Source organism: Rhinolophus sinicus, linkage group LG06 (genome assembly GCF_036562045.2).
Source record: "Rhinolophus sinicus isolate RSC01 linkage group LG06, ASM3656204v1, whole genome shotgun sequence".
In the NCBI taxonomy this organism is placed as follows: domain Eukaryota; kingdom Metazoa; phylum Chordata; class Mammalia; order Chiroptera; family Rhinolophidae; genus Rhinolophus; species Rhinolophus sinicus.
In genome coordinates this window covers 48,007,251-48,145,051 of record NC_133756.1, presented here as the reverse complement: position 1 = coordinate 48,145,051, position 137,801 = coordinate 48,007,251, and the positions used below count along the sequence as shown (strand labels likewise).

Sequence of the window (137,801 nt, the reverse complement as noted above, 5' to 3'; positions counted from 1 at the left end):
TGGGCTGTGGTCATTACTCTCTCCTTGAGGTTGAGCGGATGTCCCCCAAGAGGCATGTTTGCTCTGACAATGTGAATTTACATCCTCCCTTGTAAGCCTGCCATGGTAGGTCTATGGAAGGAGAGGGAGGGAGTTTGCTGTGCCTCCCAGATCTAGCACTGTGTGTTCGTGCCATCCTGCATAAGTTATACATGATAACAGGACAGTGAGTTGGTAGCTCCTGCCTACCTGAAGTGTAAATTAAGGCCTCTTGAGGAGAACTATACAATGCTAGAATTGAGATTGAATAATACATTATATTTGACCAGGTGGCCAAGGTGTGAGGTGGAGGTAGGGCTTTCTGGATAAAGGGCTAGTACAGCAAAGCCTTGGACATCTGAGAGAAAACCAGTCAGTTAGCAAAACTATGTTTTGGGATGGCCAGAATACAGGTTATATGTTAGGGAACATGATAGAACACTAGAGAAGTGACAAGGGAGGGCTGACCACAGGGACTGTGAATCCTGTAAGAGGGCTGTAAGACCTGGGTGCTGCATGACCAGAAAAGGCAGAACCGGGAAGGATGGAGTGGGGGCAGTGAGGTAAGCAAATCAGTTACAAAACTGCTGCAATCACTCAGATTAAAAGAGAGAGAGAGCGAGAGCGAGAGCGAGAGCGAGAGCGAGAGAGAGAGAGAGAGAGAGAGAGAGAGATTATAACCCTGTAATGAAACACAGTAACAAACACTGAGAAATTTGCCTGAAACATGTCTCTAAGGAATATACCAGATCTCATATATATGTTTTATCTGTCTGTACATATATATTTTCCTTTCTCAAGATTTCTCCTAAATACACTGTCATTTTCTTGGGAGTTCAGGCTTTTGGCCTATACATTTAGAAATGAGGGTCTCTTTTAAAAACTTTTATTATTGAGAAATAAATGTAAGAGGATGCCTGGGTTGAGTATGTATTTCTATCACATGAATGTTACTCCTTCCACATATTTAAAACAAGCTTATCGCAGACTTTCTGTTTCCGTATCATCCCTCCCCACCTACCCTACGTGCACACATACTAAAGTACTCTTACCTTGGCCAGCCACAATTTGTGTCTATAACCGTGGCAAGACTTGTGGGTATAACTGCTAACAAAGCCAGCCTGACATCTGAGGCTTGTAGATTCCACAGAGACTTCAGGAAGATTCCATCCTCCCTGCCCCCAACCCATGACCGCCCTCAAGATTTGGGTATGGGATCACAAAGGTTCAGAACTGAGTGTGGCTGCCTGGGAAAGGAGGGCGTTACAAGTAAGTGCATGGGGTACTGTGTCTTTATGTTTCCCTGAGGCTGGGCAGTGTGTGGGGGGTATGTGTGGGGGGAGGTTGGGGGTTAGGGGACAGGGAGGTGAACGTATTGAGGGACTCTGAGAAAGCCTTGATATGGAGGGTGGTAGTGAAAGTGGTCATGTTAGAGGAATATTTCTGGGCCCAAGTAGACTGAGATGGGGGGACGGGGCAGAGAGGGTAACACATGACCCCTGCCTCACAAATGAAGAAAACATGAAGTTGTACAAGTGCCCGAGTGCACGTGAGCTGATCTGCCTATTTCATTCCAGACCCCTGCAGAGAAGGTCAGCAGCTTGTGCCAGAGACCAACCCCAGTGATGCCTTCTTTCAAGCTGTCTGCCTCCACGGAACTCACCCCTTGAGGATTCGAAATGGTAAATCTAAACACTCCCTTAATGCAAGGAACATATGAGGGGGCAGGAGGGCAGGAAATCTCATCAGGGGTCCGGGGAGTCAGGCTGGGTGTCAGTGGTGAGGCAGAACTCTGGAAGCTCTTCAGGCTGACCATGGAGCAGGGCACCGCTCTGCACCCCAAGGAGCACAGCGGGCAGCCGGGCACAGTCCACTGGGGGTTCGTCCTCTCAGTGTACTCAGAGGGCCAAGCCATGGCCTTAGGGCAAGCTACTCTAGCACCATGACCCTGGACCAGGAAGACACAACGTGGGGAAACTGTCATGTCCGCAGTCATTTCTGGACAGTGAGACCGCCCAGCTTTATCTCTTGTCTCCTATCTCCCAGAGTCCTATCGCCGGAGAAAATGCAGGCGAGCTTCCATCCAGACTAACATGGACACTGCTTCCCGTATCTTTTCTGGAGTAGGTCATGCTCTTGGGACAGGTTTTAGGGAACCACAGTAACAGACTGAAAAAGGCGTGAGTGGATCAGTGATGATTCTTGTACTAGACTTTCATCTCCCTCCCTCGCATACATGGCTTCATAGTCCACCTGGGGAAGATGAGCATAAGGCAGGTGAGGAAGGTTTGGGTATGGGCATGGCTGTGGTTAATAGAGTGATGACCCGACGTCACCTCTCTCACACTGTTCTCTAGGCTTAGGGAGGCCCTGACCTTTAGCCCTTATACAAAATATTCTAAGTTTTCACATTTATATGATTGAGACAAAAGAACTGACATTTATTGTTCTGCATTAAAAATGAAGCAACTCAATAGGACAAAGCCCATAGATACATAGTTCTACTCCATTGGCCTTTGTAAAGAACGGCAATTCATGTTCACAGCAGGCAGTTCTGAGAATAAGTTACTGAGACAGAGATGGGTACAAGCCAAATGAGCTAATATCATCAACCGGTATCATCAAGAAGGTGTCTTAAAAAGATAACTATTCAGCCCCTTACAACAATGTGGCCAAGTAAATTCCAGATGGATTAAAAATGTAAATGTGAGAAACTCAGCCTGTAAAAGAACTAGAAAAACATGTAAGTGAATATTGATATGATCCAAGAAGTAGAGAAGGGCTTTCTGAGTTTATAGCTGCAAATAAACCATAAAAGAAAAAAATCAGATTTACTACATAAAAATGAAAATGAAAAATTTCAAAGAATTAAGAATGTAAACAAATTTTTAAATGTGCACTGGGAAAAAATAATTATAACATATATGACTGGCTTAATATCCTTACTATATATATAAAAAAACAACACTACAAGTTCTTGGAGGGTGAGCCAATGGCAAGGCTAAATTTTCTGTGTCTCTGTATTTCATTCATGTACATAGCCAGGTTCCTGGCAAGTAGCAAGCACTCAAAAAATAGTATATATTTTTAAAGCTGTATTTGGTTGAATGCCTACTATGTTATGTGTGTTATTGCTACTCATCTCAACAAACTTACAGCTTATGTATCAGGATTTCCATTTTACCAAAGAGGAAACTGAGCACAGAGTAGGTGGCAGAGCCTGGCTTCAAATCCAGAGCTTGTGACCCCAAAGCCCTCTCCCATCTTCCCTTTCTGCTGCCTGCTTTCTAAATAATGCTTACTGCATTGAATTGAAAGGCAGAAAAAAAGTGTTTAACCTACTTAATGAGAAATGTGACTTCTAATTTCAAACAGCACCTTGTAATGCCACATTCCGTGAACTCACACAATGCTGGTGCTAATGGAAAAGAATCCGTATCTTGGTGGGGGAGTTGAAAGCTCCATAGAAGGTCCCAGCTCTAATAATAAATTGCCAAGTGATTTAGACAAGCTGTTAAGCTGCTCCAAGCTTCAGAATCCTTATCTGTATACAGGGCTAATAAAATTGAGAGTACAGAGGTTAAGTAACTTTTACAAGGTCATACAATAGTAACCACCAGAGCTGGGACTCAGACCGAGGCAGCCCATCTTTACAGCTGGATAGTTCACAACGCTGATGTAATGTCTAGGAGATAATGGGTGTACACAAGCTTTGAAAAGGATAAACTGGACATATTGGTGAATGGAGATAAAACTTAACGTTATAAGCCTGTTTTTGTGTGTATGCAAAATTGTGAAAATCAGAGCTTGATAGGGACAGCTCAGATATCTGGGCGTGCCATTCTTGACCTAGTATCTATTTTTAATTTCTGTAGCTTATATGATGGCAGACTGATTATCCCCTCCCTTCCATCCCCTTTAGGTAAACCAGCATGGTAATACTGATTAATGGATCAAAGTCAACAATCCCCCAATTAGAATCTATCCAACTAGCTCCTAAAAAAAAGAAAGAAAAGAAAATGAAACTAAAACAGATAATTGTATCAACTGGGGTGGAGTTCCTGGCATGTGCAATAATGAATCACCAAATAATTGTGACTGAAAAGAGATAGCTACCCCTGAAACCTTGACCCAGCATCTCTTTCATCTCACTGGCGGGAAGCCAGGAGAGTGGGTGTTAATAACGTGTTTTAATATTGCTCATGTACTTTCTGTGCCTCAGTGCAGTATTTGATCATTGGCAAAGTCAGCAGTTGTATATGCATCTCAATTAGTGTACCTTTCTGGAAATGCCCTTTAAATTCTGTGTCTCTCTGATTTATATAATTTATTTTTCTGAACCGTTTGAGAGAAGGTTGACTATATTATGCCCCTTAATGCCTTAATACTTCAGTTTGTATTTCTTAGGATTAAGAATAGTCTCATGAAATCAGGGAATTTAACATTGATACAACGCTTTTATTAGATCTGCAGTTCATAGTTCAATTTCATCATTTGTCTCAATAATTCTCTTCATAACATTCTTTCCTCTCTGGTACAGGATCCAATCCAGGGTCACTGCTGAATTTAGTTGTCATATCTCCTTCAGTTCCTTTCATCTGGAATATTTCCTCAGCCTTTCTTTGTCTTTATGACACTGAGATTTTTGAAAACTACTGGTCATTATTTTACATATAGCCCCTTAATTTGAATTTGTTGATCATTCCTTATGATTAGACTAATTCAGGTTATGCATTTTTGGCTGGAATACCACAGAAACGTTGTGGTGTCCTCCTCTGGGTATCATATCCAGAGGCACATGAAATTGGTCTGCCCCTGATGGGTGATCGCCCAGTCAAGACATTGTCTGTTTTCTCCATCACTGTCGTGGCCATAAACATGCACAGCTCAGATCTCCTGAGAGGAGGAACACAGCTGATGGCTGCCCCAGCTGCCGAGCTCAGAATCCTTCTGTGTGGAGACTTCCCACTGGCTGCTCCCAGCCAATGAGTGAATGCAACAGCAATCCTAAAGCAGACCATTCCTGCCAGACACGGGGACCTCTCTGCTGGCCTCCCCATTAGCCTAGCTGAATCCCTGTTAGTGCTGCATCTAAGACAGGGGGTCCTGATCTCCTGCAGAGCAAGAGCAGACAGCCTGAGCAGTAGACTGAAGACTCTGGTTAGTAGACTTTCTTACCCTTTTTTCAGATGAGAAGATGGAGGCTCAGTGCAATAAAGTAACTTGCCTTTATTCATTCAGCTTTTTGATAGGTCTGCCTATCTTCAAAAGCCTTTATTCCTCTTGCAGTTACATTTGTGTGGGTCCATGGATTCGACAGAACAAGGCCAGGGCCTTGGGAAGGAACATTGCTGAATCATGTCCACAGCGTATTCCATCTCATCCCCATTTCACTACAATTTTGACTTTTTTTTTTTTTTTTTTTTGCCAGATTCATGTTCTCTACCTCAAGATTTCAGGGTTACCTCAGTAAGAGTAATGGCTCAAACTGTAGCAAGGCATGGCAAGACACTCTAATCATGCTTACAAGAGCTACAAAACCCATTACTAAGAAAATACGTTTCTTTAAATTAAACACTGAAACAAGTTTTCCTTCTCTTTGGGTATACACATAGCTCTAGTTGCGTGTCTCTAGTGAGAGAAAGGTGAATGGTAAGAACTGTTACTGGGCTAGGATTTGCTTATATTTGTGTAAATATATAAATGAGAGTAGTTTTACTCTTAAAGATTAGATAAAGTATGGTAACAGATCATTGAGACTTTATTACAAGCCTGTTCAAGAAATGGTGGGAAAAGCTTTTTAATACTCACAATCCATCTTAGGACCATGGATGCATAATAATCCTTTACATTAGTACTAAAAGGTTGGCAAACAATTTTCCGTGCATTCGTTTTATTCTCACAATAACCCTGCACTAGGTAGAGCAAGTTTTAATATCCCTATTTTACATATGGTATTTTATATTCTTTCAAAAACAAACAAAAATTAAATCAAGAAATTGAATTGAAGTGCCCATGCATTATAAGAGATGTATCTGGCATAAGAGGAACTCAGTTTCTGAAACTACCTACCGGTCTGCCTGGAAACTGTCATTTCTTTTATAATATTTAATATTTAATATAATTGCTAATATACTGGCGTCAGTGCTTCCAGCCTGCAGAGAACCCTCACTTAAATCTGTAATTCCTTTTGCTGCTCTTTGCATTCAGGATTTAATAAATAAAATAACACGAGCACTCAACATGAATCCTTTTCCTTTGATATTGCTAACAATTTTGAGCAGCTTTAAACCCTTTAGCTTGCTATGGGGTTAATTAAAAAGGGGAGAGAAAAGAACCAAACTCACTAATTCTAAATCTGATCTATTTGGGAGGTGGGATAGGAAGGTCTTATTATTTTCTAGTAGGAATGCTTCTCTAAAGGTTGCAATTGAAGTTGTGAGAAAATAATTTTATAGACAAAACTGCTTTTTGACAAAGTAGCTTCTTGGAGTGTTACTTCTTTTATATATGTGGTGGTTCTCTTTATCCCAAATAACACTTTTTGCCTTACAGTCTCTTTTCTTTAATATTAATAGAGTTACACAGGCTATCTTTAGGTAAGTATTTGCCTAGCCTATATTTCTTATCATTATGAGTAAATACATCTCATTCACCTAGCGTATAGCTGGAGATTTTGGTTCAATTTTAGTACAGTATCCCTATTTGAATTGAATCATTTATTTTGTTTACATTGTTGTGATAACAGATATATTTGGACTTATTTCTACAATCCTAATTTGTGTTTTCCATACATCATGCTCTTTTTTTCTTATTTACCCCCTTCCTTACTTCTGTTGCATTAATGGAGTTTTTCTTTATTCCCTTCTATTTATTTTTCTTCAGTATATATTCTTAACTTTTTACCTGTGGTAGAAAAACCTAAAGTTAATCAAAATCTCTATGCTACTCTTCAATAATATAAGAATCTTAGATCTTTTGCCTCAGGTCACCCTCATTCTCCATTTACTCTGTCTTACATGTTTTTCTTGTCTAGTATTTTAGATCCTTTTTCCACCTCCCTTCCCTCATTAATTTATTTTTACTTATTGTCTGGTACAGGCAATGTTTATTCAGATTTACTCATGTTTTACCACTTACCTTAGTAAAAGTGCTTTTTTGCAAACCACTTCTTTCTGTGTTCAATTTCCTTTTTCCTTTCGTAGTTCTTTTGAGTCTCAGTCTTCATTTGAAAAACGACTTTATTTCACCCTCAGTTTTCAATAATTCTTTAGCTGGAAACTAAATCCTAGGATGTACATTATGTTCCTTCAACACTTTGGTAATGATATTCCATTTTCTACTGTTTTCTACTGTTGTTGAGAAGTGTCATCAGTCTAAGTGATCTGTCTGTCATCACTGGTTGCTTTTAAAATGTATTCATCTTTAACACTTCATTGTGTGTATTTTAAAATTTTAATTGTTTGAGGTCATTGTGGTTCTTGAATCAAAATATACATGTCTTTCTCCACTCTGAAAAATACTGAATCATTTGTTTTTCAAAAATATTATTTCCTTCTGCCATTCTCTCTTGTATTGCTTTCTGAAACTCTGATTAGAAATATACAGGTGTATGTTTAAACAGCCAAATAGGTTTTCAAAATTATTATACCATTTTATACTCCTATTCGCAACCAACTCCTACTTGGTTCACTTTTTGCCAACATTTGGTATTATTAGTCTTTTTAATTTTAGTCATTATAGTGTGTGTGAAGTGGTATCTCATAGCAGTTTTAATTTATATTTCCCCAAAAGACTTCTGATCTTTTCACATGCTTACTAGTCATTCATTTATATACTTTGGTGAAGTATCTGTTCAAGTATTCTAGTCATTTTTAAATTGGGTTTTCTTTTTATTATTGATACGTAGGAGATCTTTGTATATTCCAGACACAAGTCCTTTATCAAATACATGTGGAACAAACATTTTTTTCCCAGTCTACGGATTGCATTTTAATTTTCTTAATGATATATTTTGAGGAGCAGAAGTTTATAATTTTGAAGTCCAATTTATTAATGTTTTTCTTTACTATTAGTGCTCTTTGTTTCCAGTCTAATAAATTTTTTGCCTATATTGTTATTGTCTCCTATATTTTCTTCTAGAAGCTTTATAATTTTAGCTTTTATTCATGGGTCTATGATTCATTTCAAGACAATTTTTGGTATGAGGTTCATTTTTTTAGGTGTGAAAGTACTTTTTTATTAATTTATTTTTAATTATAATTGATATACAGTATTGTATTAGTTTCAAGTGTACAACATAGCGATTCAAAATTTATATACCTTACAAAGTGATCACCACAATAAGTCTAGTAACCAGCTGTCAGTGTACATAGTTATTATGATGTTATTGACTCTCTTCCTTATACTGTTCATGATATCCCCATGATTTATTTTATAACTGTAAGTTTTTACTTCCTAATTCTCTCCCCTTTTCCCATCCCTCCCTGGAGGTTCATTTTTCTTTTCCATAAAAATATCTAGTTTTTCTGGTGCCATTTGTTGAAAGACTATGCTTTCTCCATTGAATTATCTTGGCTCGTTTGTTGAAAACCAATTGACTATGTATATGGAGGCCTATTTCTGGACTCTGTGCCTTTGATCTATTTATCTAATCCTGCATCTATATCACAATAATATAAAATTATTATTGTAGTTTTATAGCCTTAAAATCAAGTAATATAACTCCTCCAACTTTAATCTTTTTAAAAACTGTTTTGGCAATTTTAGGTCCTTTGCTTTCTCATATAAACTTAGAATCAACTTGTCAATTTCTACAAAAAAGCCTGGTAAGATTTTGATTGGGCTAGCTTGATTATAGAGATTGAATTGGGGTGAATTAAAATCTTAACAGTCTATCAACATGATACATATAGCTCTCCATTTATTTCCAATCCAGATAGCGTTTTATTTTGTTTACTTGCCTTTTTGCACAGCTGAAATTTCCTATAGAATGTCGAGTCGAAGTAATGAAAATGAATATCCTTGCTTTGTTCCTGATCTCAGGGGTAAAATGTTCAATATTTTGCCATTAAGTATGATGTTAGCAGTAGGTTTTTCATAGATGCCCATTATAGTTTAAAGAAATTCTTTTTTATTTCTAGTTTGCTGAGAATTTTGTTAAAGTCATAAATGGGTGTTAACTTTTGTCAAGTACATTTCCTGCATTAACTGAAATGATCACATATTTTTCTTCTTATTTTGGTAATATGAATTACTTTGATTGATTTTTCAAATGTTGAACCAACCTTGCATTCAGGAGATAAATCTCAGTTGGTCATGATTTGTTATTGGTATATGCTGCTAGATTTGATTTGCTAATTTTTTTGAGAATTTCTTTTATATGTTAATGAATGATATTGGACTGTAATTTTTCTTTCTTGTAAACTTTTTGTCAGGTTTCACTATTAAAGCTATTTGGGCTTCATAAAATAAGTAAGGAAGTTTTTCTTCCTTCTCTACTTTCTCAAAATTTTCCTTCTTAAATATTTGATAGAATTCACCAGTGAAATCATCTGGACCTGGAGTCCTCTTTGTGAGAAGGTTTTAAATTATGTATTCATTTTCTTTGATAGGGATAGCGCTAGTCAGACTTACTACTGCTTTTCCTGTCAATTTTGGTAAGTCATTTTTTAAAGGAATTTTATCCTTTATATCTAAGTTGTCAAATTTATTAGCAGTTGTTCTAATATTATTTTATTATCTTTCTGATGTGTGCTGAATTGATAATGATGACCGTTATTTAGTCTTGATATTGCAATTTGTGTTTTTTCCCTCTTTTCTTGACCAATCTACAAAGGGGTTATCGGTTTTATTAATCTTTTCAACAGATCAGCTTTATTTTCCTTGATTTCTACATTGTTTGTTTTCTATGTTATTGCTTTCCATTATTATTATTTCCTTTTCCTACTTACTTTAGGTTTACTTTGCTTTGCTTTTTCTAGTTTCTTAAGTTAGAAATTAAATCATTGCTTTTTAAACGTTATTTCTTTCTAATATAAGCATTTCAAACTATAAACATCCCTCTAAGTACTGCATAAATTTTGATATGTAGTGTTTTCACTATCATTCAGTTAAAATATTTTCTAAATTCTCTTATGATTTTTCTTAGACCCACAGGTTATTTTTTATGTATGCTCTTTAATTTCCAAATATTTGGGAGTTCTATGGATACCTTTTTGCTCTTGGCTTCTAACTTATTACCATCTGGCCAGAGAATAGTTTCTGTCCTCTTAGATTTATTGAAACTTGTTTTATGATTCATAATATGGTCTATCTTGGTGATTGCTAATGTGCACTTAAAAATGTATGTGTTTGGTAGTTGATGGATATAATGTTTCATAAATGCCAATTAGGTCAAGTTCATTAATAATGTTCAAATAATCTATAACCTAATTTTTTGTCTATCTATCTTATACATTATGAGAAACAGATGTTAAAATCTCCAACTTTGAGTGTGGATTTGTCTATTTCTCCCTTTAGTTCTGTTAAATTTTATTTAATATATTTGGAAGGACTGTTATTTGATGAGTTGACTCTTCTCGTTGCAAAACAGCCTTAATTATTTTTCTGGTAATAAACTCATTTTAAAAATTACTGTCGTATACTATCTCTAATTTTTACTTCATTGGGAGGTAGGTACCTTTATTCCATTTATAGTTGTAGAGACTGAGTAAAACTGGCCCAGTTTGCACAGCTAGTAAGTGTGGCAGAGCATACTAAAGTTTTTGAACTTGACAGCAAATCTTAGAAGTCATTGGTACTTTAATTAATACAATCTTCTATGATACAGTCTATAACATGTCTTAATTGTATCCTTTTTTTTTTTTATAACTTTTTACTTGTATGCTTATTCTTACACACATGGGCCATATTCTTCTTACTAATACTTACACTTTCCTCCTCGTTGTTTGCCTCCACATTATCTGTTCCCATCACAACAGCATAATCAAAGTAAACCACATCCCAGTAATTAAAAGGAAACGAAGATTTGACCCTCCTAGAAAATCTTCTATTATAGCAAGAGAATTTATCATGACATGCTTTTTGCTTGTAAGTAAAATATGCATTAAAGTTTGCAAAACCAAGTATAAAATTATGTGATGTAATTATTATGATGTGCTTCTTTCATAAAATGATAGAATCCTATTTTACTTTATATACTTTTTTGGTTTCAAACTTGAGTATGTTAAAAAGACAACTGAGAACTTCTTAGCTCTTGATCTTCTATTTTAAATGAATCAACCTTCTGTTTTACATGGATTAAAGGTTAGCAGCTCAGATAGTTTGTATACTGCATTTGTGTCTTAGTCTATTGTGTATATTATTCAAAATACAAAAGACATTAAATATTAATCTAGCCAGTATCCATCAAATCCAATTGGAAAAAAATCAATCCTAGAGATGAGAATGTTAGTGTCGGATGACAGCTTTCTTTTGCAAAACAAGGAAAAAAGTTTAGTGCATAGAATGCAGAAAATTCTAACAAGATTTATTTACAACTATTTTCTTTTTCTTTATCAGGTTTACCAGAATAAATATTTGTGCAGCTGAAAGTGTTGCTAGTAGCAGGTTCTTGGTGATTGCCTCAGGCGAGGTAAATATCTAGTTATAGCTGGAGCACCAGTTTTGGGAGAAGTCAGCGTATTATTATATAAGGTGTTATTATCGTCCACACGTGCTTTCAGCTTTGCCTGAGTAGACCCTCAGCACCCCATGCTGTTGACGATATGCAACCTCCATAATACTCTCTTAAAGTATCTTTTTGTAGTATGTACACATTTCTCAGACTGCAAACTTTGCAGGCAAACATATAACCGTTTTTCTAAAAGTGGACCCAAATGCAATTCAATTTTGAACCTCCTATTTCTATCACTGACAGAGAATTTAATTGTGTTCTTTTCCAAGTAAACTCGGGCAAATGTAGCAGTCTTGATCATTTGATATGCATACTTAGGCTTCTGCCCTCACATTTTCTCCCTGTTGTGAGATCTAAGTTCTGAATGGACTTTATAGTGTTCAAGTGTTGGGGTGGGGTGGGTGGGTAATGCCTCCCTGCTTCACTACATCCTCTTGAGAAGTAGCTCCCCCTCCTAATCATGCTGTTCTCTGTTTCTGTGGCATCCACTGCCGGGATTTCCCGTTAGGGACTTTTCCACCAAGAACTGCCTTGAGTGCTGTTCCCATCACTCTGGAGCTCATAGAAAACAGGACTCAGTTCCTCCTATGTCCAGCTATGTCATGTCACCACTTTAATATTGCCGTTCTCATATCCCCGTGTCGTGGAGCACAGATACATGAGTGTTTTCTATCCGAGTCTCCTATGGACAGCTGGGTATAGTACTTATGGATGGAAAAAAAGGGGTTCTGTGGAAAGTAACCTCACAGGGTGATCTGATCATAAATTCCTAACTGGGCAGGTCATGGTGGACAGTCATGCCCCAGGCACATAACCTCTTTAGTAAAAGGTTTATCTTTGCCTTAAGTAAGCCCTGTCCATTGTTTCTGCCCATCTAGGTTAACGCCTTCAAGCTGTAACCATACTCAGAGAGCACATAATCTTGTTAACTATGCTGTAATCCAATCCACACCTTGCTTTCTCTCATCTCCTTGTAATCTTCCTTATGTTCCCTCCTTAATTTCAAGTGCATAAAAGAAACTTGCTAAACTGTTATTCTCGGGAGCGAGCATTGAAATCCTGCTCACTGGCATATGCCGTCAGTTTGGCTCAAATAAACTCTTATGAGAACTATCTACAGGTTTGGACGTTTCTTACATCCACATGTTCTATTTGTGTAAGTAAGGATAAGCTATGTTACTCTGTGGTGACAAATGCTCCCCAAACTTCAGTGGTTTAGGATGGACAAAGGTTTAATTCTCACTTGCACGTCATTCCTTGGTGTTGCTCCATGACCCCTCTTTACTCCTGGATCCAGGCTGAGGGCTGCCGCTGTCTGGGACATTGCTGATAATCAGGGTGGAGGAGAAGAGAACAGAGTGAACTTTGTGCTAGCTAGTACAGCTCACACTTTATTGGCCAAATGAATAAGCAGAGAAGTACAATTCTTCCCAAGGAAGGGTCAGCTTGTGTTTTTAAATAATACAATCTACCACACTGTTCCTGGGTTTTTAGCTTAAGGGAGGGTCCATGTTTCTCTAGGAACTTAGCCTGAGAGTGGTAAAGGGTCAGAAACCTCTTGCTCATGGCCATTGTTGCTTCTTCTCCATCTCAAATTCTCCTCTCCAGTTAGGAAAACTTACCTCCTCTTCAGTGAGGGTGGTCTGGTTCTTCACCTGTTTTCTTCTAGTTGATTGTGGGAAAATAAAGTTTACATTCAGCTTCTTGCAGTGTTTAGCTCAATGTAACTCATGAGAACCTACCTTTGGCAAATCAAAAACCTTAGTGTTCAGATAATGTTTTTGTTTTTGTTGTTTCTGTTATGAGTTTAATAAAATCTATTTAGGAACCCAAGAGCTGAAAACTGATCTCTTTTATTCTTTCAGGCTTATTTCTCTTAAAGATTTGTTGTTTGTTTTGTGTCTTCCTTTATTAAATGCTCCCAGAAACAATGAATGCTGAGGGGTCAGAGGGGGAAAATAAGGAAAGGTAGTAAGAGAAAACTTCAATTACCTCCAAATGAAATTTTATCACAGTTGTAAAGGAAGTGAAATGGTTGCTAAAACAGAGTCTTCCCCGGGAGAGGAGAGATTTAGAACATTGTTATCCTGAGCGGATATCTAAAGGATGCTTTCCTTGGTGGTGGTAGGTTACCATTTCCCATTCCATTATCTCCAAGACTCATTGTAAAGGATTTTTGTAAAAAATGTACAATTCTGGCTTCCTAGCTTTTGCTTAGGACCTTCCCTTTGAGAAATACAAATGTTTGCCCAGTGGTAGCTCACTAGCCAAGGCAACAGGTGTGAGAAATCAATATTCAAATGAATTTACATGAAAATGAGTTAAGCAGAAAATGAGGAAAACTGGAAGCTAATCCTCTAAACTTGGATTCTGGTTTCATTGGACCGTATAAAATTGAACAAACCCTCAAATCTCAATTTAACTGTATGTGTTTTTCTTTATCTGTAATTATTTATATTTGAAAAGTCATGTGATCCACATGACCATTCACAGGAGTTCACCATTTATTACTTTTAGAAAATTTTGGTTATAAATGTTATACATGTTCACTGAAGAAAATTTTGAAAAATATGGAAAAGTATATGCAAAATAAAAATATGCATAATCTCACCGCATAATAGCTACAGTTAACATTTAGGGGTATTTATTTATGGAATTTTTCTTTCATACAAATAAATAAAGGTTTATAAAAGGAAAACAGATTTAATTATATAATTTTGTATTCTACTTTTTATAAAAATTTAATATGAAATGATTAATATGTTCCTATGTCATTATATATTCTCCAAAAACATGATAGTTAAGGCTGCATAATATTCTTTGCTATGGATGCAGGATAATTTATTTGATCCAATTTCCTGTTGGATTTTTAGGTTGGACTTATAGGTTGTTTTTAACATTTCAGTTATATAAATTATACTGAAATGTTGATATTTGTATTAAAATCTATATGTGCCTCTCATGGCACCTTATGGATAACTTTCTACATGTGAATTTACTGGGTCAAATAGTATGAACATTTTTAAGGTTTTTGATATATCACAGTACATTATACCCCAGATCCCATAAATTGTAAGGTACACCATTATTTTATGTAACACTAACAAAGGATATAATGCCAACTAAACATAATGCTTCCTTTGTTTGCAATTATTGAAAGAGCTTTCTGGGTTTATTTTAACATACAATTAGCTTATGTTTTATTCTTGTATATTCATAAAGGAGAAACAAAAACTCTGGCTAAGGTATTCACTCCTATTCTTTGGGGTCACTTTTTGACTATGTGGTCCTTGGCCTGGGTGCCACCAGGAGCATTTTGGATGCAGCATTATTAAAAAAAAAAAGTGCTGTTTTTTTCTCCAGGATTTTCTTCCAACAGCTGACATCCATTTTTCAAAATTAGGTGCATATGGGCAGGCAATGACAACTAAATCACAACTGTTGCCTGGCTGACAGTGATCATAATGCACATCTCAATTTAGAGATATTAACATGTAAAAACAAATTATTTCTGCGAATGCATGAAATATGCTATATCGCAAATTGTCCACCAGAAAAGTTTTACCAGTGTGTATTCCCATCAGCACCCCATGAAGTTACCCATTTCCCTTAAACTATAGTCACTTTGGGGAATTTCTAGAATCAAAAACTTTGCCAATTTGATAGGTGACAAATAGTATCTCATTTTAATGTACACTTATTTTACTATTAGATCATTTGACATTTATGTTCATATATTGTTGGTCGTTTATATTTCTTCTTTTGCTAATTTTTCATATACTTGATTTAGTTTTCTATTTTGATGTAAACCTCTTAACTATTAAAAGTTCTCTACACGACTCTCAATAAGTAATGTACAAAGGGTGTTCATCTTTTCTGTATAATACATTGCAAATAGTTTTCTCCCTAAGTTCTAGTTTGATATTTTTCTTTTTTTTAATTTCTTTTTTAATTTAATTAAATTTTTAAATTTTTATTTAAATTTACAGGATTATTTTTATTATGTGCAGAAGTATCTAATTTACATGCAGTCAAATTAGTTAATATTTTCTGTGATTTCTTCCATTGCTCTTATGTTTAAAAATGTTCACCCCAGACTTAACATGAAATATTAATCTTTATTTTCTTTTCATTGTTTTATGGTTCTTACTCCCTTTTAACCAATTAACTCTTTAATGCATATGAAAATTACTTTAGTAAGCATCTAACCTTATTTCTTCCCAAAAGTCAGTGAATTGTATCAGGACCACTGACTCAATAAGCCTTCCCCCTTTCCTGCTGATTTAAGATGCCAATTTCTTAAAACATAGACATTTTTTATACTTACTATGATATGTATATAGGATAGCATTCGTGTTCTAATGTTTTGTCTCTCTAGTTTTGCACCAGTGTCATATTGTTTTAATTCTGAATTAAATTCACAATATAATTTATCAACCAAATTAGGATGCTTTTACAAGTGAATTATGCCTGGATGATAGGCACAAATCTGGGTCCTGGGGCACCCTAGTTATTGTGGTTTTATAATGCATTTTCATATCTGGTAGAACAAGATTCTTACCATGACATTTATTTTCAAAATTGGTCACTTTTCTCAAGCACAAAAATATGCAGAATTAAGAAGTGATGGGATGAATATCCAAGAAGTATTTCTGAATGATTCACGCATATCATATGGGATGGTTTGCTCAATTTAAATGAAATTAAGTTGATTTTGATTTATTTGTTTATTTATTGGTATTTGTTGACTCTTTTTGTGACTTCCTGTTGCCTTCCACTTGAAGTTACATGCAGTTAAGAGACTCTATAGGGCCATCACTTAGCTTATGCCATCTCTCTTTACCTTTGGTTTCTATAGAGTTAATCTTTTGCTCAGTCTTTTCTTAGAACCGGCTAGCTAATTTACTAACTAACGGGTTATTTCAGGTGCCACTTACATTCTTACTTAATAGCTGCCATTCCTCTTTCTCACACTATTCACCTGCTGCAGGCGTCCTCATTGCTAATTAGCACAGATGAACAAAATGTAACAGAGATTCAGTTCAGATATTTCCCAAAGTTAACGCAAAATCTATGAATTCCTGCCTATAGGATTAGAGGTTCAAGTCAAGCCCGGGATGGAGGAACATGGGCGTCTTTCCATAAACCTAGAAAGGAAGAGGTCTGGCCCAAGTTCTACATTTCTTCTCACTGTGGCAGGAGGTGGGCCTGTTTCAATATAATTTGTTTATTTATTTACTTTGCAGCATTTATTCCCTGCAAAGTAAAATGCTGACTGACACAGGTTCTCCAAGGCCATCACAATTTCTTTCCATCAAGCACTGTGGAAAGCCCCTTTTTTCCCCTTACAGAAACAATGGTATAAATCTCTGTGTCTCCAGGAACACAAAACACATGGCTTTGTATACAGGAAGCTGATCTGCAAATGTTTGTTAAAAAAGTTTTGAATGACTTTCCAGCCAATGATCTTTAAGGCAAAGTGTACCCTTGTGCTTTGTGTTTACCATTTTTATGTTAATTTTAACTTGGTTTTACTAATACAAAACATTTGTTAGAGAAGTGAGACATCACAGATCCTAAAACGACTTGAAGAAGGTTCTGGTGTATAATCCTTGAGCTTCTTGCTAAAAACTAGGATTTGGGGCCCCACCTTTATTTGTGCTTGTCCTTTGCCTCTTGTCCCTTTTTTCCGGTCCCGACCTGTAGGTCTATAAGCTGGATGTTCCCCCTGCCCTCTCCCCTCTGCATCTCTTTCCTAGATTACTTCCTTGCCCTCTGCTCAGATCTGACCCACATTTGTTAAAAACCATCTAGCTAGAATATCTTTTTGTTTTGCAACACAGCTCACCATATCCCCTTTTCCTTTCTCCAATCCCCGCCCCCGCTTTTTTAGGGTTCGTATGTTCACGGTAATCACATCTAGCTTTACAGACACCCTGTTCTGCTTTGCAATGCTCAAGTTCAGGAAGTCCCCAAGTTACAACATAATGTGTTTCCAAAGTGCCTTTGCTAATAAGTTGTTTGGAACTTGGAATACATTTTTCCAGCAAAAGTCAGCTCTAACTGGTGTTTATAGTTCTCAGTGCAGCCTACAACTTACTCACTTGACAAAGTACACATTCGTTGAGTCAAGCATTTGCTAAGTGCTGGAGGGTTGAGAATTTTTGTGTTCACCAAGTTGCCCTTTATCAATGTGCTGTTTGAGTTGAGCTGTTCATTCCCCTGACCTCCTTTTCATGTATCATCTGCAAGGTTTTTGCTTGTTCCAGTAAACACGCTCTTTAATCTTTAGCACTAGTTTTGCAAGTTGTAGCCCTTTCTACACAGTTCATCTGTAAGACACCACAGTCACTTTCTGAACACCCAGGTGAGGCAACAATAATTTGTACATGTTGATCAAAATTTAGCCACATTGCTCTAAAGGTTTGAGGCACACCAGGCTGTCACTGCCTATGGGATGAGGTCCATTGCATAAGGAATGAAACATTATTAAAACACGATCTTCAGAAAGAGCAGAATTTCTTTGATGCTAGGGGGCAGGTTATTGTTCAGAGTGTTTCCTGGGATATGGTTCCTAGTTGGCATATAGAAGGGTCCAATATTGACGTTTAATGAACGATGAATGAATGAATCAATGGATGGCAAAGGGAAGCTATCTGTGCATGTGCTCTGAGTGTTTCCCAAGGTTTTCAAGCATGAGTAGGAAGGACCTCACATTGAAGTATTTTCCTCCTGTAGGATCACCAGGAAGGCCTGACTTTTAGCATGTCTGTGACCTCTCTTTGCTTTGCAGAGTTCAGCGAGAACAAAGTCTTCATAACATCGTTTTACTTTTCATCTTTCTTCTTTACCAAAGGTGGGTCAGCTTTATATTTCAGCTTTGAAAAAAACAAAATATCCGGGACTGTTTACCACAGGAGGCCAAGAGGCCTCTCACAAGAACTTTATTTTTTGTTTCCTGTTTCAATGAAAAGGTGCCTGCCTAGCAAAGGCCCCAAGACAGATAACCGTGACCATCCTTGGCATCTGGCAGGCTGCCTGCACCCTTGGGTAGCTTTGGGGTTCAAGTTTTGGAACAAGCTTTTGACTTGGAAGTGAGCCGGCTTTCTACGGGGGTTAGGGATGGGTGGGTGTGGGCTGCTCTTCTCTGCTGCCTCTTCAAATAAATCTGTCCCCACTGAGTGAAGAGAGAGGGACAGAAGGACAGTGCTTTAATACACAGCTCTGAGGTATGGCTCTGTAAAGCCCGGGATGATAGCGGTCTTTTAGTGACCTCCGTCTTCTCCAGACACCGTCCTGGGATCAGTCCCAGGCAGCAGGGCATCTGCAGTACAGCCCGATCCGTGCCTCGCCGGTGGGGGGCGCTCTCCCGTGGGAACGGCCGGACGCCGGGGCAGGGCGGGGCAGAGCAGGGAAGCGGCCCCTCCGCCCCCCTCGGCGCCACCCCTCGCTCCGCCAAACTTTCCTTGGGCTCCGGGCGCGTCGCAGCTGCAGCTCGGAAGGAGGCGCGCCCCGGCCGCCCGCCCGCCGTGCCCTCCGCTGCTTCTCGCGCCCGGCTGTAGCCCGACACTTGGTCGCCCCGTCGCGCACGGCCCGAGGGCATGCGGCAGCCGCAGGGGATCCCGCTCCCGGGCTCGGCGGCGCGGGCGAGCGTGAGCGGTGAGTGGGGTGCCGGGCGCGGGGACGATTCCCGGAGCCGCGGCCGGACGGGGCGCGCGTGGGGAGGCCAGCGTGCAAGGGCCTCCGCCGGGCCCAGCTTTCCAGGGTTACCTGACGTCGGGCCCGGGTCCCAAACCCACTCCAAGTATCTGGGACAGGACTCTCCGGGAGGTGTGTGGCACATCTTACCCTTTCCCACTTCTTTTCTAGGAGTAAAAAAATGCAATCGGAATGTCAAAGCCGCGTTGCGTCCGCCCCAAGCTGTGGGCTGTAGGCTGGGCACAGGGCGCGGAGAGCGCGGCGAGGCTCCGTCCGCTCTGCTTTGGCGCAGGTGCTTCTTTGCCAAACTCGATCTTACCGCGGTGCGTAGGGAGCAGAGGTTCTCCCGCGGAGCCTAGGGATATAACATTTTTCAGCCTCCAGTTGCGCCTGGTACGGTGGTGTGTCGGGGAACAGCTCGAACCTTGCAAGGCATCTAAAAATTCGGGAAATAATTATTATTAACTAGTAACACTGTGGAGGGGTTGTGCTTTGTGAGTGACTGTCCCCGCGGCAAACAAAAGTGCTTTGTTCTGTAGCAGTGTTACTTTATTGCTTTCCTTCAGCAAGTTGAGACTACCTAAAATTGCTTCGAAATTTCTCAAGCATGTAATTTGAGGAGTGACTGTGAATATTGGAAACAATTTAGTCTTATTAAGGTAATCATTAAAACGGCCCTCAAAAGCATTTGTAGGTCAATTTTTAAGTCAGTAATTTCCACGAAATGTTTCCCCGGTAATTTGTTGTCATTGTAACACATTTCCCTCCTCACTCCTTGGATTACCTGGTCTTGGAATGTGACCTTAGAAATTAAGGGCTGCTTAGCTTCTCCTGGTTCCTACTTGTTTTTTATAATCTGGAGCCACAAATAGCCACAAACAGATGATACCTTTACACGTAGGTTATTATTCTGTGCACTGTAAGGCATGTTATTAATGCATGGACTTTTGTATTGCTAAGGAGAGTTGTTGAGCTTTCCAGTGAATTATCAATAGTTGCTAACTCTATTTCCAATGAGACACTGGATCCACTTTTGTGTGGTCTGAATCCAGTGAGTAGAATTTTCCTTTTTTCCCCAACCAGAAGTGATACAGTTAGAAACACACAACCTTGGCTGTTAACACCATGCTTGTCTAAACAAACTGGACTATTCTAGAAAGACCAGCAAACAAACCCTGCCAGTGAGAGCTTACGTATTTGAGATAAGCTTCCAGAATCTTTTGTGCCTTGAGACTGTATGGACCCAGTATCAGGACTCAGTTTCTGGACATCTAACCATATGGATATAGCTTATATTGATTGTCACTACCATATAACTAGGAAAATAGATCATTCGGGCAGTTTTCTTCTTTTCTTTTTTCTTTTTGGTCTTTAGAATTCAAAACTTTGTAGCTTTAACTACAAATGGCGCATCCTCTTTTCTAAATCTGACAAATGCATAAATCAACTACCAGGCTCTTTCCATTAGATTAGATCTATTTTAGATATCTGGGTGTTTTACAAGATGTTGGATAGAACAGATCCTTACATGTTTTCTATGAATGAAGACTGAAATGAAAACAATAAAATATGTGATTATTTTTCATGTATGTTCATCAGAACCTGTTTGAAAGTATACAACATGTTCATTCTCATTTTTCCAAAACACACACACACACACACACACACACACACACAGGAACAACTGCACACACAGCATTGTAGCCAGGCCGCAACTAAGGCATACTCTCAAAGTCAAGCACACATGCCTAAGGCTGGCTGCTTCTCTCCCAGGTTTTCCATCTTCTGCTGAAGAGCAGAAATCCACCATAACTTAGGTCCAACCTCTTATTTCTTTGGGTTGGGGCAGGGGGAATCACTGTAACTCAAATGGGAATTACTATAACTCAAATTACCCATTAGCCTCTCTCCTGGGAGTATACATTAGTTCAAAATGTGTACTGGCCTGTGATTATACCCAGCAGAGTGGTTAAGTCTGATTGCAAGCTTCTAAATGGCAGCGCACAGGCCCAGGGCATTATGAACGTGGTATAAGGAGAAGAGCAAGGCTTTGCAGTCAGACCATCCTTTGTTCCAGGCCAGGCTTTGTGACCTCAGATACACTGCTTCGCCTCTCTAAGCCTTCATTTCCTTGTCTGCAAAAATGAAGGTTATACCCACCTCCCAAGATTAAAAGAGAAAAGCACTTAGCAGGGTCTTTGATATACAGGAAGTACTACTTAAATGCCAGTTGCCTTCTCTTCCTTCTAGATAAACATTAAAGTATTGACATTTCTGGAAATGGGGGCGCAAATGTACATTGTTCCAGCAAGAGGGCAAAGATAGAGCCCCAACTGTCGATGACGTTGGGATGTTCTGCACATGTTCCTTACTTGCCTACCCCCTTCCTGGTCATGGCCTTTGGCTCTTGCCTCCATCATCCATTCTGCAGGACCTCAGCCATCTCCTCTCTGGCCTTGCTGATCCTTTGTCCCTCATCCTAGATTCTCTATGTATATGGAGGCTGAGAACGTAGTCCTGCCATGGATGGGAGAGGTGAGGTGCAGGTGAGGGGTGGGGAGGTGTCTCCAGAAGCCCTGAGAGCTTATACTTTTATAATGCTGGGTTAGAGAGGCAGTAGGAGTACAGGGGTCTGGGTTGTAATCCCAGCCCCATTTTTGTGAGTTCTTGTATCCTTCAATAAATCACTTGTCATCCTGGAATCAGTTTTCTCATTTACACAATGGGGATAATAATCCTTTTTTTCCTACCAGCATGATTTATTGTTGGGTCCCATTAAGTCGTATATGTGAAATTTAATTCCACGTATAAACATTGGAATTAAAAAGGCGGGGCCTCAGATCTGGGACACCCAGGCAGGCTCTATGGGGGTGCTCAGATCTCCATGTGGGTGTCGGGTGTGCTAAGTGGATGCTACTGTGGTCCCTCCACATACATCTCTCCTGCTCTCTGATGTCAAATGAGACTTCAAGGAGGAAATCCTGCCAAAGGTTGAGAAACTGCTCTGTGAGGAATACGAAAGGAAGATACATTTCAGGACTGAAATTACCTAACACTGCATGATCAAAGGTACAGGGCAAAGTTCCAAGGAAGCTTTAATTCCCCCGTCGAATTACTTGTACTGCCTGCTCATCTCAGGTCTTAGTGGACAAAAACAAAGAGCTAACTAACCAACCAATGTGTCAGAGGACACTGGTGATGGCGGTCACATGGAAGTGGGGTGCCCTATACCCTCCTCACGGCCCTGTGCCTTCTTGTTAACTTGGCTCTTTAAGGTTCATGCTGCAAAGTACTAAACGAACTCAAAGCATCCCCTGACCCCAAACAGTTAAGCTAATTTTTCCATTCATTCTGAAAGATGTGTGTTGCTGTCTGGCTGACCTTCCTGGTGAGCCAGGTGAGTGGTACCCAGTGAGCGCAAGGTCCTGACTTCCTGGGTGGTACCCACCTGCTCCACTCTCCAGGCTGATGTCCTCCTCCTTATTCCTCTCCATCTCCGGGCCTGGCCTCTGCAGCGCCTGGCCCCTTGCTTCTTGTCCTGTCTCCCTACTGCCTTGAACGCCTCCCTTGCCCGTGACTCTGACACCGTTCTGCCCCCATTGACCAGGCCTCTCCTCAGATGTGAATCGTTCATAAAACTCAGACTGGGCTAGACTGGGTGTCACTCTGGAAAACGACCTGCCCAGTACAGCCTGCCCCACCCTTTCCAAAAGATGTTCGTCAACCCTGCTCATTACTCATCGGTTAGTCCCTGTCTTCATTGTTCCCTGGAACTTTAGTCTGTAGGTTTTACTAGCCCTGGCCTTGACTCAGCCATGTGTGAATTCAGTGGTATCATCACGGGTTGGCTTGGCAGGTGGCAGGGTGGGGTGGGGGGCACTTTAACCCCTCCATAAACACTACCAGTTTGCTCAAAGGCCCTCCAAACCAACATGTCATCTAAATAAAAACAGTGTGCTGCTTTGTAAATGCAGCTTTAAGACAAGGTCCCTAGGGTCCCCTTTTACCTAGAATGCCCCAAAGCCCCTCCTCTACAGAAATTCTGGAGCTGCCCCAAGATAAGCTCAGATCAGGTAAGTCAAAGGTGGGCTGTGGCGTCAGAGAGGCATTCATTCCTCAAGGAAGCTAGAAATCCCAAGTTAAGGCTCAGAGGCATTGGGAATAACTAGTTGTTGAAGAGCAAAGCAAGGGATCAGGCATAGAATATCATTGTATCAGTTGCCTCCTGCCCTGGTTCATTTTTTAATAGATTGGTCCTTTGAATGGGTTTTTTTTCCCCGGACTAAATTGTCACGTAGATCTCGCAAGAGAAAATAAGTATGATCTTATTCTATATCCCCATGGCATTTGGATTAGTCAGGGTTCTAGAACAAATAGGATGGCTATATCTATATCTATATATCTATATCTATATCTATATGAGGATATTTATTGCAGGAATTGGCTCATGGGATCACAGAGGCCAGGAAGTCTCACAATCTGTCATCTGTAAGCTGGAGAACCTGGAAAGCTGGTGCTATAGTTTAGTCTGAGCCTGATGGCCTGAGAACCAGAAGCACTGATGTCCAAGGGAAGGAGAAAATACATGTCCCAGCTCAAGCAACAGCACAAATTCACCCTTCTGCCTTTTTGTTTTATTCAGGCCCTCAGTATATCACACGATGCTCATCCACACTGGTGAGGGTGGTCTTCTTTACTCAATTTACTGATTCAGATGCTAATCTCTTCCAGAAACATCATCACAGACATACCCAGGTAATGTTTTACCAGCTAACTGGGTATCTTTAACTCAGTCAAGTTGATACATAAAATTAATTATTGCACCACAAGATCAGTAAATTGGCACTGATACAACACTACCATCTAATTCACAAAACCCATTCACATTTCATCATTTGCCTCCCGGATGTCTTTTTCCCCTGTCTGATCTAGGATCCATTTTACATGTATTTGTCATGTCTCTTCTGGAATGGTTCCTCAGACGTTCCCTGTTCCCTTGCAGTTGTACAGATCTTACATCCTGCAGGATGACTCAACCTGAGTCCAGCGGGCATTTCTTCAGAACCAGACTCAGGTTATGTGTGCTTGGCAGGAATACATATACTCTGCTCTTCTTAGCTCATCACTTTAGACTACAAGATGTCAAGCTGTCCCACCACTGGAATGTTGGCCTTGGTCACCTGGCTATGTTGGTGTCCATGAGAACGTCCCATCTTGAATTTATCATTTTTCCCTTTGAAATTTATTGCTGTTTGTGGGGAAGTATTCTCAGGTTATGCTAATAGCCTCTTCCTATATTAAACCTCCACCTACAGCCTTATTATTTATCGATGACTTCTGCCTGAATCAGCCACCTCTATGAAGGCTGCCAAATGGTGATTCTTTATTTCTATCACTCCTACATTTATTGGTTGTCATTCTATAAGGAAAAACTTTTACTCTCCCTCAAGTATTTGTTAATTTATATTAGGAAGTATTCATGGAGTTCTTTTCTATACAGTATGTTGAAATCTGTTACTATCACTATTTGTTTTGATGCTCAAATTGTCCTTGTTTGGCCAGTGGGAATCCCTTTGAGGTAGTTCCTGTGTCCTTTTGACATCATTTCTGGCTCCACATGATATTATTCCAGTCTCTTCTTGTAGTTTCCCTGACTTAGTCCTCCTTGTTTGGTAGAGAAAGACATTTAGAAACCAAGATATGGAAGGTTGATGCGCTAATTGTTATAGGGTGTCGTTTGCTCTATGTCTCTGAGAGTACAGAGCTAGGAAATGCATGTATGTAAACATATACATTTATAAATTTTTCTACATTAAGCCATGTATTATAAAATCATGCATTCATGCTAATACCTTCAATTCCAATCCAATACCCACGGATCAGTCTATTCTTTTCCCTTGATTTATTTGTATATACCTTCTCTTGTAGTTAGAAACTTGACTCCCATTATCTTTAATGTTTTTACTTATTAGCTCAAAATAGCGCAACCCCCTACCACAAAGGCCATCCTCTGTCTTCTGTGCCACTGCCTCTTGTCCTTGGCTGCCTAGCTCCTGTGTCTTTGCAGCTTAATTATTAGCCTCCAGTCCCTTCAACTCACTCCTCTGTGTGGCTTCCCAACCCCAGCCCAAGCCTCTATGCAACACCCAAAACTCTGTTTCATGCGGCATTCTCAGCCCCGTGCTTACCCCTTAGTCCTGGGGAGGGAAGAAAAAAAGAAGGCAAAGGAAGAGAGAAGATGGGGATGGAAAGAAAGCAAAGACAGACATAGTATATATACATTTTAAAAGTTTTTTCTGCATATTGCCAAATTGCTTTCCCAAAAAGTTGTATTAATTCATATTCTCACCAGCATGTTGTGAGGGTGCCATTTTCCCTATACTCTTGCCAACACTCAATTTTATCCTTGTGTTTAAATGTTGTCAATTTGATAGCACTCCACTTTTGTCTCTATTACAGCTCATGCCACACTCAACTCTGTATTATACTTCTTTCCATGTCTCATCTTACCCTTTAGATCAGGGTTTCCCAACCTTGGCACCACTGACATTTGGGCTGGATAATTCTTTGTTGTGGGGCCGTCCTGTGCATTGTAGCATGTGTAGCAGCGTCCCTGGCCTCTACCCACGACATGCCAGTAGCAGCCCCCTACTATATCTACCACAAATACCTCCAGATATTGGGAGATGTCTCCAGGGGAAGTGGAGGACTGGTCCTGTCTAAGCACTTGTCATTCTAGATTATGAGCTTCCTGAGTGCATTTCACATCTTTACACATGTTTTTGTACATCTGTCTTTCTCCCGAATATGGTGAACAGTGGGGAAATGTTACCTGAACAGGCATGAGAGGATTCAGTGGTTGGGTAGAATCCACTATAAGGGGACCAGTGCAACTTGCCCATGACATGTGTGCAACTTTCCACATATGCAAATTCCATGAACAGCCAACAGAGGAGAAGGAAAAGGAATGTCAGCAAGGTTAAATGTCCATGGATTGCTGCCAGGTCATTACTAGTGTTTCTCAGTTAATCTCCAGTCTGATTCCTTATAGGTACATAATTGAAGTCTGTGGCCTTCTTCAACTGGTTGACTCTTATTTGGTTGATGGAGAAAATAAAATGCTTTAGGAGAAGGTGTTTCTTCAGTTCCATTGTTCACTGTGTTAGAAGTAAACTGGGTTGCTTGCTCTTCTGAGCTTTCTCCGAAATAGGCAAACTGACTAATCATCGCTATTTTCTATCCTGTATTTAGAGTTTTATTTTGTCATTTTCATTTGATTATATGGACTTTTCTCCCATAAACTCTTGTCCAAAAATTCTAAGTAGTGATGCACTTACAAATTTTTATTGACATTTACCATAATCAAATTGTATTTCTTCTAGAATCAGTAAATGTTTGTAAGAGGCATTAATGTCATTATAGAGGACAAATCTGCATATTTCATCTCTCATGGAGACCAACACTTTATCCATTGAAAAAAGGCTCCAATACTCAGTCTGGTGAAAAGAGACCTGGGTCAGAATGACGAGAGCTGATCAGAGTGAATCAGTCTCTCCCAGTTCTAGTTTTCTCCTCTGTAAAATGGAAAATGTTACCCTGCCCATTCATCATGAGAGCAAATGGGGAAAGAGATGTGAACTCACTTTGAAAACTGTTTGGTGGTATATCAGTGAGTATATTTTGATGGATTACTCTAAGATCCAGATAGACTGAGTGGTCTAGAGGAAGTACGATAATAGAATTAGAAGGTTTTCAACCCAGCTGGCTAAACTTCTCTTACACATATTCATCTGGTTCTAAATGTTTCCGGTGGTAGTGAGAAACGCCACTGGAGAGGGTGGTAGAGGAGAGAAGGTCTTGGCTTTGGGGTTGTTATGCCAGGACCCCCCCAACCTGAGGCAGGCGTCTCCCCCTGTGGTCTCCTGGTAATCTCTGTTGGGACCCCTTCTCTCCCACCTCGTGGGAACAGGCCTGCCCTGTTGTTTACTGGACTTGTCTGACTCCTCTGGACCTAGAAGTAGGTGGAGGGCTTTACACTGGCTGTGTCATTCACTTTGTCTGAATAACCCAACAAGTTAGAGTTGGTCTCCCTTTTACAACGGAGGTAATTGAATCTCAAAAAGGTTAAGTAACTTTCCTCAGGCCCAACTGATAATAGTCATAATGAAAGTAACACTGTGTCGGAGGCTATTCTAAGCACCTTATTTAACTCTCCCAACAGACTTAGGGAGAAGGTACTGTTATTCTCCCATTTTATAGATGAGGACGTTAAGGCACAGAGACATTAACTAACTTGATGGTAAGCAAGGCTTCAAATGCAGGCTAGCTATCTCCAGAGGCCATGCTTTTTCACGTGTAAATATCCAGTTTCCCCAACACCATTTGTTGAAGAAACTTTCTTTTCTCTATTGTATATTCTTGGCACCCTTGCTAATGGTCAGTTGACTGTGTATGCATGGGTTTTCTTCTGGGCTCGCTATTTTGTTCCATTTGTCTATGTGTCTGTCTTTACGCCTCTACCATACTGTTTTTATTACTGTGGATTTGTAATATGTTTTGAAATCAGGAAGTATGAGACCTCCAAATTTTTGCTCCTTTCTCAAATTTATTTTGGCTATTTGGGATCCTTTGTGGTTCTATATGAATTTTAGATTTTTTTTTTCCATTTCTGTAAAACAAAAATGCCATTGGGATTTTGATAGGGATGGCTCTGAACGTGTAAATCACTTTGGGGAGTATGGACATTTTAACAATATTAAGTCTTCCAATCTATGAACACAGTATGTCTTTCCATTTATTTGTGTCGCTTAAAATTTCTTTCATCAGTGTTTTGTAGTTTTCAGTGTACAGTTCACCTTCTTGGTTAAGTTTATTCCAAGGTTTTTTTGTTTGTTTGTTTTTGATACTGTTGTATATAGGGCTTTCTTAATTTCCTTTTTGAATTGTTTTTGTTCGTATATAGAAATGCAACTGATTTTTGTATGTTAATTTTGTATCCTGAAACTTTTGTATACCGAATTCATTTATTAGTTCTAACAGGGTTTTTTGTTGTTGTTGTTGTTCAGTCTTCAGGGTTTTCTGCATATAAGATCATGTCATCCGTGAACAGATGTAGTTTTACATTTTCCTTTCTGATTTGGATGCCTTTAGTATCTTTGTCTTGCCTAACTGTTCTGGCTAGGAGTTCCAGTATTATGTTGAATAGAAGTAGCCAGACTGTGTATCCTGGCCTTGCTCCCAGTCTTAGAGGAAAAGCTTCCAGTGTTGAGTATGATTTAGTCGTGGGGGCGTGTTCTTTCACCACTCTGCTCACCTGCTTATCTGCTAATATTTGAACGCAGAACCTGAAGCCTGTGGTCTGCCGCTCCACGTGCCCGTCCTCTCTCTCCTCACCCCTTTCTCCGCTCCTGCCTCCCTGCTCTGTTTCAAGCAGCAGAAGAGGGAAGAGGTGGTACCTTAGCTTAGTCACTGTGGCACTGGGCCCAAACTCAGGCAGGGGGCAATTCATTCCTGGACTGTGGTTATTTTAGTGTAGATATAGGAGGACTTTGTCATTGAGGCGTTAGAACATGAGCCGTGAAACTTCCTGAATGGCAGCTGCATATTCCATTGACTTTTTAAAAAGAAATTTTGAGTTATTTAACTTTCTTGGGAAATACTATCTACCATTTATTGAGTACTTCCTGGGTCCTATGCATCTTGCTAAGTTCTATAAACATAAATTGAGTGTAATCCTTTCAACCATCCTATATGGTAGTCATAGTTACTGCGCCATTTTTTTGAGAGGAAGGAAAAGGCTCTGGCTGGGTCAGCAATGCGCCAGGTGAGAGCCATTGCTGAAGGCGATGAACTGCCATCTGGCTCAGGTGACTCAGGTGGCTCCTTTCCCTTCACTGCCATGCCCTTCTGTGCGTCACAGCCCTCCATGCTTTCCTTGAAAGGGTTAGTTTACCAGAAATCCACAGGTCTGGCCTTCCCTTCCCTAACCTCTGTTGGAAATACCCATGCTAAAATGTTCATTTATTTTTTTGTTCTGAACGAGAAACATTCATTATACAAGACAGGAGTACAAACATGAAACACACACACACGCACACACACACGCACACGCACACACATTCAGAAGAATGGTAGCTGTGTAGCAGCAGCAGGTCCCTAAAGATGATGATGCCCCACTGAGTAGGAATGATTCCGACCTCCCTGCCCTGGTGTGGAGTCAGGTCTGTGGTTGGTCCCTGCTTCTGCTCGTAGGGGGAGGCCTCCCAGGGGCCCTGACTTTGACTCTCTCCTCCTTGTCTGTTACCCTCTGGGGTCATATCTGAAATGGGTGTTGGAACGTGAGTGCTCTTTGGAGGAAGAATGAACATGGGCCTTTCAGGCTAAGGTGTGGGCGGCTTCCATGGCAATGTAATTCCTTAAAAAGTTCATAGGTTTCTTTCTGGTCTGTTTGCTTCTAGTCCCTTCCACTTGCCAATTACCACATCCAAATGCTGCTCTGGACCAAGTTCCTGAGCCTTATTTCCCAGCTGCTGTGCTTGGCCCACTTCTGTCCCCGTCTTTAGTAGTCTCTGCCTTCAGGTCCTCCAAAGTGTGGATTTGGGTGGGAAGCGACACCCTTCCTCTCATCTCAACTGTAGGCCGGTCTTTGTTCCACTGCAGCTTCTCACTGAGAGGCCTTTGAGAGGCTGTAAGCCTCTATTTTCTGCTCTCTGTAGTTACAAAAGCACTTAACTTTTCTAATCTTCCAAGGCCCCCAGTTTCTGGTTGCTGTCTGTTCTTTTCCACCCTTGCTTACAGACTTACAAACAATTCTCGCCCGAGCCCATCTCTTTCTTATAAAAGCTGCGTGGAGCAACCAATACACACGCGTATTCTGTTTCTTCCCAGCACCTTCACCTAGAGCTACAGGCTTCTTAGGCAAAGAGGTCTCCAAACACGACTTGAAGAAAACAGAAGTTTATTTTTCTCTTGTTAACAGTCCTGAGATGAGTGGTTCAGGTTTGAAGGGTTTCTTACCTCTTGTTTCTGCACCACCCACAAGGGCAGTGCTTCTCAAACTTTCATTGTTTAAAGACTGGTTTTCTTCATTTCCGGTGTGCCAAAGACCCACGCTTCTGGTTTATACTCTATGGATCAGACACTTGTATTTCACACAATGTCAAATTACCGTAAGCATTTCTAAGCGCTTATTTGCATTTTCTGTACTTATCTCCTCATTGATGGAAACTAGTTTGTGCACTATTTTGACTCATGCTTCTAGGGCTTTGCCTGGTCTGAATGATCAACGCTGGATCACAGGCCTGTTTGTGTTCCAACTTGCAGGAAGACGAAAGAGCACGGAGCAGCACATTCAGTGTTTTAGAGCTAACCCGAAAGTCACAAGCTTCATGTGTGTTCCCATTCCATTGGCAAGGACTCAGTCACGTGGCCACCCTAGCTACAAGGAGGCTGGGCAAAGCAGTTTATTACTCTACAGGAAAAGGAAAACACAATTTAGCAGTCGGTGCCATAGAACAGAAAGCTAAATAATGATACAAACAGTAATCAGAGGAGAAGTCGCAGGACGATGTACCATTTTTAATGCATTACAAGAACGGCTGTGTGTTCAGTGCCACACCACACAGAACAGGACTTTTTCGAAAATGGAGTCTGGGGTCCTGCTGGACCTTTTATTCAGCCTGAGATTCAGAGGCTGGTTGTGTGGTGATGTTAACAAGGGGAAGTTCCCATGAATAGAGGCCGAGAACCCTTGTCAAGAGGAAGTCCAGGTACACAAATACCCAGGTTTGGAGCCGAGTTAGAATCCAAAAGGCTATATCCAGAGTACTGGGGCAGCAGCGTCTGCAAATGCCCGGGCCTCTGCAGTAGTCAGGACCCAGCGGGGCACCGGGAAAGGGGGCCCCGGTAGTCTACCCTGAGCCCAAGCAAAGCACCAGAGAGAGGGGGAACTAAAGGTCCTGGCCGTGTGAGTGGCACACAGCCTCTCCAATTCCAAACCTCTCTGCCAGCTGGTGAATGCTGCGCTACAAACAACTGGGGAGGCCTGAGGCCAGCGTCATCTCAATCCCCTGCTTTAAAAACCTGATGTTTAAAATTGAAACTTCATTCCTTACTGTGGCCTCTTCATCTCCAACAGCTGACCTGAGGGAGACTGAGAGTTCCAACCTGCATGCATGCTTCCCTCTTGGAGACTTTTTTCTTATTTATCTTGACTGCAGCTTGGGAGCTTTGCATGAGGGAGAGAGGACGTGAGAGGTGTCAGGGCTTGAGATAATTGTTAGGGAGTCATCCACATAGAGGAAACAATTTTAGCAATAGTAGTGCTAGTGGAAGAGAGTTTAAAGGGAGAAAAAGAGAGGGCTGAGAACTGAGTATGGGAGTGTGTACCTCTCAAGACTGATGGAAGAACAGGGAACAGAAATACTGGGCACCTGCGGGATGAGAACCAGGAGAGGGTAGAGTCACAGAGGCTTGGGAGGGGGGTTTCAAGAAAGGTATAACTGTTTGTCAACTTCCACAGTGAAACCAACAAAAAAGAGGACTGGAAACAGGATTGGGGAATTATTCAATCAAATTGGGCATATTTTTATAGTGTGCCAATTACAAGCAAGGTTTTGTGTTTATGCTTTAAAGAACAGGGAAACAGAGGGATACCAGCTCTGCTCTCAACAGATTTAGAAGTGAGCTTGTGACAAATAAATGTTTAATAAAATAAAGTATGTTGAATACCATAGGAGAGGTCCCAAGAGTTTGTCAGCCAAATTTCTTGAAAGAGTAGCCTATACTTTCTTTCTACTTCCGTATCACCCAAACATTGTTCAATCCAGTGGGATCAGGTTTCTGTCTCATATTTCCAACCAGCTAACTTCTAACAAGCCAACCAACCCAGGAACCAAATATTGGTTGTACATGGACTACATACATGCCCCTATATTGGGCACCAGGTACATGAACATGAGTAAGAAAGTCTTCTAGCCCTAAGGAAGTTCACGGTCTGGTGGTAAAGGCAGACACTGAGGCAGAGAATGTTTTACCGTGCACAATCAGGGGACCCCCCCATCCTCCAGTGGCTGAAAGAGAGTCTGAATCTAGTAAATAAAAAGGCACTTTAGGAGAATCCATGTATGCATGTGTGAAAGTTCTAATTGTATAGATTTGTACATAATAGGTGCCAGATCAAGGATTGCTTCTGATCGCCCCAAGCAGGTTTGTACTCGAGTTGGAAGGAGCAGGTGGAAGAGCAGAGGTGAAGAAAGCTAGAATAAAAATTTAAAAAGCTATTGGTGGACTAAGGACGCGCTTATTCCTGAGCCCTCCTCTCAGTGTTCTGAGCCTCCGAGCTTCTTTGTCTACTCAGGGACTTTGTCTACTTAGGGACTATGTCTGGCTCGTGTCCCCATTGTCTAAAGATCGTCTGTGTTTATAGCATCTCTACCAGGGCTGCAGGCTACAGAGCTTCTGGGAGAGCAGCACTTATACAGCGTCATCCCCAACAGCTGTCCCTGCCCCTGGAAGTGCCACCGAGGGGGATGGACCAGTGATGCCCACTGAAATGCAGCCCTTGTAGCTCTGTTGGTATTGCTTTTGCCTCACATCAGGCTGCAGTGTCCCCTTGAGTCAGGCTATCAGTTTACCCTTCCCCTCGCCCTCCTCACAGGCATCATAAAGAAAAATCTGCTTCCTTTTCTGCAGTGTCTTGTTTCAAGCCTGGCTAATCCTTGGGCCCAAAGTAACACTTAAATCCATGTCATTTGCTTCCATGGTGCACAAGACTAGGAACACAGAGAGAGTTGGAACTAACTGATCCTGGGTTACACTGGACATCTGAGGTAGACTGTCTGTGCAGGGACCTGCTGGAGTCCAGTGCCGTCATCTTTGTTTTGTACAACCATGTCACTGTGGGTCGAGTAATTTCTTAGGGTTCTGGTACGTGTAATGGGACATTGAGGGCATCAAAAGAATTGTGCTACTGGCCCATGCCCTTGGGAATATGATTTATTCAATTTATTCCTCTTTCCTTCTCTGAGAGTTGTTTTATATATATATAATGTGTTTTCACCTACCCCCTTCCCGACCCCCACCCCACTCCGAGTCAAGCCGTTGTTGTTCTCAGTCTAGTTGTGGAGGGCACAGCTCACAGGCCCATGTGGCAATAGAATTGGCGACCTTGGTGTTAGGAGCACAGCACTACAACCACTGAGCCACCCAGCCACCCCAAGTTGTTATATTTATAACTAGAAAATGTTACGTGTACTAGATCTTAGTAAAAGATTTAAGAAAATCCACAACACAGTAAAACTTTGCAAATAACACTTTTTGTTGTATTACAATACATTTTAAATGACATCTGGATTACTCCGAGTTCCATAGGAAACAGAGAATCCAGTCAAACTGGTAATTGGAGGGAAGATGGTACCTTGGTGACTGGGGAAGGGCAGAGTTCATGGAAACCAACAAGCGACTTGGAGTGCCCAGAGCTAGAGACAGCAGAACAGTTAACACCCTTCACTCAACTTGAAAGCTGAGGGGAGGGAGAGGCAAGGCTGCAGTATGGAAATACTGCTTGACAGGAGCTAACCCAGCCAACCCACAGCAATCTGGCAGGGAGGGAGCAGGGGAAATCATTATCTCAGCCTCCTCCCGCCACCAGATCTCCTGCTGCCCCTCCCATTGGCAGGCGTTAGAAGGCAAGGAAACCTCCTGATGCGGCCCACAGAGCATGTGGAGAAGGTTGGAGAGGGGAGCTGGCAGGGCCAGCGGATGGGATCAGGCACAGCACTGAAGTGCCTGTTACGTGCATTTCCATGAGTTGAATGTCTTTACATGGATGTGCTATTTTACTACCAGACTGTCCAGGGGTGGGAGAGCGAGGCAGGATGGGCTATATGAGCCTCCTGCTTTAGTGATGCACCTGCTTCATGACCAAAGTGTAGAATCCCTGCCAGGGATCCCTCTGACTTGTTCGTTTAGCCATAGCAGCACTCTCCTTTCAAACTTCTGAAGCCTTAATTAAAACAACTGTTTCCCACTCCAGGTACATGCTTTGAAAATATGATTTTCCTTGCTATGTAGAGTTTCAGGAGTCAGTCAGGCACTAACCTGGGCTGGTGTGGTCTCCAGAAGCATGGCGGGGTCTCTGAAGATCACTATTGACCTTTTGCTGGTAACAGTGGGGGATTATTTGGAACAAACCATGTAGAGCAAGACACTCTTGAATACCTTTCTCAGGACTGGAGGCAGGAGACAGGGTCCTGCCATGGAGTAAACAAGGGAATGCAGTATCACGGTTAAGTCAGGACAAATAGTTTGGACCAAAACTTTGTCTATTGGGAATTTTACAACATAAAGAAATCTAATTTTCTTCTCATGGGAAGTTATTTGCTGTGAGCAGGAACTTTGAAATTTCCCAGGATACGTTTTCACAGAGTGACAATGTCCTTTGTACGAGAATATCTCTTTCAGCTAAGAAGAGCCACACTTTATATTTTAGCATTCTCTTCTGCAAAGCTACTGATATGTGATTACACAACAGTCTCAGGATTATTTGCTATATAATAGAACATGTGGCGTTGCATTATCTATAGATATTATTAATTTTGAGCGTTTTGATTGGCATCTTTACTTGTAAGAGGGTCAAAGGACAAAATGTATCTGTCATCTTTCTAGCCCAATGAATTAGATGAGACCAAAACTGTATAACAGAGAAATGAAATACGGTGAAAGATTTACATTTGGATAAACTAAGCCAGGAAATTTCTGATCCGCATAAAATCTGTGCGTCACCTCTTTGGTTAGTTCTGTATGTTTTCAAGTTTGCTTTCCTGTTTAACCAATAGGTTTAAGATAGTCTTCAGTCATCATTGACATCTAGGGAACAATAAATTTGATTATAGTTGTTTATTAAACAAATCCTAGGGTAGAAGCTGCGTGTGTATTCCATGCCTCCTGTAAATCCGCCCACTCAGTGGAAAGAGAAAAAGCACTAGTTGAAGCCGCTGACATACAGCAGACGGTCCTCCCTACCTAACGGGCTCGTTAACGTCCACTGGCACAGTAACCTGTTTATTTTGCTAAGCACAGACTGCATTATTCCTCTGTGTGCCACCAAATCTCTGCTGAAGCTGACGCGAGGCACAAAGTTTCTCATTTCCCAGTCGCCCCCAGTGTGTGCCTGCCCCTCCTCTTTGTGGCTGCTGTCTTGTGACCTTTGCTACCAAGTCGAGGCACTCGATGTATTGTGGAGACCGGCTCCTATGTAGAGAACAGAGGATCTAAATCCTCTGTTTCATGTGCCTGAATCTATGATTTGTTCTTAAAAAACAGAGTAACAAAACTCGAGCAAAGTTGAGTTTAGCTTTCTCTAGAGAAATGCTCTAGTGTATTAAGATCGGGTAGCAGATTTGTAACAGCCTCACACTTAACAGGCACCTCTACAGTGAACACGTTCGCTTTCCCCAAGATCATCAGAGGCTTCCAATACTCTATTACAGACAACATCCGTTTAAATTGAATCTCAAATTGCTACTCCTCTGTGTGTTTTCCCATAGCAAAGAGTAAAGTAACCACATATGAAACATACAAGCTTTATTTTTTTGAAACTACTGCAGTACAGAGTTGGTAACATCTTCTCCCCCCATATTTTTAAAATGAAAAAAAAAAAAAGAAAAAAAGATTTATAGAACAATGTTATAGTTACAGAAAAACTGATCAAATGGTATAGAGAGTTCCCACAGTGTGCCCCTATCCTTGCACACAATTTTCCCTGTTATTAACATTTTACATTAATATGGTGCATTCGTTACAATTCATGAACCAATATAGACATGTTGTTATTAACTAACAACCATACTTTATTCAGATTTCCTTAGTTTTTACCTAATGTCCTTTTTCTGTTCCAAGATCTAGGATGCACATTATATTTAGATGTTATATCTCTTTAGCTTCCTCTTAGCTGTGACATTGCCTCAGATTTTCCTTGTTTTTGATGATCTTGACAATTTTTGAGGAGTCCTGGTCAGGAATTTTGTAGAATATCTCCCAGTTGGGATTTGTCTGAGGTTTTTCTTGTGATCAGATTGGGATTATGGGTTTTGGGAGGAAGATAGCAAAGTAAAGTACCATTCTTAACATATCCTATTAAGATTACAAACTAGCAACATGACCTATCCCTGTTGGTACGGACCTTGAGCACCTTGCTGAAGTCGTGTTTGTCAAGTCTCTCCATTGAAAAATGACTCACCCTTCCCCCACCTTTTCATACTGTCCTCTTTGGGAAGAAGTCACCGCGTAGCCCATATGTAAGGAGTGAGAGTTATGTTCCCCTCCTGTAGGGTGCAATAGCTACATAATTTATTTGGAATTCTTCTGCAGGGGAGATTTGCCTCTTCTTTCTTATTTATTGTTTTATTCAGTCACTTATATTAGTATGGACTCATGGATGTTTATTTTATACTTTGGGCGATAATTCGATACTACTATATTTTGTTGCTTGAATTGTTCTAGCTCTGGCCATTGAGTTCCTCTCTCTTTTGAAGTTATGTTCCAAAGAGGAGCCATAGTTTCTGATGTCCACACTGGCAAGAGCGAGGTCTCCGTGTGCCACTGCCCTTCGGACCACCCTGTCTTGACTGCTCTGGTGAAGCCACCCTTCAAACACCGTTCCTCATGCCTCTCAGCCAGCGGGGCTTTGAGCCAAGCAAGACTGTAGAGGGAAATGAAAGAGTTGTGAGACCCAAATTAGAAAATATGCAGAAGAAGACACTAATAATGCTCAGTGTGGGTAAAAGGTTAGGGTGCATGAGGGCATATGTACACAAAGATACACTGCATTTAATTCTCCATTTAACAAGCGTTTACCAAGTGCGTGCTACGTGTTGAGCAGCATTCCAGGTACAGGGATGCACCATAGCAACGCAAAGTCCCTGATGTCTCAGCCGATGGGGAGATGGACCGTCACCCCGAGGAGATAGCATCAGGCAGTGAGAGATGCTGTGAGGAAAAATAAAACACTAAAGGGCAAAAGTGCAGCAGGGTGGGGCAAGGTGCTCTTTTAAAGAGTGGCAGGGAAGGGCTATCTGATGAAGTGACATTTGAGCATGAACAAGGTGTAGAAATGAGTCCTGTGGGTATCTGGGGGAATAGGCTTCTGGGAAGAGGGGACAGCAAAGCCAAAGGCCTTGAAACTAATGGCTCAAATAAACCGCAGGGGTCATATGTGGATTTAAATCTCCCATGCTATCCTGATTTTTCCATTAACATGAATTATTAAAAAGGAATTTAGTGAGCAAATGTGATTGCTTTTATGCAGGAGTATTCTCTTTTCTGGCTGTTAGCGTATCCACTAACCATAGCTTCCATCTCCCATCTGGCTGGGGTTTCTAGAGGGGAAGAGGACTGTTCCGCATTTGTGGACCACAGGAAAAGAAAATATGCACAGCACCCAGTGATCCTGTTTTGGCTACACCCTGCCTCTCGCTAGGAGGGAGACGACAGTGTTACTGAAAGCCCAGCAGCAGCTTGTCTTCTTGTCGCTAGAAATAAAAGCTGCTTGAGTGGTTTTCAGATGTCTTAATTTTCATAATTGTTTCCACATTATGGTCTGGCTGGGCAGTTTTTTTAGAGACTCAAGTTTGGGAGAGTCTAAATGAAAGCTTTGCTCATAAAGTTTTCATTTGGGTTCCACATATAGACTTTCTAAACCAACATTTTATGAAGTCTTAAATTACTCAAGTTTGAAGTTGTGGTAATAGCTCCAAAGTTTAGCATCCTTTGTTGCTGGCTCAGAACTATTCGAGCCCTCTATACTTTTAGTATAAAAGAAAAAGAAAAGGGAAGAAAAGAAAAGAGGAAAACAGCTTGGGATTTGGCAGAATTAAAGTTTAGCAATGTTAAAGTAGTCTTGAAATTGAGCATATTGTGTGGCCAAGTACTATAAAATTTGAAAACATTAAAGTGCCTTTTCTATGCTTTTCAGGGCTTCAGGGCTATTAAAACAAAAGAAACAATAAAAACCCCCAAAGTCTATTTAGAATGCAACCATCCCCCCCCCCCGTTTTTGGTTTTCTTAAAATTTTTATTGGGGGGCATTGGGGAACAGTGTGTGTCTCCAGGGCCCATCAGCTCCAAGTCATTGTCCTTCAATCTAGTTGTGGAGGGCGCAGCTCAGCTCCAAGTCCAGTTGCCATTCTCAATCTTTAGTTGCAGGAGGCACAGCCCACCATCACATGCAGGAATTGAATCGGCAACCTTGTTGTTGAGAGCTCACGCTCTAACCAACTGAGCCATCTGGCCGCTCAACCCAACATTTTTTAATGCAAGACAGTCTTTGAGTGTGATTTGATTGGGTCATTCTAAGTTGGTCATTTTCTAATTATTGTAAGCATGCCTCTTGGTCTGTCTGAGGTTTTGTTTGTCTGTAGACAGGTAGTGTAGAGTTGTAGATAAGCATGCGGCCTGTGCGCACAGCTGCCTGAGTGGAACCCAAGGTCACACTCACTAGTGTGTGACCTTGGGCAAGGGAGCTTCAGTGTCCTCACCTGCAAAATGGCGATGGTAATAGCATCCACGTCATTGCTGGGAGGATTCAATGAAATGACTCATACAAAATGCTTAGTCAAGCACTAAGCACAAAGTCATCACTCAAATATTAGCAATTAAAAATACAGTATTACTACTGTAATAATGAAGTGGAGATAGTAAGTGACTAACTAACCCAAGAACACATCATAGTAAGTGAAGGAGCTCTCTAATTGGCATATTTAGTGGTGATGCGTCAGTCAGCACAGGTATTTAACTGAACCTTTTCATTTTACTGGGGGAAGAGAGAGTGTAGGACAGAAATTCGTTCATTCATTCATTCCACAAATGTGGATTCTATAGACGGGGCATGAAAGGCAAGGTGCCTCCTCATCAGCTGGCGCAGACTGGTCTAGTGGTAGGGGATGGACTACAAATGTGTAAATACGAAAGAAAATACGTAGCAGGTGACAGGTGCTCTGGTGAAGGTAACACAGGGATCTCTGAATGTGAGAGCTGTGGGGTTCCTTTTTTCTTTCTTTTTTTATTCCCATCCTTCCACCCCTTTCCCCTTTGGCCACTATGAGCTTGTTCTTCATATCAATGGATCTGTTTCTGTTTTGTTTTGCTTATTCATTTGTTTTGCTTTTTTTAGATTCCACATATAAGTGCAATCGTATGAAATTAGTCTTTCTCTGTCTGACTTATTTCACTTAGCGCTATACCCTGTAGGTCCATTCATGTTGTACTGGGGACTGTCAACGAGCTTGGCAGCATATGGCAAAGAAGAGAAAAATCAAAAGTACTAATTCACAAAAACTTCCAGTTATTCATTTTTGGAATTCTGGGGTGATTGCATTAGGAAATGTTTTATAGGAGAGCTGGGGAAAATGGTGTCCTGATTTGGTTAGTTGTCAGCATATAAAATTTTATGGTTACATGAAGTTTTAAGTAGAAAACCATTTCATTTTCATTATCACTGAAAAACTCTAAAGTGTGCATTGCTGGTGAGAGTAGTAACAATGAACATAAGCAAATCCTTGAGGCTTTTCCTTTGAACACTAATTTTGATTTTTCAGAGCTGTAGATATCAAAGAAAGGTAGAATACATTAAGTAGAATGTGTGCTCCAAATTCTATTTGCATACAAAATTTGTAAACAAAGACAGAATTTGTAAACTAGCATTTAAAAGTCTATTTATTTATTACAGAAAATGTAGAAATATAAAAAGACTGGAATTTTTAAAAATGACCCATAATTCCACTATTCTTAATTTTACACTTTGAGATTTTTTTCTTTTTTCTTTATCTTTTAAAAATTGTCAAGACATATACATACTTATATGTGTTTACATATGTATATAAATCTATGTATATGTATATACACATATAATTGCTTTTAATTAAAATAATGGCATATGCTTTTTCTCATATTACCACAGCTTCATGGTAAATATGATTTTCAATGGGTGTATAATATTCTACCCTGTGGGAATCTCTTTCACCAATTCTCTATATGAACTTTCTTTGCTCTTATTGTCTGTTTCTCTGAAAAAAGAGGATTCAAGACTGAGAGGTAGGGAGCTGCCTGGTGGCTGTTCTGGTTAATCATGGTTTTTCTATGGTTTCTCAACTTTGTAAGACAAAACTACTTCTCAATCTGAGGACAATTTTTGTTTAAATATGTCTAAAAATGTGCCATTTTGATTTTGATGGGGGAAAGCTGAATTTGAAGATTTTTGAAGGAAGTGCATTGAGGTTTTAGGGTATCATACAATTATAAATTCAACCAAATTGATGAACCAAGACTAAAATGTTAAGAACTCTTCAAAAGGAAATTAGGAAAATTAAAATATTTTTGGTAGTATAATGATTCCAACATCTTTCTGACATATTATCTTGATATTGCTGATGAGTTAATCAAGGATAATATTTTAAATTAGAAATGTGTTTCTCTTAGCTATCTAGAACATATAGCAAAATAAAATACATTATTTTTCATTAGTTAAAGGACACATAATAATTGCATTATTAAAATTTCTCATGTGGTTCTTGGATTGTTTGTCTTGAATTTCTATATACTTTCAACACTATTGAAAGCTGAATTTTCTTCTTAGATATTTAAATTAAATTTCACTAGATTAGTATCTTCTATTCAACTCTCATATGCTACTAGTAGTATTAGAATTATAGTCTGTCCCAAGGGCAGTTTGATAATATGTATCAGAAACCTTTAAGTAAATGTGTGTCCTTTACTTCATCAAATTAAAATCTATGGGTTAATCTTAAGGAAATAATTGGCCAAGTATGTAAAGATTAATGTATAAGAATGTAGCCTCTTTATAAAAGCAAAATATTGGAAACAATCTAAATGTCCAGCATTTAGGGATTAATTAAGTAAAGTGGTACATTTATTCTTATGCTGGAATATTATGGAGATATTAAAATTATTATATATATCTATATGTTTAATTTGGGAAAATTATTATGATATAGTATAGATATATTGGCCTATTGCATGGAGCTATCTGATATTAGCAATTCAATATTGGTGAATGTCTTCGAAAGATAGTAGTTTTTATTTTGTCATTATTAAAATTGAGTCCCTCTTCCTTGTAATTGAAAGGCACTAGAACCATTTGTCTCTTGAGACCACTCCCAGTTTATTTGTTTTAAGTACGTACAGTGATATTCTTATGCTTCTATTTGCTATGGCAGAGAGGCATGTGTCTAATGCATTTAAAAGTATTATCATACCATTAAAATATGAATTAAAAAGAGGACTCTCTGAGATATATTTCTCTTTTGTACTGCTTCAAATTGATATCTGATCTGCTTAATCTGATTCTGGATGTGGTATTGGATTGCAGAATTTATAAGAACCTCAAACCTGGGGATTTCCTTTAAGCTTTCACTGTTAGAACCACCTCATTTCCACCAGTTGACTGCTCAGTGACTGGGCCTACTGGATCTCCAGCAGATAAATTGCAGCCTTGTGAGGGAGCCCATGGTTATCTTCCCTAGAAGCCTGATTTCCTTGCCTTCAACCACAGTCTCCTTTGATTGGACTTTTCCTGGCTGTGGGCAGACCTGTGAGGCAGAACCCCTTACCTTCCCACCAAGCATAGATGGATGGGCACTCTTAGAGCCCCTCCTTGGCCAGAATCCCTCATCTCTTGGATCTCTTGGGGGTCCAAGAGATCTTGTCCTGTGATTAGTGTCTTCTCTGTCTCTTTGATTCCCCAATTTGGGGTTTACTTTCAGACATGTGTGGTGAGGACTTGCCCTCACTTGGCAGGTATGTTCCCATATCCTTGGCCATCTGCCCAAACTCCAGCTCTCAGTCTTGACCATGGAGGCCTACCCTTCCAACACCTGCCGTGTTGAAGAGAGCCCAGGAAAGGACACTGACATGAAGTGATTGAGTTGGAAAGTCCAGTAAACACATTCACATTGGCACAATTTGGATTAGGAGAATAAGGAAGCAGTGAGCAGAAAGGTAAGGAAGGAGTATGGAGACCAGTCTCCAGCCCTGCATCACATGCTTAACAAGTGAGTGTCGTCACTGTAGCTTGAAACCAAAAGATGGCCAAAGGAGCATCGGGAGTAGAATCACAGTGTGGAAAAATGATCTCTTGGGTAAATCATTTGGTCATGTGAAAAGAAATTCAACACCCATTATCTTGACAAGAATGTGCCTGGCATTACCAACCTGTTTTGATTAATGAGCAGGACCCATAAATAAGAAATGAGCTGGAAACCACCAGGAGAAAACGTTCATGTGCTGTACTGTAATCGTTGCCAACGCAGAGTGGATATTTCAGGGCTCCAAATATTTAACTATTGTTGCCTCCATGACCATTCATTCACTCATTCACTCATTCATTCATTCAGCCAACATTCAGCAAATACCTGTCATGAGGCAGCCAGGGCAAATGGGTCCTGGGGTTATAATGGTGAACAAAATAGACACATACCCTCCCTCCGTGAGCTTGTAGATAGCCTGGGAAACAGACATCAATTATTGATATGAGATAAATGCTGTGATAGGAGGTCAGGGGCTAGGCTCCTGGAGTAAGGGACATTTACTAAGATCTGAAGAATCGACAGGAGTTGGCCGACAAGGGGTTTAGCAGTGGAGGTGCGGGTAGTGTGGTGGTTTAGTTATTGATTTTGCAAAGAGTGATATTTGTTTCTTCTTCAAATTTCTTTCTAGGATGTTCAGTTCTTCTCCACAATGAATGAGTGTCATTATGATAAGCAGATGGACTTTTTCTATAATAGGAGCAACACTGATACTGCCGATGACTGGACAGGAACGACGCTTGTGATTGTTTTGTGTGTTGGAACATTTTTCTGCCTGTTCATATTTTTTTCTAATTCTCTGGTCATCGCAGCAGTGATCAAAAACAGAAAGTTTCACTTCCCCTTCTACTACCTGTTGGCTAACCTAGCTGCTGCAGATTTCTTTGCTGGAATTGCCTATGTATACCTGATGTTTAACACTGGCCCTGTTTCAAAAACTTTGACTGTCAACCGCTGGTTTCTCCGCCAGGGGCTTCTGGACACTAGTTTGACTGCCTCCCTGACCAATTTGCTGGTTATTGCTGTGGAGAGGCACATGTCAATCATGAAGATGCGGGTCCATAGCAACCTGACCAAAAAGAGGGTGATACTCCTCATTTTGCTCGTCTGGGCCATTGCCATCTTTATGGGGGCAGTCCCCACGCTGGGCTGGAATTGCCTCTGTGACATCTCTGCCTGCTCTTCCCTGGCCCCCATTTACAGCAGGAGTTACCTCATTTTCTGGACTGTATCCAACCTCGTGGCCTTCTTCATCATGGTGGTGGTGTACCTGCGGATCTACATGTACGTCAAGAGGAAAACCAACGTCTTGTCTCCACATACAAGTGGGTCCATCAGCCGCCGAAAGACACCCATGAAGCTAATGAAGACGGTGATGACTGTCTTAGGTAAGAGGAACCGGGTGAGCCATTATTCCCATTCATTCAGCGAATACTTATTGAGCACCTGCTGTATACAAGGCACTTACTAGGTTGTAGGAATGCGCCAGTGAACAAAAACAGACATAAATCCCCACCTGCCTGGAGTTTATGCTCTAGTAGGGAAAGACAGAATAAGTATTCTAATGGGGAGAAACAAAATAATTTTATAATACATTTTATTACTGTAAGATTTATAAACGAAGAGGTTGGTGAGTCTTATTGGGAAAAATAAAGCAGGGAAGGGAGAGAAGGAGTGCTAAACAGATATAGTTTGCAATTTCAAAAGTGTTGTGACACCTTCCTTTAGAAGACGACTTTTGAGCAGAGATGTAAAGGTGGTGAGGGAGTGAAGCAAGTGTCTGGGGAAGCGTGTTCCAGGCTGAAGACGCAGTAAGCATAGGGGCTCTGAACAGAAGGAGGCCCATGTGGCTGGGATGGAGGGAGCAAGGGGAGCGGAGGGGGAGATGAGGCCAGAGAACTAAGGGGGTAGGATGGGGCGACCCGATTATATAGGGCTGTGCGGTTATCGTAAGGACTTTGGCTTTTCTGGGTGAGATGAGAAGCCATTGGAAGGTTCTGAATAAGGGAGTGACATGATCTGACTTCCATTTTAGTGACATCTCTCTGGCTGCTGTTTGGAGAAAATACTGCAGTGGGGCAAGGGCAGAAGCAAGAGAAATGGTTACGAGAATATTTTAGTACTCAGGAGAGATGATAGTGACGAGGACCAGAGGGTCGTTTGATGAGGTGTGACTGGATTCTGGACCTTTTTTAAAGGATTTGCTTACTGGTAAGGAGGAGGAGAAGGTGGGGAGTGTCATTTACAGAGATGGGGAAGCCAGACGAGGAGGAGATTCAGGGGGAAGGTCAGGGCTTCAGTTTTGGACAAGCTAAGTTTAGGGTCCTATTAGATATCCCAGTAGAGTTACTGAGACAGGTGTTGGATGTATGAATCAGGAGATCAGGATTTAGGTCCAGGCTGGAGATCTATATTTGAGCGTCACTGGGGTAAGAAATGGTATTTTAAACCACACTAGTGGATGAGCTCGCCATGGAGGAGAGAAGACGACCACGGAATGAGCCTGCAGCACTCCAGTGTGAGGAGGGGGGAAGGCAGGGAGTAACAAGTAAAGGATCCCCAGAAGTAGCCAGGACCCCGGATATGGTGGCCTACAAGCCAAGAGAGGGAAGCCGTTGAAGGAAAGTGAGTATCAGCTTTGGTAATCCCCCTGAGAGGTGGAGTCAGGCAACCTTACTGGGTTTAGCAGAGTGGTAGTTTTTTGGTGACTTTGAGAAGACCAAATTTAGTGTGGCCAACAGCGTCATCAGAATAAAGTGAAGAAAGTAAAGGGAGAGAGGACAGCGAGTCTGAGCAGCTCTGAGGAGTTGGCTTTGACCTGTGAGCCGTGTACCAAGAAGACACATTTGGTGTGAAGAATTTTCCCTGAGTTCTGTTTTCACTATTGTAGGTATCCTGTTGTCCCCCAATTCCAGTTCTGGGTCACAGGTAGAATTTGTGATGAGTGGGCAGACAAGAACTTTTGTGGTTTCACAGGCCTTGTCTTTTCCATTGCAGACCTTCCCTTACCCTGTGTGGTGGCTACAGCAATGGGGACTGTTGAGAGATATAGGGGTAGTTTCCTGTCAAGTCCCAGGGAAGGAATTATAAAATGAATTCTTGGGGAACAATTTATATTAAAAGATGCAGGGTATATATGATATGGTGTGGGAACCATCGTCATGTCTCTAGGTCCTGAAATTGCTGGTAAGATTTAGAGGTCAGCAGACACACAGCATGATTGTTAAAATAATTTCAAACTCAAGGTTTATTTTAGTTAACAAATATGTATATTGTATTTAGTATGTGTCAAGCATTGTCCAGAGTAATATATATATATATATATATTAGCTTATTTAATCCCCATGGCAACCCTGTGAGGTTAGTGCTACTATTACCCTATTTACCAGAGGAAGAAACTGAGCAGAGAGTTTAAGCCGTATGCTCAGGTCACTCAGCTGCTACTGGTGGAACCAAGACTGACCAGTTGGCCTTGGGTGTCCACGTGTTGAACCCCACACTCTGCAGCTAGTTTTGATTTGTTTGGACTTTTTACTGGTCTCCTCTTTGTTCTATGTTCTGCTTTGACCACCTCCTTCCTCTTTGCCTTGACAAAAACATAGACAAGAATAAGGAAAGGAAAGGGTCACACTAATCAGTTTTTTCCACTCTTGATCTAGAGAGGATACTTTTGGTAGAAAATAAAGTATGGTATTTATTGGTAGTGTCAATGAATTCGACTACTCTCCTTGTTTAACTTGCAAACATAATTGTTTGCTTGGCTGTGTGTCTTGAGAAATTACCTGCCCGATTAAGGAGAAAACTTTTTTTTTTTTAGCATATTATATAACATATGCAGCGTGAGATAAAGAAGGCTTCTGTAATCCTAGGTGGAGAGAATAGGCCTCTTTGTGAGGTAGTCATGGTCCCTCGCTTCAGTTTCGTATGTAACTTTGTCTGGAACATACGGAAGGGTTTAAAACAAAGGAGCTGTGTGGTTTTGGTCAGTGTGGTATTGGATAACGGAAAAACTGGAATAAACAGTGAAATTGCCAAGTAGGATAAGAGAAGTCGTGGCCTTGAGATGGAACAACATCAGGGAGTTGGTTAATGACAGGAAGACAGTTTGGTGTTGAGGATTTGGGGAAGTTCCTCCGTGGTGAGACAGAGGGATCTGGTGGAAGACAGGAAGTTTGGGGACAGGGGAAATGAAACTGAAGAGCGAGGTGGTCTGAGGTTGTTAGACTTCTAGTTTCCGATTTCTTTGGATTACAGAAGGTTTGGGTTTTAGCCCGAACTCTATCATTTTCTACAAGGGTGACCTGAAACACATTATTAGCTCACCTTTTCTTGGTTAAACTTTCTCTTCTGAAGTGGACTAAATAGTCTTTAAATTCTTTCAAAGTTACAAAATTCAGTGGTTCTATTATAACAATAAGTAACCAAAGCCAACACAGAGTTCTGTGGATTGATTGGTATGAAAGCAGAGCGTCTCCTTCCATGAAAGCATCTACCACACTATCTCCTTAGGGAGGAAGCCCCTCCGTTGCTCTGATGCACATCCGAATGCAGTCGCCTAAGACAAGTGTCTCCTATATGTGATAGTATATCAGAAAAATCAACAGTGCTGGCATCTACCATCACTGTTGTCACTGGTTCTGAGTATATGGAAATAAATAGCTTAATACCTATTTCTGTAATGATTTCCTGATTTAAATATCTTCATGATAAAATGCTAAACCTTTCTGTTTATTCCTTGATATGTATGTTGTTGGAAACGTTCATTTAAGATTAAAGGTTCTTGTAAACACACCTTCTTTTAAATATTAGAAAGTCAATCAATAAATATATATTAACTGTCGGTTAAACAGACTCTAAGAGATGAAAAGTTGCGTGAATTCAGTGAGCTTAATCACATTTCAGGGAAGAAAGAAAGGATGGACTGAGGCTAGAGTTTGGGGAAAGCTTTTTAGAGAGCTTGAGATATGATCTGAAAAGATGGGTGGGATTTGCATGGCTAGGAGGGGAAAACATTCTAAGTAGGAGAAATAGTATAATCAAAAGTGTGATGGTAAAAACATCTGAAGTTTTTGCAGTGCCACAAGGAAGGTCCTGCAGAGCACAGATGCATTGGTAGTACAAAGGGAAATGTGAACCAGAAAAGTTTAGTTGGCCATCGTCTTTGGAAGAGAGGTAGACCAGATGACCCTTTCCAGCTTTAGGATTTTGGTTGAACACAAAAGCATGTGGAGCTGGATGGGGAGCAGAATCTTTCCTTGCTGAGGGAGGTGGTGGTAGTGATGGTGGTGGTGTGAATTTTAAATCTGTGCATGATTGGAAAGGCATCTAGTCATTGTGTTCCCATTTCAGTAACCCTGAGGCAGAATACTTGCTCACTTCTGGGTTATGATGTGTGATGAGCCTTTTACGTGAAAGAAGTTGTTTATTGAATGTTCTCATCGAAAAGACATTGGAGACATATAATCCTACTTTCCACAGGGCACCAAGTTCCTGCTTAAGAGAGAGCCCTGTATTTTGAAAGTGTACTTGTCAACATGTCTAATCAAGTGCAACCACCAAACACACAAGAAACTCCACATGGAAACCTCTCATTTATTGTCCAACAACACACCATGTAAACTGTGCACCCTCGGATGGATGTTTTGTTTCCTAGGAAATGGGCTGGACTTCCTTCTATTTTGCAATGGTTTGAAATGCAAAAGAAAAGAAAGGTTGAAGGGATTTGTGAACCACGCTTTTGAAATCTTCTGTGAACCTTCCTGACTCGTAGGGTGTTTTTCAAGCTGCAGGTTGTGACCCACTAGCAAGCAATGAAATCAATTATGAGATCGTAACTTGACACTTGTTTTAATGACAAAATAGAAAAGAAGAAAAAATATCTGAGAGCACTGAATGTAGTAGGTATAAGCACTGTTTTAAGCATTGTTTTATAGTGTGTGTGTGTGTGTGTGTGTACTAAATTATGGTATAAAATTTATTTCTTACTGTGGATTATGGTCAACAACATTTGAAAAGCCATGGTCTTAGGGTCAAAGTTTCTTTTTTGGCCAGTAAGAACTGAACTCTTTTCAAATACGAAAAACATTATAATTAACGGACTTTGAAAAGGTTTGTGGTAATTGAAACAAGGAGCTGAATGCTCCCGTTTCTTTCCCCCACCTCTCCACTTAGATCAATGCTAAATCTTCCTGGCCTTCTCCAGGGAGAGAGGAAGGAAGCAGGGTGGTTGTGGTAAGAGGAGAAATAATACCTTGAGTTCTCATGCTAGGAAATAGGTGAAAATTAAGTACTCTAATGAGCCTTGCTAGAATACTACTAATAGTCATACCTGTAATTTCTGCAACACTATGTCTTTTTTATTGTTTTAATATATTGTTTTCATTCAGTCTCATAGAACGCCTGCAAGGTAAGTGCGGAAGATACTATCCTATTTTCCTGCCACTCCCCTAGATGTACCCTGTACTCAGCTATAATTAATTATTTACAGTTCTTCGTTTTGCATCCCTAAGCCTTTGCACTTGCTGGAATACCTTTCCTCTCGTTCTGCCTGGGAAACTCCCATTCATCTTGTAAGTCTCAACTCAAGGGCCTATCGTCTTGCCCTACGTAGGTAAACCCCATACTACCTCCTTTGGGTCACCTCTACCTTGTCTATACCTCAGTCAACACTTAATTGTTCTCATGACTTGATTTCGAACTAGAATGTGTACTCTTTGAGATTAGGGACTGTACCTTATCTTTCTTTGCACATCTAATGTGTAGCACACTGTCTGGAACACACTTGTTGATATTATAATAAATGAGGAAATCAAGGTTTAGGGAAGTTAAATGACTTTTCAAAAGGTGGAACTACAAGTAGGACCCAAGTTCCCTCACATCCAGCCTGGCCTTTGGCAGCCATTGGCTGTGACATGCCTGTGAGGTCACAATGGCTGGGGAATGAGTGGGTGTCCCATTTTATAATATGGGAGGCTGAGGTCTCAGAAGGGTAAGAGACAGTGCTATCTTGAGAAAAGGAAAACAAATGAACAGTTTTTGAGTGCCTGTGAGAGGAGGTCCATGTGTTACATGCTCTTAGGATTATATTTCACTTCGCCCTCATAACAACTCTCTGAAGATCTGTTTTACAGATGGGGAAACTCAGGTTGACTTAAGCATCTTGCGCATAGACCCATGCTGGTAAAAATAATAAGTGCTAACATTCATTGTGTGCTATACGTGGTTCTGAGCACTTTACATGTTTCGTGTCAACCTTCATGACAACCCTGTGAGGGAGGTGCTGATACTATTATCAGATGAAGGACCTGAGGCCCAGAGGGCTTTAGTGTCTTGCCCATGATTAGAAGCAGAGCTGAGATGAGAGTCCCAGCAGATTGGCTCCAGGATCCTACTTTTCAAGGTTAATAGCAGCATCTTGTAAGCGATGGGGCAGAACAGCATCGACTCTAATAATGAGGTTTATAACCTATATCTCTCTTGATTTCTAGTTAAGTTCATTTCTGTAAAGTCACTGGGTCCCCCAATGATTAGCTCACCTTTGACTGATTTTAAAGATTTTGCAGCGTAGTAGTAACAGTCATGACGACATCTCCTGGGAAAGGACAGCTTCACACTCTTCAAACTTTATGGTCATTAAAGTAAATGGCAGGAATAGAGGCTTTGGAATAGGGAGAGAACCAGATTTAAATGCTGGCCTTGCTGCTTCTAAGTTGTGTGACCCTGAGCAATTTACCTAACCTCTCTGTGACTTAGTTTCTCCATCTGTAAGATGTACCTCTGGCATGGCAAGGTTTTGAGGATGCAATGAGATAATGCACATAAAGTTCCTAGCTCAGTGCTCGGCACATAGAAAGTGCTAAGCAACGTACATAGTGAGTACTAAGGAGAGTAGCGGCTCTTGTTAGGCCTTAGTTTGACTTTGAGAGCCTTGCTCTGTATTCAAGAAGAGGGCCCATTTTCCCCCAGTAATGTCATAGGTATCGTAGAGACAGGGACTAGAGGCTGCCATTGATGCCATCGTGGTGGCAGGTTTTGTCGTGTGGACAGGTAGCCAGCAGGAAGCTAACTGAGTGTTTCGCAGAGGCTGTCTCAAAGCTGGCAGATGGCACCAGCTTGGTTCCTGGGGACCCAGGCCAATCTGACCACGAGGTCACCACAGAACCGAAAAGCTCTGTGCTTGCATTGCTGGTCCCTATAAACTGCCACCTCCCCAGCCCCAGCGAAATTCTGTTAATGATTCTTGTGTCTGACAGATGAGCTTTGCATTAATAATTCATTTCACTTTTATAACTCTTATGAATAAAACATTATACACGCGATCCTGACCATCAAGTGTGAGCTTAAGAAGAAACCTGTAATACAGCACCAACATTTTGTGTGTGGATCTGTAAGACAGTGCTCAGAAAAACCTGTTCCCATCTTACTAATGATCCTGCCAGGAGGCCTAGTTAGTCAAGTACTACCATGTTTCCAGAGAATAAGGTCTTATGTTAAGGTTTGCTCCAAAAGACACACTAGGGCTTATGTTCGGGGATGTCCTCCTGAAAAATCATACTAGGGATATTTTCCGGTTAGGTCTTATTTTCGGGGAAACACAGTATTACCACCTTTACTAGGATTGGGAAATGTGCCCTTTGTCTGAAAAGAATTGGGATCAGAACCCAGGACTTTTGATATTATTTCTGTTAATGGGTTTCATCCATAAAGTGTCTTTGCTCCATTTAAAAAAGGGGGGGGGGGGAGGGTTACACACACACACACACACACACACACACACACACACACACACCAGGAGTTCAGAGAAGCTTACCAGAGTCCCTGGGAATTCTAAAACATTTGTTTTCAGCTTTTGTGGCCTTATAGTGGCTTCTGCATCACAGAAGCTTGCTTTCAATGTTTGCTGCCTTGCATGCCTTAGTAATCGAATATCTGTTCAGAAAAAAGAAAAAAGTTAAAGCTTTGCCTTAAGAAATGCTGAGTGAAATGATCAGATTGTTGGCACGTAAGAGCTCTCTTGTTGCGGTGCAGTCGTATCAGAATGGCCAATTCTTTTCAGAGTCAAGCCTCCCAGGCACCAATACTTAGTACATTGAGTCCAGGGGTGTTCATACTTTTGTCTTGGAAACAGCTAATCAAAGGAATGGCTTTGTGCAGATGCTTTTCCTATGCACTTCAGGACTTTGCAACAGGGGCCTTTGGGGAGAGAGGCATTTATTCCAGGTCAAACTGTAAATGATTGAGAGCAAAAAAATAATTGCATCCTAGTTGTTGCCCCCACCCCCACACCTCCACAATACTGTTTGACAGACCCTTCCATTCTGAGAGGGATGGTGGCAATGGAGAAAACCTCATTGTCTGATGTTAGAAAAAAACTTCAAATTAAAAAAAAAAAGTCCCGTCATTGCATCCCCCTCCATCCCACCTTTTTCCATTGTCTCCACTTCTTGACAACTCTTCCACCATGACAGTTTTAGGAGGTCTGTCCCTCCCCTTCTGCCTCTGCTGTATGTAGCCCTTTGTTATCTCAAGTCTTGTTCTTTATTTGTTTTTCTTTTCTTTTCTGCTTCGCTATTGCAGATGCCTTCCTTTGCAGTCAGAACAAAAGTCATTTTTCCAAATCATTGCCCTTACGTTTAGTATAATCACTGCTCTGCCTTCCTTCTTCCATTTCCTTCACATACCCCTTCAGTTCTGTTCATGTCAGCTCCTTTTACCCCCGTGTCACACTTCCTCCTTCAGAACTTTTTTTCTTTTTAGAAATCTGAAACCCTCCTCTTCAGCTGAAACAAACAATTATTGAATACGTCCCGAGTGCAGGGTACAGAGACTTCTCAACTTCTACCTTGTTTTCCCTTTAACGTTATTGAGAAATAATTGACAAATATAATTGTATATATTTAAAGTGTACAACATGATGATTTGATATACCGTGTTTCCCTGAAAATAAGATCTAGCTGGACCATCAGCTTTAATGCGTCTTTTGGAGCAAAAATTTATATAAGACCCGGTCTTATTTTAATATAATATAAGACCTGGTCTTAATATTATCTTATATTAAAATAAGACCGGGTCTTATATGTAATATAAGACTGGGTATAATATAATATAATATAATATAATATAATATAATACCGAGTCTTATACTAATTTTTGCTCTAAAAGACACATTAGAGCTGATGGGCTGGCTAGGTCTTATTTTCGGGGAAACACGGTACATTGTTGAACGATTACCAAGATCAAGATAATTAACACATCCATCACCTCACATAGTTCATTCTTTTTTTTTTCTTTTTCTGTGGTGAGAATTCTTAGGATGTACTCTCAGCCAAACTTTCAAGTAAGCAATACCGTATTATTAACTATGTTCATCATGTTGTACATTAGATCCTCAGAACTTATAACTGAAAATTTGTACCCTTTGACCTACATCTCCCTATTTCCCCTCCCCCCACCCCTGACAATCACCATTCTGTTTCTTTGAAATCTTTTTTTTTTTTCTTTCTTACTCCACATGTAAGTGATAGTATATATTTGTCTTTCTCTGGCTTGTTTCAATTAGCAGAGAAGTTGCATTACCCAACTACATCCAACATCCGGGAAGATTTAGAGTTCCAGAACTCAGTGAGCCCTCTCTTAGGGCCTTGATTTCTGACAAAGGAGAATGTGGTTATTACCTGTCACACCTCCAAGCTAACACCTGAAATAGCAATGGTGTGCTGACCCATAGTAGAATTTTATCAAATCCGTGTTAACATTGTTTGTATTTTTAAAATTTAAGCTGGGGACTGCTGCATTTAGTGTGTAGCTAAAGCAAACAAGTTGGGTAGGAATAAGGAGTAAAGGGTGTTTGCTGGAATCACAGCCCGTCACAGACCTACAGATCAACACAGAAGCTGGGGTAAAGGGCACGTGAACCGGTAGTATTGGCTGGGGGGCCACTGGTGAGCAGCCCTTCCTCCTGCCCTGACAATTGTCCTCCAGTCCAGCCACCTGCTTTCCCTGCTCACCAGATTGTCATTACAGCTCTGCAGAGTGTGAGAAGAAAAGATCCCGTTACCCTGAAGAATCAATATCTGTTGAGAGATTTGTCCAAGGTCACCTTGTAAATCGTTGCTAATATTGAGGCCAGACCGCTGCTCTTCCTAGCTCCTGCCGCTTCTAGTGGGTCTCCCTTCTTGCCTTGGTGAAATATACATGTCCTTGGACCCCTGAGGGACAGTGATACACAACAAGGGTTATTTGTTTCCATCAAGTCGCAGAGTTTGCTACCCAGCAGTGGGCCTGTTTTGTCCTTTATGTTTTCAGAACAAGAAGCAATTGCTGCTTTTTATACTTACTCATCATAAACATTTCCTGAGTACCTACTAGGTTTTAGGCAGTATACTAACGAGAAGCTGTGGCCTCTGCCCTGCAGCGCTATGAATCTGTGCTCGCTCTAAAGTGCTGTGGTCGTCAGGAGACGACCACGGTTTATGAGTTAAGTGGTTGGCTCATGTGCAGGATGGATTACCCAGAGGCAGATCTGCTCTGTGGGGCTTTATGAATGTACAACTTATAAGGAACCCTTTTTGTAGGTTTAGCTGAGGAAATAGGAAACTTACAAAAAAAAAAAAAAGATAGCAAAGAAATATACACAGGGCCACATGAGGGGATCCAGGCAAAAATGCTGTGGATGGTTTTTAGAGGCCTCCTTGAAGAGGTAGGATTTGAGCCAGATCTCAGTATGACAAGTGGAGAGGAGAGGGCGAGGCATTGCAGATAGGAGGAAAGGTGGGGTGGGAGACAGGCATACGCATATCTAGGGAGACCAGACCAGGGCTGGAAGTGGGAAGGCGTGAAAGGGCAGACCGATTTTTGCAATAAGGGGTTTGCATAGTAATGATAATCTGGTTTGAAAGGCACCCTGAAGCCAGAGAATGGAAGGCCTTGCATCCTAAGATTGGACTTTATTGTCAAACACCTACAGAGAGCAGGTAAATATCATCGGTGTGTGATTTGGACCTGGGGTGAGTATGATGCAATAGGGAGTGGGGGACACCTGCTAACTGGACAGATTCAACTTTTATCAAAACACTAAGCAGGCCAAATTAAATAGGCCTGTGTCCAATCCTCAGCCTACAGCTAATGGCCTCATCTAGCCATGGAGAGCCCTGTAAGATCTGGAGGGTACTGATGGGTTGAGCAAAGGCAGGAGTTGCTAAGTGCAGAGCAGACTTTTAGAAAGATGGGAGGTGGGTTGGAGAGGAAGAGATCATGGAAGAAACTGCTGGGATTGGCCCAGGGCTCTGTGGGATGTAGGTGGCTCACATGCCAGAGAGAGACAGAGCTGGCCTGTCATAGTAGGCACTGCCGAAGCGACATCTGTCAGCAGCAGGCTGAGTCTACGTGGGGTGGGAGGGGCAGCCAGAGAGGCCCAGCTCGGGCTACAGGGGAGCAGAAGGGGAGCAGACTGGTGGAGCATGAGCTGACGGAAATCTGGCAGGAGGCAGAGATGGAATAAGCAAGTGGCCAAGGTCAGAGAAACCTGAAAGCTGGAATCAGGGATCCATCCTAAAACTAAGATTCCTTAAGCCTTTGAGTTCTGCCCTTTCTCATCTCCCAGCTGACCTCACCTTTCTTGTTTCCTCCTAAGAGAAGGTATGTCATCTGGCATGAGCACCCCTAATTCTCCTCCCTTCACTGGCTTAGCCAACCTGCAAAGGCCCCCATCCTTCCCTACCTTCTACTTTCTAGTAGAACCTACTTCTCCCAGCCTCGCCGGGAGCCTACGCTCTTACTTATTTTTACTCTCCCCTATATTTGACCATTAAAAAATACAGACCCTGACCTTACCTCCCCTTTCTAATGACTGCTTTGTCTCTCTCCTTCCTGTTGTTATCCTATTTTCTTAATATTGCAAATGGTGGAGGGCTAGCTCTGCCCCTACCATGCTGATGAAACCGCCATGGCCCTCCCAGGTGCCGATTTTAGTGATCTGGCTTGACCTGCCTGTTGCATGGCTGTCTGCTTCATGCTACAGTTTGATGGTTTCTTCCCCCTTCTATTCCTTCTCTACCTCTTGTCCAGTCTCTCCCATTTCTGGACATCACTGAAATGCCATTTGCTCCTGTCTCCTTTGGCTCCCCAAGTTCTCTTGAAATGATCGTACTCATTCCTGTGGAGTGGACCCACGCCTCTATATGAATGCCTCCCCAAAACAGTGTCTCCTTCCTCAGCCTCTCTCATGAGATCCAAATCTCTGTTTCCAGTAGCCTGTTGCACACACAGCTGCATATCCTGCAGGCACCACAGCTTTCATCTTTCCCTGTAAACTTGCTCCACGTACTGTACTGGATGTCTGCAGTGGAGGTCCCATCTGCCTTGCCTTCCAAACTGGAAAGCTTGGGATGGTCACCACCTGTATCCAGTTCGTCACCAGATCTATCTGAGTGGTGTCTCGGATCCTACCACATCCCTTAGACAAAGCCTTGCCATTCTGTTGCTTACCATTGTCTCTGTCAGTCTTCCCTCCTCCCACTTTGTGCTGTTCCAGGCCCTCCTCCATACCACCAGCTGAGTCATCTTCCTAAAAAGCACAATTATCTGTCTAATCTTTTCTTGGCTCCTCTTGCATATAGATAAAGCCCGGATTCCTTAGCTGGGATCGCAAGGCCCTTCTCAGAGTTCTATTCCCAACCTTCTTTTCCACACACTTCCCGTCCCACGCAGCCCATGCTTCTGTCATGCCAACTCCTCACCGTTCTGCAGGTGTGCAGAACGTGCCTGATGCCCCTCTCAGTTGTTCTTAGTATGGCAAACTGCTGTCCATCTTTTAGGATTCTTCTCTGGGATATTTTCTGACTCGCTCAGGCAGCATTAATTATCCAGTGCTTCCATAGCACACTATTTACATGCATAAAAGTATTTAGCCACTTAATTATAATTTATCCAGTAAATGCCTGTATCTCTTGCTAGACTGTGAGCTTTTCAGGGACAGGACCGCGTCTGTCTTCATCTCTGCAGTGCCCTGTCCAGTAGGAACTCAACAGATGTTTGTATAATGAAATGGCAAACACATTCACTGGGTGGGTCCTCGGACAGGAGCTGAGCAGCTGCCCCAGCCTCTATCCTGCCCTGAATAAACCACAGGGATGGTCCCATGGCCACTCAGGACCCTTCTTACTAACCTGTGGTGTCATGACATGATTTGCTGCCTGGAATGCGCTATGTCCTGCTTCTCACCAGTGAGTCTGAGTCGGGCAGTTTGAACAGGAGACCAAGTAATCCTGGGACTGGAGTTGACTTGGTGAGTGACTCTAAGGCATAAACGATGTTTTTGGTCTTGGGACTAAAGGTTGACGAATTTCCAGACAATACCTGATGATTATTATGTCTTAATTCCCTTCTTCATAGGTTAGCTGGTTACTTGGTTGGCAATTATACATCAGGGCTGCTGACAGGACTGGCTACATAATTTGTGGGCCCCTTGTATAAAAGGTGGGGGAAAAAGTGCCACTCAAGGTACTAAGGTATAAAGCTTTTTCCTGTCTTCTGAATATCTCATTTGCGCTCACCCATGCTCCATCATCCCATCAGACTTCACTTACAAAAATCAAGTTCAAAGATAAAATTGCTGAGGATGTCAAGATGGCCACAGCAGAGCATTAAGCCAAGCGCAGGCCCCTGTGAGTGCCGGCCCTGTGTGAGGGCATAGGGCACACACATGCCCACGAGGCCAGCCCTGGCTGCTGACTATTCCCTTGGCCTTAAAGCTACTATATCCAGTGCACTTTGGGAGACTTAGGTCTCATTGAATTTGCTCCCTCAGGATTACAAGGGCCAGCCAGGTGCGTTGTCTCATGATCAGTCTCCATGATTGCAAGAGGCCTCTCATCTTCTCCGGGGCAGGTGCCTGCTTCCAGGGTGAGGCTCCTTATAGCCAGCTCAAGCACTGACAGGAGGTAGACTGAGGCTGTGTGGCTGAGACAGTCCCAGGGCTCCCACTTACAGCTCATACAAACGGGACTCACCAGCGAGTCAGGGAACAGTCTGTCCCTGCTCTGTGTCTGTCTGCGTGTGCCTGGCTGGTCCAGGACAAGGCTCATGCCATACGTGGTGTCTGCAGAACAGCCCTTCTCCTGACTGGGCTCACGTCGAGAACCCCACATATGGACCTTGTATGAAAGGTCAGGACTTTTCGTGCAACTTGAACAATTCCTCCCTTGTTTTCCTCCCCATGGTATGCTCCAAGCTCCTCATAGTTGGACCGGATGTTCTGTCGAAGGCTCTGGGCTCCAGGGGCATTCTTCTGAGTTTATTTCTGAGGGTTCAGACACTGGAAACATGTAGCAAAATTCGTAGGATCTGTATGGTCACTTGATTGTCCTGCTATCACTCCAGAGACACGTGGCAAACTCCTGAACTCTGTTTCAGAGTCACCTTCAGTGCACTCTGCTTGGGCTGGGAAACAACTGAGGACGCCGAGGTGGCCTGGCAGACCGGAGTCCTTCTGGGTGTGCTAACTGTATCTCCGTCCAGCTTAGGAGCTAACACCGTGTCTCTTCAGTAGCTTGGAATGGATCCCCAGAAGGCCGTAGAGGCAGTCCTATAAGAGGTTGATGCTAATTTATGGGGTAATAACTGGACTCTCCTCAATTTGTTCCAACTTGGAGGAAAAATATTGTTCTTCTGCTTTAAGGCAACTGGCAGTTCAGGGAGAGTAGGATTGGTGTGAGCCTGGAGAATCTTGAGGCTTCCTGATTCTTCTTTGCTAGTTTCTGTGTAATAGACCCTCATGTAGACCCTCCTGACTCAGGGAGTCTCTCTGAATGTGGACCCCAGTATTCAATGCCAAGAACCAGCCACTGGATTCTGGACATCTGTCATTTGGGAGGGATTGTGGCCAGCCTGGGAGCCCCGCATGGACAGTCCAGTTCTTAAGTTGAGGGCTTTCTTGAATTTCTTTAAGCTCAGGAATAAGGTGACATAGGAGAGTTCTCTGCTGGAGGCGAGAGTCAGGCCTACGCCTGCCCCAGATGGAAAAGCAATGGTTGGGCTCAGCCTCAGGGGTCTCAGGGGTTGTGGAGTGCAGGGGTTATGGCTTTCAGGATCTGGTGAGGATGGATGGTGATCTCTAAACTGAGGAGTTCTCTGGAACCTGACTCTGCAGGCCCTCTGAAGCCCCTAGGGGTAGGCTCTGGGGACCCGGGGATTTAAGGGCTGCCTCAAGAGGCTTCAGGGCCTCAGGACAAAGCAGGCTTCTTGGGTCAGTTAGAGACTGGCTTAGCTAGGCACTGGACGTTCAGAGAACACAGCTGAGCCAGGGCACATGGGGTCCATCAGCCAGATGCAGCCTTGGACGAGGGAAAAGAGAGTGGACTAAGGTCCGAGGGTTCTGTAAGAGGGCGTCATTCTCTTAAGATCCCTTAAAGATTGAGTTGAAGACACTGATGCATGTCCCCTGTTTATCAGTCAGGGGCAGTAGCGGAGACAACGTGTCATATGGTGAGTGTGAAAGGTTAGATGCAAAGCTCACAGCACTCGTGTCTCTGCAAGAGATACCGTGTTTTCCCGAAAATAAGACCTAGAAAGACAATCAGCTCTATTGCGTCTTTTGGAGCAAAAATTAATATAAGACCTGGTCTTATTTTACTATAAGACTGGGTCTTTATAATATAATAATACAATACAATACAATACAATACAATACAATACAATACAATACAATACAATACAATACAATACAATACAGTACAATAATATAATATAATATAATATAATATAATATAATATAATATAATACTGGGTTTTATATTAACTTTTGCTCCAAAAGACTCATTTAGAGCTGATTGTCTGGCTGGGTCTTATTTTTGGGGAAACACAGTGTGTTTTCTAGCATCTCTGGGCTCCTCTTGAGTTTCTTAGAGAGCTCTCTGAGCATTCCCTTGCTGTGGGGAGAAAATGGCCCCCTGGGGTCCTGTGAGCTTCCTGGGTAAGCTTCTCCAACACATCCAGACAATGAAGTGGCACGAAGTGATGGCAGGACCAGCATTTCGGATCAGGAGCTAGTAGAGGTGGGGGCTGGCCACATTCAGATGGAAGGCACTTGTCCCTTCAAGCTGCCACTGTCTGAGCTTGGCAGCAGGTGACAGGCTAGCGCGGCTGGCAGGCTGGGGCCCAGGTTATTGGAGAACACGCTGCGGGGAAGGAACTGGCTGGATGTGGACAGGCTCACAGAGGCCTGTGCCCTGTGTAAGGCAGTGCTGAGAGGGTGCCACAGACATCAGCGTACAGTGGTAGATCCCAGGTGACAGCACAGCAGCATGAGCCCTAGAATAGTGCCACCAAGGAAAGGTTGGGATCTAGGCAGGAGATCTGGAGACTACAGATGCCATTTCCTCCAACAACCAGGTGTAGGAGGCCACCTTGGGATCCGCACGAAGTCAGGGTCAGGGAGACCTGGCTGCAGGTAATGGGAACCTGGTTACTGACCTGGGTCAGGCTGGGGTCAGCATGGGTGGATGAATTCTCTGGTGGGCCGGAAGGTCCCTGAAGGACTGACAGGAGTTGGAGAGAGTCCCAGCCTCAGCAGACCGGGAGTGCCAGGCGGGTTACCATGGAGACCTAATTAGCCAGGTGAAGATCAAGCAGAAGCCAGTATTAGAGCTAAACTGAGGCTTGGGGCTCTTCAGATTCCTCCTGACCAGAGATGGGCTCTAACTGGCTCCAAGTGCTTGGTTTGGCCCCAACAATTCATTATAGAAACATGTTTTCTGGAGGTAGTGTGGTGCTTTGTATCAAGATCCCCTGGGTAATACTTTCAGCATATGCACAAGTTCTCCCTCCCCTCTTATACACACTGACCAGTTTCTAATTCAGTGTCTGCTGGTAGAGCCCTAACATGCATATTTTGAAGAAACTACCGAGGTATTCTGAATGCCCTCATCCTATGCACAGTCCCTTAAGAGGCAAGGTTTACTGTGATAACAGTGAGAAAAGAAAAGGAGAAAACAGATTTAAAAGACATTGAAACGATAGACACCTCAGCAAATGGAGACACATTTTGGGTATCAGGGGAGTAGCAAAACGATGAATCCAGCTTCAGAGTTTTAAATTTGGGTGACTGAAAGAACAAAGGAAAATGGTGGTTTAGAAATGGAAGAAGTGCAATGAGATAGAGGCCCAAAGCAGAGTCTCTAATTCCTAGAGAACATAAGATATCATTTCCTTTACAACCTTTGGAAAATACTTTCCCCAACCCCAATCTATAGGAGAATAAACCACAGGGTAGCCCCTCAAAAACTCTCAGCACATTGAAACTGTATACATGCTCTGCTTGGACTCTATTTATAATACATTTCTTCTCTTCTGCCTGTGTATCATAGAGAGACAACATTTTTTTTTTTTTTGTCATTGTCTTGTTCTTTTAGTTATTAGGAATAAACTGTATTTTGTTAGGTTGAAATTAGCCAGTTTGAATTTGTTTCACATCTCATTTGCTCTGACACAAGTAATCCCATCGAGGGTAATGAAAACAATGTAATGGTGTGGTCTGAAGGAGAAAACAATATTACTCAAGCGATTAACACCAGGGGACTTCTTGCTGACCTCTCCCAATGACCTACCAACTGTGCTTCCAGTATGATTGCACTCTTGAGGAAGCAGGGAATGAAATCTTGCCCAAAAAATATTTTAGAGAATGTTTCATGTGAAAAAGTCATAAGGGGGCGGGGAGGGGAAGGCAGAAAAATATAAGTAGCTATAGACGAGAGGGGAGAAGGGACTTCTAAAATTAACCGGATGACAAGGTTTACTAGTTTGGAGCAGCGTGTCTTCAATACCAGTATATCTGAATTTAGCACAGGAGCCTGTTGTTCTAGCATCTTGAAAAAAAACATTGCATGGGATTCTGCAATATTGTGTTTTAAGAGTCTTTACTAGGACTGGGGTTTTCAAACACGTGTCAACTAGGCATAGCATTTTTAACCTTGATTCTCTGCATTTGGTGAACTTTATATTGCACGATGTGCTGTACGTGGTTCAGCTCAAGAAATGTTTGTTGAATTGAATTATCTAAGTAAAGAATTCTTTAAGAAGAGTCTTTTACTGCCACGAAACATCTCTGGATGACACCTGCAAGGAAGAGAGAATAATAATTATTATTAAAGAAATAATGCCTAGGGGCAGTATAATTGGTAGTTGCCTACTGTTTCAGTTATATAACTGAAACATCTTTAAAATGGCTTTTTTTTTAATATATATATTTACAAAAATTTATGTGGGGAGCCTTGCTGACACTCTTTTATGATCGACAAACTTAGTATCTTGAATTTGTTTATTATCTTTCTCAACCCCTGGGGCTGGAAATTTGATGGAACTTTGTAATATTGGACTAAACGTTGCTTGCTTAAAGCTGAGGGAATTGGAGCCCACCTGCCTTATGTAGAAATGAGCCCTCTTATTCGAAGCCTTGGTAAGAGCAATAACTTTTAGGATTCTGGCTGCATGGAACTGGTAGAACATGTCGTCCTGCCCACTTGTTTGTACACCTTGTTTGTATATAACGGTAGCATTGCCACAACAAGCAAACGTTTAGAAATTTCCTAATGGGTAGTCTCCCTTCCCGCAATTTGGTGGAATCACTACCTTTGCTTTCTATAAGTCTCATATTTCCTTCAAGTAAAGACATATTTGTTTTATCAAAGCCTGTATTTTTTCATCTTTTTTTTTTTTAAACATCTTGAATATTTATTTTAAAGAGGTTTTCCTAAACGATTCTAGTTTCTGGCTTTGGATGCATAAAAGCATTTAGTGGAGCATAAGTAAAACATTAACTGGCCTTGGTGATGATGGACCAACATACTCTGCAGGGTGAGAAACATACAAGTGTTTCACTGCAGTTTTATTTTGTAGTGCCAGGGGTGCGTGTGACTGCTCCTGACTCTACCCCATCACTTTCATCTTGGAAGGATTCATAGTTCACAGAGCCTTGTCACCTACCTTCGCTCTGGGTGATGCATGGAATGGCACGAGGGCTGGAAGTCCGAGCATTTGATTCCAATTCTGCTATCGGAGGGAGAAATTTAATTTCTCTCCTCCCCAATTTCCTCACTTATAAAAGTCATAACAGAAATGCCTGCTAGGGTGTGTTCTTAGGAGTAAATGAAACACGATACTAACAAGAAGCTTAAACAATAACATAATGGCTTTCTTGGAATTTGCTTAGTGATTTTTAAATGTTTTCAAAACTCGTCCCATGAGTTTGATTTAGCCACCCAAGAACCCTGAGCAGTAGACAGGCCAAGAATGCCGATCCTCATTTTTATGGATCAGGAATAAAGCCTAGACAGGTGACAGCATTTGTTAATCTGAACATCAAGACCAGAGCTCAATCGTAATGTAAATGGTTTTATGAATATTAAAATGCTTTGGCTCCAGAATTGAAATGCTGTTTAAAACCTTTATTAATTTTGTTGTTATGAATGTAATACCTGCTTGCTACTAAAATTTGCACATTACAGAAACGTATGATTTAGAAAATGGAAGTCCCCTTTAATCCCTCTCTTTATAGAAATCAGAACTGCGGTTAATAGTTTGATGCTCCGTTTAGCAGGTGTTTTCCATGCAGATCATGAAAGTGTGTGTGTACTACTTAGACACACATAGTAATGATTTTTGTACAGAAATGTGTTCTTAATTCTCATAGTAGTTCTCCAGCTTGCTTTTTTCATTTGACAATACATCCTAGATATTTTTTTCCTATGTGTCTAATTCTGTTCAGTGACTGTATAAGAATACATTCTATTCCACACTGAATTATTGATCTTTTATAGGCTACTTCTAATTTTTTGCCATTGCAAATAATGCTGCAGTGAGCATCCATATCTATATTTATTTATTGGGACAATTTTTATGGACTATATTATTTGAGAATTAGTAGGTCAAGAAAATGCCTGTTTAAAATTTTTGCATTAAGATATGTCTAAATTGTCCTCCAACAGATTATATCAATCGACACTTCCACAAACAATGCAGTACCCTTCCTCTTTATGCTTTCCATCAATGCCAAGTTTTTATAATTCACATACCTTTAAATGAAGTATTTCTGCTTTAGCACAAGACATTTGAAAGAGTGAGAGCTATCCATCTATCAACCCCTGTCAACAAACCAAGGGCAGAAAGCATAGAGGAGTAAATTAAAGCTGGCAGGGATATGAGTACATGTTAAGCTGGAAATTGCGATATGTGGCTTCCATTCATTCAAATGGGATTTACTGCAGGCCAGGCCCTGTGTAGGCCCTGGGAATAGAGTGATAAACAAAACAAAATGTCTGCCTTCCGAAGCTTATATTCTAGTGTGGGTGAACCGTAAACAAATAATTTAAAATATAATGTCAAGTAGCGTTAAGATCTCTGATGAAAAATAAAGCAGAGAAAGGGATAAGGTGTGACGGGGCAGAGCTGGTGGGAGAGGAAGCTACCTAGATTGGATGGTATTGGGTGTTTTCTCTGCAATAAGGGCTGAGCTCAGCGATGGAGGGAAGGTTCCACCTAGACAGAGCTGGCAACAGCAAGAGCAAAAGCCCTGAAAAAGAAGCAATTTGGGGTTCCAGAAATAGCCCCAAAGCTTCACTGAAGGCCATGTCAGGTGAATGAATTTGTGAAATGTTTAGGTCTTTTTGGAAGAGCAATGCTATTAGAGTAGGCCAGGATTTTAACCACTAAAACCCATCAGTGCGTCTCTGCCAATGTCCAGCAAATGTGGAGTTCACACAGCCTCTCTCCCTAGCAAAACGACTGCCTGTATTGAAACTTACAACAGTGCAAAACAGACCCACTGTACCTCAGCATGGAGAAGGTGAGGCCAACACCCTTTTATAATGGACGGGCCCTTCTTCCTGCTTCTTGGCTTCATAAGAACCCACTTCACTACTAAATGTGTTTTAATACAACTGGAGAGAAGAAATCACAATTTAAAACGAAGTTTGTTGGAAGCTGCCACTCACCAGGCCTGGGACTAAGAAGGAGTCTTACACCTGTGTCTAAGAAGAGGTCACTACCCACCCTCCTGCTGACTCAGGGACTCCAACATAGGCCAAGAGCAGCAGCCAGAGATTGAGGGATAGCTGTGTGAAGGGGAAAAGTAGACATGGTGAAGAAAAAAGGCAGGATGAGGACAGGAGCTAGAATTTTCTGCAGGGCATTGCCTCCACAGGCACTGGGCTTTTGGCTAAGCCCCATCACTCACCCAGGCTTGGCTTACTTTGAGCAGTGTGAAGACCCAGACAGGAGTTTGCTTTTTCTTCAGCCCTTGGTCCCTCCTTTTAACCTTATCTTTTAAGGCAAGGATGAAATTGACTTGATATAAAACTTACAGAGGCTAACACACTGCTTACTTACTGGGCGGTTTATGTTTCCTGCACACTGATTCCTCCATGTCTCAACATGTAGCGAATCTTTTTTCTGTGCTCTCCTCCAAGAGTCTTGTGCAAGAGGGCTCAAACAAGAAAAACCTCCTTGTGAACAAAACAGCACCCCTGGAAGACTTTGATATCCTGCCAAGTGTGATATTGAACTTGAAATTCTAACATAGAACTGTTATTATTATCTTCTGCTTCTAAGTGGAACTCCCAATGCTACTCTCACTTACCTACATAAAGAAAAAATGTGCTTACTCATAAGTACTTTTCACAGATAGTTTCTTTAAATGACAATTTTTAAAGAGTGCTATGAATAAATAGACTGATAAGTTTATGCTCTGCATAAATATTCTTCGTTTTATCAAAATGAAAGCTAATCTACTTAAGTGCATTTCTTTAATACATCTCTTCAAAGCTCTAATTTATGAAGCTAATGGAAATATAAGGAAAATGATTTCTGCTAGTTCATTTACATCATTAAAATCACTTGCATAGCCATATATTATGTTTAGTTTTTTTTTCCTTCCCCAAACTCTCTGGGAACTTTTTGGCTGTTGACCAGTGACTGAACTTTTGTCTGAGACTCTAAAAGTATAGTAAGTGATTGATCCGATAGTGATGATTATATCATATCTGAAAGAAGCTATATGTTTCAGTTTTTGGTCCTATACTTAAATTTCGAGTTCTAGTCATGTATTAACTATTCTTTTGACTGCAAAAACAGGAACTAATTCATGCTGCTTAAATGAAAAAGAAGAGGAACAGGAGTGTCAAAGAACCCAAGGGTGTGTAGATCACCATGCCTAAATAATAGCCTGGAACCAGGGATTGGAAAGTCCTGTGATACCCAGAAAATTTTAGTCACTTTTCATCTGAGTTTCCCCAATGTGCTTGTTTTATTCTTGTCTCCCTCTACAAACTGTTTTTCTTCCCCCTCTGCTACTTCTGCTTATGTGGCACAAATATGGCAGCCTGTAGTTCCGAAGTGTGTATATCAAGGTCTCTCTCTTTCTCCCATTTACAGGTTCTCTGGGAAGGGACTCACCTGGCCCAGCCTGGAGGTAGATACCAACCCTTAGACCATTCACATCTGGCCAAAAGTTGGGATCTAAGGAGAGGATTATGATTGGTCCATTCTGGGTCAGGGGCTTTGAAGGAACTAATTTTGATCAGGAGTGGAAATGGGTGTGCTAGGAGCCTCACCTGTGTAACCATGTGGCTGGAGGGTGTGTGTGTGTGCGTGTGTGTGTGTGTGTGTGTGTGTGTGCATATGCACATGCGAGACAGAGGCAGAAACAGACAGACAAGGAGAGACTGAGAGACAGAGTCAGAGTTAGAGACAAAGGATGTGATGCTTAATTACTTCAAATCTGTCACAGAAACAGTGATTGAGAGGGGTGCAGGTAGAAGCAGTCACCAGAGAAAAAGGAATCTCTGACTTGTAGGTATCCATCATGCTGTACACACTGAATGACCTGAAAGTGTAGAGGTGGAAGCTTGGAGAATGATAGAGGAGTGAGCCATTGAGAATTTTCTAGAATGCCATGGGGGCTTCATCCATTATTCTTTTCCACTAAAGGGCAAACTCCAGTGAAATCTAAGGACTCTCCAGCTTTTTAATTGTAATGAGGTTTTGTTGTTTCAATTTTTTAAATTAAATTAATGAGTAAACATACATTTGTCATAAGGCACCATTTTATTAAATTAATGAATAAAACATTATTTGTCATAAGGTACCATTGTCTTTGCGAACCTCTCAGACATATAAAGATTTTCATGATTATGCTTTATTTTTAGTAGGATTTCATTTCTATCACAAAAATGGGAAATGGAGCTTCAGGCATTCATTAGTGACCTGTAATCTAGAAAGAAAAGGCATGAACCTCAATGAATGCTATTTTCATCACCAAGTATTGCTAAAGGATGGATCACTGTTGAGAACTGAGGGATAACATTTTTAATAAAAATTTGGGTTGTTTCTTCACAAAGAAGTCCCTGCGGGTATTGAAATGGGTCACAGACATGAGGACAGAAGCTTTTGGTTGCTCAGCAGAGGGTCAGCTCTGAATAAAACTTTTCTATATTTCTGTGGCTGTAGCCACTGTTTTCAGCAAATGGGGTCTCCATTCCAGTAATCCCTGAGCAAAGAGAATGTTCCTCACAAGGCATGCAATACTTAACTACGCCACAAAATCCTGGCAAGGTGCTTACTCCTTTGGTTGTGCCTTTTCTTAAACAAAATTGTTTTCATAAGACATCTGCTTTGCTTTTAAGAGCATACAACTAAATCCCCTTTCAAGGTCGGAAGACACCAGTTTTATCACTCTCAGTGAGTAAACTGTACAGGAAATTTTCCCCATAAAATGGAACTTTTTGGTCCTAACGATTCTCACAAATCTGATATCGTTCTGTTAGTCTTAGGATACATTTTTTGGGGGGAACTTTCTTATACATTTGGTACTCATGCGTAGGAATTTATCCTTTATATAAGTAAATGGTATGTTTTGACTCTTCTGGATCATTTCCTCTTTAGATTTGGTTAGCGTTCATCTGCTGTGTTTGTTTGTTTGTTAAAAAGTCTACTGCTAGGATATTTTGTAAGCAACCATTAAGCTGTTTCTCCAATGCTTTGTAACAAATTTTGGGGCGATGATGTTTAATTGCAGGAGCAGCATGTATTTGAGGTTATCATTTTCCCTTAGTCAGGTCCTCTTGCCTGTAAAGTTGAGCTAATGATAATCTTTCCATTTCACAAGTGCTTTTAGTTTCTTCATTATCACTAATGCTGATTAAGGTTCACTTAACCCTTCTGTGTCTCACTTTCTTCCTCTATAAAAATGAGATGATTAGAAACCACAGAAATGGCTATTCATTTGAGACCTGTAGTTTTAAGTTTTGTTCTAATTTTCTAAATTAAGTCCTAAATAAGCTATTATCATTGGTTGAAAATGAAATGCTCTTATTATTCCCTAGGAGACAATGAATAAGTAAAAAAAAAGGAATGTAATAGTTTTGAACTTTAGAACTTTACATTTCATTTTCTGACTACCTTTAGAAAAGTTTTGAATATTTTATAAATATGAGTGGTTTTGTATGAAGTCAGAAAATAAGTCGTGAATTTATATTGCTTAATTATTTTAATGTTTGATGAAGAATCTTATGCTCAGCAAAATTGTAGAATGGATTTTTAAGTAAAAAAAAAATAAGAAGTAGTGTTCATAAGACACCACAAAAATTAAATAGCAAAGTAACCACCCAATTTACATTTTGTGATCAGGTTGTTAGGCAAGTAGATAAAGAGAATGCTATAGACAGTACATACGTGGCCAAGCAGGCCTTTGATAGTTGGACATAATATCCTGGTAATCAAGAAGAACTGTGGGCAGGGTGATAGGACAGTCAGGAAATTCACCAGAAACAGGACAGTTACACCTGAAGGCTGGTGATTTGGGGTAGGATTGGTGTCAACTTGGCAAGAATCTCCAGGACTGCCTGAGAACTCTGTACTCGGTCTGTATTTCCTCAGCAAAATGACAATGACTTGGAGAGGATGTAAAAATCGTTGGTTGTAGGTGGCAAAATATGTAGGGGGCAAAAAGAGGGAAGAAGAGCCAATATGTTAGATAGGAGGTGCCAGATTCCACCAGCTGTCAACAGAGTAGAATGATATGACAAAACAAGCAAGAATAGCACTTTATAAGAATAGGGACGGTCATTAGGCTTAAGTAAAACACATGCGTATGCACACACACGCACACAGCAACCACACAACCACAAAGATAAGGAAGACCTCCTTAGAAACAGTGCATATCCGGGGGGGAAGGAAAAAGACCTAATGGTTTTTACGAACCAGAAGTACTCTAGAGTAGAGGACATCATGCTGTGTGATTGTCGGGAAGGAGACGCAACCAGAGGCATATTGATCAGATGTGAAGAATCCAGGGTTAGAGAAGAAATTGTCCCACTTTCTCTAGGCACAGATAAGTCCCCAGTGGCACCGTAAGGCCAGCTCTGAACATCACTGTACCTACAGGAAAGTGACGGGGGTTTTGAAGGATGCAGGGCAGACGAAGGAATTAGGGAAGTGTCACCAACGGTTACCTTAAAACAGTTTAAGAATTGTTACCTGGGAAAGGAATTATAGTTTCGAGGTTTACAAATTAGAGCTAAGATCAAGGTGTGGAAATTACAGAAAGGATATTTTAACTCATTATCAGAAGAATTTTCTAGAAATTAGAGCTATTTTCCAGTGGAGCTGGCTGCCTCCTGCGGTGGGGAGCCTCTTGTTGCAGGTGTTAGATAGATGTTAGATAACCCTCACGTGCAGTGTTAGTTAGGGATTCCTTCACCCGGTGGGAGGATAGATGGACCAACTGTAAGAGTGCTTGCAAGCCTCAGAGTCTGTGTGAGTCTACAAAAAAAAATGTGTTACTAGATTTATCGATAAGATTTTTTTTATAAGCATGGGAAGATGACTTGATCTCATTTGAACGCGCACAAGCATTAAATATTTTAATTTCATGGGTGTGTATCATCTACATAAAGCAAAACCATCCTGCCAAGGGCCTCATGCGATACATTAGCGCTGGCTGGGCTAATTAGAATTGCCAAACAAACAGGATGAGTCAGAATAAAAGCTCTGTAGGGTAAAAAGTAGGAACTGTGAAACTGAGGTTCCAGGTTATGGGAACATAATTACGGTTCATCTGTCTTCTCGTTTGCTATTGGCTTCTACCTGGTAGAAGAGTCAATTTCTGTTCTGTCAAAGGTCTCGCCCTTGGACAGATATCTGCACTTTTCTTTAGAACATACATTTATTCACTCATTTGATCATTCACGCATGAATATGTATTGATTAGGTGCCTGGGAATGCAAAAGTAAATCAGCTCTGCATACTCCTAGTCCTTGAGGTACATATGGTCTAGTAGAAAAAAACAGGCATAAAAATAAAAAACACTTGCAGCATTACTAGTGCTGTTGTAGAGGTGTGCTGAACGGAGAAGGCTCATGCTGCTTTGGCCACTTGGGTCTTTTTCACCTAGTTCCATCTGTACCGCTATGTCCTAAAAGACTACATTTACTTTAAAAATCATCATCCCTCTGAGATTCCTTAGAAAACAACAGCTAGTTTCTGCATCTCAAATAACTGGTTTCTTAGTATTTTCCCACCCCTTCTCAGACTCTTGACTTTGATTCTGACCATCTTTAAGGCTGGAGGGCAGGGTCGACAGCAAGAATGGCTAACATGCCAAGTCGTACTGTGCCAAGCGCTGCTCTGAGTACTTAATGCATCATCAGTCACGAACCCCAGGAGGTGGGTATTCTTATTATTTCCATGTTACAGACGAGGTAACTGAGGTACAGGTGAGCTCAGTAGGTTAAATAAAAAGTGCCCCAGGCTACCCAAAAGCAAGTGGCAGATCTGGGATTTGAACCCAGGCCAGTGGCCTTAGAGGCCACGCTGTTAAAACACTCTGTCATATCGCCTCTCTGAGTAGTGTCGTTGTGGGTTTTCCGAACATCAAATCGCAAAAGGCCTTTCCTGGAGTAATCGTAAGACGACATGGTCCCGTACTAAATGCTGCACCAAATGGCCTTAGATCTGTTCTCTCACTCAGGCCGCACCAACCCCAGGAGCGGGATTTTACTGTCTGTCCTACAGATGGGAAACAAGGAGATGCTCTAAGGAGTTTCAGTAAATTACCTAAGTTTACCTAGCTAGTAAATTCTTCAGTCTATGTATATCATTAGGTAAAAATACCAAAGTGGTCATTGTACACAGTAATAAACAAATCCATTTGCTTCGGGAAAATAAAAATGGATATGTTGAAAGATGAAGTGTTTTTCGTATGGGCGAGGGGCTAAGGGCTTAGATGAGTTTTTTGTTATTTGAGTATCATGATATGTTTAGTTCCACAGTTTGAGTGAGACAATATCCCAGTCTCCGTGTATTCCTCCTTTATTAAGTTTAGGGTGTTTGATTTATCCAGTATCCTGGACTAAGGTAAATAGATGGTCTCTAATTCAAAAACGGACTCCTTTAAACTTTGAATGATCTTTCTTAGCATCTGTGTATGTATGATTTAGATGTCTCTTCTTCACTGATTAACAACGTACAATTTATTGTTGTTGACACATGTTAACTTACTAATCTCATTTGATTACTAGAATAATAAAAGTAACTTTTTAAACAGTGGCTTCTTTCAAACTATGACATAGTTTGGTTTAAATGTGTTTGATTAACCCAAATGTGGAAGCACACGGACTGTAAGAAAAGCCTCAGACTCTTCTGTTTTAGATGATAATAAACCATCCCCAATCAGAAGAGGAATCCTTGGCTTCCCAGGGACCACTGCTAACATGGTTTTACAGTCCCTTGGGTGAATGTGTGCTGGGCGTTGTCCCCGCTTGCTGTTATTCTAGCACCACGTATGCTGCCTGATCTCAAAAGCATTTGGTATATTTATATATGAAGTGATTGGCCAGCAGGTGGGGGACAAACAGAGAGTTTTCTTCCTCCATAATAATTCCATTTTTGCATTTCCTTCATGACCCCCTCAAATCCTATCTTCTCCATCAAGTTTTGTTCACTCCCCACAACCTGCAGAGATTTCTTCTCTGAGTTCCTTTATCATTTGCCTAGTCCATTCATTTGATATATGTCATTTACTACCTTACAATAATTATTTTTATTTGTATGCACAGTTTGAGGGCAGGAATTGTTTCTTAAACCATTTGTTTTCCCAACACTACCATGTTTCCCTGAAAATAAGACCTAGCTAGAGCATCAACTCTAATGCGTCTTTTGGAGCAAAAAATAATATAAGACCCGGTATTATATTATATTATACCTGGTATTATATTATATTATATTATATTATATTATATTATATTATATTATATTATATTATATTATATTATATTATACCCGGTCTTATTTTATATTAAAATAAGACTGGGTCTCATATTAATTTTTGCTCCAAAAGATGCATTAGAGTTGATGGTCCGGCTAACTCTTATTTTCGGGGAAACACGGTAGCATTTTGTACTGGTTCTAAGATGAGGAGGGGACCTACTTATGATTGGCAACAGAGATTGGAACCATGATTGTCCTCGCTCACAGGACAATGTGATGTTAGGCAATAAGGCAGTTAGCATAGGCCTTCTTCATATTTAAACTTGCTGCTTTCCTGAATAAAGTGGTGGAAACTAAGTTCAATCTAATTTTCAGTAGAAACAATGTCTTAAAAGGGAACTGTGTTCCCACCCAAGGGGCTACGATGTTCAGTCTTTCGCTAAAGGAAATTTTTACCAATACTGTATTTTATCAACTCTGAATTAAATATTTGTACATAACATAAAACACGGGTATGTATTTAAAGCATGCCTGTATGTGTGTATATATGTATATGTATTATCCAGGGTAAATAGAGTAAGCAATTGTATGTTTTAAGATTTTATTTAGTTTGTTTTCAAATACAGAGGGATAGGAGGTATATGGAGTTCTGGGAAAGGACTAAAGTGTCTTGAAAAAATAACCAGGAGAAACAGAGACTTACCTCTAACACCCTTTACAGGAACTGGTGGGGGGCTTAGGCAAGATAAGGCTCACAGTGTGGAAGGAGACCGTTGGAAGATATCTCATGTATTAGCTAGGGTAACAAGGGTGTAACTGGCCAAGAATAAATCAATGAAAAATCACTGCAAATCAAATTGCTGTGAATCCAGAATTGCCCATAAAGTAATCATCTATATGTGGGTGAACAGGCTTTTATGAGTGACCTGGAGCCATATGTATCAGTTATGCTCATGATGAAGTGTGTTTTGAATTCCAACCAACCACCTTGGAAAGTTTGGAAGTAGAATTGGCTGTTAAATAAGTTCCTAAGGTCGGTCTCCTGTGGGACCATAGCCTTGAACTTACCTTGATGGCACAGAGAGGGGTCATCTACTAATGGTGTCTGATTTGACAGTAAGCCTGTGAAGAGCGCCATGGAAATGTGGAATGGGGAGTATCTGAGTCAACCTGAGGGCAGTGACTGGGGAAAGCTTCGCAGAGAAGGTAACAAATGAGCTGGGCTTCAAAGAATGAGGAAGAGGTCAGCAGGCAGTAAAGGTGGCAGAGGGAAGAAAGTGAAGGAAGTGTGGGTGTCAGAACTAATTTGCCTTTTTCCTTCCTCCCTTTGGCCTGCCCTCTCTCTGGATGGTGTGTGTGTGTGTGTGAGTGTGTGATGAACTATTAGGTTGGTGCAAAGTAATTGAAGTTTAAAAGGTTAAAGATAATTGAAAAAAACTACAATTACGTTTGCACCAACCTAATAGAATGCCAATGTATTTATTTGAACTGAGGAAATGTAATTTCTAAGGGATTCGATACTCAGTACCTGCCAAGTCCAGTTACAGTCTGAGGTTGTCTTTTGAACAGAATCAGAACAGTAGAGAGACAACCCAGCCATGCGGATGGGGACAAACCCCTTGACCAAGACTTTTCTCCCTGGCAATTGCATAGGGTTGTTCTAGACGTCCTGGCTCTGATGACATTCATTTCCTAGGATATTTTTGCCTTCAGTCAGATTTCAGTAAAGGTGTTGTAGGTCTAGGGACTAGGATAAGATCCCTTTAAGGTCACTTTGGTTTAGGATTTCACTCAAAGAGCAACCTTTTTTTCCCCTTCTTTCCAGGTTCCTGTGCAATACCTTAATGGCTTCTCCTTGTACTGCTTGCAATGTCTGTCTTCCCTTTCATTATCTTTTACACATATTCTATTTTCACGTCCTCCAAGCTTCCTTTGCTTTCTTCTGTTTTCATCCTTACTATATACTTAAGGCACTCATTCCCTCATATCAAATTTTGAAAATTTGCTCAATGCAAACTAAAATTATGTTTCCAAATAATGTTGTTTTTTTTCTGTTTTCTGATTGCATAGCATGTCCATTATAGTAAATTATTAATCAGGTCATGTTTTACCAGTAGTTTTATTTTTCTTAAATATGAACCTGACTGATAACATTCAGATTCTTGGGCCCTACTCCAGGCTCCTAGGATCAGAACTTCCAGAAGGGGATCTAGAAAGCACTGTATACGTGGAAGGTGTCTGTAGGTGAATTAAATGGTGAAGTTCCCATTTTTATGCTGACTTTCCAATTGGGGTGATGGACAATCAGTAAATTAATCAGTCAGCCAATCAACCAATAAACGAAGTAAGTGCGGACAGTGACGTGAGGAAATCAAGCAGAATTATGTCCTATGGCACAATGGAAGCCCTCTCCCAATGGCACACCTGGGGCTGCGACCTGAACTTTGAAAAAAGGAGCTGGTGAAGTCAGGAACTGGAAAAGAGCTTGTGTCTAACTTGTTTACCTCTGTGTCCTGGCTAATGAGCAGTATCATTGACTCCTCACAGGGGCTCAATAAATATTTGTTGGATGATTCATGAAATCCTGGGATAGCAGTGTTTATACCCAGGATGTGTACAATGGAATTAAAATGAGCGCTGTTTAAATTGGAAGGGTTCACGAAGTTAGGTGGGGTTATCCTCACAAAGAGGACACAAGCAGAATTCCTGAAGAACAAGAGAAAATGAAGAAAACAGGAGCACGAAGAGCATCTGACAATCATAGAACGTGGTGGGGGGGAGGGTGGCAGCTAAGGGGTTGAGGAATAAAGAGACTAAGAAGATAAGTCCGCGTTTGCATCTCAAGCATCACTGTATTGCTGGTTAAAGGTTAATCAGTAATTATTGCCATATTGTTGGGATTTGAGCACTGTCTCTTACTAGCGTTGCTTTGTATATTACAAAGTAAACCAAAAAAAAAGGTCTTTAGGAAACAAAGCTAGTGTCACGTTACTTTCCTTTAAAGAGAATTATGATAAATACCAATTCTAACTAGTTTAGGGAAAAGTTAGATACGATCACAAGTAACAAGTGGAAGCTATTTCAACAGAATTTTAATGGTGCTCTGATTCATACTCCTGCCAAGTTAAAATTATAGATGTTTGTCATTTGGATTGTTTTCCCTTCTTGGCAGGAGAAAGCATCAACAATGCAAAGTGAGTTATTGGAGAAGCTGGCTGTTTAATAATTAGCAGGGTGTACTCACAACAGAGTATCTCCGCATCTGTGTGTATGCGTCCAATGCGTGCTTACGCTGCTTTCATGTGAGGGCTTGAAATGGGGGGGTGGGGGAAGAGGTGAACCTGTTTTCCTGTGTCCTTGTACCAGTTTTCAGATCTCAGATGAAACTTTGAAACTGAGCTATAAACAACTCGCTTAATAACCATTTTGTTTGTTTGCTTGCTTATTATTTATTTAATTGTAATAAATATGGTGGTGAGCTAGTTTTCATGTTTCATGGCAGAGAATGAATTCTTTAAAGTCGCCCATGCAGATATGAATTGTGTTTTCTTGGTGTCCCTTAATTTATTTAATCTATAAAGCAATCTCTGGCACTTACCCCCATAGTGGAAAATGTCCTCTGAGCCCTCAAAGCCTTTTAATATGTTTCCCTCCCTCCCCCCATGTCATTCTTCAGAACTTTATTGACTTTATTTGGCTGCCGTTCTTACTAAACTTTCTGAGCACACAGTACCTAAGAATCAGCTAACTGAAGGGCAGGAGGGCTTGTCAGAGCCACAGGGACCTCTGGCTGTGGATAACTGATGGGCTCCATCATGAGGGCATAAGGGAAGGGCAGCTGTCCAGTGATGTCACTCACTGTAGGGGTAACGGATGCTCATGGTAAGTGAAACAGTTATCAAGAAAAGGCAGAGGTGTGATTAGTAAGCTCCCATTCATGAGGAAAGGCTTCGGTTGAAAAGGTTTTTAACCTTCTGTTATCTGGAAGATAGACTTATATGGACCCTCATTCTATGATAATAGATAAATGAAGGAATCCAGCGAGCCTCACTCCCATAATTTGTAATCTCTGGTGGCTTCCACCTCCCCTAGCCCTTGTTTTTAAATGGAGACCAGTCATAAGTATGCTCTGTGGGTAGGGAGAAGTGATCTTTTGGAACCTTTTGTCTCAGTGGACGGCACAGTATATTTCTCTTTCTTTACCTTTGTGCTTTTGTGATTAATGTACAACTAATGGGGAAAAATTTAAATTAATACTGCAATAACAAACCTCACATTTTACACAATTGGTTTTTATTGATTCCACTTCAAGGGTTATGCCATGGCCTTACCATTGAATGACGTTCTCAGACTCTTGCTGTGCATTTCCCTGTTTAGTAAATGACCTCTAGGTAAAATGGAGGGAAATTGCCATTAAGAGATTTGTTGGGAAAGAGAGTTTGACCTTCTCATTTCTCAACTACGTAGGATCAATCTTGTGGTACTTCTTGCAGTGGAAATCTAGTGCATGCAAATATATCTGTTCCCAAAATGGAAACAGAAATAGCTTTAGAGAGAGCACATTGTTTAAAAAAATAAATTTAAAAAAAAAATAAAAAAAAAAAAAATATATATATATATATATATATATATATATATATATTCTCATGGTAAAAAATTAAGACAACAATAAAAGATGTAAGGAAGAAGGAAACAGTCAGTTGAATCATATGGCCTGGAGATTATATCTGCTAGGATATTTGGATATTTTGGGATCTTTTCCAAGTACACACATGTACACACATAAATGCATGCTTAATTTGTATTTTTCAATGAGAATGGAATCACATTATTCACAGTCTTTTGTAACCTTTTTTGTCAGCTGAGCAATGTATTATGAACATCTTTTATACATGTTATTGTTTTCAATAGCTGTTTTAATAATCACTATTATGATTGTTTTCAGTAATATTATTTCCAATCAATATTATTGTTGATTTCAACATTATTATCGTTTTCAATTATTTCAATATTATTTCAACAATATTGTGACCAACAACCGGCGACCCGACTTCCTCAGCTGAGGGAGCGCAAGGCTCACAGTACCAGCATGGGTCCAGGGAGCTGTGTCCTACACAACTAGACTGAGAAACAACGGCTTGAACCAGAGTGGGGGGGTGGGGGGAGGGAGGCAGAAGAAAGGGGAAAAAAATATATAAAAGGGCACTTCTCTGAGGATGTCAATCTAACAGAGATCCAAATGCCTACACAAATAAGATATAGTGTAATAAATTGTGTGTGAGAGAGAGAGAGAGAGAGAGAGAGAGAGCATGCGGGCTTGTGTGGGCATACAACAGCAACTGCAGCCCCCTCCCAGATGTGTTCATACATTGCCTAAGGAAGTACAACAGGGGAAGTAACCACTGGGCAGTCAGAACTAATATGTTCTGAGTGTTCTCTGTTTTGGGCACTCTCTACACTTTCTCACAAAAACCCTGTTGGGTTGGTATCAACATGCTCATTCCATCACTAACTAAATGGTGGGAGAACCAGGAAGATGAACTGATTTGCCCACGGTCATTAACCAGGATTCAACTCAGGGTCTGCTTGAGCTCAAGCCTACACGCTTTTTACTATACAGGGATGGGAAGTGGATTTCGTGTGCAGGGCAAATTCCAACTGATTGCTAGAGGCCACTTGGAGCATTGTGCTGCGAAGGATTTTAGGCTGTATCGGGTTCAGAAGCAAGTAGTGTGGTAGATTAATGATGGTGGCCATGGGTATAGGAGGGAAAGTGGTAACCGTTATGTCAGGACTTTGTAGTTCCTGAGCTACACCATGTTGTCACTCTTCCAGGCCCAACTCTCTCTCACTCAAGTCCTCCAGCTCCTACTACTTCCTGTTTCCTTCTTCTGAGCTCAGAATGGTGATTTGTGCCATCTGGGTGTCCAGAATTTTGTGTCCTGCTCAGGTCAGCATGCAGCGTTCCATGCTGTAACCCTTTAGAAAAGTTTCAAAACCACCAAAGGTATCCCTTTTACATTGCCCCAGGACCCTACTCTGTGCTAATGGTAGTTTCTGTGATAAGATATTACATGTCTACAGCTTAATATGTTAATGTTTCAAGTAAGGGGTAATGCAGGCCTCCCTAATTTAAAGGAGTGACTCCAGCAGGAAGAATTTCAGATCCTTGGGCAGGTTAGTTGGGATCTGTCAGTAAGATTATACCAGGCAAGTAGTTGCTACTCTGCCAATACACACAGCTGACCTCACACCTTTTCTTAGACACTACAGAGCCCTCGATGTAGTAGTTAGTGAGGTACTGAGGTGTTGTTGGTCCAAACCTACGATGCTTAAAGAAGAATCTGGAAGAGGAGATGGTGTTTTCTTACATATGCACTTTATGATCGCCAGCTGCTGCCCAGAGTTAAACACTAGAATTAAGGCTAGGCTGTGGTTCTAGCTGGTATGCCTCAGCTTTAAATTTTATCTCGTAACCCCTTGGCACCAAGATTTTTAATTTTCCAGAGCTGGCCATAAATTTAAAGCAAGTGTTTCTAAAACCAGTTGTCAGAGTAAAAAGATCCAACAGTGGTAACAATAGTGTTAAATGAATCATTTGTGGAATGTTTAAGTGCTCACCATCTATTTGAAATGTTTTAGTGTTTTCTTGTTTTCTGCAGTAAAAATAAGTCAGGTTTACTAAAGGTATAAATTTTCATTCCTTTCACATATGTGACCATCTATTTTCTGAATTATTGCACTTCTAAAACACTGTGGGTAAATGACTATGAATTTGAATGCAAACCACATCTGGAAGTGTTATTTTTAAATTATTTAGTGTGGTAAGAACATTTTCACTTGAATATTCTATTAATGTGTAACTTACTCTTTATAATGCTCCTAACCAAGAATAGCCATTTACTTTTAAATTTTAGTTTTAAAATTCTTTTCAAATAGAAGACAGCTTCCCTGAGATGAGTTTCACAACCTGATTTTTATGTAGAGTTGCAATTTACTATTTCAGTAAATCAGACAGCTCTGTGGCTTACTAGGTTAGCATTATTGCTTGTGCCCTGCCACTTTTTCCTGGACTAAAAACAAAGAATAACAGAGTGAACATATTTAAAATATATCTTCCTCTTTGATGAAATGAGTAGTCTGTGTGCCAAAGTGAAACTATTCTGTGGGAGTGATTGCTTTTGTTATGGATGCCTCATTTGTGTGCCACTCACATGACAAGATTTCTTTTTAATTGCATGTGTGAATTTTTGAACAGATGAAAATAAGACTAACTTGTTGGAATAGAAAAGTATGAGTCTTGAAGAACAGGCTTCATGCAACCTGAGGTCTCAATCTTTTACACATCCTGTCACTAAAATCCCAAGAATGCTGAATTATCTTACATACATTCCAGTGAGGGGCCCTTTTTCCAGATAGACTGATATTCTTTCTTATTTCCTATAATGTGGGGCTGAGGTATTCACCAGAGTATTGTTTGAGATATTTTCAAAACTTCCAAATAAAGGAGGGAGGGTGTCAGTTATATATTGACTAGGGACTTTTGAAAGACCTTTTATTTCACTTGTCACCATATTTTCATTTGTAATTGTAGCTTCCAAAGTGTTAGACATTCCTTAATTTGATGTTTCTGACTATCTTAAATTACAGTTATTTCATTAAATTACAGTCATATCATTTCACTACTTAATTGAATATTCTAGTATATGATTCACTATACTTTAAAAATTAACACTGAACCCATGATATTGGTTTTCGACTATAGCACTAAAACTAGTTTATTTAATTAGAGAAAAGTTCATTGGTAGTCTATTTGGACTATTAGTGAGTCTCTTAAACAGATACTGAAAGAACATACAACATCATTAAAATAAAAAATAATTGCTTCTTATCAATATAACTGAACTGTCACTAGGCACTAGAAGGAAATGAGAACTATTATCCAAATGTAATCATGAAGACATTCATGTTTAGTAGCTGGCACGTGGTAAATATTTATTAATGGAGGGACATATGGCTTCAGTGCCCACCTATGGCCGATGTCTCCCAAGTCAATATTAGCATTTGGAGCTCTCAGAGCTCTAACCCACATCTCTCCGCCTGGAGGAGCCACAGATCCTCTAAATGCCCAATGCCTAAAACAGAACCACTCTCTCCTTCTAAACGGGTTCCTTGTCTGTCTCTCCCACTTAATTATCAGAACCACATGCTACCCAGTCACCCCAGATTCTTTCCTCTCCCTCATTTCCTGGGTCCAGTTCTCATATCAAGTGTTACCATTTTCCCTCCTTACTGACTATCTAACGCCTCTATGTCTCTCCAGCTCCACCACCACTACTTTTTCCAATCCTTGTAATTTCACCTAACTTTTAGCCCGTCTTCAGATGAGTCTCCCTGCTTGGACCAGTGGCTCTCCCCAGGGAGCTGGTTAAAACTGGAGATGCCCAGGTCAGACCTTCATCAATTTCTCATTTGGTAGGTCTGGGTGGGGCCCAGAAATCAGAATTTTAAGCCGGCATCTAGGTGATTCTAGTGCAGGTGGGAGCAAACTTCAAGCTTCACTTACCTCCACTCCATCCTGAGCCCTCAGACAAAACTTGCTCTAAATGTCAGACATCCATGTCCTGATTAAAAATCTTCAAAGAATGATCATTCTATAGCAGTAGTTTTCAAACTCTGCCGAGTGGGATTCGCAGGGGTTCTCCAGAGGTGCCTCAGTGTGTGTGTGGGGATGAGGGGCAGTGGTTGTGGTGCAATGAGAAGAGTGAGTTCTGCTACAAAAGACTTGAGTCAATTCCCCCACCCCTCACCCCATTTCTTTCTTTAGTCAGAGCAGATCTGATTTTGAAGATTAACAACAGATTTCCTTTGGGAAGTGTTCTTCTACTTCCTTTGAGAATGACTTGAAAAAAACCACTGATATGTAGAAGTGGATTTCAAACTTAAAAACAAACAAACAAATGTGGGACCGCCATAAGAAATAGTGTACGTTCTATATCGTGGCCCACTGCGCACACATATTTTTGTATGTAACCAAAACAATTTTCATGAAACATACCCTGACGATAGCTGATGTTTTCTGATGCACTCTGATGTTTCCTGTTCTGTTTTATTTTTTAGAAAATTGCTGGTTGGAATTTTGCAAACATTGCAAATTTGCAAAATTGATTCCATGACCTGCTAATGAGTTGCAACTGAGTCCGAAAAACCTCTGGTCTAGCCTTTCTCTGTGGCATTCCTTTATGAACCTGGAACATGGAAATATTTTCTTAATCCTCCTATGGATGGTATATGACTCATACCATTCTAGGTACTTGGGAGAGAGGTTAATTCATTACTTACAGTGGAACCCTGTGGGCATTCAGGCTTAATGCTCCTGATAAACTCCTGGTAGAAAAAGGCTTTGGGGTCTAACCTAAACAACAAATCCACACTCCTGAGTATGCCCACAGGATCCTTCCAGATCTGACTCAGGTCTAGCTCTGAGACGTCATCTTACTTCCTCAATCACCTATACAGGTTAAGAACATCCCAAACTATCTGGAATTCCCCAAATGCATGCTATTTCTTACCTCTGCACAGTTATTCTTGACCTTTAACACTCAGCTTCACTGAGTGTCATTTCACTTGAAACCCTCCTTACCAGTAGTCAGAAGCATCACAGCCAGGTTCCGTACCTGTCAGTGCCTGAAGTGCAGGACTGTACCCTGTTTGCATTAGCTGGTGCTGCAGCTAGTACAGTACCTGGTCCCATGTGGGTGCTTCATAAACTTCAATCAAGTTCAACTGACTCATCTCCACTCCATACTTAGTTCTAAGGATACAGACAGGTATAAGGCACAGCCTGCATGCTTAGGGAGCTTAGCATATGAGAGATATATGTATTTAACACTACAGCCAATATAGCACAATGCTCAAGAGGTTGCATGAGGGAGTCAGGCCTGGGTTTAAATTATGACTCTTCTATTTACTGGCTTCTGGGCCTAAGACAAACGCTTGAGCCACTCTAAACTTCAAATCCATCGTAGGTAAGACTGGAATAACAAGAGTAGCAACCTCATAGGCCTGTGAGTTTTAAATGATGGATGCATATAAAGCCCTGAGCACACTGCCTAGCCCAGGGCTCTTGGGAAATATTAGAGTAAAATCAAGCAGGTAATGTGCCCCATGCCACATGGATAGTGTAGGAAAGTGCCACAGGAGTTGAGAGGACGGACTGGTCGCTGTAGGTTGGGCATATGGGAGAGGTCCGAGGGTAGGTGGACCATGAGCTAAGCTTAGAAAGAAAAGTAGATCTTAGATCAGGAATTCGAGGCAGTGCGAACCAGAGAAACAACACAGGCCAGAGGAAGACTGTGGGCGCCTTGTCTGTAGATGAGTTTCACTGCTAGTGTGTGTGCATTTATTTATCCGTATCATGTGCTCAAACATCTGTCCAAATGGGAGCTGAAGGTATTGATCTCTAGTGATGCTTGTTTTCTTATCTTAAAGAATTTTGCCTCCTCTCTCTTTTCCATGACACTTTGCTAAGTCTGTACAGAGTCTACAGTTTTGCCGATAGGGTTAGCTTGATGAAACCATTTAGGGTCAGCTTAGAGAAATGGTTTATAAAACTGGCTGCATAGCATCATCACCAAGGGAACTTTCTAGTCCTACACATTTCCATGTCTCACCCCAGAGATTCTGACTATTGGGTCTGATGTGGGACGAGGGAATCTGCATTTTTTTAAACAAGTCTGGGAAACAAACAAGTCAAATGTGTTTGAATTTTATGGGGAGTTGAAACATAGTTTTATAGAACTTAGCCATTTTTTACTTGGAAAAGAGTTCAGAAGCCACTTAACACTACCTCTCATTTAGGAAAAGTCCTGTCCACATCTCCAGAAGATCCAGGCAAAGGAAATACCCTGCTCAAGGGAGGTTCTCTACCTGCTGAACAATCAATTCCTCTTCTAAAAAGCTTCATTCCTTAAAAAAAAAACACCTCTTACATCCAAATTCTGCCTCTTTGTGCTTTTCCATTTGTTTCAGGTAGCCTTCTGCAGTGGCCCAGGATAAGCCTGTGCCTCTTTCTAGGTGATGGCCTTTCAGGTTTGGGAGACAGTGGACAACACATCATGTCTTTCCTTAGCCTTTTCTTCTCTAAGAGAAACATACCTGATTTCTTCCATTGGTACCCAGATAGACACCTCAGATCTACTCCTATCTGTTAATTTCTGATTTAAAAAAAAAAAGTGATTCGGGGTTGGCTGAGCTCTTTTTGAAAACTCTGCTTGTTCCCAGCTGTCATGGTCTAAGCGTTGAGTCTAAATACTAAAAAAACACTAGTATTAGTTTTTTCTTCCAAAATTATTGGAAATTGGTAGGGGACTGACTGATATATATTTCCCAGGAGCCATCATCTGCCGTTCTTTTAAGAAATAGGCCAGTTGCCCATTTGTATGTTTCTGACATTGCACACATTCTCCAAGAATTCTCCAAGATTACCGTTTCCCAAGGCCATACCATTCCTAACATATTTTTCTTTTAAATTTTTTGGGGAGGCCTCATATGTAGCTGCTGACATACAGTAAAATCCCCAAAAGAATGAACTGTTAGCTAAACTGTGCAGCTACTCCAAGGTGTGTTTGGAGGGCAGCTTTGTTGCCAGGTGGAGGAGTCGTGGATCTGCGTGTGGTGTTTCCCAGGGTTACTGCCCAACTGTAATCATCATCTCAGACAACACCGCTGAAGCACCCTTTCTTTACTTCAGCAGTTACTGTGTTTGGGCTGTTCTGTTAAAGGAGACTTGCCTTTTGTTATTCTTGGAAACAGTAGAAAGGAAAGGTCAGCAAATTTGTGTTTCTCTTCTTACTCCCATAACCAGCACATATTTTTGTTGGAATTCTTTCTCCCTTTCTTCCTCCCCTCCCTCCCTCCCTCCCTCCCTTCCTTCCTTCCTTCCTTCCTTCCTTCCTTCCTTCCTTCCTTCCCTCCCTCCCTCCCTCCCTCCCTCCCTCCCTCCCTCCCTCCCTTCCTTCCTTCCTTCCTTCCTTCCTTCCTTCCTTCCTTCCTTCCTCCCTCCCTCCCTCCCTCCCTCCCTCCCTCCCTCCCTCCCTCCCTCCCTTCCTTCCCCAGAAAAATCTTTCTGTTAGCAAACCAAAGAATGACTTAATTGTGACATATGCCGCTTCACAGTCAGATATGACATACTATGATTGGGATTTTAAGCCCATCCTCCCACCTCCCACCTCTTCTATCACTTACTTTGTAATAAGATCCTTTGTGGCCCTCTGCTGAGAAGTCTAGCATATGGACAGAAGCATAGGCTTTGATGCCAGGTTTCTGGGTTCAAATCCTAGCTCTTACACTTATCAGCTGTGCGGCTTTTAGCACATTACCTAACTTCTCTGTGCTTCAGTTTCCTTAGGTTTAAAATGAGGGTAGTATTAGTACTTATTTCCAAGGGTCTCCATGAAGATTAAATGGTTAATTCATATAAAATGCTTAAAACTGTGCCTGGCATGTAGTCATTGCTCAATGAAAAGTTTGTCAGGTGTTGATTGAGTGAATTATGTAATTCGATACAAAGGGAAAATATATGAATCACCACCACATATGACAAACAGAACATCAATTTGAAGATTTAGAGTGTTTCAGTCCCCTTACTAATCCAAACCAGAGGAGTTTCATCCTGAGGGAAAAAATGTTTTCATGGTTTAAAAACAAAAAAATCCCATTTAGAAAAAATAATTTTTAGGAAAACATATTGTCAACTTACTCTTGTCTTCTTTTTTTTTATGTGTATACTGTGTTTCCCCAAAAATAAGACCTAGCCGGACAATCGGCTCTAATTCGTCTTTTGGAGCAAGAATTAATATAAGACCTGGTATTGTATTATATTATATTATATTACATTATATTGTATTATATTATATAAGACCGGTCTTATACTATAGTAAAATAAGACTGGGTCTTATATTAATTTTTGCTCCAAAAGATGCATTAGAGCTGATTGTCCGGCTATTTTCGGGGAAACAGGGTATGTGTGTATGTGTGAAATACATAAAAAAATGATATAAGATATATGTACAGATTAAAGAATAACATTTAAATAACACTTTTAAAAAAAATACCTATGTACTTGCCACCCAATGTAATAGAACATTACCAGTGTCTTTAAAACCTCCTACATGCCCCATCCCAGTGGCCCTCTCACCTACAAAAATTACCATATCATAAATTTTGTGTTAATCACCTTGCTTTTCTTCATGGTTTTAACACTTTTGGATGCAATGTTAGACATAAAATTGCTTGGATTCACCTGCTTTTTAAAAACTATACCACAATTAATGCTGAGTTTGGTTATCAGGATATTTGGACTCATTTCCAGCATCTTATTTTGTTATTTATTTGTCCCACTTTTATATGTTTCACTCCTCCCTCCTTTCTTTTGATTTGAGATCTTTTTCTCTTTATAGTTCCATTCTTCCCTTCCCATTGGTTTGAATTTATATACTCTGTTAAATTTTGGTGTATTTAACAATATATAAAGTTAATCAATATTTTTCTCTCCTTCTCATTAACACAAAGACCTTGATCAGAATTTCTTTGGAATTATGCAATTTCACACCGAAAAAAATCTTCACATCAAAGTTGGTAGCTACAGCTTTTGATGTCTGGTTCATTTAGTTCTTCCCTCTTGACAACATAGTAACTCTCTCTTGGGAGTAGCAGATAGAACAAAAGTGTTACTGTCATGGGAAATACAAACCTTGAGAGCTGGCTGGGACCTTAAAGATGTGTTTTTCAAACTTTTTGACTTAGCCCAACAGTGAAAAATAATGTTTTATTTCATAACCAATACACACATAAATATGGTATGTAAAAATAAAACAGAAGTTTTATGAAATAGTGTTTCCCTTAGTCTATGTAGGGCAGTCTGAGCCTTTCCATTCCATTATTTTATCAAATGGGTGGCAGGGGGTGGGGAGTAGGGGGAACTAGGGTCTAAACCCATTGATTGTACATCCACTAAAGGGTCCAGACCCGCAATTTCAAAACCCTAGAGCTAGCCTAAGTCCCCAGTTGACAGCTTAGGAAGCTGAAGCCCAGGTTAATGACATGGGTCTCCCACAGTTGTGCAGTAAGTGAAGACTTAAGACGCAAATCTCGGAATTCTTGTCTCCAAGTTCACTTCTTCATTCACATATGTCAGCCAGACCAAAAATAATACAGGGTAGAGAAAAACAGGTGCCATGGGTGAGCTGTAATTATGAAATGGGAAATGAAATTCTCCTGCTACCTCCTAGACGTCTAGTTTTGGCAGATGTCTTTGACAAAGCATCTCAACATAACCAATTCAGTGTGGGACACCACTTCCCATTACCTGTGCCTTTCACAACCAGCCCTCACCGTCCCCATTATCCTCATTTTAGAAATGAGGGAAAGAAGGCTCAGAGAAGTGATTTGCCTCCTTCATGTAGCTCATAAGGTGAGGAGCTGGGCATACCTGTCTAACCCCAAAGCTTATGGCATTTCATAGCGTCACACTGCCTCTGTATAATTCTTGACTTGACTTGCTTATTACTATACCTCACAGAAAGAAGATAAAACAGCAAGAGGACTACTGTTCTGGACTAATTCTCACCAGTAAGAGTAACTACCATGTTTCCCCGAAAATAAGACTGGGTCTTATACCGTATTTCCCCAAAAATAAGACCAGGTCTGATATTAATTTTTGCTCCAAAAGACACATTAGGGCATATTTTCAGGGGATGTCTTATTTTTCATGTGCAACAATCAACATTTTATTCAAATACAGCCATGTTATCTTCTTCTGGAGCATCGTTATAACATACTAAATGCGATCTTAACTGGGGCTTATTTTCAGGGTAGGTCTTATTTTTGGGGAAACATGGCACTGGTGATGTGGTTTGCAGAGTAACATGTTTATTCTGTCTCCTGAATTAGCAGTTTAGGTCCAGGGGTGCATGCTGTTCATTCACTGTCTAGTACAGCTCCTGGCACATTGTAAGCTCACAGGGAATATTTATTGAATGGATAAACAAAGGTGTTTAGAAATGAGAATGACTTTGGAAGAAAGAAACCACATCACAGTATGGAGGCAGGTCACACTGTAACCCAAAGCACAGCCTATAGTGAAAGATGGCCTGCGTTCAAAATTAGATGTCCCTTACAAGCTATTTGATCATGAGCAAGTTACTTAACTTCTCCTGTGCCTCAGTTTCCCTCATTGTTTGGTCCCATGAGTTAATAAAGGGAAGCGTTTACATCGGTGCCTGGCTCATAGTAAGTATTGTATAATCACTGTTATCTTGAGGTTATGAGGACGAAGTGGGGGAATTTTGAACCTATGCCTCATATTTTAGGCAGAACATGTCAAAGTTTAGAGGTAAGGTAAGTGTGATCAGATGGCTAGAGACTCAGACTACCTTTCATGTGCAGTTGGTGCTAAAATTGTGCTAAATAAATGGGCTAAAAAGTACATCTCTATCTCATTATGAAAGAGATTTATTTATGACCAAAAAATCTCAGTCCAGAGCAGATTCTTAAGCATATGGCCTGTGCCAAATATGTCAAAAAGAACCTAGTGCTTGCTAAGCACCAACATGGATTTAGAAAGACTAAAATGTTTGAGCAGGTGACTTAGTTAAAAGAGATGGAGAATGCCATAGATGAAATGTGTCTCATTTTCAGAAAGCATTTAGAAAATCTGATGAGAGTGTGTGGTTAAGTGTGTGAGGCCTCCCCACAAATGCCTCTGGGCCTCATTTTCCTCATCTGCAAAATGTGGACAGTGACCCGAGCAGCCTCCTACTGTGGTTCCGAGAACTAACCGAGATGAGGTGTGTGTAGTGCTTAGTAAGCAGGCGGTAAATGTAAGCCCCTAATTACGAGACCCGATAAGAAGATGAAATAGAATGTGGCTAATAGTCAAAGGGTTCTTAGCTGTTTGCCTCTAACATGCCCAGGTCTCAAAATGCTCAGGTGAAAGGTGGGAGTGTGCTTTGCAGTTGTCAAAACAAATTCTAAAGGTCTCTTGATGCCGCTGACTGAGTGCTGGGTCAGAAGAAACCTGAATGAGCAGCCTGAGGTCTGAGCACCTGTTGCTTGCTTTTCTCTCCCTCCAGGGGCCTTCGTCGTGTGCTGGACCCCGGGCCTGGTGGTTCTGCTGCTCGACGGCCTGAATTGCACGCAGTGTAGCCTGCAGCACGTGAAAAGGTGGTTCCTGCTTCTGGCACTGCTCAACTCCCTCATGAACCCTGTCATCTACTCCTACAAGGATGAGGACATGTACAGCACCATGAAGAAGATGATCTGCTGCTTCTCTCCCGAGAAGAACCCAAACAGGCGCCCCTCCCGCATCCTCTCCACGGTCCTCAGCAGGAGCGAAACGGGCAGCCAGTACATGGAAGATAGTATCAGCCAAAGCACGGTCACGGTCGGCAACAAGAGCAGTTCCTAAGCCGTGGATGCCCTGCGCCCACCCCAGCCTCCACTGGGAAAACAGCTGTAGAGAATGATTACTTGTCTCTAATAAAGCCCTCACACAGTGTTATTTGAGGTCTAAATTAATCATTGCTAGATTAAATAAAAAAGAATTGTTTTACATAATTGAAAAGCATGGGCCGTAAAGAGAGGACACAATGCATTTAGAGAAAATGCACAGAAAGAGGGAAGAAAGCACAGTGGATTCCTTCCTGCTTGCTGTCCTGTGAACCGCTTGGAGCACCGCCGGCCTGGCCATGCATTCAGGGCTCTGCTGCCATCTTGTAGCCATTCTCTCTGTGTTTTAAAAGATATTGGTAAAGGGCTAAGGCCAAAATAAATAATAATGTTACTTGAACCACTTTGTGTAGCTGCTTGGAAAGCCTATGTAGTTCTTTCTGCATGCAATGAAAATTGTGTAAAATGTTTCAGCAATGGTATTTTTTTTCCTCAAAGAAACCATGGCCAGTAGTTCGGTGTTCAGTAGGAATATCAGAATAACAAATCAGTAAGGGCTCCAGATAAAACTTGATTTGTAACTGAAAGACCATCTGAGGAAAAAGATTTAAAGTAAGAACAAAAAAGGTAAATGTTAAAAATCTTCTCTTAAAGCAAAAAAAAAAAAAAAAAGGAAAAAAGTCGAATGTGGTCCTCTAAGCATGCATGTGTGTATAAACGCACCTGTATATTTTTATACATTTCAAATTTGTATTTAAATACATCAAGGATAGTGATAGTGAAGTAAATTCACTGGCCACCTAGACTTTCCATTCTAGGATTATAGCTGTAGAAATGACCTGTTGTACTCTAAAAAAGAGAAAGAGGTGATTCATTTGAAAACAGACATACAGCAAAGCAAAAGGTATAGTGACAAGCAGCCTGGATTCTTTCCATATAAGATCAAATACGACCTCGACTCGAGTCCTTATTTTCAGTTACCTCCATACCACTGGTGGCTTGTCAGAGTTAGTATGTGGAATAATTTTCACGTCTCATATTTTGCCCACAGTTATTGACATGCTTCTGGTACTTGTCTTACTTGTGGACTGAATTTTGATGTGGGTCCTATTTAAAATATTTCTCCTTCAAAGACCTAAGTAGGCAACCTGAAAGGCAAGTCAGTAAGAAAAAAATGTTTCATATACATAGGCTACTGACCAAAGTTTTCTATGTAAAGCATTTACAGTATATTCTGATTTTAAAGTAAGAATAACTTCAAGGCAGATATTATAGTATTTATGTAGTTTGCAAAAGAAGTTTACATTTTGTTTTGCTATTGTGATATAACATTTATGTGCAAGAACTACTTATAATAAGAGGATTTGTAAAGTCATGCTTTTAGATATAATGGCCTAAAATAGAGAGTATTATGATTTGAAGGTATAGATTTCACAAACTCTGTGTAGTAAGTGGGTCTATTTGAAGCTTGTATCAAAGCTACCTATAAAATAAAATTTTGAAAACAATCTCTTCTCTCCTGTTGAAGTGCATTACTGCTTTGTGTATTTTCTAAGTAAAAATATAGTTTGTAGTAAGTATAGCACACATTTTTATTGCAAAAGAAAAATCACATTTGCCACGAAGTACGTACTCTCTCTTTTATGTAAGCATCTTGAAGCTGCAGCTGGCCAAAGGGTGGGGAGTTGAAATTGAATTCTCATCCCTGAATAGCTACTAAGGGGTCTTTGAAGGTTTTATTTTGAGGAAAGGACTGTTTTTAGTACCCTGCAGTAGAGTGTCATGTTCAGAATGGTGTCTGGAGGGGATCCAAGCACGTGAAAGCTTGTGGTGGAAATATATAAAGCTTTTGTTTTTATGCACACACATATCTCAGCATTGGTGCAGGAGTAGAGAAGTCACGTATATTTGGAAATGACAAGGGGCGGCAGCAGCCACAAGTCTCACCGAGAACATGGCAAACCCCTCTCTCAGTTGGAAAAAAAAATGAAGAAGGTTTCTCCTCGAATTCTAGGATCCCAAGCTTATCTATAAGTCATTGAGCTGCTGGTTCTAAAAATTTGATCTGGTCCTTTTCAGACCAGTCCTTGACTCAAAATATGGGCCTCTCCGTGGCCAAACAGGATTTGATTTTCTTCGATTTTTAGCACCATCCAAGGTGTTCTGATAAGTCTGTGTTGGTGGGAGAATTTAGTCCTTCATGAAAACTGCCTGCTTGAAAAGAAAGATGTTGTTGGAAATAAATTGTTGAAATTTCTTGGTGAAATTCTTTTAAAAGTGGGTGGTCGGCCTGGGGCCATAATATGATCTTTAGAGGCCCAAGCACTGAAATGATTATGGCACCACCTGCCCCCAATTTGTGTCATTCCAAGTTAGAACAATACTAAACCATAGAATAAATGTAAACCTCCATCAGAACTCTAATTTCCCTCACAATCCACACTTGGATACTTTTTTATAAATACTAAAAATCAAAATTTAGAAATTTCAATGTCCCTGCTTCATTGGTACCCGGAGTGTGGGCATAATCCATAGTTGGATGGATATCCAGGATTGGAGAAAGTCAGCTGCATCAACCTCAAGTGGTGGGGGTGGGGGGCTAGGAGGTACAGCTCTGTTGATGGCCCCCACCACATACAGGGCATGTCCTGCCCCATGTTTGTAGGCTAATTTCCTCAGGAGGGTAAAAGGATTTTGTGCTTATTAGCTCGTTAATCCTCTAATCATTCAGGGAGGGGGCAATAAGCATGCTTGGCCCTCTTTTTTAACTGATTGAGTAAACATGATAAAAGTAAGCCCTATTGTAGACGCCCATGAAGGTGACTTAGCAACAAACCTAAGCCCTGTTAGTGCCTGGAGTAAAAATAACCAAAGCGTTATTCTACACAATGACACCTCTCACTGTGTGCTAAAAAGAACTAAAAACACGCAAAACCAGATCTGACTTCTGGGATGCTTACCAGAGAATTATATCCCCTTTGTGGACCACTAAATACGATATTAAATTGTAAACCCTTAGGGCTCCTTCCACTTTTACATTGTCTTTCAGGCATACAAGTTGGTGTTAGAATCACTTAAAGACATGAAGCATTTTTAAAGGGAAAATGCATTTTGTGTGAGGGTTGCTCTCCTGAACACATGACATAATTTAAAATACTTATAATTTAAGACTAGTTTTCACAGAGGAATCATGTTAGGATGGGAGATTCTGTTGTTGTGGGTTAATTTTTGGAGGGTGGCTAAGGTTATATTTTATCTTTGCAGCATCCTCTCCTGTGCTTTCTAGAGTGTTTTCTCTCCTAAATTAGCAGATGGTAAACTGTTAATGGTAGTGGTTAGGGGTGCCGAGTGCTTTATCATAACTTCAGAGCTGAGGGCTTACAGCGCAAACAATAGCACATCGGTCACTAAAGTCAATGTGGAGGTTCCGTGCGTATCAGTACGTGTGTAGGTCACATCACACTATATAATGCGGCACCTCACCTCTGTGTGCTGGTCCGTGAACCAGTTTGCAATTCACTGGGTCAGCCAGTTTTGGAATTTGCAGTTCTTGCCAGCTTTTTAGAGAGTTGCAATTTTACGCAGCAAAACTTTATAAATTTATTCTATGTCAGCAACTTCAAGTTTGTGTAACTTAAATTTCCATAATCGGCATCTGTATTGTATTTGTTATTGAGATTAGTGCCTGCACATTCTATATGAATCATAAAGTTATATTGAAGAAAAGGGGGGCTGCCTGTCATAAGCCCATGTTACACCCTTGTGCATATTAGAAAACAATATCCCTTCCTCAAGACAGTTTATTTACATCTATTGGGAAATCATTGAATACACTAATTTTGTTAAAACTTGACTGCTACATTTCATAAAACTGTACTAATACATATGCATGTCCTCTCATTGTGACTGGCCCACGTGGAGTCGCTCAGTTCACCACTCAAGCAAATGCATATGACAACCATCTTAAAGACAGCACAAGACTAAAAGTCAGAAAACTTAGGTTCTGGTTCTTGTTCTGCCCTAAACTGCCTATGAAACTCTAGATATGATTGCTGACTTTATTAATGAGGGTCTCACATTAAATGATCTGTAAGGACAATTCCAGCTCCAAAATTCTGTGATTCTATACACCACCGCCCAGATGTGGATCCTAAAAAGAACCCTAAGTCTTTAAATTCTTTGAACTTCACTTCTTGCATAGGGGTTCCAAAGAGAAGGAGCTCAGTTTTCATTGACTGCAGTGGTTCTCAAGCCTTAGTGCGTAAGAATCACTGTGGGGACAGAGTCCCGGAGAGCAGTTTCCAGCTCTTGGCCTCATGTGGAAAGGTGCTGGCTCGGGTAGTAGATGGCCATCAGCTGTGACTAGTTGGCCATCAGCTGTTACCGGTTAGCCATTAGCCACTGATATAACTGCCGTGGCTAAGCCAGCAAGCGCGGATTGCGGAGTGCGGAGTGTGGATTGTGGATTGCAGAGAGGCGGATTGCAGTTAGCAAGTGAGGTTGGTTGGCAGAGAAGCGAACGGCGGGTTGCAGATCCTGTGGCTCCTGCTTCCTGTGTCTCTAACCCAGCCGCCAGCGAGACTATAGTGGTATGACTCCCCTATCTATGGCTCCATTGGTGTTCCTTTCTGGCCTCACCATGGCCTGCGTTCTTATGTGGGAAGTGGGACCAGAGACCCCACATGACACCCTGCATGACAGTCACCTAAGAAGACCATCCAAAATCTATGAGATTAAGGCAGTTGTGAAATGTATAATCGTAAACCCATCATCACCACGGGGTGGGTGCAATGGGGGGAAAGATTTCTGGAATAAAATGAAACTGCTAATCAAAATGGAGAACCTAAGAGGCATGATGATCTGCTTGTGCTTGCTAAAATGAACTTAAATTCAAAATGTGTAAGCTGCTGTTTACACCATCAAGGCAAATAGAAAACCACACATTTATTTTTACATTTAATTTAATCAACATGTTTGAACATTTCCTAGGTGCTAGGGAACAAACAAAAAGTCCCTGCCCTTAAAAGATTAGCAAAATCATAAATCAAACATATATACAAATAATTGACAGGAAATAAAGTGAAAAGGAGCTGAAAATACTAACAATAAACATGTGGAAATAGCCATCCTCAAGGTAGCACCTTGGAACATTGGTGATATTGGTGGTGCGTTTTTTAGATGTGGTCTCTGTATTGTGTAGAATTTCCAAGACCCCGGGGGAAGAAAAGAAGTCACATAAATGTGTTACCTTTTGGGTTAGAATCCGCTTACAATTTATGGGTCGGGGATCTGCTACTGATAATCTAAATTAGAATTGTGTTTTCCTCAGGTGAATGCCTGACCATAGGTTTATATAAATTAGGAGATGGGACATATCAGTCTGTCTTCAGTTAGAAACACAGAAATGAAGCACTTGAAGCAGGAAGGTATTTAAAATCAGCAATTAGGTGCTTATAAAACAGTTGGAAAGGCTAGAAGCACCACAGTAAAGGAAGCTCAGAGCTCTCATATTTGCAGCTAACTTTCAGGGAATTATTGCCACACAGGTCAAGAATTTCTGGAAACTGCTGCCCGAAGCAGGTGAGTTGTGGAGGGTCACCCATAGGCCACTGTACAATAAATCTCCAATCTGCTGCGATGGGAAGAGTATGTATGGCTTCCACTTCCCTTCTGCCTTGTTCATCTCTCTCTCTCTCGTAATTGACTGCCATTGGCAAAATCTAAACAGGGATATTGGTTGGCTTTGTATTCTAGAAAATATGGTGCCCAGGCTTCCAAATTTTTAGATTCAGGAGAGAGCATAGAAATATAGCTGCCTGCCAACAGATAGTCCAGCATATGGAGAAAGGAAGGTGAGGGGTCTTCTTGACTTCTGAGACTTTTCCCTTCCTTAGATGATACAGGTCCTATTAGTCGTGTGCGTGTGTGTGTCTTTTTTTTTGAAAATTCTCTACAAAATAAAGTGTTGGGTCATATAATTTACAGATGCCACATGATACACAGATCTTCTGAAGGCTGAATGGGAATAAGACGTAAAAACATAAGTGTGTAGGTTGCTTATTATAGGCTATTCATTATTCAAACCTGTGATATTAAGTTTAAGATTAGGACATGATAAATAAAATATTTGTGCTCACAGTTGATATACAACCATGGTAAATAAAGCTCTACTTAATCTTTCCTTTAGATCCAGACGGCGAGTAGAAGAGGATCTTGAAACAATAATGAGTGAGACAAGGTAGGTGTCAAATTCAGATGTGTGAAGTTATTTAAAAGCAAGAATTGAGTGTTTCGTGGTCTTGAAAGATGCAATGGATCAACCTTTTGTATTCTCTATTCAGAAAGTTTCCTAATAACTGTACATAACATCAGACTTCAAAGAGCCAATGTTCACTAATAATACGTTAGCCATTTTCGAGATTAAGAATATTTATGCTCTTTGAACAGTTCAACTTCTAAGAATAGATGATAAAGAAATAATTGTAAAATAGGAAAAGGCTTTGCACACAAAGGTGGTCAAACAACATGATTTCTCACACTAGGAACTTCTAATCAATGTAAATATTCAAACACATGATAAATGTAAAGCATTGTTGTCAAACACATGACTCTGCAATCAAACTGCCTAGACTTATATCTCAGCTCCTTCACTTACCAGCCGCGTGATTTGGGGCCAGTTCCTCTGTGCCTTAGTTTTGCACCTATAAAACGGGGTTAGACATCTACCTATCTTGAAGGGTTGTTGTATGTCAAGCACTTAGAACAGTGCTGGGCTCTGTGTATGTGTAGTTATTGGCAGAATGCTATTTAGCAATTTAAAATTATGGGTATGGATAAGCTAATCATATTGAAAAATGTGTAGGATGTAGAAATCGATTTGCTAGTGGTTTGGACATGGTAGCAAGAGAGGTGTCTTAAGGTGAGTTCCAGGGTTTTGGACCGAATTACTGCAAAATGACATTTCTTTTTACTGAGCTAGAGAAGGCAGTAGGAATAGCAGATGTGGGGGTGGGTGGGCATCAGGAATTCTGTTTCAGTGCGACATTTGATGTTACAGACACAGAACCAGGTGGAGATGTTGAGAAGGCAGCTGGGTAAATAAATCCATGGCTCAGGGGAGAGGTCCAGGCAGGAGATAATTAATCTTGGAGTCACCAGTACAGGAATGATATTACAGCCACCAGGCTAGACTAAGTCACATGGACAGTAAGTATAGACAGAGATAATAACATGTCCGAGAACTGACCCCGGGGCGTTTGTAATGAGTGAGGTCCGAGAAATGAGGAGTCAGTTGAGGAGACTATGAGAACCGAGGGTTAGGGGAGACCAGAGCTGCGTCAAATGCCACAACTTGAGGCTTGAGAATTAACTGTTGATTTGGCCTTGGAGGTTTTTGCTGACTTTGATAAAGCTGTTTCAGTGCAGTTGTGAAGATGAAAGCCCGATTGGAGGTCATTCAAGTGAGATTGGCAGGAGAGAATTGGAGACAGTAAGGACTAGCTATTTTTAAACTGCTATTTTCTTTTCTTAAAAAGGGACCTGAATAAAATAAGGATCATAAACTCTGCTTTATAGTAAATAAGCTGAGACTCAGACTGGTGATGTGAGTTGCCCTCAGCTCCATCACTAACAAGTAGTAAAACCATGATTTAGATCCAGAACCAATTTATTCTAAAGTTTCTGCTTAAGATTTTATGAACAATGCATTAAAAGAGGGTTTTGATTTTGGAGATTCAAGAGGGCGTCTCAGCTGGCGGGATACTCTGAGAAGAAAAAGAATGGAGGCAAAGAAAGAACATAATGAATACAAAAAATATTCGGGGAGAAGGATGCTTTTCATGGCTAGGTGGGTTGAATATATGAAGGAACAAATGATTCAACCAACCAGCCAACTGAATGAATCGGGGGAGTGTGTGTTTTCAATGTCCAGATAGCAGTGCTGCCTGCCAATGTACTTGGGACCTGAGGAAACTGCATTGCAGAACTACTAAGCAAGCAAATGTCCCCTGCATTGTTTGTACAATTCATTATTTTTTAAAAATGATAGCTCTTGAGCTCTATTGAGATAAAAGATGGCCTCTGAGTATAATCTCGTTATCATCTGTCACTATGGCGGGGGAGCTTTATATGTCCACAGAATCTTAGAATCTATATTTCTCTAGCTTTAATCTCAGGGTTGATATCCCAACACAGCCCTGCTCATAATAAATAGCTGGTAGTAAATGATAAAGTTGGCTACTGTGCTTTATTTTATTTGGCTTTCAAGCCAATCAGTTTTATAGCTATCTGTCTGAGTACTGAAAAAAAAAGTTCTGGAGACAGCAGAGAATCATATGAAAAATTAGAACAAGCTGACAAAATAAATCTTTATCTCCCCAGCTTCCCTGACAAAAAGAGTCCCTACATAAGTAGACTGTTGATTATGCATCTAGTAAGGTGACCGCTCATGAAATGGTCCTTTTGATTGGTTTCAAGTAACTCTATTTTATGTCTCTTTGGCCCGGGATGCAGTCTTTCATATGCACCTGTGTGGGATACTCAGTGATAGTATCGGTTTGCTTGCCTTCTCTTTTTTTTTTTTTTTTACTTTGAGAATATGGAAAATCATAATTCCTGATATGGTAGCAAAGAAAAAAAGAGATATGAAAAATGAAAAAGCATCTGTCCTCAACAGTAGTGCTGGATCTCCCCAATCTCTGCATAGTTATTACTTTTTGAAATGTATGTGGTCCAAATAAGGTGGAAAGTATCTTGCCTGTCCTGGGATAGAAAGCCTACCCTTTTAAGTTTTTGTTATAGAAAAAAGAAAAGTATAAGAGATCCAATCAAAAAGTATGCAATAAATTTAACATAAAAGATAACTTCTAAGTATAATTATTATGTTTGTTTGAATTTGTTTCTGACCGAGAAAGTCTTTTTCGTTCAAGTCATTCATTAATATAGCATGCACTATTCATTCACTCATTCATTCATTCATTGAGCAAACTTTTATAGAGTATCATCAACCAGACAATGTGCTGCACACTGAAAAAGATACTGAGGAAAATAGGATGCAAAATAGGATGAGCTCAAAAAGAGCTTCCACTAGTGACTAAGGCTCTTTCAACAGATATTCATGGGTAAGAAAGGGGCTAATACTCAGTGGTTGCCCACACTGTCCAAAATGCATGACCAGATTTATGACTATCCAAAAGTGTCATTTGGATCACCTTTGCATAACTTGCAGGGTATGGTGTAAAATTTACTATTGCTATGGGACCAACTGGAATTTTCCCAAGAACCAATGACTGCAAGGGCATTTGTATGTGATGGGCTCATTTTATGTGGATTATGTAAATTAGTTACAAGCATACTTTTAAAAAAAATTTATTGCTATCCTGAGGTGTATTTCTTGATTTTTATTTCCTTGATTATTTTTTAATTATTAAAATCCATTTGGTTCCCCTACCAAAGTCTATGCAGAAAGACAAAAGATATTTAGCTACAGAGGAAGAGTTACAGGAAACTGGGAGGGCTATGACAGTGTCACCTAGACTGCTCAGGAGCTCACTTTCATCCCATGGAGGACAATCCCAGAATTAAATACAGACGCTAAAACCGTGGAGGATAGAGCTGCTGGGCTTACAGGGTACTACATTCTCTTGGTTTCCCCTTCTCAGTCTCTTTTGCTGGTTTCATTCTTCTCCCTGGCTTCTTAATGCTGGAGGGCTCTGCCACTGGTCCAGTTATCTCTTCTATCTACTGTCCCTCTCTTAGTCATCTCCTCAAGTCACATGGCTCTAAATACCATCTATATGCTGACAACTCCCAAATTTATATCTATAGCTAAGACCCCACTCTCTCACTCTCAAACTCTAGAGGCAAAGAAATATAGAAAATTCCCCTTCATTATTTCGTATTCATTCCTTCCCACTCCAATCCTGCTCGACTCACAGCCCTGCCCATCTCAGCTGATAGTAACACAATCCTTCCTGTTGCTCAGGTACAAAATGCTAGTGCTTTCCTTCACTTCTCTTTTCCTCACACCCCACATCCAATATGTTGACAAATTGCCTTAGATCTTTTCAACACAAAAGTAGAATGATACCAGTTGTCATCAGCTCCAGTGCTTCATCCGGGTCTGAGCTAGCTTCATCTCTTGCCTGGATGCCTACATACTCTCTGATGGGTCTTGCTGCCTCCACGCGTCCCCTTCTACAGTCTGTTCTCCACACTGTAGCCAGAGTAAGCCTTTGAAAAGTCAAGTCAAATCATGTCAACCTTCTGCTCTTAACCTTGTAATGGCCTTCCATCTGATTAAAGTGATCTCAATGACCTTCATGATCTACGCTGTCACCTCTCTACCTCTTGCCCTTCTATCTCTCCTCACTCACCCCACTCCAGCTACATCATCCTCTTGCTCATCCTTGAACATGTCAGGGTGCTTCAATCTTAGGGCCTTTGCCTGAAATGCTGTCTCCCCTTATATCTGCATGTAGCTCACTCCCTCACCTCCTTCAAGTTTTTACTCAAATGCCTCCTCTCCATTTGATCTGCCCAGACCATCCCATCTAAATTGCGATGCACCCCACTCCTAGCACTGTGCAATGGATCGAATGGTGGCCCCCCAAAAGATATATCCATCTCCAATTCTCTGGAACCTGTGCATATTACCTTATTTGGAGAAAGGGTCTTTGCAGATGTAATAAAATGAAGGACCTTAAAATAAAATCATCTTGGCTGGATTACTCAAGTGGTCCCTGAATTCAATGACAAGTGTCCTTGTAAGAGACAGTAGAGGAGACACACAGAGAAGGAGATGTGAGGATGGGGACAGAGATTGGAGCGATGTGGCCACAAGCCAAGGAAGCCAAAGAAAGCCAACAGCCACTAAAGCTGGAAGAAGAGAGGGAGCAAGGCCCTGCTGACACCTTGATATCAGACTTCCAGCCTCCAGGACTGTGACAGAACAAACTTCTATTGTTTTAAGCCACCTAGTTTATAGTACTTTGTTATGGCAGCCCTAAGAAACCAATACAGTAGTTAAGCATCACTCAACCCCAGGCTGGTTTAGATTTAAGTATTAATGTGTTTAAGGAAATTAACCTGTTGTATATTAATATTTTGTGTGAGGGAGAAGCAAATCTTAGGTATTTCATGTACCCGTAATATTAAAGATAATTTGGCCTAATATTAAAATTAACAGGTTTTTAAACTCAGGTTTATAATGTGTGAATAATTGCTTTAGATTTTTAAGTTATATTATAATTTTACTAAGTTTCTATACAGTATAGAAATATTTACAAAAAGCTAAGGTTAGTCCTATTTATAAATTTGATTTTTTAGTATTCTGTGTTATTTGAGTACTCAGAAAGTTATGTTAGTTCAATCAAAACACTGAAGTAAATATAAAAAAGAAATAGAATACATTGTTTTATAAATGCAACTTAAAGTGCTGGAAGGTATTAACTTAGCTAAGCTTAGAAATAGGCCTTTAACACACTTTAAAAACTATAACAAGCTATATATAATATACAAAGCACAATGCGATTTGATGTAGAATTTAAAAGCTTCAGTAAAAATTAGTTTTCTTTTAATCTGTAACTTTAATAGATTGAATATTAATTTTTAAAAGCAACATTAACCTCTGAATAGTTTTTACTGCCACTCAAAACCACTCGAGGGCACCAAAAAGCTCACACTTAACAGAAGCAACATAAAGGAGACTTTCTAACTGTGCCATCCTCAGGAACAGTGTCAAGGGAGGCAGCCAGCAGAAGCGAATTAGTGTCCAGGCAGTGTGAACGTGGTCTGTGCTGTGGTGGAAACAACAGCAGGCCATGAACTTCGCTGGTGGGTGCCTTTGTTCTGAGTCAAAGCGTTCCTTGGCACGCCGAGGAACTTAAGTCCAAAAGCCTCCAGTCACTGAACAGATAACGTTTTCAGTTCCATCAAAGCCTGGCTCCACTCACCCCTGCCTCTCCTCGCCAAGACAGTGGGGTAAGTGTGGCATTCGGGCAAGCATTTGATTTTCTGTTTCTTTATTAGTTTAATGTGAGGAACTAACTTTGTCCCCACAGAGAAAACCACAGAACAGTCATTTTGAAGTGGTAGCCATTTCTCATTTTAGTATTTTACTTCCCATTCATTGCTGTAGGTACCAATTGTTCAGGGGTGGTTGCTGGTCTTGAAATGTCCATTTGCTTCCAAGTTGGCCATTGGTCAGGTCTGAATGAGAGAGCCCTGGGCAGCTGCTCTCCTGACGTGGCATCTACAGTGTTGATCTCAGCTTTACCATTATCAGTCTTCAGAAGAATTACAGCAAATGACTTAAGGCCTATAACGTGGAAAGTATAAAGAAACTAAAGAAACAGTCATGATTGTCATACGAAGAAAAACCTAAAAGGAAACTTGATAATGATCTTAAAATGGATAACCAGTTTTAATACTGTCCTTACTTCTGTCTACGTCCATCTTATATTCACTCCCGAGCTCTCAGGGCACTCCAGGGGCTAGTAGTAGGGCAGGAGCGACGTTGTGGGAGGGGCATGTGGCTGGCACTGTGAGATGGCATCCCTCAGCAAGCCGTGCAAAGAGGAGCCCTGGAGCTGAATGCTCTTCCAACTTGGACTGCAGGGACCTTAGCTCCCTTTCTCGGTTCTGGGCCCTAGTTGCCTGTTCCAGAAAAATAGGAAACATCCCACTTACCACCCCCCACTATCATATTAAGAGAACAAGGAGACTAGTTTTTACTGGATTGGATCAACAGGGTATTTTTGTTATCTCCACGGGGATTATTCAGTAGGAAACCAAAGCACAATAAACCACGATTTGTGTTATATCTCATTGGAAATTGTTTCTGAAGTCTCTTTAAGGAATTCAGCTATAGCTGAGTGACAAGGAAGAGCATACATGTGCCTTCTCTGTGAAGTTGTCCCCATGCCTACTCCGGGCTACCCCAAGTGAGCTGGTTGTGCTACCATCTTTCTTCCACGTATTTGACAAACACTCTTTGGCATCTGCTATACTGGGGATATAAAAATAAATGTTTCAGCCTCTTATTTCAAGGAGCTTTTGGTAAGTGAAGAAAGACTGAGTAAACAGATCATCACAATGTGTTGTGTTGAACTCTATGATGGACATGGCAGGACTGCTGTGTATGGTTACGAAAGTGGTGGACTATGCACCTCTAGGTGGGGGCAGAGCGCCTTTCACGTAGCCGTCAGGCGAGTGCACACCCACATGTGGCATCTTGGTGGCTCTGGAAGCAGAGGAAGAAGAGCAAAGGGTGTTGGGTGCACATACTCCAAGCAGTTCCTGTACTTCCCATCTCCTGTATTCTGTAACCCCTGCCCCTTGGAGTGTGTGGCCAGACCTGTGACTTCATTTGAATGAATAGAATATGGCAAAGGTGATAGGATGTCCCTTCTAGATTGCGTCACATCAGACTGCTGTGCCCCTCTTGCTAGGAGACCCTCTTCATTGCAGGCTTTGAAGAAGTAGACTGCCATGTTGTGAACTTCCCTATGGAGAGGGCAACATGGCAAGGAATTGAGGGCACCCAGCAGCTGACAGCCAGCAAGAAACTGAGGCACTCAGTCTGACAGCCCACAAGGAACTGAATGCTATGGACAACTATAGGAGCTTGGAAGTATAGCCTTCCCCAGTCAAGCCTTTGGATGAGAACCCAGCCCTCACCAAATACCTTCAAGAGACCTTGAAGCAGAGCTTCCAGCTAAACCATGTCTGGGATCCTGATTCCACAGATATCGCGAGAAAATAAATGTGTGTTGTTTTAAGATGGTAATTGGGCGGCAATATTCTTATGCAACAATAGATAACTAATACAGATGGTTAGGGACACATATACAGGTCACATATTCACATATATACTGTGTTCCCACTGTGCTTTGGAAAACCTCAGAACTCTGTATTGCAAATGTGTGTCTTCCCTCTTGAAGTCATTAACCATGTCTTACCCACCTCTGAGTTTCCTCATCTGTAAAATAGGATAATAATAGTATTTACTGCTTTAGGCTGCAAATGAGAATTTAAGCAATGTGCTTAACACTGTGCCTGACTTAGTAAGTGCTCATTAAATACTACTTCTAAATCTCCAGGGCTTAGCACATGTTTTGTAAGTGTTTATTGAATGAATGGTTAAATGCAAGAATTGATGGAGAAGGCCAGTGTATCAGTACTTTATGGAAAAAGGAAAAGTGTCAGAAATTTGGCCATCATCTCACAAGGTCTGCCAGAAGGAACCAAAGATGTATAAAACAGTGGTGCCAGCGTGACTAAGCAAACCGAGGCAGAAGCAGTTCTAATTAAGCTGGTACCTGTTAGGAATACTGTTAGGAATATCTGTTAGGAACAGCTGCCCACTCTGGACATGTAGAAGAGAATAGCAAATTCCAATGTGACTTTTTAAGGATCTGATAATAACTTTTAATACTCCCTTTACTACTCTTTCATTCATTATGCATTCATGCATTCCACCCACGAAGGACAAGTCTATGCCAGCTACTGGATTAAGCACTGGGAATACAACATGAGCAAAACAGATGTGTCCTGGGGCTCGTTGATGGCATATCGGGTTGGAATCTGTTCTGTGTGTCCTGAGCCCCCTAGCCCCACCCCCTTGCTGGTTGTACTACACTGGAATCTCCTCCTCTTGTTTTGGGGTCCTTAGTATTCTTTGCAAAGTGTTTACCCTCTGTTTGCGCTTTGTTTCAAGAAGAGTCTTTAGACATTGAGTGTTCATCAATTAAATTTTATGGAAGGCTTCTCTCCCTCTGGTGAGCTCCTTCTCGTGGGACGAGGTGAGTGATTTTGCAACTAATAGCCTCTTTAATCTGGATGTTCTTTGTGATCGCTTTTTAATGTTTTCTCTGAGGAGCTGGGGAGATAGGAGGGCCCTTTGGTGGTTAAAAAATCTGCTATGGCTTGGCAGAATAGCTTAAAGTGGATCCTACGTTGCATAACACCCCACACTTCCAGACACCGTGAAAGGAAAATGGTGAGATAGCCCACCTAACTGATTCCAACTGCTGCTATTTAGCTGGGGGACGGGTGAAGTAATCACCAACAGAAGCACCAAGAGAGCAACAAGGAGAAAGCCCCACCACCAGCGATTTGACACATCCCCAGGTGGCCAGGGGGGCTGACACCCCAGCCCAGCTTACAGCTACTGCTGATGTTTTAGCAAAAGCTTGGCATCCACCAAGTAGAATTATAAACAATGACAGAGTTGCTTTCAAGTTTGTTCGTTTTAAAAACAATAATAAAAAAATAAAATGAGTGATCATGCACCTACCACCCAACTTAACAGAACATTATAAATATCATTGAAGCTTCCTGTGAACAGGATTGCCAGATTGAGCCAAAAACGAACAGCAACAATGAAAAAGGATATCGAATTAACTTTAAATTTCACAGAAATAATAAAGTTTTAGTATAAGTATGTCCCATGTACTATCTGTGATATACTCATACTAAAACTTTATTCATTGTTTAAATTCAAAGTACTCTGGACCCGCTGCATTTTATCTGGCAACGTGGCCCCCTGACAGATAACCATTGCCTTGACATTTAGTGTTATCATCCTTTTGCTGTTGTTTATAGTTTACCACATGTATGTGTATTGTTAAACAGAATACTGCTTTCTTTGCTTGTTTTCTAAGTTTATAAAAATGTCGTGTTTCATGTATTCTTTTCCTGCCAACATTCTATTTCTGAGATTCAGTTATGTAGTTGATTGATTTACATTGTTACAGCCATTTTATGACTATACCACAATTGATTTGTCTATTCTCCTGTTGGTGAACACTTGAGTTGTGTTCAGTTTTTTAATACAAACAGCCTCAAACGTATCCCCTGGTGCTCACATGCAAGAGTTTTTCTAAGGCACATGCGTAGGAGGCATAGGAGCTGTGCAGTCTCAGCTGTACTAGAGCGTGTCAAATTATTTTCCAAAGTGATCGTATCACCCGTTACTAGTATTCAGGAGACCCCGTGGTACCCACAGCCTTGTCAACACTTAACATGGTTGGACTGTAAATATGTACCAATCTGGTAGGTGTGAAAATATCTCTCATTATGATTTCCTTTTTCTTTTCCTTGATTGCTAATGAAATAAAGCTACATTTTGTATATTGATTGGCCATTCATGTTTCCTCTCCATTCCTGTTGCTTATTTTCTATTTTGTGTTTGTGTGTGTGTGTGTGTGTGTGTGTGTGTGTGTGTGTTTCTTACTGATTTTTAGGAGTTGTTCATGAAGTCTGTATACTGATCTTTTGTTAATTATATGCATGGCAAATAAGACTTCTCAATTTTTGGCTTGTCTCTTTATGGTGTCTTTTGCTAAAAATAAATTAATAATTTAAATTTCTCTAATTTATCAATCTTTTTCTTTATGGTTCATGTTTTCTAGGTCTTGTTTAGAAAATACTTTCTTACCTAAAGTAATAAAATATTCTTCTTTGTTGACATATAAAAAATTTTAAGTGTTTACTTTCATGTTTAATTCTTTATTCCACCCCTACTTTATGTTATTTTATTTTTTTGAGAATTATTATAAAAGTTCATTTGAGCCAAACTGAGGACCTATGCTGGGAGCAAAATTTCAAATGCCCCCTGACTTTATTTTATATATGCAGTGAGGAAGGAATCTAATATCATTTTTCCCAATATAGAGAAACTCTTATTCATACGCTATTTATTGAACAGTTCATTCTCTCTCTCTGTCTCTGTCTCTCTCTCTCTCTCTCTCTCTCTCTCACACACACACACACACACACACACACACACACACACACATTGCTCTACCATGTCAGTGGTTCAGTCTTCATATTTTTATGGATCCATTTCTGAGTTCACTATTATTTCTTTGGTCTATTTGTCTATCCCTGTTTTTCAATACTACATTGTCTTATTCATAGATTTATCAATCTTGCTATTTGTCAGGGTAACCCCTCTCCTCCCCATCACAGACACACACACACACACACACACACACACACGCCTTGTTTTTATTCCTGAAAATATCTTGAGTATTCCTGGGTTTTTGCACACCCATGTAAATTTTGGCATCAAATTATTAAGGTCTATGATAAACTATTCAGATATTGGTTGAAATTACACAGAATTTGGGGAGAGTTGACATATTTATGATATTGAGTTTTTCTACCTATGAACATGGTACATCTCTATGTTTAAGTCTTTAACATTTTTCAATAAAATCTTTCTTCATTAAAAATCTTGCCCTTATTATAGTTTTGTTTCTATTGTAATGGTATCTTTTAAAAATTATATTAGTATAATTTTTATGGCTGATGTATGGAAAAGCAATTGGTTTTTGTTACTCAGCCACTTTGCTAAATTCTCTTCTTAATTCTAATAATTTGACTATAGATTCTTTTGGATATTCTTTGTAGGCAATCATATCATCTGCTAATGACGATTATTTTATTCCTTCCTTTCCAATTTGTTTACCTTTTATTTACTTTTCTTTTTAAACTTTACTAATGAGAATAATGTTGAATAGAATGATGATTTGGGCATCCTCAACTTGTTCCTGATCTGAAAGGGAATACTGTAAGTTTTACCATTAATAATGGTATCTGTCATAAGTTTTTGTTTTTATCCAATCAAAGAAGTTATTGCCTTCTTAATTATTATTTTCAGAATTTCTATCACAAATTAGTTTGCTTTTCTCAAATGCTTTTGTCTGAATCTATTGAGATGACCAAATGTTTGTCTTCTGTAATCTGTTACTATAATGAATTACATTCATTATTTTTAAAATGTTAACCCATCTTTGCATTCCTGGGATAAACTCAATTTAGTATGATGGATTATCTTTTCATATTCTGCTGGATTTTGTTGATAATAGTTTATTTTGAATAGTTTGTTTTTGCAACTTTGGTTATGAATAAGATTGACCTATAATTTTCCTTTCTAGTCTTATTTGATTTGATTTTAGGATCAATGTTATACTAATCTCATAGGTTGAATTGGAAGAATTTAAGATTGGTGCAAGATGTTCAATTAAGTTTGATTTGAAGCATCAAGATTCAAAAGATAAACTTCCAAGGTGAGATGAAAGGTCAAGATAGCCTTTCTGAAGGAAATATCCAGAAATTAGTTCCTTGATATTATCAACTCCTCATGTAATGTAATGGCTTGAGAAAATGGAGTTTAATGGAGATTTTTCAAGAAAATTTTTTCGGAAAGTATTACTGGTATGAACTGAACCAATTGCAGTGGGATTCAGTAGCTCCTCTTGGAAAACTCCACATGTGTCCTCTGCAGCTAGGCGGGTCCAGTGGACTCGTCTGTGGCTCCCATCTAGAACACAGAAGGCAAGAACAGAGCTGGCTCGCTGCTTTGGTGAGGGAGTGAAAGAAAGGTGCTCCTGGGCTTGAATCATTCCCCAAATTTGCCTGGGCAAAGAATATATGAGTGTTTCCTTGGCTCATATACAGCCAGATATGCACAAAAGAGTTGGCATGGGGTCATCTTAGATTGTCTCAAATAAAGTCAGGTTAGTTGGAGAGGTGAATAGGTTTCATTACAGGGCAAGCTGGAGGTGAATGCTGCTTTTTTGGCATTAAATGGGGATTAATGAGCAACTTCCAGAGTGTAGTGCATTCATTCAGATCAAAGGAAATCAGCAGTGATGGGCAGGAAAATAGGTTCACATGAAAGCACTCCCTGAAAAAAAGCAGCTTTAACTATCTAGCAGGTCCAGAGAGAGCAAAGCATTCTAATAATACCAGCACCAGTTAACTAAGGACTTTCTGTTCCCCTTTATTTCCCATTTCCCAAACCTGGAGAGGATCAGAAACAACAGTGAGTGTGTGTGGGGGGGGTGTCAGTTATTGATTTACTGTCTTTCGGCTCCAAACCCATCCTTTTACTCTCTGCTTTGTGTTGCTAGAGCCACAACCCTGCAAACCACATTTCTGCTTTGCCAGCCGTTAGCTGCTGCCAATCCGGGTGCTGGAGAGACACTCCTCCCTGCTTCCCTCCTGTGGACTTCTTGTCTGCTGGTGGTCCCAACGCCTGTTACTCTAGCACCACTTCTTCACTCTATCAGTGGCCGTTTCTTCCAGAGCAGCTGGCAATCCAATTTGCAGTTTCTAAAAAACTTGCAAGACTAGACTCATCCTGAAACATGACTACATGCTGGCCAGCACCTCCTTTTCAGAGTCTGGGTCCCGACCTCACAGGCTCCTTTCTCTCAGTTTGGAGACACCAGCATGCAATGAGCATCGCTTGCTTTTCACTGTCAGGATCCCTTGTCTAAGCTCTGAAGTTTTAAGAATGGAAACCTCTTCCTTTTCTTCCCTCAGCCCTGGGGATGGTAGCTGCTTCTTGAAATTGCTACACTTATGACACCTTAGAATTCTCTTCTTGTCTTCACAGTTCCACGGTTAGTACTTTTACATTTAGTTAAAATTCTTTATATTAAATTCTTCCTCAAATAACTGGTGAGTTTTCTGTCTCCTGACTGGCCTCAGACTGATAGAGGGCAAGGAAGGGTGATTAGAAGGTGGGAGAGAAAAAGAGAAGACACTGACTCCATTTCTTTACCCCAAAATAGGTGGTCAGCCTGCCACAGCCACTCACTGGGGGAAGAGAAGGTGGAGTGGAGAGAAGTCTCAACATTTAAATGGAAAGCCTAGCTTTTTCTGATAGACATTTTAGGTTACTAATTTGAGTCTGAGTTTATGTCTAAAAGTAAGTATAGGCATTTCTATTACTCAATAATGGCCATGAAAATCAAGGGGCTGACTGAGTTTTCATCCAGTGGCAGGGGAGGGATGACCTTTACTGGGAAGATTCAAAGGGACAGTAGGAGACCAAAATGTAGTAACTTTCTTGATCATATCCCATGATTCCTGCTTATTTAACAGACTGGTTATAATCTGAGGCTGCAACTGAAATGTCTCATAGAAGTCACAAATAAAACTCTCAAAGTCCAGGATTTCTTTTGTGCAAAGAGTTTTACTGCTGATTATGTTGGCTTTCTATTTCTTTTTTAGTCAATTTTGGTAAGTTATATTTTTCTAGGAATTTTTCCATTTACAATGCACATTCTCAAACTTATTGGCATAGGTTTTTCATTTAGTATTTCTATTATCTTTTTGACCTTTGTATTTTCCTTTCTTCTTATTATTTGTGCCTCCTCTCTCTCTAAGATATATGTATATATCTTATTTCCTTATTCAACCTTTCCAGGGGTTAGTCTTTTTTTTTTTTTTTTTTTTTAGGGTTAGTCTTTTCAAAGAACCAATTTTTTACTTTCTTGGTCATCTTTATTGTATCTATTATGTTTCTTTGAGATGATTTCCTCCTTGGTACTTGGGGACTGTTGTTTTATTTCTATTCTGTTGTTTTATTTCTGCCTCCCTGTGTTTGAGGCTTAGCTCATTAACTTTAAGACTTTCTCCTTTTGCTACATAAGCATTTAAAGCTGTACACTTTCTTTTGTGTGTATCTTGGAGAACATCATCCTCTATAGTGGCTGACCTCCCTCAATGCGAGTGAATTCACTGCATACCGTAAATTTTGACTATAGTGTCATGCAGTTCTCGTTTTTTATACTTTACGATGCTTTTCTTTTGACCTGTCAGTTATTTAGTAATGTGTTTTTAAATTTTAAACTTTTTATTGAAACATAATATAGAAAATGTAATACATACAATACAGAAAAGTGCCCATGTCATAAATGTATAGCTTGAAAAAGTTTTGCAAACTGCACACCCATGTATCCACAGATTAGGATTTAAAGACAAAAATATGAGCACTTCATTTTATTGAGGTGAAGTTCACATAACATGAAGTTAACCATATTGAAGTGTACAATTTAGTACACTCACAATGTCATGCAGCCACCACCTCTATCTAGTTCCAACACATTTTTCATTGTCCCAAAAGAAAACCCCATATCCGTTAAGAAGTCACTTTACATCTCTCTCTCCTCTCAGTCTCTGGCAACCACAGTCTGCTTTCTGTCTCTGAATTTTTAAGTAACGTGCTTTTACATTTCTAAATGTATCGAGGGCTTAAGTTATATTTTTTACTGACTTCTAACTTAATTGTGATACTACTTCTTTGCAATTTGAGATTTGATATTTGCTTTATGCCCTAATGCATCATCAGTTTTCATAAATATAATGTGTGATTTGGGAATGTGTATTCACCAATGGTTGTGTGAAGTGCTCTATATAAGTCCTGTACATCACACTTGTTGATCATATTGTTAAAAATCTTTATCATTTTACTGAATAGTTTTGGCTGTTTGATCTATCAATTACTAAGAAAAATTGTGCTGAATCTCCCACTCTGATCACAGATTTGTCAATTACTCCTTGAAGTAGTGTCAGTTTTTGCTTTAGTGATAGACTTTTCAGATAACACAGAGAGGCACTAATCAAAGCAGAAACTTCAAATGTGCTACGTGTGCAAAAAGACTGTCAGCTGCCTGTCTTTTGTGCCATGTTAACCCAGTTTGATCAAAGTCTTCCACAAACAAGGTGGTCCTTGCTCTCATTCTATTTCCCGTCCTCTCTTATCCTTCCTCCCATTCCAGAAATGCATATTTTTTAAATCAAAAGATTAGTCTAAGAAGATGTTAAATAAAAATATTCTAGATCCTTGGGATTTCTTTATTTCATTTTAGCAATAGAGGCAAAAGTATCTCTAAATTATTGTTTCACTAACTACCATCAACATGGTAGTTTTTCGTTTTTTACAAGGGTCACTGTGCCTCAAGGGCAGCGTTGGCCCAAGGGCGGCCCGGGCCCTGTTGGCATCTCATATTTGTGTGGCCTCCAGGGTTGTGCTGCCTTCTCATCAGGGGACGCATGATGAACTGTAATTCTGTCCACGTCGGGGAGAAAAGCCTATCACTCCACAGCAAATTCACTCTGTTCATTTGCTACCTTAGCTAGAACAGGAAAGAGAAGCCTGTGTAGTATATCATTGGTCTGGGTCCAGCATCTTTACTCCTCATTACCTTCTACATCTAATACAATTGCTAATTGAAATAATTACTATCTTTCCCTGAGAGTAACATTCTATTTTGCTTAGAAGACAGGCTGACTGATGTGCTTTGAACGGCAACAAAACATCTTTCGCTGAGCTTGGGTTCATTTCCCTTAGCAGATGATTTCCATAACTTCACACCATTTTTCATCTGGCAAATCAAGGGGAGCCAAGTTGTGAGGAAAATAGAGCTTGTTCTTTGGAATGGAACAATGCCACAGAAGGTGAAACAACTTCATTTTCCACACAGACATGTGTGCCCTTCTAGTTTTTGCAGGGAGAGGTGCCTGGATTTGTTCAAATCAATTTGTGGTCCTCATACTAATTGACTGTTTGAAATGGGCTGCCCAGCTGGCAGCCGTCTGGGCTGCTGGAATGGCCCTGGGGTTGCTGACTCATTTCTCTCCCCAAGAATGAATGGCCTATTATTTGAAACGGAGGACAGGAGCCAACCCAGTTTGCCCCAACTTGCTGTGGACAACCTGGGAAGGGGGCCGCCTCTCCAGTGCTTCACGGAACCTTGAAGAAGTCGTTTGCACTTCAGCACAATATACAGCCTGGGGAGCTAGTGTTGCATCCGGTTCCTTGAGCCTGGCAGTCAGAGAAGATCACGAAGATTAGAATAAGCTGGGGTATGCGAACTGAACCAGTTGGTGGCATAATTTGCAGTGCTTTGGGTTCATTACCCAAGACCCTCATCCTGCTCATTTTCCTGAGGCCAGAAACAGTGACAGAAGAAAGGACTACGGAGTAGATAATCACTTGCCAAGTACTGTGGTGTTTAAAACTTTAATATTTATTTATAGAGCCCTGTATGCAGCTAGTCAATTTAGATATGTTTATTGAGCATCTATTACTAATAGATTGAGCATCTATTACTAACCTCTAACCCCAGCAAAGGCATGTCCCACGCTAGGGGGGTGGGGGACAGGGAGAGTATAGACCTAGGCCTGGCACTCCCCCCACATTGGTTAACAATAACAATCACAGCCAAAATAATAAGCTCTTATACAGGCTTACTAGAAGTGAGGCATTGTTCCAAACACTATATATGAATAGCTAGGGGGAAGGGTCGATCCAGGTCTATGCAAGGGGTCCTATAAAACATGCTGAATTTGCAGAGAAAAGGGAATTGGCAGAGTTTCAAGCACCTCCTCAGGGGAGGTCAAGATAAGAGCAAAGGAGAGAATGTGTAACCCTGAGGTTGGCCTTGAAGAATTACAGAAGCCATCGGTCTGTGCCCCTAACCAGGCCCAGCAGTCAAGCCTCTGTTAGGGGATTTTGGGGGATCTCACTTCCTCTCTGCGGCCTTTTCTGCTGCATATCCTGATGAGCTCAGGGTAACCCCCTATGGAATGGCCCTGCCAAACCCTGGTCCCTGGGATCTGCCCTTTGTCAAGATTCTACTCCCTGCTGGGAGAAATATAAATATACATGGAGCTTGGCATCTTTGAACAGTGTACAAGAGCAGAGGGACAACCAGATCTAAATGATAATATTTTGAAAAACCACAGGGAGCCTCTGCTGCTGTTGAGTTAGAAGTGTTCCTTTTTCATGTGATTAAAGAGGCCCCCCTGGGTTCTTTCTTTTCCTTAGAGACACACCAGAGTTTCTCCCCTCCTGCTATAGCACTGAATGATTTTTAAGGTTTCTAAGTGCACTGCATTTACATTTACTACTCATTCTCTAAATGAGAGGCAGGATGAACCACATTAATGAGCCTCCTGATTACTGCAGCCCTTAAGAAATTAATTAACGACAATGCAGCGTGCACTTAACATGCCTCCCACTCTCTGTGACTGGAGAGGCAAAGAGCTGTGCTTTCATCCGCACCCAACCAAGAGCCACCCGTGTGTCTTCAGCCAAGGAGCATGCTGGGCATGCTTTGGATTGCTTTTCCTAGAGAATGTCAATCCCTGGATATTTAAGTGATAGCATCTTGCTCATGGCCTGGAATTGTTTTCCCCTAAACTAGTTGGTTTTAGCTACAAGTCCCTTGATTTTGTTTCTTCTCCTTCCTCTCCTCCTTCTTCTCCTCCTTTTTCTTGTTTGTGCCTGTTTTTAGACACCATTATCAAGTACCAGCACTTAGCTGGTCCTTTCCTTAATAATAGTAGCCGACACAACTGTTGCTTAATTTGTCAGGGTCTCTCTCTCTCTCTCTCTCTCTCTCTCTCTCTCTCTCTCTCTCTCTCTCTGTATGTGTGTGTGTGTACATTTATTTATTAAATCTCACAATGACCCTGAGGTAGGTGCTATTAGTATCCATTTTACCAAGGGTGAACTAAAGGTACAGAGATGTCAATTAAATCACTTAAGGTCACAGCTAGTAAGTGAGAGAGCCATGATTTGAACTCAAAAGGATTGGCTCAGAATCCATACCTTAACCAGTAATCACATCTATAGCCACCCACACAAAGAAAGTGATTTGCAACCAAAGTATTTTTTCCTCCACACAAACCATGTGGACCTGGGGTGCTCTCTAATAAGGCAGCACAGAGCACTTTATCTTAGACGACAGGGACATGGAGCTTGTAGGCTGAAGCCTCAGCTGTGTGTCATGTCCTAACTATGGGATCTGAGGCAAACTAGGTCATCCTTCAGCCTCTGTTTCACCGTCTGTAACATGGGAGAATAATTGTACCCGTCTCACAGGACTCTTGTGACAACTAAAGGAGATGACGTAAGTCAGGAGCGTACAATGTGTATAAAGTGTAGATACATACGTAGTAAATACTTAATAATAACAGCTGTTTTTAATGTCCATAGTGCTTTTTGCCAGTTTCTTCCATCTATTAAGCCCCTGCTCGTCTCTCTGAAGTGCTCTCCCATCGGGACTCTGCTCAAAGGGCAGCCCATCCGCAGACCTTCCCATCCAGAGCAGCTCATATCCTGCTCATATCCTCTCACCTTGCGTTATGCCTTTCATTCCACAGATCACTAGCAGAGGCTATGCTATATATTACTGTGCTCATTTGTTTATTGTCTGCCTCCTTCGCAAGAACATTAGCCCCATGATGACAGCCACTGTGTTGGGTTCACTACTGTAGTTTTGGTGCCTGGAGCAGTGTCTGCCATATGGGGGGTGGGTACCAAGTATGGAAGGTATGTGAATACCTTTAGAATAGGCTATGATTCTATACAGTGGCATGGCCTAAAATTGGCCATCGGGCACCGGCGCTATTATGTGTCTGGGACAAGCGTTGGGTTTCAGAGCTGCCAGCAGAGTGCCTGAGCAGGCCTGCCCCACTGAGGCTCTCGCTGCGCTGTGCCCCCGTGAAACCTACAGCCCTGAAGTGCAAAGCAACCATTGTGCCAGCCTGGAGGGCATCCACCGGCTCCCCATTTTCTTTGATCAGAAAGTTAGAGCCTGAAGTGACCACGCGGGGGCGCCGCTCCTTGGTGTGCTTCCTACACTCTCCCTCCCACTCTCTCTCCGGGATTCCTTACTGGGTAGGACAACTTTCTCAAGGACTGAAAGTATGTCTTAAAAGTAACCCGTGGGAATGGGCAGTTTATTGCTTTTGAACGCAGGATCTATTTTTTAATGGCAACACGTAGCTCAGATCATGATTTTCAATAAGTAAAAGCAAAAGTGGGTTTTGCTCATGGCTTTACCTGGCTGCCACTGAGGTGCAGCTACTTGTGTTCCTCATGTCACGCTCCGTGGATGGCACCCGGTACGGAGCAGATGGGGGCGGCGCCGTGTGGACGAAGAGCTGCCTCCTGGGGGAGGCCAGAGGAATGGAGGCTCAGTGAGCGGTTAACCACCTGGCTGCCTTGCCAGGGCTCCTGGTGGCACGCACCCCATTAGGATCCAGACAGCAAACTATACACAGTACTGCACCTCAGAGCCACCAGTGCAGACTGATTGCGAGGCCCCTCGGAAGGGCATGGCGTTCCTCCAGGGTGCAAGGCTTGGAAAGTCTAAGTACTCTGAGAGGTTGTATGTGATAAGCAGACGTGTGGCTTCCCATCGCTTGCAGAGAGCAGAGAAATCCAGCAGAAGGAAAAAAAAAGTAAATGAAATAACAAATAGCAAAAAGGAGAGCATGCTCCTTGAACTCCAGCAATTCCAATAATTCGTGTTAGAATTTAATTTCTCAGTATCCACGCTGAGCAGTGAGATTGACTAGGCTCAAGACAGGCGCTCCCTTTGGTCCTTAGCTGTGAATTAGTGTCTGGGATGGAGACAATGTTTCCACGTTAACATACGTGGGGTCACATAACTAGGAGAGCAGCTCTGCTGCATAGGGTGCATGAACAGATGCAATCATTAAGAGCTATAATACCTCAAGTCATGGATTTGGGTGCTGGGAGAACCCAGACTGTCATGGTAACGGGGTGGGGTAGGCCCTGGAAGTGTGCCGCGAAAGTGTTTTTCCTTAGCCATTCCACTTAAAATCACAAGTCCATGGCTCATTAGCTGTATTTCCTGGGCAATGTTCAGGTCTCTGGCCATGGGTGGGTTGTTTCTTCTCTTTCTTTTACTTACTTATTCTCTCCCCAACTTAGTGTTTCTTAGACAAACATCGCTCTTGTTGAAGAAAACCACTATTTGAAACCTCCTGAGAAAAGTGTTGCCAAGGAAGAGTGGCATCTCTCTGACGGCTATATTCTCTACGGACAAATAGAGCTCCCGCTGTGGAAAATCAGGATGCTGACAGCCTATTGTCCTAACCCTTTCCTGGGAGCTTGGAGAACTTGACCCAGGCCCCAGATGCTTGTCCCCACCAGATGGGGCAGACAGACAGCCAGTGACCATCAGGACTGAAGCCTGGCAAGCAGATCTAAGAGCATATGGTAGAGCTCCATGTTGTAACTTTCATTTCCCAAACAACTCCAGGTGGTAGGAAGCTCCCCCACCCTCCCTCTGCCAAACCCTTCCCCACAGAGGAAATAATGGCTCCTACTTTGTGCCCCCACTGAACCCAATATGTCCTTCTGCATGGCACCTGTAACATTTTGTACTTTTTTTTTCTTGAGGACCCATGGGGGACCCTGAGTCTGGCACAGTGCCTGGAACATAGTGGATACTCAATAAATAGTTCACGTATTTGTCTGCGAACCCTTCCTGTTGAGCGTAGCTGAGAATGCATTTTACACAGGAACAGCCGCTGCTTACAACAAAATGCAAAGAGATGCATGATGGATCTGAGCACAAAATGGGGCCAGGTGGATAAAGAAACCCGACAAGATAGCTTGGATCAAGAAGGCTTACAAAAACCTCCTGATCCCATCCCGAGAGCAAGGAGGGCCTGAACAATGGAGTATCCCCTTCTCTCCTGCACAGTCCTCTCTGGAATCCTTGGAGACAGAAACTTGGGCCCAGGTCTCAGCTGACTGATACCGAGTTCAACTTTGACCATGTTTAAAGTCCTTTAGGATCCACCTCATGTTTGGCTTCTAATCCTGTGGTGATAATCATGGTAAAGAAATAAACACACTGGCCTCTCGGGGTTTCCTTGATTAAGGAATGTGTGCTGATGGTGGCAAAGAAAGGAATAACCCTGCGGAAGAAAAGCAAGGTACCTTGGAGACTCAGTAGTAACTGGGTTTCTTTTGTCATTGAATTTCCTGGTGGGTCAGCATCAGGGCCTGTAGAGGCTGTTACTTTGTTAGAGGAGAGTCTGGTGGGAGCTGGGTAGGCCCTGAGTGTGAATGGAGGAGAAGAGGATGGAAAGGCCTTGCCATGAAGCTCTGACTGGAAGGGCACACTGCTGCAGAAAAGATATGTCTTTCCCAAAACTAAGGCCAGGATTCCTCATTCTGCAATTGCCTGCCTGTAAAGGGAGAGGAGTGTGTTGGGGGAATCTCATCTATGCTAAGAACCAGACCCAGGCCTTCCCTGGAGAGGGGTCATGTCCCACAGAGCTTGAGGAATTTCTCCCTAGCAGCATGTCAACTACATCCCTTTTACCTGAAATTTTGGCAACGTGGATGCTTTTTAAAAGGGTAGATTTTATTCCATTGCAAACAAAAGAGCATTCAGGCTCCAGGGCCCTGGATGGGCCCCAGCGTCTCCCATGCCCAGAGCTCAGGCTGCCTTTTCCACCCAGGCAGCATCCTCCGCGCCCCCGAGGCCTGGTGAAAAGCTCCATGCACATGCTCAGGGCAGCCGCGCTGCCTCCCAGATGAAGGCGAGAAAGATGGATGGCCCGCCCCAGGCAAGCCTACTCTGTGGGAACATAAAGCTCAGGCATCTGCTCTGGGAAGAAGCTCCGGTGTGCCCCGTGAGAAAGCTGTCAGGGCCCTCAGTGTGCAGTCAGGGGCAGCTGATGGGCTGGGCGCTCGCTGCCAGCCAGGGAACACAGAATGCTCCTTCACAGTACAGCGAGTCCATCTGGGCGGGTGCCCTTCCACAGCCGGCCTCTCTGGGACTATGCCTTTGCCATTTGGAAGGCCACGAGCCATCACTGTTCACTCAGATGCCCCTCTGTGGGGGCAAGAAGGCTGGCTCCGTTGTCTTCCTGCTTTCCTCTCTCCTCTGTCCTCCCACCCGCAGGCTGGGATGCTCTCTTCCTGCTGCCCCCTGTCAGTTGTACAAGATTTTTAGAAGTCTCTCTTGAGACTGGCCAGGAGAAGAAAGACGTATTTTATTGGGGGCATGAGTCTTTAGAGCATTCATTAATGTTACCTGGTCAATCTCCTGTCAACTATTAAGGCTTTTCGTGCCACAGAAAATCAGAAACACATCTGTGGGGTATACACAACTCAGAGAGAGCAGGCAGACAGCTTTTTGCCACAGTGCCATCAATTTCATCATCATCATCGTCATCATCATCATCATCATCATCATCAAAAAAGCATCTTTTAAGCACCTGATTGCCATGACACCCAGTAAGAGGGAGACTTGAGTGGGACATGGTTGCACTTGAATGGAAGAGAGCTAGAGTCCCACGTGGCTCTGTTTCTAAGCAGCTCTGTGCCTTTGAGCATGGTGTGGTTTCCCTCGCTCCTCTCCAATTCCCCACTGCTATCATACATATAGCCTGACCTCCTGCATTTCCTCAGCTCATGTCCATGGCAGACGTGGCTAATCGATCACTCCCCCACAGAGCCTTAGAACGTGGCCTCAGAAACCTTAACACCAAGCTCCCAACAGCCAATGCTTACTGATTTGAAGGGCATTCAAGATGTAACCTGTGGTAACCTGTGTTATCACTGCCCTAATGGAATTTATTACCTGGGAATGGAATCTCGTGCCAAATATTCAGGTCAGGCCATTTGGGGAAAAACAGAGAGAGAGAGAGAGAGAGAGAGAGGGAGAGAGGGAGAGAGGGAGAGAGGGAGAGAGGGAGAGAGGGAGAGAGGGAGAGAGGGAGAGAGGGAGAGAGAGGTGATTAAAAAATAAAGCAATAAACCCACCTGAACAATCTGGACTGGCCAGGTGAATGATACTTAATTACATTTTATTCAGATGGATCCAGGGTTATTGAAACTCACAAATCGGAAGTGCGCTTTTCTTACACACAAGGTGTTCTGGAAGGCAAGGAGCCTTTGTCCAGCCTCTTCACTGCACAGATGAGGAAATGAAAGCCACGGTGGTTCTGACTTCCTGGTGCCCCTCCTTGGTGGCGACCACATCCAAAAGGAACCCATGGTTTCTGGTTCCCAGCCCAGGGCTCTTTCTACCCACTGACTACATCGTCTTCTTTAGCAAAACAAACAAACAAAAAACAGCTACTTAAGGCACAGGCAATTAATGGATTTCAATAGTGTTTGTGGTGAAAATAAACTAACCAATGGCCCCTCACTGAGATCATAAAAAACAAATCCCCAAACACTCCATAATTGAACAGGGAGTCGGAACTCTTTCATTTTTAACTCAACCACTTTGGGGATAAAGCCAGGAGCGCAGTTTCCAGGCTCTCGGCCTCACATGGAAATGTGCTGGCTCAGGTAGTAAATGGCCATCAGCTGTGATTGGATGGCCATCAGCTGTGGCTAGTTGGCTGTCAGCTGTAACCAGTGAGCTATTGGCCACTAATATAACTGCTGTGGCTATGCTAGCAGCAAGTGGGGACTAGCAAGGGCAGATTGTGGCTTGTGGATTGCAGAGAGGTGGATGCTGCCAGAGAGGATGTAGTGGTATGACTCCCCTATCTATGGCTCCGTGGGTGTTCCTTTTTGGCCTCACCACAGCCTGCATTCTTATGTGGGGAGCAGGAGTGAGACCCCGCATGCCACCCTGCATGACAACCACTTTCTGTTTGGATATCTGGGGAGAATGTTTTTGACCTTGGTTTCCTTGCCTGTACAATGGGCACCAGTCACGCTGTCTGTACTTGCATCACCGGGATATAGGAACTAAAAGCAAAAGACATGGAACATTCTGCTCCAGGTAAACAGCAGTCATCAGGAGAGGGTGCTGAGCAATCAGGTTGTCATCTGGGATTAGTGGCAACGTTTGGCAAATGCTGGGATGTGTGAGATAATGCACCACAGCTCTAGGACGACTCAGGTGATTCAAACTGAGGGTCAGGCAGGCTTCAGAAGTGGTCTTTATTTAGATGGGAAAGGAAAAACCCAGAGGGGCCTTCCCGAATGATGAAGGATTGTTCCAGGGTCAGCAGGAGACCCCAGGGGTCCTTCTTCCTCTTTCTGCTTCAGATGTCTGAAAGAAGGTCTGACAGCAGGGGAAGGCCAAGGATGGAAGCACTGAATGCATGCTTAATGAGTGTTAACTGGAGAGCAGCTGAAAGCATTAAGGACCAGCATGTAACAGATTAGCACGCAGGGAGTAACCCAAACATATCTCCTCCCTATTGCATTTATCAGGACACCTCACTGGGTGTTCCTGACATCTGAAGCCTGGCTTTGTAATCACATGCCCACCACACCGAGGCCTTTGCCATAGGAAGTAGCAGTGTGTTCACAGAAAATATCTTTCTAGGACATGAATTAAACATGTGTTTCTCCCAGGTCTGGCAGTTTGCCACATGCCTGCAAAGGAAGGGCTGAACTGGCTTCCTTCTCTTGCTTCAGTTGAGGCCAGAGAGACCTGTGAGGGGAAGTTATTTTAGGGAGAAAGAGGCCTCTGAGTTGGCCACTAGGTGGCGCAAGAGTTCTACCAAAGAGACGGAGGCTGGCCCAAGGGCCTTTTAGAGAAATTCTGAACAGGAATTTGAAGCTTTCAAGAATTTCAAATAAAGCAGGATATGGCCGTAGAGGTCATCTAGTCCAAACCTATCATTTTAAGGCCAGGTAAGTGATGCTCAGAAAGAGGAAAGATCTTGCCTGGTGTAAACAACTAGTTAGTGCAAAACTGGGATTAAAAACCAGGTCTCCTACATTCAGTCAAGCCATCACGTTTTCCTTTCTCTAGTTATGTGTGTCGTAGATTCTAAGCCACTACTGAAACAGGAGACAGCTTTGGTGTTGAGAATTAAATACAGAAAAACAGGAAGGGGTTAGAATTGTTATTTACCTTCCCCAGCAGAGTAGACCAGGCCTCACAGATGACCAAGGGCCAGGACCACAAGGTCCAGAAAGTCGTGGGGTCCTGCCCACCTACAACTCTAGGGCTACTGTCATCCTACCCGGAGCTGTAATTGGTCAGATCATGAGGGTCAAAAGCAGATGAGAATCCAGCCCAGAGACCTCAACGCAAGCTCTACTCTGTTCACCACTCCCTGATGCAAGCTTTTCTTCCCTAAGCCTTGGTTTCCTAGCTTACTAAAGCAACATGGGAAAGGGAGGGTAAACTCTGCCAGCAGATTCCCATCCAAGACCCTGGGGATCCAGAAAGCGAACGTGCCATTGTTTTTATTTTTCTGTGTTCTTTATTATTTTACATAGGCCCTACCATGTTCTAGAAAGAAATTAAAGTACAACTAAACAGTTGGGATAGTTTACTACTAGGGCTAGAGATCGAGAAATCTAATGATAATGATGATTCATTGAACAAAATGGATCCAAAAATATTTTTCAGATGCCAAGTTTGTTTTTGTATATGATTCTACTTTATTTGACATTCCACCAGCCAGAAATCACGTATATCTGGCACATCTGTACTTTTTCTGCCAAGTAGTAATTCATATTTATAATAAATGAGGCATTCGTACTAGTGACAAGGTTCAGAGGATAGGATTTGTCCTGGCTTGAACTTTTTCAGCCGCTAATGACGTAGGTAACATGGGGTAATCATGCAACCTTGCTAATGTCTATACTTCCCATCTCTAAAATTGGAATCATATTTTTATTCTAGACTATCTTACAGTGATATAGAATGCCACCTAGCATGCAGATCTTGTTTTCTAAATATCATTCTCCAATAAAAGGAACCAGAGATCCTTTGGAAAAATGGTCGATTATAGGGATGAAGCAGGGAAAATCCGGGATAAATCTGGAGAATTTTGCTGGTGCCAGAAAGTAAGGAAATACATCCAAAAGGACACTGCCGTGTCAAAAGGGCATGGAAGCTGCTCTGAAAGAGTTCCCAATGGCCAGAACTGGAATAATTTGAGCAGTAAAATAAATAATGATAGTACTGAATAATAATTCACAGAATAAATACCCCTGAGTCAATACTGATATAAATACATAGTTAAATATAAATAAATGGGGGAGAAGGGACAAATCTCCTTTACAGAAGAATTACTATTAATAAATGAGGGAATGAGAGACACATAAAATATCACCTTTAGAACACCACAGACAAGACCCCCAAGCTGATGCTAAAATTGATGGGCAGAATTTTGAAGGGAAATAGGTTATTTGAAGGAGGTTAGTCTCAAAGCATATCCATCAGGACACTTATTAATTGTAAAAGGAAAAATAACTTTGCAGTGGGAAAAGCCAGCAGATACCACCTTACCCAAATCATCACGGTCATCATCGCCAGTAATAAGAGATACCAGCGTCACATACCCCTGGAGATGATGGACTTGAGAAGGGCACATCATTTCCATGGTACTCTTGATAAAAATGTGTGACAATCATCTAACCATAAGAAAATATAAAAGCCCAATTTGAGAGATAGTCTATGAAAAAAAAATGAGCAGTACTCTCCAAGAGTCAAGGACACAAAAGGCTAGGAAAGACCTAGGAGCTGTCATAGATTGGAGGAGACTAAAGAGACAGGACAACTAAGTGGAATGTGGGATCCTGGCTTGGAACCGGGAACAGAAAAAGAGCCTAGTGTTTCTGGCACAGGGGACAAGACATGTGGAGCCCTCAGCCTCTGGCAGGAAGGGGCCTGGTTCAGCCTCTCTTACCCCCATGCTGTATAGATATTATCATTTTTCACATGTGCCACTGTGGGGAAGCAGTTAGGCAGCACTGAGGTTGAGGACCAGATCAATGATGAACCTTTCTACTGCTCCTCCTGCTTCCATAATGCAGATTGGCAAAGGGCCAAGAGCAGCCTCTAAAACCAGTGATTCCCACCAGGCTGGGGCTGGTGTGTTCTGGGCAGACCCCCACATCTATGGATGTCAGCTTGGGGCTAGTTTCATTTTCAGGAGACAGCCCAGAACTCACTAAACCTACAGTAGAGTAGGAAAAGCACTGACATAAAACACACCTGAATTTAAATCCCACTCACAGCTGTGTGATCTTGGGTAACTTACTTAACATCTCTGATGTGCCAGGCATGGAGCTCTCAGATGAATAAGACCCTTGCCTAGAGGAGCTCCTGTTCCAGGAGCCTAAATAAGGATATGAACTACTCAACAAATGTTGTTGAGCCCGTAAGACTTCACCTCATTTTACAGTGCACACATAAACTAGTGAGCTAGTGTGATATTGAAAAGTAGAAAGTTAAAAAGCAAATAGTAATAGATCCTTATTTTCCCCAGGCATTAACAGTAATAATTATAGGTTACCACTTATGGAATGCTAGGTTTGTATCAGGCACTCAACATGCACTATCTCAGTTCATCTTTACAACATTCCCCCAAGATAGGAATTTGTATCAGTTAGATTGCTTTAAGTTGGAAGAATCTGAATATCAGCTGAGTATTCAGGGTCCTAAACCACAGAGTCATTCAATCACCTCACCTAAGGAATAGAGTGAAGAAATGAAAATAGTGACTATTGTCAAGTTACTAAATTATAAAAATCAAGTAAGTTGAGGCATGAGGAATGATTCTATTTAAAATTTTTTTTTCAATTACAGTTGACATGCAATATTATGTTAGTTTCAGATATAAAGCATAGAGATTAGACCCTTATATACCTTACAAAGTGATCACCCTGATAAATCTAATACACAGTTGGTCCCATACGTAGTTATTACAATATTATTGATTATATTCTCTATAGTGTACTTCATATTCCTGTGACTATTGTTATAACTGCCCATTTGTACTTCTTAATCTTTTTTCACACAGTCTCCCCAACCCCCCTTCCATCTGGGAACCATCAGTTTGTTCTCTGTATCTATGAGTTTGTGTCTGTTTTGTTTGTTTGTTTTGTTTTGTTTAATTCCACCCATAAGTGAATTTATATGGCATTTGTCTTTCTCTGTTTAATTTATTTCACTTAGCATAATACCTTCTAGGTCTATCCATGTTGTCGCAAATGGCAAAATTTCTTTCTTTTTTATGACTAATATTCCCTTGTATATATGTACCATATCTTTTTTATCCATTCATCTATCAATGGACACTTAGGTTGCTTCCATATCTTGGCTATTATAAATAACACGGCAATGAACATAGGGGTGCTTATATCTTTTCAAATTAATGTTTTGGATTTCTTCAGATAAATACCCAGACGTGGAAACAATTCTATTCTTGTTTTAACTAGCTTGGAAACTTAAACTTTTAAACTTTCCAATCTTACATCAATGTCTGGATATACATTATACCTCTAGATAACCTCCTGATTACCCCTTGAAGGAATAAGAAAAGAATGTTCACTTATCCAGACCACCAGTCACCTAGAGGATTACCATCTTGGAACAACCCAGAGGCTAAGAATGCATTCTTTTCAAGAATGTACTTTTTACTATAAGAACTCTTAGCTTTTCTTTTTTCTTCAGGACACTCTGGGTATTGCCTAGATGTGTTCCCAGAGTCCAAATCCTAAGACCCTTGAATAAATCTTCATAATTTATTTCTAGCCAAAGCCTCCAGATTCTTTCTGTGTTCATTCAACATACCCAACAGAGAGATGGTCAGTTTCAGGGTTAGTTCAGCAGCTCATTGATGCCAGGTCACCAGGTGAGCAGCTCCACATTCTTCTGGCCTTCATGTCATGGTGACATGATTATGAAAGTCCCAAACATCACGTTCTCACCTGACAGCATCCAAAGCAGAAAGAGAGGAAAGAAGAATCTACTCCCATGCCTTTTATTATAGAGGAAACTATTTCCCCAAGTTCATGTGTCTGCTACACTCAACCTCTAGTTTGAGGCAGGCAAGGAAGATGGGGTCGGGCACATACTACTATTATCTCCCTTTATAGACAAGGAAGCTGAGACATGAGGAAGTTACAGTTATACATGCCCAATGTGTCACACAGTTGTAAATGGCAGAATTTGTATTGAAATTCAGGAAGGTCTGATCTTGAGCATGGACTCAAGCACCACAGGATACTTCCCTCATCTGCTGTACACGACTGCATCAAGTTTAACAAATTGCCCATTCATTGTATTTCCCTGCTATTCCCATTAACCTTACATTGAAGTCCAATATTGTAAATTCTTTCTAAGGTTAAGAGTCACATGTGTGTCTCCCCAGCATAGTGATGGAACTGAAGCTACCACTGAAATAAAATGCCTAGGAAAGGAGCAATTTTACAGAGGGGTGATGGAGGCATGTGTGTGGACTAGGTAATGTAGTGACATGTTAAGTTCAGCACAGCAGATGGAAAACTATTATTCAGAAAGGGCTGGCAGATGAATGCTTGCTATTCAGCAGCATTTTTGCCACAGAAATAAAGTTTAAGTTGAAGGTCAGGTCTCAGCCACCCCACAAACTTGTTTAACACGTAATGTACCTTGAGCACAGTACAATTTCATTGATTTCTCTCCATGATTTTCCATATTGCTTTCATTGGAAAATACATTTTAATTTCTGACAGGCTCCTAGGATTCAAATGCCTCTTGTTGTCATGGTAATTCAAGTGCTTCTAGCAAGTGAGTGAGGAAGAGTGGGTGGGGGAATAACTTAACTCTACATGTGTCAAGTCCGAGGTGGGGAGCCCAGCTGGAGGTATAACAGGGAAGAATTATGCCTCCGGGGACCTGAATTTATGGGTCTGGGCAGAGAGGGTACAAGATCCTGGTGAATTTGTCTACTCAAAAGCTAACAGCAGTGTCAGACTCTCCCAGAGCTGCAGCTCAGGAACCAGGGTGACAGTGGGCCACATGGGACTCATAGATTAAGTGGCTAGAGTAAAGAAATGCTAGCCACACAACCTAACTGGTAAAGGACAGATTCTCCAGCTCCCAGTCCCCTCTAGCTCACCTTCGCCGCAGCTCCTGAGACAGTCTGGCACTTCAGCCACTTGGGCTTCTGAGGTTAGACGATAGGGGGATGTGGCAGGCAGAATAATGGCTCCCCAAGGATATCCAGTCCTAACCCCAGGAACCGGTGAGCATGTTACTTTTCATGACAAAAGATTTGGCAGGTGAGATTAAGGATTTTAAGATGGGGACATTATCCTGGATTATTCAGGTGGGCCCATTTTAATCATTAGGGTCCCTATGAGACAAAGGGGGGGGGGGCTGCAGGAGGATCAGAGAGCGATTTTAAGATTATGTACTGCTGACTTTGAAGACAGAGGAATGGAGGAACCTTCTAGGAGCTGGAAAGGACAAGGAAATGGCTTCTCCCTTAGAGTTTTAGAAGGTGTGCTGCCCTGCCAATGCCTTGATGTTAGCGAAATAAGACCCATTCTGGACTTCTGATCTCCAGAACTGTACGAGAATCAATGCATTTTGTTTTAAGCCACTCAGTTTGGTGGTTTGTTACCGCAGCAGTAGGACACTAATACAGAGGCCAAGGTGGAAGCAGGTGCCCAGTTGAATGCCCTCAAAGAAGGATGCCATGGTCTGGGTGACGTGGACAGAGGCAGGAAAAGGGGGAGGGGGTCTGAGTGAGGACACAGTCCCAGCCGCCCTGGGCTCTCCAAGTTCCCCCTCCACTGGTCTCCGTGTGTAAACTATTCTTACCACCTAGACGCCTTCCCAAAGCAGGTGGGACACGCCTGTTTGGAGCTAATCACCCACCTCTAGTCTCTAGGCTAGAAATATATACAATAACTTCTTTCAGGGCTAAAGGCCTGATCACTAGCCTGTGATTTCAGTGGCTCCTGCCCATTTCCTGGGCCCACTGATTGGCCCCACTGTGTTTCTCTTCCAAAGTGTTTTCCTTGCTCTAGTTTAAATGATTTGGCTGATGGGACTGCTTTCTTCCCCCGCCCCCCCAAGAATCTTGGTTCATTGTATCCATTAGCACTTCCCCAATTCTCCCCAGCAGGAGATTTTCAAAAGCATTAGTTCAAATGACAGCCATCTCCTGGCTCTGTTCTTATTCCCTCCCTTGTCCCTTGGTGGTGGAGACACCCCAGGTGGCCTTTGCATTGTGAGTTGCTTTATTGGTTAGAGAAACTTGTGTGCCCTTGGGCTTTACAAGGATTGCTTTTTTTTTTTTTTTTTTTTTGCAGTGGTTGTTCCCTGATTTAGAAGATAATCACTCTCAAAGCCTATAAAGAAAGTGAAAAAAACACACCCAGAATGAATAAAACCTATTTTCAGACTGAACTCAGGAGGTTCCCTTGTTTTACCTGAGTTGGCTGTGATCACAGGGCACTGAGTGGACTGACTGTGTCACAAACCTCATTAGGGAGTCTGAACAAAGACAGGGGACCTGTCTCAAGCTTCTGAGGCAGATTTCCCCAGTGTGGGCACCCAGTCAAATAAGGATGGAAACAGGTATAGTTGGTCTTTTACAAGCACATTTTGCTGCCCAAATTGCTGGATGAAAACCATACTGTGCTCATTGTTAAGCAACCAGAAAATGCGATTAATTGAATGTAGACGACAGCATTAGGCTAGATTAGCTATTCAGACAATCAGCAGCATTGGAGGCTCAGAACACTGAAAACTAAGATTCCACATGATAATAATGCTTTAATAATTCCAAATGTCAATGGATGGTGTTTAATCCAGTTGCATTTTCTTTTTAAGATCTTTTTCTCATTATTTAGCCAGAGTTATAGGATGATAGGAACTTTTATACAAGGGGAAGCTTCTGAGAATCTGTGGGCCAAATGTATGTGGAGTCAATTGGAAGAACAACAGACAACTGAAAAGCAACCACAAAAATATTATATGAACAAAAACTATATCGTATCATATCATATCATATCAACAACAACAGACATATGTGCACTTTGGAAGCTTCTAGTGAAATAATGAAAAAATGTCATGCCTGCTGTCCCTTCCTTCTTGTGACAGCAGCAGACAGCATTAATCGATCACCATCCCTTTGCTGCTACACACAAATGTTGCATTAAAATCCTTCTCTGCATAGTCAGAGGACAGAGCCTGACATGCAAGATAAAACTCTATCTTCAAATTAGCAATTTCATTCAGAATCCCTTCAGATTCTGAGGACTTAGCTCCTTAGGTTACCTTCACATCTAGAGCAATGTGCCTAGAGCAATGTGCCTAGAGCAATGTGCCAGGCACTGGGAGAAAACAGATACAATGGATGTTTTGTTGAGCTAAATGGAATGAATTTGTAAGATAGAGAAAATCTTCCCAGGAAAGATAATATCTGAGTTAGCCTTTTAAGGGGAAGTAGGGGTGGAGACCATCGGAAAGGGAGAGCCTAAACAATCTAGGGATAAAAGTACACTCCTGGCTTGTTGTAGGAGATGTAAGGATGAGGCCAAGAAAATAAGCTGGAGTCATTCTGTAAAGGGCCTCAGCTGCCACACTACGTAGGAGCTTCCTGTAGCAAAAGAAGAGCAGATGATGGTTTGTGAAGAGTGACTCAAGGCTGTCCATGTTTTCAGAAAGGTAACTGTTTTGGCAGCATGCAGGAGGGTTTACACAGGGTGAGCCCAAGAAAGGACTCAGATATCTTAAAGGAAAGGATGTAATCCCTTCATCTCCCTTCCTCCCTGCCAACATTACAGAGCCTTATGGTCAGCTCATTTCTGGATTGATGAGCTTCACACTGTTCTAGATGCCTCTTCCTGAGCTACGGGAGTCCCTCTACTGCTTCCATTCTCCCCAAAGTCTGGAGGCCTCTAGTGACCTGTCCAGCTCTAGGCTTGACCAGTAGATTGCCAGCTCCCTGAGGGCAAGGACCAGGGAGAAGTCCCCCGTCATCCCAGTATCAGACTGTTCCTGGCCCACAGCATGTGCTACGCAGATATTTGTTGAATTAATTCATTGTAGGATATTTCTCCTTTTATTAAATACACCCCTACTGCACCCCTAGCTGAGCAGGTCCCGATGTTTTCTACTCAGGAAAGACTTTTCCCAGACTCCTTTCTCTGATCCCCTTTCACTTGAAGAGAAAGGCTTCTCTCCTCAATTTTCACAAAACCCAGTTCACACTCATTCCTTCCAAGAAGAATATTCTGAATAATAGGTAAACCCACACCATCATTCCAGATCCTGAGCTTTAGAAATCCTTGGGGTGTGAACTCATTACACGCCCCTGCCTCTGGGGAAAACTTGGCTGCCCCGTTTGTCTCCAAAGGCGCTGTTACCTCAGAGTGTGGAATGTTATAGCTCGAAGCAACCATACCTAGCCAGCTCTGTCTTGTTTACTGTGGAGGAACTGCAGCCCTACTTTCCCCCTACTTTACAGAGCTGTGAGCAGCAAAGACAGGATGAACTCTGTCCCCTGACCCCTCCACCAGCTACAAAAACTTCCAGCTGCCTCTCCTGTTTACTGAGTGCCTGGTCCATGAACGTTTCTCAAATAGTTTGTTAAAGGAAGTGACAAGCATATAGAGATTACTGACTTCAAAATAAACATTGTTTTTTTCAAATAAAATCCATATTACACGACAACGGCATGGAACATCATTTTTTAGGGGGTGGCAGTGTTTCAGAAGGCACTTGACAGCCTCCTCTCATGGTGTTTGCATAAGTCCCGTTAATGTCACTGTATTGGCAAATGGGGTCAATACAGATTCACACTGGAGGGCCAGTTAGCAGAGACTGACTGAGGTAACAGTTATAGAACACACACACACACACACACACACACACACACACGCACACGCACACGCACGCACACACACACACATTAAATGTGTTTCCAAAACACATTTTAAGCTGTCAAGAATTTATCTAAAGCAGTCATTCATTTAACCACTCATTCACTTACCTAGTGAAATTTTTTGAGAATTTATGACATGCCCAGCACTGCTAAAGTGCCTTCTCTGAGCTTTCAGACACTTGTCACAGCTTGAAATGAGTGACTTTGAGAAGCATCTAGGATTTCTGTAGGAGAAACAAACCTATCTGGCAGAAGGCAGAACAGACCTGTAGGTTTCTTCTTTTGACACTCTTCTCAGGAGACTTGAGAACGTCAGACCCTAGCCGCCCGCCCTCCCCCCTGCATGCACTCCCTACTACAGCCTTCTCCTCCCCCCAGACCCGCATTGGCCAAGGTGGTGGGGACATCCATTGCTCCGATTGACTTTATAAAAAGATTTTTGGGTTGTGTGAAAACAAAGATCTTAATTTTTATAGGGAAACATGATTGCTTCAGCAAAACACCCATTCACTGATTAACCATGAGCAAAGCAATAGGAGACTGTTTACTACTGGCAATTAATCAGACTGGATCCATTGGGTGGCCAAGGACGGCACTTGTACCCAGCCACGTTCAGGGAACAATTTGGGCATGCCGAGCCACGGCAAGGACTGCCAGCAAGTTCTGCCCAGATTGCTTGGGAAGGAATAGTGGGTGTATATTATTTATGTTCTCCTTTCAAAAAAAACCCAACAAAAGAACAAAGCTTCCTTCTGCTGGCAACTTGAGCAGTTCCAACATACGGCGCTCTGGGTTCTTTCTGCTGAGGAGTGGGCATCCAGGTTCTGCGAAGGTACGGCCGGCAGCCATCTGCTGAGTGCCAGCTCTTCACTCTGCGCTGAATTCTAGCTGTGAAACAGGGCCTGGGGAAGCAGCGGAGGGGAGAGGAGCGTGGCTTCCATAGAGAGTGTGCCCAGTTTGTGATGGAGGAAATGTGCCCGGCCAGATTGCCACTCATTATATAGTCCAAGTCCCTTCTCCAGAGAAGCTAGAGATGGTATGTGCGAGAAAAAAAGGAGGTGAAGGGCAGGGGTGTAAAGAGAAAGGGAAAGGAGGAGCAGGGAACAGGGAAGCTTAGACATACGAGTGAAGCTATCTGTAGTTTCTTGACCACAATTTAAGTCCAAAAGATATTTTGATATTTCTAGCCTCTCTCACTGTTGTATATAAAAACAGGCACAGTGAAGGCACCCACAGCAGCTGAAAACTGTGTTTTGAGGAATGTATGTGGGTCACAAAAGTAATGTTTAGCTCAACGTGATATAACCATAATCCTCTCGTGCTGAGGGGTTCTGAAATGAAAGACATGGACAATCCACACAAGGCTTGTGGCACTAGTGCAGCCCTTCTTGGGCAGGAAACTGCTTCTGTGCCCTGGTCATCTGATAGGCAGCAGAGTGGGAGGCAGCAGCAGAAGTCACAGAGCCCAGAGCTGGTGTGTGTGTGTGTGTGTGTGTGTGTGTGTGTGTGTGTGTGTGCGCGCGCGCACGTACACACTCGCAATTCCTTGAAGCAATTAAGAATACTTAGAATGTGTGACTTTTAATGCATGTACTGCATGCCGTTGTGCCCAAAGTGACTTGCCAAGTCTAGGCACCCTGTGTGAGGAAACACTTAGACACACATTTCAAAAAACCAAGTCGAAACACGTATTTGTCCTTGGAGATTATGAAATCTCCTGCAGACTGTCGTTCTCTTGGCTCAAATTCCGAGCAGTGGAATTTCTTTCCTTAAGCTAAGATTAACTGGGGTGTGTCAGGCTTTTCTCTGCCTGTGTTTCTCCTCTTCTGGGAGACCCAGGGATCACACCCACCTTCCTGAACCCCCCACCTCACATCTGTGATAATCACAAGATGAGCCCTTTTCTTCTTGCTCCCGGCATGCCTGGAGACCAGAGCCTTTCAAGGGTTTCTAATCCCTCAGCAGAGGCCGAACAAGTGGAAATGGCATTTCTCGAGGCTAAGATTGTTTTCCCCTAGACTTAGAGAAAAAAAAATGAAAAAATATGACAGAAATTTGTCCATTTTCATTTTCTTAAGGGTATTTCTCTTTCAGGGGAAAAATAACATGGTGGTCTCTGCCACTTGCCTCTACCTTAGCGGGGTCCAGGGATCTCGGGTCTTATTTGCAGGTGCTCTGGGAAACGTCCCATTGGCACCGATGTGAGGGGAGGTCTGGGTGACTTTGACACACACCCTGTTCCTGCTGTTTGCCCTGCGGAGCTCACTGAGTTGTCTTTCTCTCTAGACAATAAATAAGACCTGCAAGCATAAAAAGTAATTTGTAAGAAAGAGGAGAGAAGGAGGAGAGCTAGTATTTGCATATCCCAACAAGCATTCCCTAATACTAGATGGAGGTTTGTTTCTGGAGACTCTCCATGTCTGTGCTCCACGGTGAAGCAGTTTTGTTATCGAGTCACTTGGATTGAGGCCTCATCAGAAAATGTGTTGTGCTTCAGATCCCAGCACCTCAAAGCCCGCAAACAACAGTGCCTCAGAGCACGAGTCTGCACACTTTTCACGGAAAGGACTGGAGAGTAGACATTTTAGTCTTGCCAGGTTGACAGGCAAAATTGAGAGTCCATTCTCACTGAAAAGCTAATAGACCTTTGGCATTTTACAATTGGCATTTAAAAATGTAAAAACCATTGTTAGCTCTCAGGCTGTACAAAACGTGTGGCAGGTCGACACTGGAAATCCTTTGGCAGCCTCCCCAGGCTGCCCAGATTTTGCTTCAATACCTCTAAGCTACAGGACACTCACCACCTATCACAATAGCCAAATCCATTTAGGGGCAGCTAAACTTGCTAGAAAACGTTGCTGTGTATTGAACGAGAATATGCCTTCTGCATTTCATTACTGAAGAATTACTTTAAGAATGGATGTAACACATTTTCAGAACTGATTTAAATTTCTAGAAACACTTTTTGATGGAAATCATCATCTATTACCTACTCCCCTGCCCGGCAGCCATGTTGTCACCTTTTCTTGTTGTGTTAGAGTCATTATGAAAATTAGGGATTGCGTTGTGCTGTAATGCGAAACAACCCTGAGGAGCTGTTGGAGTGCACAGACCTCTTTGCCCTCACACTAAGTGCCCCTGCACTGCAATGCGCCATGAGTTCTTGTTTCTTTTTTCAGTTCTTCTGCCTGATCCCTTATTACAGGGATGTCACGTGTGTCCTTTCTCACTGTTGTCTGCATGTTCACCCACCTGCCCCCTTCTAATTAAATGCTTCTAATCTTACAGCGGACTAAAAACCTAGCTCTGGGGCCTTTGTTACTTAACTCAAGTACTTTCATCAATTTCTTCTTCTTTCTCTCTCATCCCCCCCACCCCACCCCCACCCTTTCTTAATACCAGGTAGGTTGGTTTGCCAAAAACCATTACCATTTGTGTAGTTTACGGATGATAAATTCTTTGACAGCAGTGACTTTCTTTCTCAACATCATAGCCTTAGATCCGAGTCCAGTGCTTCCCGTACAGTAAGAGGCCAGTAAGTGTTTCCAAATGAGAATGAGAGGTTGGAGGATTATACTGGGTTGATTTGTTTCAACCTATTTCAGTTTTTAGTGGTAGGTCTTTTGTTTGTCTTATGGACAGTAAGATTAGAACTATTATGTAATATGAATTAGAAACCAAAAGAAATCAACCCTTAGGGGTAGAATTTGCTATCCATGGAGAGAGCCCCCTTTGGTATGCTATCTATTTCCACAGATCTGACACTGACTGTTGTTAAACACAGATCTGTGGGATTTAGGTAACTGCAAGCTGACTGCGTTAGTCCTGCTGTTAGCATAAGTTCCGGGCTCACAGATTGGCTGTGTGGAAGTGGTCTCTGTTTGTAGTTCCGGCTGCTGGGAGGTAAGAGTGAGCTTTAACTAATTACACCTCGCATCGCCCCCAGGAGGTAGGTAATGATTATAGATGTGCTTGGCTGAAGTAACGCAGAATGTCTTAATAATCACTTAATAGAATCTTATCATGAGAAGCAAATTGCATTAAATGGGCAAATGAAGTTGACTGTGAGAAGCAAATTTAGGAAATAAAATGCTATGGGGGGTTTTATATGGGGAAAAAAATCCAATTAACACCTTTCTAAAAGAGCCGGCACCGTGGCTTTTTCATATCTCTTACAGTGCCTATCACACGATTAAACTCTGAATAACTACTTTCTCAATCGATGTCAAATAAATTATAGGTAAAAATAAAGAATGTGAAAGGAGGCAGACGTAGTAGCCACCCAATAGATAGCACAAGTCTGCTTAGAAGCAAAATGAAAAATGATTTGACTGTGGAGCTACTGTGACAAACTTTACAAAAAAGATTTATTTTTCCCCTCATTTTATTCTGTACGGGTTAAGCATGAGTCACCCCAAGATGTGTCTCTGTGGTATGTGGATTGTTTTGAGTTAAAAGCAACTGAGACCCTTTGGACTCAAGAGAAACTTCTGCCTCCCCTTAACTACCTAAAAGATTTTAAACTAGAGGCCTTGCCAATAGTAAGAGATTATCAGACATAACCTTTTTGACTTAATCTGTATAGTAGGACAAGCTACTAAATAGTGAACATTTGCTCTTCTGTCTGGCAATGACCTTGCTCCCCTCTGAAACCCTGAGGCACCGTACTCAGAATGCCATATAGACCTTGTTCTATCGTCGGTCCCTGAATCTTTCATGTATGTGAGGTCTCTCTCTCTCATGTATATTGGGTTCCCACATGTATGCATACATACATAACCAAGTTTTGTTTTCTCTTGCTAATTTGTGTCATGTAGCTTTAATTATGTATCTTGAAGGCTTAAGGAAAGTCACTTTCTCCCCGACAATTCTTAAGCAAAAATGTCTGTCATGCAAAATGCCAACCAGACAGATTGAATGTGAAATGGATGTGCCCTCCGTTTATCCAAATCTGGGAAACCCTAGCGTTGAAAGAACCAAGCCTGATGTTAAGGAAGCAAGATAACAAATTTGGTGATGAGAGAGTTCAGGTAGGTGTAGGGTCTATGAGACACCCTACAGAAGTTGGTTGGAATTTTGTGTCACACCCAAAGATAAGGAGACGGAAGCTGCTGTGGAACTCTTATGATGCTGAAGGTAAAGGGGGGCGGATTTTTACTCAGGTGAAACAATTCTGGAAAGCATGGTGGTTAGCATGGGAACTGGACTTTTTAAAGAAAACTGGAAGGTGGCAGAAAGGTATGGACAAAATCCAGACTGCCTGCCCCAGATACACGGATCCAACATGCAAAGAGTACAGCATGACAAATAGGGAGGCCCGCTCCAAGGGGGAGGCAGGAGTCAAATTCTGGCGGCAGGAAAAAGCAGCTCCAGACCAAGGAGACCTGTGCATGAGATTCAAACTGGACCAAAATTAAAGCAACCATAGAAACTGCACTCTGGAAATAGCCCAACAAGAGCACCGTACACCTAAATTGTCTATGTGTGTACACACACACAAACACACACACACACTTAAATATATGGAAAACACTTCAAACTGCTCCAGGAGGAACCCCCCTATGGAGAGGTGAGTAGAAGAGAGTAAGATGAGGCAACTTTGCCTTTTTTCTACATATAATTCTGTGCTATTTGATTTATTTTCCCTTTTATAAGGGATATGCATTCAGGGAAAGTAACTACCACACATTTACCACCTTCAAAAATAAAATAGGGATTGGGTGGAAACACTTTATCACTCAACAGAAAAGGCGCTGAGGAGGCTTTCATCTTTGCTGGAAGAAGTTGCCTCCCTTTTATTTGAAGGACAAGATATTTCAGAGGGAGCTGGGATCTACGTTTCTCATAATGAAAAAAAAAAACCAAAAACAAAAAACCCCTCGCATTCTGCCCGGAAGCTCTTGTAGGACTATGAACATTAGCAGCTGTTTTGTAACCTGTGTCTCCTTTACTTAACACTTCTGTTTGCCTGCCCACAATGCTGTCCTGCGTTATGTAGCCTTCCTCAATTACCGTCTTTCTCCCACTCCCGAGTCAGAGGCAGGGCCCGGGCTATTACCTCCTATAGCACATTCTGCTGCTTACATGCCTTTCGTATCTGTGATGGACAGACCTCAGCGGCACATATTAGCGTCATTCTATTGGAGCACGGGACATTCTGTTTCCCTGTCTTGTAGGATGACTAATGAGAGAAAACAAGCAGGTGCGATGGGCAATCAGGGACACTTATTTGGCAGCAGGACCAGCAGCAGCCTAGAACGAAGCGCTGACGGCGGGAGATGAAGAGTGAAGCAGGCTCCTCCAGCATCACCCAAAAACTTGATCTGCCGGCTGCCCCTTCCAGTCCAATGCTGACTCTGTCCACAGCGGCCCAGCCGGAATGCGTTTTCACAGCCTTGGAAGGGGTGCTGAGACGGGAATCACCGACGCTTCCAGAACGCACTTTTGTCTCTCAGAGGCGCACATTCCTGACTCCTTGGGGGATTTTAACAACATGTCATTTAACAAATTAGGAGGTGAAGCAAATTAAACACGGTAAATCAAAGCCAAGCTTGAAAAACAAACTAGAAGCAAGCAGACCTTTTCAAAGCGTGCACATTTGAAAATGTAAGGTTTCCAAATGATTAGCAAAAACGGGGAAAAGTTACTACAGCAACTCCAAAGTCCTCCTAGCTAGCTAGCCTGCACCTGCCTTCAAATGTCCCTCTCTGTGGGAAGGGAGAGGTGGAAGAGGTTTGAGGGCAGTTTTTAATTTTTAAAATAAATACATAAACAAGCTTAGCGCATTATAATTTTCCTTTAAATACCAGAACAGCAGCACTCTAAATGCCAAGATTCCTGAGAAGGAACAGATGCCTTAGGTAATGGTGACTGGCCGCTTGGTGGCGCTGTTGTACCACTCATGGGTTCTGCAGAGGCCTTTCCCGTGCTGTTCTGAAAGATAGCTTCCCTTTGCTCTTTCTGTGAACCGCCGTTAACATTCATTTATTCAAAAATATTTATAAAGCATCTACCATGTGCCAGAAACCATGTGGGTCTCTGTGGAGCTCATAGTCTAGCAAGATGAACAAGTAATCAAGTGAAATAATTACATGTGATTAGGTCTGTGAAGGAAAAGATTAGGCTCCTATGAGAGAAAATAATGGTGGGCAACTGCCCTTATACAAGGTGGTCAGGGGAGACCTTTCTGATGAGTTTTTAGATTGTACACAACCGCTCCCCCTCCAACCACCACCACCACAAAAGGTGGAAGAATGTACCAAGCAGAGGGACAGTAGGGGAACACGTTGGCTAAGATACAGCAAGGAAAAGAGGAGTATGGAAACCCATAAGCAGGTAGGGGCTGGATCATACGTGGTAAGACCTCAGTTCAGATTTCTTCTTCCGGCAAAAGGAAGCCTTTGAAGAGTTTCAGCAGTAAAGTGAGGTTATTCAACTGAAGTAGTTTTTCTTGCTTTATTGTATTGTACAGCTTTTCGTGCTGTATTGTAATTCCTGTTTTATCATCTTTGCTTTAGATGTATGGAAACACTTAAAAAAAACATATTCAGTATTGTAACAATTTTACACAGATTGGTTTTCATAATACAAATTATATGATCTAAAGCTGAACCAAATCTTTGCTGGTGAGGCAGAGTTTAAGAAGTTTGAGAAAAGTTGACAAGCTTTTGGTGAGAGAGCACTGATCTGTGATGTGAGTCAGGAAATTGGGTTAGCGGCCCCTGTTCGTAGTACTTCTCATACTATGTCGTCCTTGCTTTCTATTTTGTCTTCTGCCCCACGAGACTCTGGGATTCAGAGTCAGGGACTGTCTTACCCATCTCAGTGATTACCACGATGATTAGCATAAGAACACAGAAGACTCTCAATAAGTGTTGGATGGATGGAAGGAGGGACAAATGGATGAACCAATGGATGGATAGATGAAAAATGGATCAACGAATGGATAGATGGGTGGAGAAATGGATAAATGGATGATTGGATGGCTAGATGGATACTAGATAAGTGAGTGTCCTGCAGAATTTTAATGACTCTTTCTCAAAGATAAATCATTTTCAATTTTCAGATATACGAGAAAGCATTTCTCTGGCCTCCTTGTGTATGGACCAAATATCAATTGAGCACTTACTATGTGCAAGGCACCATGTCAAGCAGGAACACAAAGGTGAGTAAGACATCATAACAGTCCTCCATTTACTTACAGTCCATGAAGGAGATAAGACCAAGTCATAACTAATCCACAGGTTAGAAAGTGTTATGTACCTAGAGTGAGGTGTGGATTAAGTGCTGTAGGTGTTGAAAAGAGGGAAAGAGGACTTTCAACTATAAGAGTTAAAAGACTGTTTCAGGAAAATGACACTTGAGTTTTAACCCAAAGGAGGAGAGGTTTCCTTCTGGGATGACAGCTCTAAGAGCCTCAGCTAAGAGGAAGTGGGCTTGTCCCTGAACATGCTGTGCTGAAGGAGGAAGCACATAAAGTCCTGCTCTGTCCCTCGTCCCCATTCTGTGAGGGCCGGGTGCCGCCATGCCAGTGCATTCAGACAGCCCAGCTTCCCAGACCAGGAGCCTCCATTGATGAGTATGTTCCGAGGATGGATGTTTGGGACCACAACTTTCCCAAACCTCTCAAGCAGTCTTTGTGACTGCCTGTTAGAGTCTTTAGTTTGGGGGCACTCTTCATTTTTTCACTGCAGTATTTTTCCAACTGAAGATCACAGTTCATTAGTGAGTCAGGTAATCAATATAGTGGATGTGACCAACATTTTAAAAAGTAGAGTAGAATGGAATAGAATAGAATTAAGGGGCATTGCATAGTGAGGGCAGTATGTTTTTGTGAAACCTTACCTCAGTTAAATGTGATGTGTGAATGGTGGCAGCCCTGCTAGGTGGTCCTTTCCTAGAGGCTCCAGGGGACAATCTTCTCTGCCAGAGTACTGGCATCCTACTTGCATGGTGCTTCTAACCTTTCTTAGAATTGAGGCGAGAGCTCCCAATTTAAACTTAGGTCTCCTCTAGGGCCCATGAATATGTAAAGTTATGCCATAATTTAGTGGAATTAGAATATAGTTTTGTATTAAACATCAACATGTTTTTGAAAAAAGATGTCCTTTCTGGAGTGCTACTAAAATATTCTCAATCCTCCATCTGTGCATGTATGTAGGCACGTGTCCTCCCAAGACTGGCCAAAGAAGCTTTTTTAAAATTTTATTTTATTGAGGTAACATTGGTTTATAACATTATATGCTTGAGGTGTACAAGATGATAATTCAACATCTGTGTACTACATGTGCTCTGCCAACACTGAGCAATGTGCTTCATCAGGCAGAAAATTACAAATCAAAATACCAGAAAGTGTTCGAGCCAGAAAGTCGGCCGTA

At 41.5% G+C, this 137,801-nt stretch overlaps 1 protein-coding gene across 1 annotated transcript; it reads left to right on the top strand.

The window, feature by feature from the left end:
• The first annotated feature begins 19,081 nt into the window (after positions 1–19,081).
• Positions 19,082–89,702, top strand: LPAR3 (lysophosphatidic acid receptor 3). The gene is made up of 3 exons (XM_019710190.2): positions 19,082–19,354; positions 43,124–43,880; positions 87,879–89,702. Exons 2-3 carry the CDS (start codon positions 43,145–43,147, stop codon positions 88,211–88,213), a joined length of 1,071 nt encoding a protein of 356 aa, XP_019565749.1. The 5' UTR covers positions 19,082–19,354; positions 43,124–43,144; the 3' UTR covers positions 88,214–89,702.
• The last annotated feature ends 48,099 nt before the right edge of the window (positions 89,703–137,801 follow it).

Coding starts and splice junctions, on each gene's coding strand:
- LPAR3 (XM_019710190.2), top strand. CDS start 43,145: ATGAATGAGTGTCATTATGATAAGCAGATGGACTTTTTCTATAATAGG. Junction 43,881..87,878: donor GACGGTGATGACTGTCTTAG/GTAAGAGGAACC, acceptor CTCTCCCTCCAG/GGGCCTTCGTCGTGTGCTGG.